This window comes from Periophthalmus magnuspinnatus, chromosome 7 (genome assembly GCF_009829125.3).
Source record: "Periophthalmus magnuspinnatus isolate fPerMag1 chromosome 7, fPerMag1.2.pri, whole genome shotgun sequence".
NCBI lineage: Eukaryota > Metazoa > Chordata > Actinopteri > Gobiiformes > Gobiidae > Periophthalmus > Periophthalmus magnuspinnatus.
The window spans coordinates 548,114-660,492 of record NC_047132.1 but is presented as its reverse complement, the minus strand read 5'-3'; the positions used below and the strand labels follow the sequence as shown (position 1 = coordinate 660,492).

The 112,379-nt window shown below is 42.3% G+C and overlaps 4 protein-coding genes across 5 annotated transcripts; all 4 read left to right on the top strand.

The window, feature by feature from the left end:
- The first annotated feature begins 12,060 nt into the window (after positions 1 to 12,060).
- On the top strand, positions 12,061 to 28,666 carry ephb2a (eph receptor B2a). Its single transcript, XM_033969955.2, has 16 exons — positions 12,061 to 12,144; positions 13,378 to 13,698; positions 13,929 to 14,292; positions 15,157 to 15,312; positions 16,118 to 16,453; positions 17,399 to 17,523; positions 20,644 to 20,806; positions 21,545 to 21,653; positions 22,120 to 22,184; positions 22,300 to 22,422; positions 23,116 to 23,363; positions 24,617 to 24,832; positions 25,486 to 25,635; positions 26,203 to 26,396; positions 27,729 to 27,884; positions 28,558 to 28,666. The coding sequence occupies exons 1-16, from the start codon at positions 12,088 to 12,090 to the stop codon at positions 28,664 to 28,666; spliced, it is 2,892 nt and encodes a 963-aa protein (XP_033825846.1). The 5' UTR covers positions 12,061 to 12,087.
- A 5,767-nt stretch (positions 28,667 to 34,433) lies between these two features.
- vps13d (vacuolar protein sorting 13 homolog D) lies at positions 34,434 to 77,674 on the top strand. 2 transcript variants are annotated; one of them, XM_033969935.2, is made up of 68 exons: positions 34,434 to 34,670; positions 36,685 to 36,823; positions 36,905 to 36,982; positions 37,851 to 38,041; positions 40,001 to 40,081; positions 40,741 to 40,857; positions 41,079 to 41,183; positions 44,961 to 45,131; positions 45,199 to 45,299; positions 46,450 to 46,720; positions 47,680 to 47,863; positions 48,105 to 48,326; positions 48,885 to 49,015; positions 49,093 to 49,153; positions 50,160 to 50,339; positions 50,444 to 50,574; positions 51,095 to 51,227; positions 51,308 to 53,530; positions 53,615 to 53,766; positions 54,354 to 55,373; positions 55,456 to 55,546; positions 55,624 to 55,750; positions 55,832 to 56,012; positions 56,279 to 56,461; positions 57,148 to 57,280; positions 57,910 to 58,117; positions 59,258 to 59,429; positions 59,499 to 59,614; positions 60,246 to 60,464; positions 60,770 to 61,047; positions 61,215 to 61,348; positions 61,470 to 61,625; positions 61,710 to 61,884; positions 62,390 to 62,464; positions 62,538 to 62,726; positions 62,862 to 62,951; positions 63,532 to 63,672; positions 63,770 to 63,892; positions 65,022 to 65,124; positions 65,320 to 65,472; positions 65,602 to 65,737; positions 66,034 to 66,081; positions 66,290 to 66,440; positions 66,520 to 66,736; positions 66,851 to 67,098; positions 67,168 to 67,359; positions 68,520 to 68,646; positions 68,732 to 68,874; positions 68,977 to 69,107; positions 69,429 to 69,604; positions 69,695 to 69,818; positions 69,924 to 70,159; positions 70,580 to 70,673; positions 70,774 to 70,931; positions 71,008 to 71,116; positions 71,227 to 71,397; positions 71,547 to 71,645; positions 71,742 to 71,891; positions 72,864 to 73,013; positions 73,891 to 73,987; positions 74,078 to 74,226; positions 75,106 to 75,240; positions 75,634 to 75,801; positions 75,929 to 76,061; positions 76,148 to 76,343; positions 76,418 to 76,549; positions 76,717 to 76,957; positions 77,028 to 77,674. In XM_033969935.2, exons 2-68 carry the CDS (start codon positions 36,727 to 36,729, stop codon positions 77,157 to 77,159), a joined length of 12,939 nt encoding a protein of 4,312 aa, XP_033825826.1. In that variant the 5' UTR covers positions 34,434 to 34,670; positions 36,685 to 36,726; the 3' UTR covers positions 77,160 to 77,674. The 2 variants fall into 2 exon arrangements, with proteins under 2 accessions (XP_033825826.1, XP_055078839.1); XM_055222864.1 differs by having other exon boundaries at positions 56,279 to 56,503.
- Positions 77,675 to 82,142: 4,468 nt separating this feature from the next.
- Positions 82,143 to 89,612, top strand: rcc2 (regulator of chromosome condensation 2). The gene is made up of 13 exons (XM_033969945.2): positions 82,143 to 82,278; positions 82,985 to 83,203; positions 83,942 to 84,035; positions 84,871 to 85,014; positions 85,089 to 85,220; positions 85,288 to 85,376; positions 85,565 to 85,679; positions 85,787 to 85,953; positions 86,034 to 86,214; positions 86,284 to 86,389; positions 87,576 to 87,648; positions 88,495 to 88,572; positions 88,898 to 89,612. Exons 2-13 carry the CDS (start codon positions 83,003 to 83,005, stop codon positions 89,000 to 89,002), a joined length of 1,485 nt encoding a protein of 494 aa, XP_033825836.1. The 5' UTR covers positions 82,143 to 82,278; positions 82,985 to 83,002; the 3' UTR covers positions 89,003 to 89,612.
- A 497-nt stretch (positions 89,613 to 90,109) lies between these two features.
- On the top strand, positions 90,110 to 107,127 carry LOC117373833 (sodium-coupled neutral amino acid transporter 3-like). The gene is made up of 16 exons (XM_033969948.2): positions 90,110 to 90,347; positions 96,362 to 96,478; positions 97,348 to 97,417; positions 97,701 to 97,816; positions 99,336 to 99,409; positions 99,730 to 99,822; positions 101,094 to 101,175; positions 101,775 to 101,857; positions 102,733 to 102,791; positions 102,885 to 103,001; positions 103,336 to 103,415; positions 103,522 to 103,622; positions 105,626 to 105,750; positions 106,053 to 106,197; positions 106,272 to 106,375; positions 106,648 to 107,127. Exons 2-16 carry the CDS (start codon positions 96,420 to 96,422, stop codon positions 106,750 to 106,752), a joined length of 1,413 nt encoding a protein of 470 aa, XP_033825839.2. The 5' UTR covers positions 90,110 to 90,347; positions 96,362 to 96,419; the 3' UTR covers positions 106,753 to 107,127.
- The last annotated feature ends 5,252 nt before the right edge of the window (positions 107,128 to 112,379 follow it).

The following is a 112,379-nucleotide window of genomic DNA, read 5'->3' as shown; positions in this document are numbered from 1 at the left end:
TGTGTTAAACATGTGTGAATGAAACAAAACACAACTCCAGGTCTGTTCTTATTGAGGAAACAGCATTAGAACATAGATCAGAAAATAGTGCAACATAGGCCCTTTAAGTTGTATCTCATCTAATTTCCAATATTTCCATTGGTGGCCCCCGGTTCTCAGCTCAGGTTCACTCCGGGGCTGCTGTGCTCCTTTCCCCCGCTGATGTTCCCACCGAGGCCACACCAGAGAAACTCCATCCGCCGCCGTGTTTTTGGCGCCCCCTGCTGCTCGCTCCTCGCTCCTCGCTCCGCTCCTCCCGCTCTGCTCCGCTTCGGTCCCGCGGCTCCTGATGTGCGCTGTGTGACGGTGTGCAGGCGGAAAGCTGTGGATGGCCGCGGCATCATGAAGGCTCGCCTCCTGCCCGGGATCACCGCGCTCATGGCCGCGTTGCTTCTGCTGCTCACGGTGCCGCTCGTTTACGCGCTGGAAGGTAAGAGGTTTGGCTCTTGTACGGGCGAGTCTGGAGTCTGGAGAGTACAGACAGAGGCGCTCCATCACTGAAGCAGGTGGCTGGTCGCAGTTTACCGCGAATTGGACCAAACGGAACAGCCGAACTCTCGCTGGACCGTGCGCTTTTGTGAGTTGGAACCATTTGGACATTTTGGATTGGCGTTCCCGTGGAGCAGATGTCTATAGCCTCATGTTCACTTTCACTTTGGCTCGTGTGTGTACGTGTGTGTAGATTGACAGAGATGTTGGAGGGTAGGAGGTTGTAGGCTTTCGTTTGGCCGCGGTAGGGCTGCTGTTTCTCGGGTGGAGCTGGTCACAAGTGTCCGGGGAGGTTGCGCGCTCGGTAGGCTGTCATGGTGCGTCTGGGTTGTCCAAAGACAATGTAGTAGAATGGTGTGTACTCGCCCGTGTCACAGTAGCCTACTTTTGTCTGGAGATGGGGAGAGCGAGGTGCAGAATGACTTTCCAAAGCATTCACAGACAGATTAACAAAAGGATTAGATATTGTAGGCCTGGTTTAGTGTATGCCAACATGAATTATAATCCTACACATCTTTGCAGATTTATACATATATTTTCAATTGTGCTTCGTTTTTTTGAAAGTTTGCTCTCAAAATTTCATCATTACATTTTTTCATGGCTTTGTTTGTTAAAGGTGCACTATGTAACTTTTCAGGTCTGGGGACTGCGTGCTTGTCTCCTTGGAGATGCTGTGCCCTGTGTCCTAGACTGTTCACATTATGGCATTAAAGTTATCTATTTCCACGGGGACAAGAAGACAGGTGATTGGCAGTTAGGTCAAGTGACAGGTCAGATCTATGGAGATGCAGCCCATTCCCAGTGAGAATGCAGGTATTGTCAGCAACGAAAACAAATGTATTTTAAGAAATTGTTAGTTTATTTGCCATTTGTAGTTAAAAACACATGGGAAAATATGTGCACTATGAGACAATAAAAACAACCACATAGACAAACAATAGACGGCTCTGAAATAAACAAGATTAAGAAGCTTTAACTTTAAGGTGCTACATCAAAGTTCAGAGTGCATTGTTCAAGGCTATAACAGCTTGTGTGAAAGTCGTCCACATGGCGAGGAGTCTTACATTGCACTGATGGATAGTTTAATTCTGTACTCTTTAATATTCCAGGCACCTTCATGTTGACCCACAGTCCATTGTCCAGAGAACAGAGGACAGAGAATTGTCCCCACGTGCCTCGGCCTACCCCACAGTGTGACTTACCGGTGACTCTGCAGTCGGTGATCGTGCAGCCTGATGCACTGCACTGTCAGTGTGCCCCGGGGCAGCTGTGGCGTCTCCATGACAGAGGGATTTCATGCCTCACAGCTGCATAGTCTCGTATTATTGTATTATGAGTAGTAAGGAATCACACATTTCCACTATATGATCAGATTTGAGCAATATTACATACTATTTTAAAATCTATAGTGTATATGTTTCTTCTCCTGTGAGACCGTTTCCTCCAGAGTCTCAGCCACATCTTGAGTCTATATCTGGAGCTCGTCCTCAGGGCTGAGCCAGACTTACTTCTGATCATCTCACTGTTTAAATAATCTGCACACAGTTGTGTTTGCAGCCTCGTTTTAACTGCTACACACTTTACACCCCCAGACCCTCTACAGGGCCCAGATTACAGTTGATTTATATGTACAATAGTTTGTACAATGTGACTCACAAAGTGAATCACAAATACTGATGTGCCCAGAGCAAAGATGATACATGGGTCAGACCTGCAAGATTTAGATTTAAAATTTCATAAACTTGATTTGATCAGTGTTACCAGATACAAAATAAGCATGGTTAATCTGATTCTGGCTCAGTTGTGAGTGTAAGTGTACATTTTTGAAACAGTCAGAGTGCAGGCCACATACAGGTTTTCATGTTTTTCTAATTATTACTTACTCTTTGGTGAAATAGTACATGTAGTTACCTCAGTCAAGTTGCACTTTTTAAAGAAAAAAAGAAAAACTCTGAAAATAGAGGACGTAGAGCTGAGATCATGTGTCAATGCACAAAACTCCAAATATAAGGACAATTTACGTGCAAGAAACACATTCTTCTGACAGCTTCAGAATGTATGTAATAAAATAATGACCATAGATTTGATTTGTGACAATAACTATTGTCTTCCTTTGTTTACATCATGGTTGCTAGGTAATTTTAATTAGAATGAATGATAGTCTTTCGAAAATATCCCTCAAATCAGGAAGAAATCATCTGCCTGAAACACATCAGTAGTGAGCATTTGTGGCCATGTCCTTCAGGGGTGCGGTCATAAAAGTACATTTGTATGAACTCAGCTTCTACCGTAACTGTAGACTCACTTTTAACACATATTTATGTCACAGTATGTAAAATAATATAATATCGTATAGATGGACATACTGAAATGTCCAAATATAAACTCAACAAACGCTGAACCAGGATGAAAACGAGACTAAACTAGAAGCAGGACAAACGCTAATAATAATGCATTAGTCTTATATAGTGATTTTCCAGACGCTCAAAGTCGCTTAACAATTTCGGCCACTTATTCACTCCAGAAACTTCTATTGTAGCCACTGCTGCCCTGGGACAGCCTGACAGAAGTGAGGCTGCCAATCTGCACCATCTGCCCCTCTAACACACACTACATTTATATATGGGTAAGGTGGATGAAGTGTCTTGCCTACATACACAACAACAGTGTGCATCAGAGCCACTATTGCTCCACTGTGGCACTTTGCTCCCAGCGGTCTCCCATCAGAGCTGATCAGGCCCTTTAGTGCTTTAGTGCTCCTCTTCAGTTGCTGTGGTGGTGTTATTTGTGATAGGGCTGAACAATTTGGGAGAAAAAATATCAAATTGCAGTTTTTCTGACCAACACTGTGATTGTGTTTAGATTTGTGTTCATGTTTTAGTAACAGGATTGTGTTTAAAGTTTACAATTTAAATGTGTCCAGGAGAACTGACAAAAAGACTGAAATATGAACTGAGACAAGAACTAACACATGAATCACATTTCAGAACATGTTTGTACACATCTAAACTACAGGGTTAGCAGTTTGTGTGCAGAATAAACCAGGAGATTTGGTTGCTTGTGGACAAAATGACAAATCATCTACCTCGCGGTTGAGATTCCAAATATGGAACTTAGCTCCAAATTTGCCCCTATAACTGCTCCAGCCTCGATGAGCTTCATGTGACTGGAGCCAAACGCTATGGGTGACGTCACACTCACTCAGTCTACTTCTTTATACAGTTTATGGTCTAACCCCTCACCCCCACCCCTACAGTGTCAACACAAACACGTGTGGCCTATAATAAGATCACATTCATATAGGTCCAGCACGTGAGATGCAAAATGACAACAACAAAAAAGGAAATGGTAAAATGTTTCTATTTCTGACTTGGTTTTTGTAAGATATTACCTGTGCTAAATATTTATCATAGTTGTACATCGTTAAGTGGCAGTTTGTGAGAAAGAAAAGTACAAAAACTCCATCCAAAATGCAGAGAGAATTTACAAAGAAGAAGGCATTTTTCTGATTCTGTTTCAACATTGATTTAACAAAATAAAGGTGTTTTAATTTATTTTTATTAGTTTAATCATAACTGCATTATAGTTGCAGTTATTGAATTATCTCTCTGTATGTCACATGTGCTGCTGTGCCCAGCCAGGACATACAGTTATAAGCTAAAAAGAAACAAATATGAGTGAGTTTAGTATGTGTCAGTTACTGCCGCCGGGTTGAAGACGTGCACAGATATGATGCATAGGCCTGGTCAGATTGTCACAAAAACTTTGAAGTTATAAATGCCAAAAGAAAAATGCTGACTTATAGATTAGTATCAAATCACAGTTTTATTCAAATATTTATTACATTTGTGAACATTTTAAGTAAAGACAAAATAACGGTACAGTGTGGCATTCAGACTGCCTTTCAGAGAGTCTTTTTTGAGATGCTACAGACAGGTTGGTAGTGGACGGTTTTGAGTTCAAACTTTGGAGGAAGAAGTCAAATAAGAGCGTGTGTATATATATATATATATATATATATATATATATATATATATATATATATATATATATATATATATATGCACATGTATGTGTATGTTTGTGTGTGCGTGTGTGTGTGTATGTGCGTGCGTGTGTGTGTGTGTATGTGTGCTTGGCAGGAGGGAGAGAGAGAGACGAGGGGGGGGGGTCATCCTGTGTGGCCTACTTTCATTATTCAAACAGCAGAGAAAAGCAAGGCACAGATGGGCCTGGGCATTAAACTACAGACCTCTGACACACGCTCAGATATGATAACACCATAATCATATTTAACCATATAGCACATAGAAAGTAGTTTTTTGTGTGAGTGTGTGGTATAGTTTAGGGCAGCTGAGAAGTATTCTATAATAAGATATGTGTAAAATGCACAGGTTTTGTCCTTGTTTATGGTTAATATCTCTTATTGGTCTGTTCAACAAAAACTGGCACACTACAGGATCAGAATATGGTGTAAATCTTACCCGCATTAGAGAAGCTATATCCACGAGGTAAACATGTTCAAATCAAATATAGAGTTTACTCATAACAACTGTAATGCTGATTCTTAATGCTCTTAACAAAAACACTGGACATCATTGTGGTTGTCGGTTTCATACTGACCTCTGATCTGAGGGGTCACTATCTAAACCCCTGTAGCCAATCATGAATCAGTGCTAGTGCAGCCTTTGCAGCTCAGTGAGTGAATTCTGGAGGTTCAGAGAGTTCACGAGGCCTGTCCGTAAACTGAGCTGTGATTGTAGTGCCTTTTTAAAACAGTAAGAGTGCAGACTACATACAGTTACTTTAGAGTGATATTTCTGCACCTCACGTGAAACTCAAACAAGACATTTATGTGCACATTTCAGCCAGTTTTGAAAGGATTGTTAGAATATCCAAATATTGTCATCGCCGGAACATTCAAAACAATTATCTAGACATAATATTTGTCAGTATCACATCCCCTACACAGCGTGATTGTATCTAGAAAGTATTCATTTTATATGGTGACTTTATGGACCCGTCACACTACACTGTAAAGCACATATTCGCTTAGATTTCTTCCATAAATATTGCTTTTCTTGAATAATTTTGACCCCAAGTCATCATCAGGTTTGCTAGAGCTTTATGTGAACCTGTGCCAAAACTGTCACCGCCAAACAAGGCCAAGCTCCGATGTCCTAGCTCCTGTATCCTAGCTCCTATGTCCTAAGTCCATTGTCCTAGATCCTGTGTCCTAGCTCCTGTATCCTAGCTCCTATCTCCTACCTCCTCTGTCCTAAGTCCATTGTCCTAGATCCTAGGTCCTATCTCCTAGCTCATAAGTCTTAGCTCCTAGGCCCTAGCTCCAATGTCCTTGCTCTTATACCCTAGCTCCTATATCCTAGTTCCTGTGTTCTCGCTCCTATGTCCTAGCTCCTATGTCCTGGCTCCTATGTCCTGGCTCCTGTGTCCTAGCTCCTATGCCCTAGCTCCTATGTCCTAGCTCCTATGTCCTAGCTCCTGTGTTCTAGCTCCTATGTCCTAGCTCCTATGTCCTAGCTCCTATGTCCTAGCTCCTGTGTCATAGCTCCTATGTCCTAGCTCCTGTGTTCTAGCTCCTATGTCCTAGCTCCTATGTCCTGGCTCCTGTGTCCTAGCTCCTATGCCCTAGCTCCTATGTCCTAGCTCCTAGGCCCTAGCTCCAATGTCCTTGCTCTTATACCCTAGCTCCTATATCCTAGTTCCTGTGTTCTCGCTCCTATGTCCTAGCTCCTATGTCCTGGCTCCTATGTCCTGGCTCCTGTGTCCTAGCTCCTATGCCCTAGCTCCTATGTCCTAGCTCCTATGTCCTAGCTCCTATGTCCTAGCTCCTGTGTTCTAGCTCCTATGTCCTAGCTCCTATGTCCTAGCTCCTATGTCCTAGCTCCTGTGTCATAGCTCCTATGTCCTAGCTCCTGTGTTCTAGCTCCTATGTCCTAGCTCCTATGTCCTGGCTCCTGTGTCCTAGCTCCTATGCCCTAGCTCCTATGTCCTAGCTCCTAGGCCCTAGCTCCAATGTCCTTGCTCTTATACCCTAGCTCCTATATCCTAGTTCCTGTGTTCTCGCTCCTATGTCCTAGCTCCTATGTCCTGGCTCCTATGTCCTGGCTCCTGTGTCCTAGCTCCTATGCCCTAGCTCCTATGTCCTAGCTCCTATGTCCTAGCTCCTATGTCCTAGCTCCTGTGTTCTAGCTCCTATGTCCTAGCTCCTATGTCCTAGCTCCTATGTCCTAGCTCCTGTGTCATAGCTCCTATGTCCTAGCTCCTGTGTTCTAGCTCCTATGTCCTAGCTCCTATGTCCTGGCTCCTGTGTCCTAGCTCCTATGCCCTAGCTCCTATGTCCTAGCTCCTAGGCCCTAGCTCCAATGTCCTTGCTCTTATACCCTAGCTCCTATATCCTAGTTCCTGTGTTCTCGCTCCTATGTCCTAGCTCCTATGTCCTGGCTCCTATGTCCTGGCTCCTGTGTCCTAGCTCCTATGCCCTAGCTCCTATGTCCTAGCTCCTATGTCCTAGCTCCTATGTCCTAGCTCCTGTGTTCTAGCTCCTATGTCCTAGCTCCTATGTCCTAGCTCCTATGTCCTAGCTCCTGTGTCATAGCTCCTATGTCCTAGCTCCTGTGTTCTAGCTCCTATGTCCTAGCTCCTATGTCCTGGCTCCTGTGTCCTAGCTCCTATGCCCTAGCTCCTATGTCCTAGCTCCTATGTCCTAGCTCCTATGTCCTGGCTCCTATGTCCTAGCTCCTGTGTCCTAGCTCCTGTGTTCTAGCTCCTATGTCCTAGCTCCTATGTCCTGGCTCCTGTGTCCTAGCTCCTCTGTCCTAGCTCCTATGTCCTGGCTCCTGTGTCCTAGCTCCTATGTCCTAGCTCCTATGTCCTAGCTCCTATGTGCTAGCTCCTGTGTTCTAGCTCCTATGTCGTAGCTCCTATGCCCTAGCTCCTATGTCCTAGCTCCTATGTCGTAGCTCCTGTGTCCTAGCTCCTATATCCTAGCTCCTATGTCCTAGCTCCTGTGTTCTAGCTCCTATATCCTAGCTCCTGTGTTCTAGCTCCTATGCCCTAGCTCCTATGTCCTAGCTCCTAGGCCCTAGCTCCAATGTCCTTGCTCTTATACCCTAGCTCCTATATCCTAGTTCCTGTGTTCTCGCTCCTATGTCCTAGCTCCTATGTCCTGGCTCCTATGTCCTGGCTCCTGTGTCCTAGCTCCTATGCCCTAGCTCCTATGTCCTAGCTCCTATGTCCTAGCTCCTATGTCCTAGCTCCTGTGTTCTAGCTCCTATGTCCTAGCTCCTATGTCCTAGCTCCTATGTCCTGGCTCCTGTGTCCTAGCTCCTATGCCCTAGCTCCTATGTCCTAGCTCCTATGTCCTAGCTCCTATGTCCTGGCTCCTATGTCCTAGCTCCTGTGTCCTAGCTCCTGTGTTCTAGCTCCTATGTCCTAGCTCCTATGTCCTGGCTCCTGTGTCCTAGCTCCTCTGTCCTAGCTCCTATGTCCTGGCTCCTGTGTCCTAGCTCCTATGTCCTAGCTCCTATGTCCTAGCTCCTATGTGCTAGCTCCTGTGTTCTAGCTCCTATGTCGTAACTCCTATGCCCTAGCTCCTATGTCCTAGCTCCTATGTCGTAGCTCCTGTGTCCTAGCTCCTATATCCTAGCTCCTATGTCCTAGCTCCTGTGTTCTAGCTCCTATATCCTAGCTCCTGTGTTCTAGCTCCTATGCCCTAGCTCCTATGTCCTAGCTCCTAGGCCCTAGCTCCAATGTCCTTGCTCTTATACCCTAGCTCCTATATCCTAGTTCCTGTGTTCTCGCTCCTATGTCCTAGCTCCTATGTCCTGGCTCCTATGTCCTGGCTCCTGTGTCCTAGCTCCTATGCCCTAGCTCCTATGTCCTAGCTCCTATGTCCTAGCTCCTATGTCCTAGCTCCTATGTCCTAGCTCCTGTGTTCTAGCTCCTATGTCGTATCTCCTATGCCCTAGCTCCTATGTCCTAGCTCCTGTGTTCTAGCTCCTATGTCCTAGCTGCTGTGTTCTAGCTCCTATGTCCTAGCTGCTGTGTTCTAGCTCCTATGTCCTAGCTCCTATGTCCTAGCTCCTGTGTTCTAGCTCCTATGTCGTATCTCCTATGCCCTAGCTCCTATGTCCTAGCTCCTGTGTTCTAGCTCCTATGTCCTAGCTGCTGTGTTCTAGCTCCTATGCCCTAGCTCCTATGCCCTAGCTCCTAGCCTGCGTCCTGGGCTCCTTCGCAGCTTGCCTCACTGTGGCAGACACATGCATTTTGAATGAGGCAGCAGCAGTGCTTTTATAGAGATGACATGCGTCCATACTCACTCTCATGTTAAATACATGTGTGTGCACAATGGAGTGTGTGATATTATGGGGGAGGAGGTTCACTGCATTACAGTGTGTTGTAATATATGTTGCATGTGACAGGTACGATTACTCATTTCACTAACATAGTTAAAGGGGGTATTTTACTTCTATGGGGTATTAACTGCTGACACATAACATGTAGTATTTAGATCACCATGTTAGCTTTTCATTGTTTTGAAAATGCTATATTCACTGAAAACAATGTATAAAACGTTCATATGTTTCCGTTTTGTTTTTGGAGACAGAGCCACATGCTCTGTGTCTGACAGACTGACAGATCAAATGCATTTACACATAGACATATGAATGAAGAAGAATATTTTCATCACAACATGATACACATACTTTTCCATCTCACTTTCTCACTTTTGATTATTCATCAATCATACTTCATAAACAATCATCATAAACAGAACATGCACACAAACGTTCATTGTTGTAGATGCGAACACAGTTTGTGTAGATGAAGTTAATTCCATTAGTTTGTTGATTGAGATGAGGCAAATTCAACATTTTAAAGAGCAGTGTGTTCAGTTCAGTTCAGTGTGTTCAGTCCAGTTTGTTCATATCCAGTATGATTTGTAGTCACAAGATGAATGCTGCTTTAGCAAGATGGTGACTTGTGTATGGCCTGGCTTTGTCCCTTGTTATGACCCAAATCAAGACATATTTGATAAAGACACAGGAAACAAAGATAACGGTTCAACACTTTTTATTACTTTTTAAAACTTTCTGGTTCTTGGTTGGGGACATGAGGAACAGATCCGAGTTCTTTGAGTCACATGAAAAAAAGTGACTGGCTGAGTTTTCCTGACGTTTTCCTCCAGATGGTTTTAATGATGCAGGTCTGGTCCTGTCTAGGAGAAGACCATGTGTCCTCCAGCTCAGAGAAGACCATGTGTCCTCCAGCTCAGAGAAGACCATGTGTCCTCCAGCTCAGAGAAGACCATGTGTCCTCCAGCTCAGAGAAGACCATGTGTCCTCCAGCTCAGAGAAGACCATGTGTCCTCCTGCTTAGAGAAGACCATGTGTCCTTCAGCTCAGGAAGGTGGTTTGGTCCAGATATAAAATTATCTTCAGACCATTCAGCTGTTGTGGCTGGTTGTTATCTCATAATCTAATTTTGTAAAACTAAAACAAATTTTGTAATATTTTCCCTTAGACACATGTATATATGTATGTGTTTTAGAGCTCACCAGCAGTTTGGGAATTCCTGGAAGAATTGGATTTCTTCTTTCCAATTACAATTGAGGAGGGTTTTTGGTACCAGCTGGACTTTTCTGACATGTATGTCATTAAACTCACTGCAGTGATGATACAAATAATAAAGAAATATAAAGAAACAGAGAATTCTAAAAAGAAATATAAAGAATTCATTTTCTTGTTGAGACTATTTACGAAAAGTTCAAATGTTAAACAGATATTTTACATGTTGCTTAACCCTGTGAGTGAATTAGAGAAATAAAATAATTCAAAGTCAAATGTTGGAAATAAATCTCAAATCCATCTTAGTGTTGACATGACATAAATTTACATTTGTCTTCATTGTCTCCATTTTGCACTTACATAATCTGTCCATTCTTAGACCTGTCGGAGGGGCACTGCTTCTTTTGAATTGACTCTCCCTCATGAGAAAAGTTACACTTAACTACACAGAGACTCTCACCCTTTGCCTTTTACAAGTCAGTAACCCCAGACAGGAGTTTAACTGGTGACTGTTGGCAGTAAACAGTAAACAGTAAACAGTAAACAGTAAACAGTAAACAGTAAGGACTTTCACATATTTGACTGTTTACAGGGCTGGTTACAACTAGAGGGGAATCTCACCTATGACCATAATGACTCTCACACTTTACATTGGAAAATAAATTCAAGTAGGTCTCAATGCTAGATATTATCTCGCACTCTGAGGACTTCAGGGACCGGCCTCCTGCTGGTCCCAGAGTCAGGACTAAACATGGAGAATCAGTGTTTAAGTTTTCTGCAGCTAAAACCTGGAACAGTCTTCCTGAAGATGTGAGACAGGCCTCTACTTTGACAATGTTTAAATCCAGGCTCAAAACAGTTCTGTTCAGCTGTGCAGACGACTGAAAGGTTTTTATAAAGGTTTTTATTCTGCACTCTTCTCTTTTAATGGTAATTTTATGATGATTATTTGTGATTATTTATGTTTTTATTTGTGTGATTTTAATGTCTTTCTTTTTCTGTAAAGCACTTTGAATTACCTTGTGTACGAATTGTGCTATACAAATAAACTTGCCTTGCCTTGCCTATTATGTAAAGCAAAGTGTAGCACAACTAAACCCATGTTGACCTTTGCAGTGTCTCACAGTTTGCTTTTTCCAAAACATTCTCCACTACAATTCTAATCTGTATTTTCCCTCAAAACCTCTGCTGGATCATCAGATAGTTATTGTAATAAAACACAAAGACAGGTAAACCAGGGAAACAAATTTGTTGGCCTTAGGCTACTTCAGACCAAAAGTTTTGACTCTGTGGACTACAGTTTGATTAAAGGCGGAGCAACAATCATCACTTTGGAGTGGACCTGTATGAGGGGCGGGGCTAGTGACTGGGACACAGTTAGCACAACATGGGCATCACGACGAAGGGGAAGGGTGTTATTTTGTAATCCCATTGTGGCTTTCAGCTGCTTTACTCTTCATCTCTCATAAGTTGACTTGGCTCATCAGTTGAAATCCATTTGTGCCCAACATTGTCAGTCTGATGTTTCTCAGAAGATGGTGTAAATGCAGAGGGCTCATGGCGTAGAGGACAAACCCGTCTCCAGTGTCACAGATAAAGCATGGTTGATTGGAAAATCTTTTCCTGTTGTTTCAACTGGCTCTCTTCTCTTCCATATTTGAATAGTCCTGTTGCGATGGGGGTTTTGGAGTCTAGAGTTGTGAGAAATTGTTTGTTTCCAGCTGTGCACATGTCCATTATTGCTCCATGTTGCTCCAATGTCCATCCATGTTCATCTTTGAGAGCTCCGTGCATCAGCAACAACATTCCATCCACACTGTGTTTTGGACGGATCCCACTTTTCTGATGCTATTATTGGTGTGAAAAATACTACATCTTTCTCTTAATGAATAATAATGATGAAGTTAATTAGTAATTGAGTCTATTCCTTAGTATCTACGTTCTTGTGTGTGTCTCCTCAGAGGTGCTGATGGACTCAACCACAGCGACGGCAGAGCTGGGCTGGACCATCCACCCTGCTCAAGGGGTGAGTCACAAAGACATGACAGAACACAGTGTCCCACAGAGCAGCACTGGCTCTGGGCAAGTGCCCCCTGCTCACCCACCCACCCACTGGAGCTCAGATAGACTCAGACTGTTTGAGCTCAGAGTCAGTAATTGACTGAAATCTATGGAACAGAAAACAGAACAGCAGAGAACTATATATATATATATATATATATATATATATATATATATATATATATATATATATATATATATATATATATATATATATATATATATATATATATATATATATATATATATATATATATATATATATATATGGGGGGGGGGGTCGGAGTGAGCGTGGCGCATATATATATGATGTCAGCTAATATTACTATATTACTTACTAAGGGGGTATCCCATAATACTTTCCAATGTCACAATCTATTTTTAGCAACTGTGCTCAAACAGAACTATTTTATTGAAAACAAATAAACAAGTGCCACAGGTCAGGTGTTTAGTGTACTTCTGTATCATGAATGACTGATCTGGGTTTTATGGAGTAGAGAGAACTGATGAGGCCCGGAGTTACGGAGCTATGTGCCAAACCTAGAACCACTTTGTAAGTGAACAGTGAAATATTCATACAACGACCAATGGCCAGTGGAGCCAAGCTAAAACCTGGTGATGTCATGTCGGCTGTTAATAGTTATAAGAAAATGGAGTGGAGCTGCAGAGACGATCAAATTTTAAGAAGGTCTACTACAGCAAGGATAGAGATTAAATATGTCAACTGGGAAATAGTTTTTAAGCCACCCAACCGAGAAACTTTTTATCTCTGTCTGAATGGAGAAGGTAATTACATAGAATACACTATAGCTGTTTAAAGTATGGAGTATATGTCATTAGTTAAGCTAACAAAATTAAGATAGGGTGTGGTCATCTGAGTCCTATTTTGCATGATCTTTTCTGCCCCCAATGGGTAATCTCATGCCTATTAGCATCCTTTGACTGTCCCTGGTTCATTCGAAGCACAGAACTCTGAGCCAGAAACAAAGTAATGTTGCTTACTCCATTCAGTTACTGTAATCAACTAGGGCATGTTAGTTTCACTGTCATTACCTCCTCTTTTCACACGGATATAAGGCAAACAGAACTGAAAATGCAAATATGACATTTTAAAATCCATTATATGAGTTGCTTTTGACTTTTTTTGGCGTTTTGGTTTTTTTTTTTGCCTTAACTACTTCCTGTCATGTGTTCTCAGTGGGAGGAGGTGAGTGGCTACGATGAGAACATGAACACCATCCGCACGTACCAGGTGTGTAACGTGTTCCAAAGCAGCCAAAATAACTGGATCCGCACCAAGTTCATCCGACGCCGTGGGGCCCAGAGGATCCACGTTCAGGTCAAGTTCTTTGTGAGGGACTGTAGCTCCATCCCCAACGTACCCGGCTCCTGCAAAGAGACCTTTAACCTGTACTACTACGAGGCAGACGCAGATACGGCCACGAGCATGACCCCCGCCTGGATGGAGAACCCTTGGGTGAAAGTGGACACTATCGCAGCAGACGAGAGCTTCTCACAGGTATGAAGCTTTGGGTTAAAACTGTATACTGTGAAGGTGTAAAAAAGGAGCTACAAAGCACTGATCAGTTATTGGCTGCAGGTGTTGGGGTTTAGGTAGTTGTGATTCAGATCAGTTCCTTTTAGTCGTAGGAATTGGAAAAGGGAGTAGCTCATTCTGCTTTGAGTGAATGAATGTACCAAATTGTAACTTTTGGTATTGTTCTGTTCTGACCCTGATGCCCTGCCCAGGTGGACTTAGGCGGCCGCATCATGAAGATCAACAGTGAGGTGCGCAGCTTTGGCCCAGTGTCTCGGAGTGGCTTCTACCTGGCATTTCAGGACTATGGAGCCTGCATGTCCATCATCGCTGTGAGAGTTTTCTACCGCAAGTGTCCCCGTGTAGTGCTCAACGGGGCCGTCTTCTCCGAGACTTTGTCCGGGGCTGAGAGTACCTCCCTGGTGGCAGCTCGTGGAGTGTGTGTCCCTAACGGAGAGGAGGTGGACGTGCCCATCAAACTATATTGTAACGGGGACGGAGAATGGATGGTGCCGATCGGGAGGTGCATGTGTAAGGCCGGGTATGAGGCCACGGCCAACGGGACTCAGTGCAGTGGTATGTACATCTACAGTCGATTTAGTCTGTTACCTAGATACTGGTAGTTGAGTAAGTAAACATTTTAAACATCCAGAAAATACTTAAACACCTGCATGAATCCATGGAAATAGAAAGCTAAAACTACACTTTGGAACATTCTCCATGGAGATACATAATGTGGAATATTATAGTCAAAGGAACAACATTTCCAGGGAAGGGAGCAGTTTCCACACTGTCACTGTTGTAAATGCACCATGACAGAGAATCAAGTGTCTGGGATAGTGTCCCATGATTTTAAGTAACAATGTGCCGTCTGTTTTGATTATTACCGAAGATGCTATGTAAAATTTATAGATTATATTTCTCTTTTTTTTTTTTTGGTCTTATTTAGCAAAGTATGTTGTAAAGAGCAAATACATTAGCAGATAAATAAAAATCAGGTAAAGGCCATTTAACCATGTTATACCATGTTTTGCTTGTATTTAGCCTCACTCACATTTAAATAAGTCATGCCCACTCCCTCTAATCGTCAGAAAACATTCAGGTTAAATGTTTCTAAATTGTTACATCACAGGCAGAAATTCTATCCAGTTTTTAAATTCATCACTAGACAACTGCATGCTTACATATTAGCATGACGGCCACGTTGCTTTAATGAAAAGTTTTTGTTTTTTCCATGGATCATTAGCACTAGTGCAGTAGATAGCACCAAAAACAAGCGGGGGGAGAGCAGCTGATGTAACGTAATGTGTGTTTTTAAAAAATGTTTTTCTATACTGTGAAGTGTGAACTATCCAATTAAAAGGAAAAAAACTGTTCAGGAAATGTGTCTAACCTGTTCATATATTTTTGTCACTAACCCAGCCCACACTGTGTCCACAGCGTGTCCCTCTAGCTCGTTCAAAGCGGCCCAGGGGGACCACAGCTGCGTGCCCTGTCCCCCCAACAGCCGCACCAGCAGTCAGGCTGCCACCACCTGCCTGTGCCGCTCTGGGTACTACCGCACGGACGCCGAGGGCCCCGGGACCCGCTGCACCAGTACAAGACACAGAGACACACAGAGGACATGCACAGGGGACACATATAAGACACTGACTAGTATGAATGTGTGTGTGCACGCGTGTGTGTGTGTGCACATTATTATTATTTTCTGTCATGCACTCATGGAACATGCAGGAAACATATTTAGAAATGCATACAACGTACAACAACACAACACAAAGGGACACATATGCGTAGGTTGAGGGCAGGGGATTATTGACTGTGACATCATCACAAACAAAGTAACAATGTAACAAAGTACAGTTATGACATCATCATTTAACAGTACTAAATTGGGTAATACATGTTGGTGACAATTTTAGTTTTATCAATCGGTTTCAATTGGATATAAAATGAGGACTGTTGCCATAGAAATACTGCTGAACAATAGATAAAAAAAATACTTGTGCTTTTTCTGACAAGCATAGTGATAAGATTTGGGATCAATTTGTTACTGCTGATTTTGTTGTTTGTGGAGCAAATTATGATATTTCAGAAGCGACAGTCTTTGCAATTTGCTACCTGTGTCCATTCAAATTGTAATTTTGATTGCAATAAATATTAGAGCCCTACGTAGTACTTAACAATTGAAAAAAATAAATAAATAAATATATATATATATATATATATATATATATATATATATACATATATATATATATATATATATATATATATATATATATATATATATATATATATATATATATATATATATATATATCTTTTGAATGGGAACAGCTCATTTACACCAGCTGACCATCAGAAGCTAGATTGAAGTGTGTTGTTGCCCTTTGCATAGCGATCCCCGCGGCTCCTCAGAACGTCATCTCCATCGTGAATGAGACATCCCTGCGCCTGGAGTGGAGCCCCCCGGTGGACAGTGGGGGGCGAGACGATGTGGTCTACAACATCATCTGTAAGAGCTGTGGCAGCGGGCGCGGCGGGTGCACACGCTGTGGGGACAACGTGCAGTTTGTCCCCCGGCAGCTGGGCCTGAGCGGCGGCCAGGTGCACATCAGTGAGCTGCTGGCACACACACAGTACACCTTTGAGATTCAGGCGGTCAATGGAGTGTCTGACCAGAGCCCCTACTCGCCTCACTACAGCGCGGTGAACATCACCACCAACCAGGCTGGTACGTGACACTGCTTACACTCAAATCACTTATTATTTTAAAAGTTTTATTTGGCGTAGGAACACACATTTTCCTTGTTTACCTTCTCATCGATGTCACTTTGGTATGAAGTTGTCATTGGTCCTTTGTAACTTCTGAGTCAGACCAGGAAGGAACCTACATTGAACAATACACCAGTGTCTTATTACCTTAAAGTGTGACTATACACCATGGACTTTTAAGTGCAAGTCATTTGCAGTGTATCCAAACAGCAGCACTGCTATCTCTGTAATGGTGTTTGTTCTTTAAATCTGTCATTGAAGCTGTTTCTTGTTGGTCCAGTCCTCTCCTCTTGAAGGCCTGTATACACATGCGCTGTGTTTTCTGAGTGGACAGCAGAGTAGACCCAGAGTGGACACACAGACCAGGAGGGGGGTGGCACATTGTAGTGAGGTTTATAACCATAATTTGCATTATAGGTTTGCCACTTTGAAGTGATAATAACATGATGTCTAAGAGACCTCATCCTCTTCAGACCATGACAGCACTGTCTGCCCTGTTAGCTTTGTAAAGTAAAGCTCTGTTCCGCTTCAGTGAAACAAACCTTTGAGGCTCTGTGATGGTATGAGCTAAAGTGGCTCTCAGTGCACACTGCTCCAGTCGACAGAAATCCCACTGGAGCACACTGCAGCAGCACCTCACAGAGGTGACAGACCTTTGCTCTCCTCAGTTTTGTGCTGACCACCACATCCACATGAATGGGATTGCTGGCGACACTTACCTTTCATCGTGTAACTATGGCTGAATCCTTTGTCTCCTCTCTTTCTGTAATCTCCCAAAGCTTGGACATTTCATGCTGTATGCTCCCTGTTCTTCAGCTCTTTCCAGGCTTTCTTTGCTGTGTTTTGTCTGTGTGCACTGGAGAGGCAGCTCAGTGCCTTTAACACATGTTCTTGTTCCTGTCAGCTCCGTCGGCTGTGTCAATCATCCACCAGGTGAGCCGCTCGCCCTCCTCCATCACCCTGTCCTGGTCCCAGCCCGACCAGCCCAATGGGGTCATCCTGGACTACGAGCTGCAGTACTACGAGAAGGTAACTCAGAATCAAAAAGGCTTTATTTATCCCCAAATTCAGATTGTAGGTCTCTTCAAATCTTCATCTGCCATAAACGTCCTTATTGTACAGTCTTATGGCGGTCAGGAAGAAGGAGTTCTTGTGATGCTCTGTCCTGCAACTCACTGGTCTTAAACTCAAACTGTCTGCTTTCTGTTGTTCAAAAGCTAAATTCATCATAAAACAGACTGCAGCATAAAAGAGTTATCCATTACCACCTCACAAAACATATGCAGCAGTTTATTGCTTACATTAAAAGACCTTAGCTTTCTTAGAGAATATAGCCGGCTTTGGCTTTTCCTATAAAGTGCATCTGTATTTGTGGACCAGTCCAGCTTGTTGTCCAAATGCCCCCGGATATTTATAGATGGACGCTATTTCAATGTCTTCCCCACTGATGGTCACAGTTTGACCTGAGTGTGTGTCACACCTGAAGCCAATGACCATCTCTTTTGTTTTGGAGGTGTTTAGTATGAGAAAGTTCTTTATAAGACTCACACTCATATGATCAGGGCTCCAACCTGGCTCTTCTGACACCTTTGTGGATACTTACTTGTGTATAATTTGTTGACTTTTCAGAGCTTTTAACCCTGCTATAGTTGTTTTCCCTCACCATTTACCATTTTCACAGCCAATGGCATAAGCCCACTGCGTTATGTCGTTGATCGGTGATACGCATAGTCATTTTGATACAAACGAAAGACAGACTCTGAGCTGCTGTGTCATATCATAACCACAAAACATCACCATGGCAACAGCCAACAAAATAGTGCATCAGGGGCAGATGGAATGACAGACACACAGAGACTGAGGAAATAGTGAAAATAATTTAAAGATGACTTTATTTCTCACCTCTTGTAAATTACTGTAAAATTGACTGTAGACAGAAAACCGCTGACACCAGATGTGCTCACAACTTACAGCTTGTGGTGTGTGGTGTCTTTGCTGCCATATCCTGCTGGAGTCTTTGTGCTCAGAAATTTTAAATCTCGTCCAATTGTCTTTGTGTCTATGTCTGCACTTTTTGTTTCACGTTTGAAAATTGTTTAAGACTTACAAATCCTGTAGTGTGTGGTGGGCTTAAGGTTAATACGTACAAGTCATAAACCAATGACCAATAAACCCAGGCTAGCTGTGCTCACGTTTGATTTCCCAGTTGTGATTAAAGGCCCTGTACATAATTACTTTTCCATGTATTTGAGCAAATATATTGTGTAAGCAACTCTTGTGGTCAAAAAGGTGTTACTGTATGCATCTATATTTAAAGCAGTTTATTGTCTGATAATCAGGAAGTCCATGTTAGCATACTAGCTGTTGTTACAGTGGCTTGCAAAAGTATTCATCCCCCTGGAACTTTTTCACATATTGTCACGTCACATCTATAAATTTAAATACATTTTCTTAGTATTTTATGTGAATGAGCAACACAAAAATTTCACAGAAGTGTGAACTGGAAGGAAATATTTTACAAGATTTCCAATTTTTTGGAAATGCAGCGTGCAAAAGTATTCAGCCCCTTTTTCTTGAATGCAACCTGTTTCTTTTAGAAGTTGCCTGATGATTTTGGAAAGATTGAATGTTGACCTAATGACTAAAAAGAGTCCACCTGTGTGTAATCTTGTCTCAGTATAAATGCAGCTGTGCTGTGAAGGACACACAAGTTTGTTAAGAGAGTGTTGGGGAGCAAACCACAAAATGAAGTCAAAGGAGCACATCAAACAGGTCAGAGAAAAGTTGTGAAGTTTAAACCGGGGCTTGGATCTAAAAAGATTTCCCAAGTGTTGATCATCTCAAGGAGCACTGTTCAATCCATCATCTGGAAACGGAAAGAGTATGACACAACTGCAAACCTCCCCAGACATGGCCGTCCACCAAAACTTATAGAACGAACAAGAAGAAGAGCAGCACTCATCAGAGATGCAGCCAGGAGGCCCATGGAGACTCTGGAAGAGCTGCAGAGATCCACAGCTCAGGTGGGGAATCTGTTCACAGGACAAATATTAGTCGTGCACTACACAAATCTGGTCTTTATGGAAGAGTGGCAAGAAGAAATCCATTGTTGAAAACCATAAGAAGTCTTGTTTACAGTTCACTAGAAGTCATTTAAAGGACACAGCAAACATGTGGCAGAAGATGCCACATGCTGTGCTGATGCTGTCCCCACAGTCAAACACGGTGATGGCAGCATGATGCTGTGGAGGTGCTTTTCTTCAGCTGGAACAGAGAAGCTGGTCACAGTTGATGTGAAGATGGATGGAGATAAATACAGGCCAATCTTGGAAGAAAACCTGTTGGAGTCTGTAAAAGACTTGAGACTGGGGCAGAGGTTCACCTTCCAGCAGGACAACGATCCTAAACATAAAGCCAAAGTGACAATGGAATGTTTTAAAGTAAAACATATTCATGTGTTAGAATGGCCCAGTCAAAGTCTGGACCTAAATCCAATTGAGAATCTGTGGCACGATCTGAAAACTGCAGTTCACAAACGATTCATCAAATCTGACTGAGCTTGAACTGTTTTGCCAGAAAGAATGGGCAAAAATTTCAGTCTGTAGGTGGTGGAGACATACCCCAAAAGACTTGCAGCTGTAACTGCAGTAACACAAAGTGTTGACTTGACTTAGGAGGCTGAATACTTTTGCACGCTGCACTTTTCAGTTTTGTAGTTTTTTGGTTGTTTTTTTTTTACCTGGAAATTAGGTATAATTTTCTTTCTACTTCACACTTATGTACCATTTTCTGTTACTTATTCACATAAAATGCTAATAAAAATAAAAAAAAAATTTGTGGTTGTGACTTGACAAATTATGAAAAATTTGAAAAACTTTTGCAAGCCACTGTAGCTGTACTGTGACAATATACTCCGCTCTGGTTTCTAAAAGTTGTGAAAAGCACTTATGAACTCATTGAGGTGAATCTTTAGGATGCTGGGAATGAATAAGGTAAATTAGGAAGCAGTGCAAACTGTTTAAAATGAATTAGTTCTGTTTTACACATTTTTAAGACCTGATTTAAGTATATATCAGGTGCAGCACCAAATTGAGATGCCCTGTAGTCGCTCAACCCCATAGCCCTCACTGTCCTTGTATCTCCTGACAGAACCAGGCTGAGGTGAACTCTTCAGTGAGCCGCAGTCAGACTAACACAGCCCTGATTCGAGGACTCAAACCCGGGACCATCTACGTGTTCCAGGTTCGAGCACGCACTGTGGCTGGATTTGGACGCTTCAGTGGCAAGATGTACTTCCAGACCATGACCCAAGGTGAGACTGATGTGTAAGCTAATGTGTGGTTTCAAACTGCTACATCCTGCTTGTAGTTTTTAATGTTATTCTCATTGCATTAGGAACGAGCAATATAACAAAATAAAATGTAATTGTGATTGTCTACCGCTTAGTTCTGGAAATACATTTCTCATACATATTTTTTCCCATAGACTTAAATAATAATCGCCTATTAAAGTGCAACAAAACACTAAATGCACTTTTTTCACTATTAAACTGTGTATGTGATATTTTTTATAGCATTATCCTTTGTTCCTAGTCATTTTTTTGGCATTTTTAGTGCAAATTAGGTCAATTTGGAGGTCTCTGGTCAAAAATGTCTAAATTTAAATGTGCTGTCTTCAGAGGTGTCAGCAATGTCCAGTACTTGTGTGTACTCGTGTGATTACTGAGCAATACTCTGCTGGTGTGATTACTAAGCAAACAAGAACCTCTGTTGCAGGCATTGGTTCACACTGAGGAGAGAAGCAATGTAAATGAAGCCAAAAATGGTTGTTCATAGGTTCAAGGTTGGTTAGCTTCCCGGTGAGGACAATTTGAGCACTGATACAGATGAGACGAGCAGTACATACTCCTGGATTACCACATAAAGTTAAAACATTTAGTAAGTTTAAAATAACATAGGAATTAAAGACAATGTAAAGTTGTTAAGAGAATATAAATCATGATTATTGACTGAAGATAAACTATAATACTATTTCCCATATGTTTTGTCAGAGGAGTACGCCTCCAGCCTCCAGGACAAGTTGCCTCTGATCGTGGGCTCCTCTGCTGCAGGCCTGGTCTTCATTATTGCACTCACCGTCATCATCATCGTCTGCCGCAGGTTTGAAACTCCTCCTCTATAGTAATGTATGCTCCATAGAAATCTGGACTTTTCTCTCTGTGTGACTGTGTACAGGAATATACAGGCACACGAGGACAGACACAGTGATCAGTGTCGTGTTAGTGTTAACATTTCACAGTAACATGTTAATTAGGCTCAGAGAGTGGAACTACACCCTGATGTGACTGAAGGTTTAGGCAGAGACGGAACGCGACGATATTAATCAAAGTTCATAGTCTAGGTTTGGAGGGAGTGTGTTTATAACTATTACTGCAAGTGATTGGAGCAATACTTGTAACTATAAATTAAGTTCTCATCCCTATTCTGTGGACACATTAACTGAGTGGATTGCCCTCTTGCCTCACAGTCCTGGGTTTGATTCTCAGGTTTATGCATCAACCTTAAAACAAGCACTGATCCTCCAGCTAGGTACTCCTGACTCTGCTCTTACTGTTGTCTGTGACAGGAGGAGCTCAGAGCGCCCCGAGTCTGAGTACACGGACAAACTGCAGCACTACACCAGCGGACACAGTAAGTACACTCACTGTACGTTATAACCTACAACATGGATCCTACTGGAGCTAAAGGAGCTGTGTGTGAGAAAAGCCAGTGCTGTCTCTGCTCTTTTTGTTTTGTTCAAATGAAGCGTCCCCCGGGATGAAGATCTACATCGACCCATTCACCTACGAAGACCCCAACGAGGCCGTCCGAGAATTTGCTAAAGAGATTGACATCGCCTGTGTCAAGATCGAGCAGGTCATCGGAGCAGGTAGGGCTTCCAGTGCACTGCTCATAGTAAATACAGGGACACTGATGGAGGGACAGTGAGAGGGCTCTTATGGAAGTAAAGTGTTAGAGAATGGCTGAGGGTTGGATTCTCTGCTCTTGTCGTAATAGTTCCGAAAGTAGTGTGTGGGAGACTGTTTGTAAATGTGTGGGTAATTGGCTAACTAGTGACAGTTATTTTCACACTGTCACTAGTTAGCCACAGGCCTCTGTCTGCTTGAAGCATGTTGTCATAGTGAATTGGGTGATCAGCTGATGGACTCATGGCGTATGTTTGGGGTGAATGATGTGCAGTGTATTTGAACAAGACTGACCCAAAAGTAAACCATTAAATCTTGTGCGCACTGGGGTCGCTCCACAGAGTCACTAACGTGTGAAAACCACCTATTTAAAACTGTAAGAGCACAGGCTACATACAGTTCCTTTAAGAAGGAACAAGCTGTTTTTGCTCTCTGATGCTGTGGTATAGTCTCATCACTTGCAGCTATGCTCATAAGTGCAGAGACAACCAGTCTTTGTAAAATCTTACAAGTGAAGAGAGTCATATGATCACCAAAACCTTTTGAGAAAAAAAGACATTACTGACGATCATCTTCAAACATCACATTTGATATTGTCTTGTAGATGATAAATACTGATTATGCATTGCTATAATAGTTCTTGCTGTTGTTGCTAGGAGAGTTCGGGGAGGTGTGCAGTGGGAACCTCCGGCAGCCTGGGAAGAGGGAGATCCTGGTGGCCATTAAGACCCTGAAGGTGGGCTACACGGAGCGGCAGAGGCGGGACTTCCTGTCTGAGGCATCCATCATGGGCCAGTTTGACCATCCGAACATCATCCACCTGGAAGGCGTGGTGACCAGGAGCAGCCCCGTCATGATTCTCACTGAGTTCATGGAGAACGGGTCGCTGGACTCCTTCCTGCGGGTGAGCTGGGGGCTGAGCTTCTGTTCTTTTGTCATTCAGTTCAATTGTATGTAGACACACCTGCCCTGAGGCAGACTGATTGAAGTGCTGTACCATCAGCCCCCCTGACCACCAAACACTCCCTCACACACCCCACACTCATACGCAACAAGATGAGTGAAGAGTCTTGCTGAAGGACACAGCACAACACACACAATTTAACTAGAAAATGTTTCCAAGCCAAAACATAATAAAACAACAAAACATTCATGACTTATCGTTTAGAGCCTCTAAACAACCAGGGAACTCCACACACTTTAACGCACAACTCCAGCAGTGCGTTTGCTTGTAAACTTTCACTGTATTTTAGAAACATCCAGTGGTATCCCATACAAAGATTGTTTGCAAACTATCCACACGCATTGATCAAAGTCCTGATATCTACCACGACAAGACAGTAGCAGCCTGATGTGTTGTTCTGAGTGGGCAGCTATCACTAAAGCCCCGCTCTCTTGCAGTCAAGGCACAGGAGCTGAGGAGGGCGGTCCACAGCCCCGCCGAGCGATAGGTAGTGAGGCTTTTTTTGACTGGCAGCTTAATGTTCTGCCTCTGACTGCTCAATAAATAAGTGTAGACATACCACTGGCCGTGGAGCATCCACAATCCAACAGGATCTCATGCCCTGACCTCTTCACCTGTCTTCAGTTTTGGCTCTGCGTACTACCTGGTTCTCTCTCAAGCTTAATTGGGTGAAATTCACACAGTTTTCCGCAAGGAAAACATGGGTTTATAATAGACTCATACTTTTAAATTCAGTTTTGATTCAGTGTTTTTTTTATTTTGTATTTTACATTTACTAAATATTTTGCACAGTTACAGTCCATGGTTCTCTCAAAACACAACTCTTTAAACTGTAACCAAAATTATTATTATTTTTATTCATATTTTAGTATAGGCCTACTGATTTGAGAATAAAATTAGAGGGTGGTAATTATTTGCAACAGGAAACACATCTCTGTTCTGTAAAAAGAAAACTGAATCAGCTCCAGCAGCGTGAATGTTGTAGTGACCAAAGCTAATTTTCCAGCGTCCGTCACACGGTGTTTGACACATTTTGATGTGTTATATGTGAACATGGCATTAGACTTTTTAGTGCATTAAACTCAGGTTAAGCTTTCACTGGTTACACAACATGCCACTTTGATCCTTGATATAAAACTTTATATTAAAACCTCCTGACAAACTATATATTCTACCATTTGTGCTTTGTTCAGCAAAATGATGGTCAGTTCACGGTGATCCAGCTGGTGGGCATGCTGCGCGGTATTGCTGCAGGGATGAAATACCTGTGTGAGATGAACTACGTGCACCGAGACCTGGCAGCACGCAACATCCTGGTCAACAGTAACCTGGTGTGCAAGGTGTCTGACTTTGGCCTGTCCCGCTTCCTGGAGGACGACACCTCTGATCCCACCTACACCAGCGCTCTGGTAGGACTGTCCTGGGGGGCCCTGAGAGGGGGGTAGATTTTGCATTTGAGCGATGGAGATGTTAAAGGAACTGTAATCTGAGCTCTTACAGGTTTCAAAAAGGTTACAATCACAACTGAACCTGTGTGGCCAGTGCCTTTACCTGTAGACAGAGGACACATGCAGGTTTTCCTTATTCTCAGTGTATGGACAGGCCATGCCAGTCTGGCAGTCCAAATGAGAGATTCATGTGATGCTCATTCTTCTTTCTGATTGGACAATCGTCTTGAAAACCAAACACCAAATTATAACATAAATAAAGGAGACTTCATGTCCAGTGTTTTTGTAATTAAGAATAAATCACCACTACAATTGTAAAAAGTTATATTTGGTTTGAACATTTTACCTTGTATCTGGGGACACAGGTAGGTCAAGTTTATGAAATTTAAAATGAAGCAAGTCCCTTTAACTCTAGGCCTGGGAATCACAGGTTTTTCATCATTCCATAGTTACATAACATAATACATGGCTCACAGTACGATCCTGATTTTACACTGTCACAAAATCTAACAATAGTCACGTCAATATCTCAATACAGCAGCACACATTATCAACACTGTCACCAAATTTACTATGAGGAGATTTTAATCCTGTGGTGAATGGTTCTTTCTCAGGGAGGGAAGATTCCCATCCGCTGGACGGCCCCTGAGGCCATCCAGTATAGGAAGTTCACCTCGTCCAGTGACTGTTGGAGCTACGGCATCGTCATGTGGGAGGTCATGTCCTATGGAGAGAGGCCCTACTGGGACATGAGCAACCAGGATGTGAGTGCTTATCCTAAGGACATACGGACCACCACGGGCATGGAGAGACTTTGGCTACTCCTACTCTCATTTGTCCAGGAGTGGTCCAATGTAGAGAAGGTTTCAGAGTTCTGTGTGTTCTGTGTTATCTGTCAGAGTGGTTTTCCAAATCCTCTCCACTCTGCTTCCTTTCACTGGTGGTTTGATCTGTAGGCTATTAAGAATAATGATGCTTTATCTACATCCAAAAAGGTTCTATTTTGTTAATTTTCTGGGATTCTCTCCAGTTTTTCTTCCCAAAGTTTGTAGAAACGAGATGGTGTAATCTCCTTTGTTCAGGAGTGGTCTAATTTCAAACAACCTTCTCTACATTTCTATTCAAATGCAAAAAGTGTCTGAGATCAGAGTCACAGCTAATCATCTTGTGACCATCCAATCACATGTGTTTTTGTAATCGTTATGAATTGCTTGAACATTCTTGTTCATTCATAACAGTATAACCCATATTAGCTGCATTTGGCACTCGTCCTGTTTTGGCTGGTCTCATTTGCACTCATTGTTTTTGCTCTCTGTTTTTCCTTTTTGTAGGTCATTAATGCCATAGAGCAGGACTACAGATTGCCGCCTCCTATGGACTGCCCCAGTGCACTGCACCAGCTGATGCTGGACTGCTGGCAGAAAGACCGCAACAACAGACCCAAGTTCAGCCAGATCGTCAACACTCTGGACAAGATGATCAGGAACCCTAGCACCCTCAAGGCCATGACACCTCTGTCTTCCAGGTAATAACAGACAGAAATGAGTAAAACAATATAATTAAAGACTAATTCAACATTTATAAATATTCAACAATTATAAATATCTTTGGTTCTGGCTTAATGAAAACTTATCCTTTAAAAAACAAAACATATCTTGGAATTATGTAATAGTCTTTTTTTTTACAGAAACAAATATTGTATCCCAAGAAGATACACAAAAGAAATCGTGCAAGCAACCTTTCTGTCTGTGCTAGATCATGGGGATATGGTGTGATGCAGACTTTAGCCTCTGCTTTGAAACCGTTGGATCCACTATTTCACTCTGCCCTTCATTTTGTTACAGGTGATGGATTTAAACCCATCCCTGTATTCTCTATGAAAAAGTGTGTTGCCCCTCACTGTCTGTTAAAAGAGAACAGCTCTGTATGAAATATATCAATAAGGGACAACTTCAAAAGACCAGAATACCTCACCTGCTTGTTAATCATTGATACTGCAACATTTAATACCGCATCACATAACTGTGGAAGTCTAAGGACGAGCCACACCTAACCTGGGAGGGGAAAGAGGCTTTTAGCTGTTTTGCTTCAGAAAAAATGGAGTACACCCCAAGAAAAAGCAAACCTAGATACTTTGGTGACACAGTCACAATTTAATAATCCGATAACAGACTTTTATACACACACCTGCACCTGTTTTTAATGTTTTATATGGACTTGTATACTTGTTTATTTTATTTTTTTCTGCTTGTATTGTATTTTAAACAGTACACCTATGAAAAAAGATCCCAAGTGCTCTCATTGGGTTCTCCTGTATAAATAAAGATAAAGAAAGCTAGAATGAATAAGAACCTGATGTTTAGCCTCAATATTTACACCTGAACTCTAAGATCCTGCTGAGCATATATCGCTGCACCACTGAAAGCCTTCTTGTTGGCTCCTTCACTGTGTGCTTTGGCAACATTACAGCCAGGAAACTCTTTAAATAGGGTCTACTAAAAAAAACTGAACTTTGCAAATACATTTAAACAGGGCCCTTCAGATCATACATGACACCTCTGAAAAAGATATTGCTCTGTTAAATGTAAGACTTCTTACCATGCTAACAGCTTCTTCTTACAAGCTGTTATAGGCTTGAACAATGCTCTCTGAACTTTGACATAGCACTTTAATCTTGTAGCTTCTTAATCTTGTGTATGTTGTTTCAGAGCCATCTATTGTTTATGTGGTTGTTTTTAATGTCTCATGGTGCACTTTGAGCTTACACATGGCAAATAACCTAACCTAATCTAACCTAACCTGTCTGCACAAAATAAGAACCTGTCCCTTTGTGTCTGTGTCCCTGTGCCATGTGCAGTGTGCACCTACCTCTGCTGGACCGCAGCACTCCAGACTTTTCCTCCTTCACCTCAGTGGACGAGTGGCTGGACGCCATCAAGATGGGCCAATACAAGGAGTACTTTTCCAACGAGGGCTTCAGTAGCTTTAACACAGTCTCTCAGATGACCATGGAGTGAGTACCCACACTACAGATCACACAGTACAGTAAGGCCTGCTCGTGTGTTTAAAGTCATTTGACTCCACCATTCTTTTGTTCTTAGAAAATATATGATTTGAGTGTCCTGTACCTGATTTTTTCCTCACGTATCTGAATTAAATGTGGCTTTTTCCAGTAGAGATATAGTGTATGAACAGCTCTTGAAGTCAAAATTAGTCAGGTGCATATAATTAATTTAAAGCTTTTTCTTGTCTGATAATCAGGAGTGCGTGTTAGTATGCTTGTTTCTGAGATTTGTGAAAAGTGCTTATAAACTCTTCGAGTAATAGGTATTTAAGGAATAACTAAGACACTAAAAATCCGGAACAACACTCCAATGAGTCTCCAATGTATGCTTTAATAGTAGGGTTTGATTCAAAGTTCACTTTTTAAATGCATCCACAAAATATGAACTGACAAACTAATACAAGAATCACATTTCAGAGCATGTTTGTACAGATCGAATCTTCAGGGTTTTTTATGTAGGATAAAATAGGATATTTTGTTCTTTGTGGAGGAAATGATACTTCAAAAATGATAGCCTTTGGGATTTGCTAATTGTGTCCTTTCAAATAGTAATTTTGATTTGATTGTGATTCATCGTGAGGCTCTTGTCTCAGGTTGTCATCAGCTCTTGTCCTTCCCATAGGGACATCCTCCGAGTGGGTGTGACGCTGGCCGGGCATCAAAAGAAGATCCTTAACAGCATTCAGTCCATGAGAGCCCAGATGAACCAGATCACGTCTGTGGAGGTGTGAGGAGTAGCAGGGAGTGCTCCTCCTGGACCTGTGTGGAGATATGGACCTGTGTGGAGATATGGACCTGTGTGGAGATATGGAGCTGTGTGGGCTCCTGGACTGTCAGACTGTGGAACACTGGGACCAGGGACAGAAGCGCCCTCAGTTGTTATCTGAGAGTTGACTTTTGCAGCCATTTTTGTACTGGACAGTAACAGTTGTGCTGTGTTGTTCCCTAACAGGTCCCAGTGCTAGACCCTCGAGACATAGACAGTTCTGGGGACAAAGAAATGATGTAGCTCTATGTATAAGACTTGAACACCATAAATAGATGATGTGGATCTACCGTTACTTACACAAAATAAGCACAAATATGCACAGAGATGGGCAAACAAGACAAAATTGTACTCGTAAGAATAACATTGCTTTAAACTGATAGTATGTAACTGTCTGGAGGTGGAAAATCAATTGGGGCAAAAAGGTATTTAGTCAGCCACCAATTGTGCAAGTTCTCCCATTTAAAAAGATGAGAGAGGCCTATAATTTTCATCATAGGTTCACTTCAACTATGAGACACAGAATGAGAAAAAAAATCCAGAAAATCATATTGTCTTTATATTTATATAATTGATTCGCAAATTATGGTGGAATATAAGTATTTGTATTTGGTCAATAACAAAAATTAATCTCAATACTTATATGTTATATACTCTTTGTTAGCAATGACAGAGGTCAAACGTTTTCTGTAAGTCTCCACAAGGTTTTCACACACTGTTGCTGGTAGTTTGACTCATTTCTCCTGCAGATCTCCTCTAGAGCAGTGATGTTTTGGGGCTGTTGCTGGGCAACATGGACTTTCAACTCCCTCCAAAGATTTTCTATGGGGTTGAGAGCTGGAGACTGGCTAGGCCACTCCAGGACTTTGAAATGCTTCTTACGAAGCCAATCATTATCCGGGCAGTGTGTTTGGGATCATTGTCATGCTGAAAGACCCAGCCATGTTTCATCTTCAATGCCCTCGCTGATGGAAGGAGGTTTTCACTCAAAATGTCATGATACATGGCCCTATTCATTCTTTCCTTTACATGGATCAGTCGTCCTGATCCCTTTTGCAGAACAACAGCCCCAAAGTATGATGTTTCCACACCCCAGGTTGTGGACAGGTGTCTTTTATACTGATAATGAGTAAAAACAGGTGCCATTAATACAGGCAACAAGTGGAGGACAGAGGAGCCTCTTAAAGAAGAAGTTACAGGTCTGTGAGAGCCAGAAATCTATTTTATCGATGATGATGTGTCTCATAGTGAACCTATGATGAAAATTACAGGCCTCTCTCATCTTTTTAAGTGGGAGAATTTGCACAATTGGTGGCTGACTAAATACTTTTTTGCCCCACTGTATTTCCATGGAAATTTTAAGTTAAAACCACACTAGTAGAATTAAAATATTATTTGTTATTTGGAGTGATCATAATCTGATAGACAATCAAACATGAAATGAAGTGCAAATTCGGGTGTGTACACTCACACGCACACACATAAAACATAAAAACACAAAGATAAAAATCATATTCAAAGTACAATTCTTCAAAAGTTACTCCAATAAAAGTAACTATGTAAAGCTGCCCACCTCGGGACATGGTACAGGGCTGGAAATACATGTTACGACTCCTCATTGTTCAAGCTGTTACTTCAGCGTGACAACTCACAATAACAGGTTTTACATAATGTCTATAGTTAGAAAATGCCGCCTCCCATAGGCTACAGTTAAAATGCTTAAGTGCATATGGCAGGTTAGTCAACACATTTCACTTAAACATAATAAAAATTATTGTATTTAAGATTTTAATAAACATGTTGTCTAGTTGTTTTTTGGGGGTTTTTTTTATTGTTTTTTTTAGTTTGTTTTTTTCTTTTGGTGAACTTTATAACTTTTCATCTTGGACATGGGGTAATTCCATAACTACCTAGCGATTATAATGTTAAAGCCACCATCTATAAGTTTGATTTTTTTATTTGATTTTTTTTTTTTTTTTTTTTTACAATAGATGTTAGACATTAGTTATGATTAGACTTACAAAAATAAATGGCAACATTTTTATTTTTTTAAATCAATGTTTAAATTGCCAGAAAATTGTGTTTCTCAAATGATCACTTAACTGATGCAAAACTATGATAAATATTTACAGGTACTATCCCACCAAACCAAGTCAGAATTAGAAAAACATGAAAACCTGTCAGATGCACTTTAAGTATGTTTTTCTAGAGCTGCCATTGAGCTATTTTTAACATGTTTTACCAGGTCTGAATGTCCTTGGGCTATAGTACATATTTGGGTTCTGATATGAAGTTTGATACTGTAATGACTGTAATAAATTGAAGTTTTAGTTTGGGATATAGCCACTGTTCTACTCCACATGCACAGGCCCCATGTTTAAAGCTTAGAACTGTATTTTTGGATAACCCAATAGTGTGTTTATGACATGTTGTTCATTTTGCACAATTTGAGTGTTGCACACTGGAACTGTTGAAGTGGAGTGGGCCGTGACAGGACACAGCTGCCGCCCCAATGTGGACATTTTCTACAGGTTTTATAGTGTTTTTTACATGGGCTTACTCACGGAGAACTGTGGAAATGAGCGTATGGCTCCTGGGCTGTTTATGTGGTTCTCCTGAGTCCTGTGATCATCCTGAGTGATCCTGTGTATTTATAAAACGTATGTCCCCCCCATCCAGGGCTGATTCTAGCGATGTGAGGGCCCTTTGCAAATGAGCAGTTTGGCCCTAACTGGTAAAGGGCAATGATGTAATTTAAAAAAATATCATTGGCAAATGAATGAAAGGTAATTATTTTTACTAGTAATTTTATAGTAAATGCCAGTGTAATACTTCAGGCATTCAGGAGTGTTCTATAACAGTTGTTTGAGTAGCCATTTGGACTAAGTTGGTGACATATTTTCTTCAGAATTGACAAAGCCTTGATTGAGGTGAAAAGTCTACAATTAAAAATTCAAAAAGTCCAGATGGCAAGTTTTTAAACCTTTGTTAATATTTTATTTAAAACCACAGTATGTAACTTTATAGGGGTTTTTTGTTTGTTTTTTTCATTTTGGTTGTGTTTATTGCACTAAAAAAACATACATCGTTACTGTGACCAGGCTTGCATCTCCACAAACCTGACTGTTTGGCCTATTTGGCCTAGAGGAGGGCCTTCTCCTGCTTGTTTCCATGGAAATGTTCTGCTGGCAATAATCTTGCACAGTATGTCAGAAAACTTGTCTGGTTTTAACTTTTTATTTCCATGGAGCCATGCAGGTGACGTGTCACCTCTAGAGAGTTACATACTGTACGTTTAAACATGAAACATAAAATATGCTTTTGTTTTTTTATTTGTCATAAATACATTTCTGTGTAGACTCTGCACACCTGACTGGGCAACAGGTGCACTTGACTGAAAGGTTTAGAAGACGCCCGCACCCTGTCTCACCTAGGGTTCACTTGTATTAATAGAATGTTCTGATCCCTCTGACCTTCCTCAGGTTTGAGGACAGCCTCTTCCACTCCCCTTATATAAGTTAAGGGACTACCCCCTTACAAGTAATCAACCAATCACAACAGTTAAAAAAATACATTCACAATTAGACCCTAACGTAACTGCAATATTGTACATAATTCACTTTGCACCAGTCTTTTGTAAGTGTGTGCAGGAGTCTTCTTAACCTTTCATAAATACATTCACACATTAAAATACAGTTTATAAACATTCAGCTTTGGGTGCCCACTAGTGGATGGGAGGTCCTGCTAGTAGCTAGATATGTCCGTGCCCCAGCACAACCCCATGTGGACAATCTTTGGGAGTGATGTTTGTATGTCCTTCCTGATCTTCCGTCTTCCCCTGGACTCCCTCAAATCTGAGCCTGTATAGAGGGAGTGAGTACTTGCCCCCTGCCCCCTCCTCTGAACAGCCTGTTTACAGTCAGACCTCGCTATGCACTGTCCTGTGGAAAAGCAGGCTCATCTCAGGACCTGGCTCATACATGTTTCTGCTGGGGCCACACTGAGAGCCAACCAGGGGCAAGGGTCTGGATCTAACACTTAAAATAAAACATCTCAGTGGATATGTCAGTGGTGGTCTCTGTGTGAACTTTTTTAAATTCTAAGCAACAAATGAAGATGATCATATTTTTGCTTTTGACTCAATAACCTTCAGTCCCAGAACACCCTAAACATAACCATATCAGAATGAAACCAGGAGCTGTAATTGATGAATAGCACAATGAAACGCTTACATATTTAGTTAGTATCTATTGATTGTTTGCAGTGACATCACACTGGGGGTGTTCTGCCTGTAGACCTATAGCAGAATGTTTAGCAGTTACCATGGTGACACAATATATACATTAGCAATAACTAGTCTACAAAAAAAGTTATAAGATGGTCTGAAAACGGTTTACATGTTTTGACTTTCAAAAAGGTAAGAGTGTTAATGTTAGCTGGCTTTTGACTGTAATAGTACTTAAGAGGGACTTGTTTAAACAGCACAAAGCTCACCTGTTGTAGTGCCAGCTAAGTCATTTCTTTAAGGTAAAATTGTATTAAAATAAACCTCAGATTAAAGTATAACTTGAGTAACAGACCTTTAGAACGAGCAGTGCCTACAGTTAGCATCACGCCCCCAGGGAACATTAAAAATATTAACTGCAAAGTATCAGTTGTCGATGTTAAAAGTACCCTATGCTATACTGTGGAACATTCCAGACAAAACAATAACATACAACAAGCAGGTTAAAGGCACAATAAACCTAACTTTACTTGAATAGATTAGCCTAAATAATTTTTAGGATGTAAGTGATGCTTTCTCTGGGGGTTAGGACTTATTTTAACACAGTCTGACCATAAACAACTGATTTATCTGGAATTACAACTGATGAGTTGATTTATGCAAGTCTCTCACAAAAAAAACAAAAAACAGTCACAGGCTAAATAGCATAAGCCAACAGTTTTTCAGTCATACTTTTTGTTGAAAATCAAACATCTAAACAGGACCATGAACACTTGTATTGATCACACTCTGTTATTAAAATTAATTTAGTATTTTTTTTCTTTTTTGTTTTTTTGTTTTGTTTTTTTTGTGTGTGTTTATTTATGTCATACTCTCAGATGAGGGGCAAGAGCCAGAATTCCCTATTGATTACATTGTTTGTTGCCATGAACTATTGAAAAGTTAAATAAAAAAATGTTGATATTTTCTATTATTGATTAGACCTAAGAACTCATTATATTTCAACAAAAATGTGGCACATTTTAACTATTATTATTATTATTATTATTATTATTATTATTATTATTATTATTATTATTATTATTATTATTATTATTATTATTATTATATTTTTTAAACTGCCCCTAGCTGTATTAAGTATTCTTGGCCTATGCAAAATGTTGTGATGGCATCTAAAACCTAGTAATATCTTTTTGAGAAAAGAGGAATAGAACATAATTTTTCCAGTATAAAATGCTAATTGTTTTCATGTTTAAAATCCTCATAAAACATCGTTTCTGTGGCGAATTACAGCATGACTGAAAACAAAACTTAAAAAAAACAAAAAAAATTGTTTTTGTCACGTGACAGGAAGTACGCACCGGGAGCTAGCCAACGCAGGAAGTATCTTTATTTACGAAAGTGACACTTGGCTCTTATTTATCTTAAACTGGATTTTTACGTCTCCCAGCACGTTTAACGGACCCACTGTATTACAAAGAGTCCATTTCCGAACCTGCCTGTCATTAATCGGACCTGGTATCGACTTGTCTACACACTTTGACGCTTGGTTGCTACATGCTAACTACATGTTAGCTAAACATGCTCACAGCAGCAGTCACAACCTTGCGGTTGCGGTTTCGGGATCTCTGGCTGAGCTGAGACTGTGTGGGGGGAGATTGGGGCCGTTTGGAGGCTCATTCCGGAGGGAGACGAGCCCCGGGGCTTATATCATGGGCTCCGTGGATCTGATGTACTAAACACGGTGAGGAATGACTAACGCGACCAACAGTGACATAAGAGGTGCAGTGAAGCTGGGGATTGCGCCCGTGTCAAGAGACAGTGTCCAGTCAAGGGTGCATAGTTTTGGTCCTGTTAGGCTGCACGTATTATTGGTTTCATAGAATGTGATGATGATGTCCCTCTCAGACTAGGGCAGGGGTCAGTATTGCTGTGTTGCAGGTGACGTACTACTATCGGCAATAAACAATCTGGTGCAACTTTTGTGGATTTATGTATTGGATATTTCTAATAAAAATAGAATGACATAAAGTAGGTACAGGCAGGAGTACTGGCTGTCCCACCTGAGAAGGACATCACACGCTAGGTCAGTGATTCTGACTTTTCACACCAAGTAGCACCAAAGAAAAGATTTGGCTCTCTGAGTACCACCTGATATAAATCAATACTACAGCAGGGCTAAACCAGGTCTAAAGGCTGATTATATAATTTCCAATGTAGTTCTAAAGAAAAAAATTACCCACAAACTGAAGCGCTGTCCAAGTGCCAAGCTGCTCATGGCACACGCTCTAGATATCTAAACTACTCATTTAAAGGCATTTTTTCAAAAGAAAGATATTTAAATTAAAGGTACACAATGTAACTTTATCGTGGGGGGTCTGTCACCTGCTTGTCTCCATGGAGGTGTTATTGCATTACCAGAAATGTTCCACAGTATGGCATAGACCTTATCTATCATATTCAGTTAGACCATATTCAGACCTGTTTGTTGCTAAAATGTTTGTAGAGATAGAGATAGAAACATTCAATGCCATACCGTGGAAAATTCTGGACAAGGAAAAGGGCTGTCATCAACTGAAGGCATGTCTTGAGAATTGCTTTGTCTAAAAAGGGAGCCAAAAACTTGCAAACAATTTGTTCTGTATGAGCTGACCATGTAACTGCACTCATAATACTACAACTGTGTGTGAGCCCATGCAAACTATTTATACTAAAAGTACAAGGAAAAAAAGTGTATTTCTATGGAAAAGGCATATTAAACACAGGATTCACTTGCTGATCTTCAGCTAATCCACTCCCTACCACCTGCTTGACTAAATGACTAAAGGACTACAGTCTTACAAGAAAATAATATTTCCACAGAGACAAGCAGAGCGAATCCTCCATCACAAAAGACATAGTGGTCTGCCTATTCAAGTAATTACACCATATTTCAGAGTAACAGTAGTCCTGATAATGTAAGACTTGGTTATTTCTACATATCAGTTAGGTACTATAACTATAATGTTGTGATGCCATCTGAAACCCAGTAATAAGATGCAAATAGCTGGTAAATCATTCATACAAAGTGAAAATATTTAACCTGTTCATGATTCAGCAAAAGGTGTACTTTCTTTTCAAACAGGCCCAGAAACTTTTTACTGGCCATTGTTTGCTCAGAATGTCTAATATTAGAATGTAATAGTTTCATAACTCAAATTGATCAGTTTTGTCATATGTCATTCTTGGTTTCAAAGGAATAATAAATGCTAGTTATAGCCTAGTAAGCCAATGTATTTCTACCAGAACAGAAAAGGCTGGGTTGGTGCGTCTTTAATAGTTTTAGTTTAGTAGTTAATTTTTATTTCCTCTTCTGTACAAATGATCTTTGTCATGAATGTTGATTAAAATATTTAGTATAATAGGGCTGAATGATTTGGCAAAAATTGAATTGCAATGTTTCTGACAAGCACTGTGATTGTGATTGTGTTCAGAATCCCATTATGTTTTCATAATGAGATTCTGTTCAAAGTTCACATTTTAAACACATTCAGTAGTTTTGACTGAAATATGAACAAACTAATACAAGAATCACATTTCAGAACATATTTGCACACATCTAAACTACAGGGTTTACAGTTTGTGTAGGAAGTTATGGTACTTCAAAAATTCTGGTCTTTGTGATTTCCTAATTGCAACATCTATCAGATAAATGCTATTGCTAGGTTTAATAGTTTTAAGGACATATTAACCTTTTTATGTGACTATGTCTTCTATAGGGACAGCCTGAGTGGCATTCTGTGCCAGGCTGAGCAGAGAAGATGCTTGAAGGCCTGGTGGCTTGGGTCTTGAACACATATCTGGGCAAATATGTGAGTAACCTAAACACGGACCAGCTCTCCATCGCTCTGCTCAAAGGTCAGTACAGGAGGCACCTACAGGAGGCACCATGAGTGACAAATGTATGAAGTGTGAAGACTTAAAAGGGGTGTGTTTCAGGGGCTGTGGAGTTGGAGAATCTCCCTCTCAGAAAAGATGCTCTGAGAGAGTTCAACCTGCCGTTTGAAGTCAAAGCTGGTGAGTTGTTTTCAGAGTTTAGATTAGTGATGATGCTCCTGACAGGGCATAGTGGGGTATAAAAAGCAGCGACGACTTGGAGGCAAAACTATTACAACATGACAACACTGGATATTTCAAAGTAATGTTCCTAGAAATTACTCAAGAGTAAAAACGTATTTGGGAAAACTGCTACTCAAGTAAGAGTAATTTAAAGAGTAACTGTCGGGATGTAACATATAATTTCTAATTTGCAGTTAATGTAATTTGAAGGTCAAAACATTAAATAATGCACAAAATCTGGTATTTTCAAAGGATAGATACAAAAATTAGACAAACTAAATCATGTCTGAAGGAGCAGTGCAAGAAACATAAATGTGAAAATCATTTCATATTGTCAACATAAAGCTTTTGTCACTTGTAGACTTACTTGCAGAGGGAAGAGTAACTCAAACTTTTATTACAGTACTAAGAGTACTGTTACTTCAATAAAAATATTAATCAAGTAGGAGCAAAAGGAAGCAATACACAAACCGACAATTAACTTTTTTCCACATTCTAGCTAGGCACTAGGATTGCCAGCTTTCCCAACCTGCCATTGCATATTTAAAGAATTCCAATTTTAATAACAACAGGAAGTTACCATACTGCAACTGCTACATTTAAAAATAAGACTTTAAAGTCCCTTACTATTGCTATTTATTAATATTACAGCACTTTAAAGGATATAGGAGCCCTCCCTTCCAGGTTTCAGAAGCTTAAGATAAAACATCAGGTTTTTAAAATGTTACCACATATATTTCTATGTGCACAGTTGTAGATAATTATTGCTGACCTTAAAACAGAAAGCGGCTTTTTCTTGTTATCACCTGTTATCTGGTTTTCTCAGGCTTCATTGGAAAGATTACACTACAGATCCCGTTTTACAAGCCGCACAGTGAACCATGGGTCATCTCCATGTCCCAGCTCAACCTGATCATCGGCCCCAGCCCCCTGCAGGAGTACGATGCTCAAGCAGAGGCCGAGGAGGAGGCAGAGCGCAAGAGGAGACTGCTGCATGCTCTTGAGGACAAGTTTAGGGTAGGGCTGGGCTGTGTCACATAGCTCTATAGGGCGATATAGGCAAAGCAAGGCAAGTTTATTTGTATAGCACAGTTCGGACATAAAGTAATTCAGAGTGCTTTACAGAATAAGAAAGGCATTAAAATCACAACACAACATATCAAAACACAAATAATCAAATAATCATCAGAAAATTAACATTAAAAAAAAAAGAGTGCAGAATAAAAACCTTGCAGTCGTATGCACAGCTAAACAGAACCGTTTTGAGCCTGGATTTGCATCGACATTGTCAAAGTAGAGGCCTGTCTCAGATATTCAGGAAGATTGTTTCAGGTTTTAGCTGCATAAAACTGAAACACCAAGTCCCCATGTTTAGTCCTGACTCTGGGCACCAGCAGGAGGCTGGTCCAAGATGGGTCATATGGCACTAGCATGTCAGAGATGTACTTTGGTGCTAGGCCATGGAGAGACTTGTACATAAGCAGAGCTGCTTTAAAGTCTATTCTCTGAGCCACAGGAGCCAGAGACCTGAGCACAGGACACATATTGTGAAGTACTTCCTGGTTCTAGTCAGGACCCAAGCAGCAGCGTTCTGGATGTACTGCAGCTGTCTTAAGGCTCATTTGGAGAGGCCAGTGAGCAGGCTGTTACAGTAGTCTAACATACTGGGGACAAATGCATGGATAAGTTTCTCTAAGTCTGGTTTTGACAGTATACCTTTGATTTTTAGAATGTTTTGAGATGGTAAAAAGTGATGTGGCTGTTGAAGTTCAAGTCTAAGTCTATTATTACCCTTAGATTTCTAGCCTGATTTGAAGGTTTTAGAGAGAGAAAGACTCAAGGTGACTGCTAACACTTTCTCTATGTTTCTGTGTCTGAGTTTAGCTGGAGAAAGTTGTTTTGCATCTACACACTGATCTGTTGGATGCAGTGGCAGAGTGAATCCACTGGTCCATATTCACCTGCTGCAGTGAGACATAGTGTCATCTGCATAGTTGTGACACATTATTGCTGCGTATTAACTGGCCTAACGGCAGCATGTAGAGATTGAACAACCCATGATTGACCCTTGGGGCACCCCACAGCTCAGGGACATTCTATCTGAGACACATTTTCTAATTTCAACAAAGTACTCCCTCTTTTCTAGATAGGACTTGAACCAGTTTAGTTCAGTACCACAGATGCCCTCCCAGTCCTCTAGTCTCTGTAAGAGGATCCCATGATCCACAGTGTCAAAGGCAGCACTCTGATCTAACAGGATCAAGACTGAGACTTTGCCTGCATCAGTGTTCAGGCGAATGTCATTTGTCACCTTAATAAGAGCAGTCTCAGTGCTGTGGGGTCTAAAACTAGACTGGAAAGCATTAAGGAATTGTAACCACTATATCGGTTTGATTATCTGATTATCTGTCAGTGTTGATTATTTTATATTTCAGACAAATGCATTATATTACAGATAAATGCCTTTTGTTATTATTTTTACAAAAGTGAACAATTCATTTTTGTTTTTTACTTCAACTTAAAATAGAGCTGCTAAACTGAACAGTACCTGGAGGACTAAACAAAAGAGTGAGGGCAGTCCTGTGTGATGTCTCAAGCTTCTTGAAATCACAGTGGCCACTGAAGGCAGGACACTCTTAGACTTAGGTGTTTTTGACCAGAAAGCTGCAAATTTAACTAGTTTTCCCTAAAGTTGCCAAATGACTAAGAACAGTATATAATGCTATTAAAACACCATATATACAGTTTTGTGGTGAAAAAAGTGGACTTAATATTTTGTGCCATTTTAAGATAAATTTGTGAGCCTTGCTATGGATTTTAAAATTTAAATATCAGTATCAGCAAATACAGGTTATCAGCCATAGCAGCAGAACAAATATCAAGTATTGGAAAAATCCATATGGGCCCATCCCTAGTTGCACGTGTGAGCCTTGTGATGTGTGTGCGGTGGATGGTGACCTCCTTGTGCTTGTGCAGAGCGAGTGTGAGCAGAGGGGGGAGTCCTACTGGTACTCGGTCACCGCATCTGTGGTCACCAGGATCGTGGAGAACATCGAGGTAAATCCTGACCCTCTGTTACGGTTACAAATGTATATGAAAAAAGCTTTTTATAACACGGAGGGTTTAAACAAAATGCCTGAAAGGAATCAGCAATTTCTGGTTTTGATCAATAACACACTTTATTACAAAATATTTTCTGACTAGAATACTTCACCATATTTCAACTTTTATTTGGTTGAAAATATATTTAAATTGTACAATAGAAATGATCATTTGACTAGTAGACTAATCTAATAATTAATCACTGACTAGTTGACTACTAAAATATTAGTTAGTTGCAGCCCTATAATGCAATAGAATAGGAAAATATAATAAATAAAAAATAAAAAACTAAAATGGTATGGTATTGGTGGTATTTACCAGATAATCATTAGAATGTGCAATGTCTCCGCTCAAAGAAACCTCATTCAACTCATTTAGCCTCTAGTGCTTTTCTCTGTTGTTATTCAGTGTGATATTTTTTGAGACATTATCATTTTTGTTGTGATATGAATACAGCCATGCATTTGTCTGATTTTTCACTCTGGTCACACAAATTTATACTAAATTATTTGTATAGGTTAAAAGAAAAGGCTAACCGGTTACACATGTTATAAAATGTGAAATGCTTCTCGGCTTCATACTTTTAAGTCTTTATACTTTGTACATGTCTGCAGTTGAAAATCCAGGACGTCCACCTTAGGTTTGAGGATGACTTCTCTGATCCCAATAAGCCCTTTTCCTTAGGAGTCTGCATCAACAATGTGTACGCTCAGAACCCCTCCAAAGAGGCGGTGAGTCTGTGTCTCCTTCATACTTGAAGTATTTTTGTTTGTAGGGCTGACAAGCAATGCTATTATTTTAATAATATGATTCATTTTAAAAGTGTCCAGAAGAATTAGCGAATTCTATAAATACATATATATAAAACAACCTGTGTGGGTAATTGGGCAAGACCCTTCAAGCTACTATAGCTACTATATATATATATATATATATATATATATGTATGCAGGGGAAGAAGCAGCTGCGTCAGAAGCAGCTGGAGATCGAAGACTTCAGCGTGTACTGGGACTCCCAGAGCACCATGCTGGGACAACTGCCTGTCAACCAGATCCAGGTCACACCTCTGCTCCTATCACTGCTACACATATGTTTTACTATAGCACATTAGTTTTCAATTTTCATGCCAGCAATACATTCTCAAAGCTCATCACACCGTTTTGATATCACTATAAATATATTCAAAAAGTGAATTCCAGTCTTTATTACCTATACTTCCTCTGATAAAGAACAAGACAAATCTTCTTACCATTGGATCTGATTTTCCATCCATCCATCCATTTTCTTCCGCTTTATCCGGGGCCGGGTCGCGGGGGCAGCAGTCGAAGCAGGGACTCCCAGACTTCCCTCACCCCGGACACGTCCTCCAGCTCCTCCGGTGGGACCCCAAGGCGTTCCCAGGCCAGAGAGACATAGTCCCTCCAGCGTGTCCTGGGTCTTCCCCGGGGCCTCCTCCCGGTGGGACATGCCCAGAACACCTCCCTAGGGAGGCGTCCAGGAGGCATCCTGAGCAGATGCCCGAGCCTCAGCTGGTTCCTCTCAACGTGTAGGAGCAGCGGCTCTACTCCGAGCTCCTCCCGTGTGACCGAGCTCCTCACCCTATCCCTAAGGGTGCGCCCGGCCACTCTGCGGAGGAAGCCCATTTCAGCCGCTTGTATCCGCGATCTTGTCCTTTCGGTCATTACCCAGAGCTCATGACCATAGGTGAGGGTAGGAACGTAGATTGACCGGTAAATCGAGAGCTTCGCCTTCCAGCTCAGCTCCTTCTTTACCACAACGGACCGATACAGCGACCGCATCACTGCAGACGCTGCACCGATCCGCCTGTCAATCTCACGCTCCATCCTTCCCTCACTCGTGAACAAGACCCCGAGATACTTGAACTCCTCCACTTGGGGCAGAGACTCACCACCCACCCGGAGAGAGCAAACCACCTTTTTCCGGTCGAGAACCATGGCCTCGGATTTGGAGGAGCTGATTCTCATCCCAGCCGCTTCACACTCGGCTGCAAACCGCCCCAGTGCCTGCTGCAGGTCCTGGCTCGAAGAAGCCATCAGGACAACATCATCTGCAAACAGCAGAGATGAAATCCTGTGGTTCCAAAACCAGGCCCCCTCCGGACCCTGGCTGCGCCTAGAAATTCTGTCCATAAATATAATGGACAGAACCGGTGACAAAGGGCAGCCCTGGCGGAGTCCAACATGCACCGGGAACAGGTCTGACTTACTGCCGGCAATGAACACAGCTCCTGCTCCGGTCATACAGGGACCGGACAGCCCTTAGCAAAGAGCCCCGGACCCCATACTCCCAGAGCAGCCCCAAAGGACACCACGAGGGACACGGTCGAATACCTTCTCCAGATCCACAAAACACATGTGGACAGGTTGGGCATACTCCCATGAGCCCTTGAGGACCCGATGGAGAGTATAGAGCTGGTCCAGTGTTCCACGACCAGGACGAAAACCACACTGCTCCTCCTGAATCTGAGGTTCGACTATCGGTCGGATTCTCCTCTCCAGTACCCTGGAATAGACCTTACCGGGAAGGCTGAGGAGTGTGATTCCCCTGTAATTGGAACACACCCTCCGGTCCCCCTTCTTATACAGAGGGACCACCACCCCGGTCTGCCATTCCACAGGTACTGTCCCCGACCGCCACGCGATGTTGCAGAGACGTGTCAGCCAAGACAGCCCCACAACATCCAGAGACTTGAGGTACTCAGAACGGATCTCGTCCACCCCCAGAGCCTTGCCACCGAGGAGCTTGCCAACCACCTCAGTGACTTCAGCCAGGGTGATGGACGAGTCCGCCTCTGGGTCCCCAGTTTCTGCTTCCTCCTCGGAAGACGTGACAGTGGGATTGAGGAGATCCTCAAAGTATTCCTTCCACCGCCCGACAACATCCCCAGTCGAAGTCAGCAGCTCTCCACCCGCACTGTAAACAGTGTTGGTGAAGCACTGCTTCCCCCTCCTGAGGCGTCGGACGGTTTGCCAGAATCTCTTTGAGGCCGTCCAATAGTCCTCCTCCATGGCCTCCCCGAACTCCTCCCAACCCCGAGTTTTTGCCTCTGTGACTGCCCGAGCCGCGGCACGCTTGGCCCGCCGGTACTCATCAGCTGCCTCAGGAGTCCCACGAGCCAACAAGGCTCGATAGGACTCCTTCTTCAGCTTGACGGCATCCCTTACTTCCGGTGTCCACCACCGGGTTCGGGGATTGCCGCCGCGACAAGCACCACAGACCTTACAACCACAGCTACAAGCAGCCGCATCGACAATAGAGGCGGAGAACATGGCCCACTCGGAGTCCATGTCTCCAACCTCCCCCGGGATCAGGGAGAAGCTCTCCCGGAGGTGGGAGTTGAAGACCCCTCTGACAGAGGGCTCCGCCAGACGTTCCCAGCAGACCCTCACAATACGCTTGGGCCTGCCAGGTCTGTCCGGCTTCCTCCTCCGCCAGCGGATCCAACTCACCACCAGGTGGTGATCAGTTGACAGCTCAGCCCCTCTCTTCACCCGAGTGTCCAAGACACGCAGTCGGAGGTCAGATGACACGACAACAAAGTCGATCATCGACCTCCGACCTAGAGTGTCCTGGTGCCACGTGCACCGATGGACACCCTTGTGCTCGAACATGGTGTTAGTTATGGACAAACTATGACTAGCACAGAAGTCCAATAACAAAACACCGCTCGGGTTCAGATCGGGGAGGCCGTTCCTCCCAATCACGCCCCTCCAAGTGTCACTGTCGTTACCCACATGGGCGTTGAAGTCCCCCAGGAGAACAACGGAGTCCCCGGTTGGTGCACTGTCTAGTACCCCTCCCAGGGACCAGGGGCCAAGAAGGCCGGGTACTCTGCACTGCTGTTTGGCCCGTAGGCCGACACAACAGTGAGAGACCTGTCCCCGACCCGAAGGCGCAGGGACGCGACCCTCTCGTTCACCGGAGTGAACCCCAACATGCAGTGGCTGAGCTGTGGGGCAATGCCCACACCAGCTCGCCGCCGCTCCCCGCGGGCAACGCCAGAGAAATGGAGAGTCCAATCCCTCTCAAGAAGTTGGGTTCCAGAGCCCAAGCTGTGCGTGGAGGTGAGGCCGACTATATCTAGCCGGTAACGCTCAACCTCCCGCACAAGCTCAGGCTCCTTCCCCCCCAGCGAGGTGACATTCCACGTCCCCAGAGCTAGTCTCCATGTCCGGAGATCCGGTCGTCGAGGTCCCCGCCTTCGACTGCCGCCCGGATCTCTCTGCACCCGCCCCGCATGGCTCCTCCCGCAGGTGGTGGGTCCACGGGAGGACGGCCCCACGTCGTTCCTTCGGGCTAGGCCCGACCGGGCCCCGTGGGGAAAGGCCCGGCCACCAGGCGCTCGCTGCCGAGCACCCACCCCAGGCCTGGCTCCAGGGTGGGGCCCCGGTAACGCCAGTCCGGGCGACGTAACTGGCCTTGATCTTTTTCCTTTCATGTGGGGCTTCTGAACCGCTCTTAGTCAGACCCGTCTCCCAGGACCTGTTTGCCATGGGTGACCCTACCAGGGGCATGAAGCCCCCGACAACATGGCTCCCAGGATCATTCGGGTGCTCAAACCCCTCCACCACGTTAAGGTGGCGGTTCGGGGAGGGGGGATCTGATTTTATGAGATTTTATAACATGGTTATGCAAAGTCGTTTAGTTCAATATCGTGGTTTACAATTAACAAAATGTTAAATAATGATCTAATAATGATGTTAAATAATTACCTCCAGGTAATTCCCATTGCAAAAGAAAATTTTATCCTGTCACAATTCTGGACAAATATCTTCTGGAAAATATATAAAGTGTAACTGTAAACTGTCTCCAGGAGGCTATGACTGCATGCATGCAGAGCCGTGAGCACCAATACATGTTTGAGCCGGTGTGGGCCTCTGTTCTGCTGAGGAGAAACACCTCCAAAGAGCCCCTGCGTTCCAGACACACCCCCAGGATTGAAGGCCTGATCCAGCTAGAGCCACTGTCCCTACGCCTCTCACAGGTCTGGATCTTTACATTGTTATACCGCCTCACTGCAGTCACATGACCCTTATGTATGTTGTGTTCAGGTTCAGTACCAACAGATTATGCTGTTTCTCAAAGAGCTGGACCGCAGAGAAAGAGAGCTGCGCTATAGGAGATGGAGACCAAAAGTCCCTGTCACCAACAAGTATGACTTAGCTACAGTCTTGTATTACTTATTTACTTAAATCTATTTATTTGTATTGAGTGATAACAATTTTCACTCAACTCAACAATTTTCATTTTTTCTAAAGTAAGAGTAAAGACAAAAAAATATTTTATCTGCAAACAATTTAATGATGATCTAAAATAATATATTTGAATGTTCAAAACAAGCAAATCACAGAGGCTGCAGTTGTTTAAAGGGGGGCATTATGCAAAATCTACTTTTTGGTGCTTTCTTCCATATTGTAACATTGTCCCCTCACCAAAAGCGTGCCTGATAAGGTTTTAGATGTTATCCATGCATGTTTGAGTAATTTAATGATCTCTCCCGAGGCCTGTTTGAATCCTCCTTATGGTTAGCTGTGAGATCCTGTCCAATGCTCCACTGCAATTTTCCATAAACACACAAAAGCAGGATACAAAACACAAATCTGAATCAGGAGCAGCTTCATTAGCGGGATGCACTCTGATTATGTTGTGATAGTGCTCTGAAGGGGGAGTGACTTTCAGTGGGAGGGGGGGATTCAGAGTGCCAAAAACAAAATGTAGCAAACATGTTAATATAGCATTATACAACACCAATTCGAATGAAGTTGGGGCGAAATGCAGAAAGCAATGATTTGCAAATACTTTTCAATTTATATTCAACTGAATAAACTACAAAGATGTGATATTTAATGTTCAAACTGATAAACATTATTGTTTTTATTCAAATATTCACTCATTTTCAATTTGACATCTGCAACACGTTGCGTAACATGGTGTTCTAAATATGTTATGTGTTAGCAATAAATACCCCACAGTAGTGTAATACCCCCTCTTTAAGAACATGTCCTGTGTCCATGAGATTTTATTCTGTATAAACTGGGTAAAATATGATTTTCTACAACCTCGACAAACATGTTCTGAAATGCGTGGGATTCTTATAGTTACTGTTTTTCTCTCAAATTTATCTCTGCCTGGACATTTTTAAAATGTATACTGTGAGCTGTATCTTGGTGTTAACAAACTAACAAAGTACAAATGTAGTTGCAGTATTTGTCAGAAAACTGTCTAGCAGATATTTTTCAGACATTATTCATCCCTTCTTTTCTCCCTCAGTAAGAATCTAAATGTGTTTTGATGTTGTCCAGTTGCAGGGCTTGGTGGAGCTTTGCCATCCAGGCCAATCTGCAGGAGATCCGGGAGCAGAGGCATCGCTGTAACTGGAACTTTGCTCTGCAGAGGGCCCGGGACGCTCAGACCTACACCAGCTTGTACTTTAGGAAGCTGAAGGGAGTGGCTCTGAGCCCACATGAGGAGACTGAGCTGCAGAGGGTGGAGGAGGAGCAGACGGTAGAGGAGCTGCAAACCCTCCGAGAAGTTGTCCACGACTGGTTTAGAAAACAACAGGAAATTGCAGAGGTATGATCTGATTTTACTTATGTTGTCCTAATGTAGTTTGAGTTATTCGCGTTCTTTATGGTTTGGGCAAGCATTTAAAATTCCCATTAATATTTTCCAAAAGAATTATGTTTCAAACGTAATGGGGGTTAATCATCTATGTGGTAACTTATGACCATGTGACTTGATATAGTATATTTCTGAAACTTTATAAACCAGTTATATATGGGTGGGTGGATTTGGAAATGATAAAATATCAAGTATATTGTCTATAATTAAAAGTATTAAAAATGACCTCAGTAAGAGATTAAAACATGTGGTATATATATATTTCCAAAATAAGGATGTATTTCTGCACTTTTGTGGTTAATTTTATGGTCTATTCATGTTTTGTGCTAAATTTAAACAACCAAGACATTTACAGACACATTTTAGCACACTCCAGATGATTGTTAAAATATAATAATATTTATTCTCTCTCAAAGCTGAACATTCTGAATGTTATTTCAGAATGTTATTTTAGAATGTTATTTCAGAATGTTATTTCAGAATGTTATTCCAGAATGTTATTTTAGAATGTTATTTTAGAATGTTATTTTAGAATGTTATTTCAGAATGTTATTCCAGAATGTTATTTCAGAATGTTATTTCAGAATGTTATTTTAGAATGTTATTTTAGAATGTTATTTTAGAATGTTATTTTAGAATGTTATTTCAGAATGTTATTTTAGAATGTTATTTCAGAATGTTATTTCAGAATGTTATTTCAGAATGTTATTTCAGAATGTTATTTCAGAATGTTATTTTAGAATGTTATTTTAGAATGTTATTTCAGAATGTTATTCCAGAATGTTATTTCAGAATGTTATTTCAGAATGTTATTTCAGAATGTTATTTTAGAATGTTATTCCAGAATGTTATTTCAGAATGTTATTTTAAAATGTTAAATTATAAATCATAAAGTTTATTTTTTCTTGTAGAATGTGCGAGAGCCCAGCACAGATCCTCAGTCCTCTGAATCCTCGACTCTTCCCAAAAGTGGCAGTTCCGGAATGGTTCAGTATCTGCAGTCCTGGTTTCCTGGGTGGGGAGGTTGGTACGGAGAGTCCCAAGATCCAGCCTCCGAGCATTTGCTACCCAGCCCATCTTCCTGGGACCTTCTGGGTACTGTATCCAACTTATTATGTATTATGTATTGTATCCAGCATATTACAATCTGAAATTCCACTACAGAATTCTGACCTGTCCTCCAGCTCCATTTTAAACTATAGGGATTCTAGGATGTTGTCACATGGACACAATCTATTCTATTTTCTCAGTTTGACATTCTTAAGAAGTCAAAGTATTATTTACAAGCAGTTGGACTACTTCATGTCCAGTTAATGTATTGAAAATGTTTGTGCAGCAGAGACCGAGGACCTGTTTGACCCCATGGAGGACTCCCACACTCTCAACACATTCACGCAGCGGGACAACCTGTTTGCTCGACTAGAGTTCCAGTTGGAGAAGGGCTCAGTGACCCTGTACCACGAGGAGCGAGGAGAGGGGTATGGGGAGGAGCGAGAGAAGGGACAACCTAACCTCAGCTCAATTAAGGAGAGTGGGGTCATACAGCTTGAGCTCTCAGGTAACTGTTCTGGACCATACTACTTACTATAGTGAAGCCTGTGTGATGGAGACCAATTCTGTCCTGTATCAAGAGGGTCTATTCAAATTTTTTACAAAACATCATTCAAAATAATGCCATGTTTTCATGCTTGCTTGTAAAAGAATCTAGAAGAGTACAAAAATTGTATTTAAAATGCTCCAGTGTCAAATGTTTAAAGTGGTAAATGCCTATAACTCAATTAATCTATTAATTAAAAATATTAATTTTGGGAACTGTCTTTGTGTGTTGGAAACCTTCAGAATAAGAGAAAGATATGCTAAGGGACATGCTCTTTGTTTTGGCAATACTTAATGACCTATTTGCAAACAATCAAGTTATTTATTTACATCAACTAAATTTTTTAGTTTTGCTATCCATTTATAATGACTAATATTCACCAATTTTGTTCCAGTTGGCATTTGTAATGTAGTTATCACTGTTCTAGATGACAGCTGACCTCTGGACATGTGTAGCTTTATTTGTATTTACTTCAAAAGTGATTCAAATTTTTATTCTTGTGTTCTCCTGTGTGCTCAGAGGTGAAGGTGGTCCTGGAGTCCCTGCCTCGCTCCGAGTCGTCACTTCTCTCAGTGAAGCTGGGGGGACTGTTCCTGACCGACTTGAGCACTCAAGGAACCATCTTCCCTGTCCTGGTCTCTCCTAAAACCGTAAGGCTCAATCTGCTATGTGCTCCTCTTTTTAAATCTGAATGTGCTGACTTCAGACTAATGTGCACATCTTTCAGGACAAAGTGCTCGTCGCCATGAACCAGTCCCCTGCACCTGGACAAACAAGCAGCACCACAGGTCTGAGCTCCATGTTTATGTTATAATGGGTTTGGAATGACACAGTTCTTGATGTTGAACAGTTAAAGTAAATTATGGCTCATGAGCCTTTATATTTTATACAAGTGTTTGCTTCTTAACTGCACTGAACACAAACTTACCTCAATATTTATTTTAGCCATTCAGCAATATGAAATAACAACTTTAAACGAAATAACATGAGTAGAATGTTTGGTATACAGCCTTTTTCGATACACAACAGTAAAGGTCGAAGTAAAAGGTTTTAGTAACACATGTAGGTGGTTAGTTAAGTTCTCATTGTACACATCCTAATGGTCTGTTTTGCCACTTGACATTGAGAAAAAGCACAGCTCCATTACATGAGTTTTATAAAAATAGAAGAAAGGAGGCCATGAGTGCTCACTGGAACTTGAAAGTTAAATAGCCTACCATAAACAGTGTGAGACACTTTATCCTCTATCACACATGTGTCAAAGTCAAGGCCCGCGGCCCAAATGCGGCCCTCCACATCATTTTATGTGGCCCTCGACAGGGTAAATTAAAAGGTTTGATGGTCTTAAAAGTCTCAGTTTATCAGGAGATACACAGTTACACAGCCATATTTTTACATCTAGGCAAATGCATATGCAATATTTGTAACTTGAATAAGTAATAAATACAGAAAGGGTTAATTAACAAGTTGAAAAATGAGTTAGATTTATTTACGTCTGGCCCTTTGAGAGCAGCCATTTTGCTGATATGGCCCTCGGTCAAAATGTGTTTGACACCTTCTCTATCACATTAGAGGACGAGACAGATTTACCTAGTTGCTACATGGTTAAAGAGCTGTCTGTTCACCTAAGGTGTACTGCCCTGGAGAAGGCTCATGTAGTCGAAACATGCTGGCATTTCTGTAAAAGAATTATAGCAAAGACCAGTTGTCTTTCTCCTCTTGATGAACTAAATAGACAAATATTAACAAATATTGATAATCTGTAAATTGTCTTTGACCGAATGCTCACTGCAGGGGGCTGTACACAGAGCTCCTCGTCTCCTGTCTTTGAGATGATATATGAGCGCAACCCTGTGAGGAGTACATTTGAGAGGAGACTGGAAGTGCACACAAGTCCACTCAACATCATCTACAACCCTCAGGCCATCAAAAAAGTCACAGAATTCTTCTATAAGGGTCGTGTCCATACATCAGGTCAGTGTTCTATAGTTTCTTAGTTTGTAGTTCTATTAAAGAAGGCTGTCATTTGAGAGAGTCGGAGGAAGTGACAAAAGCATGCATCTTTGTTATTCTCACAGGCTTTGGTTATCAGTCTGAGCTGGAGCTGCGAGTTGCTGAAGCCGCCCGGCGACAGTACAACAAGCTCAAGATGCAGACCAAGGCAGAGATCCGACAAACCATTGACCAGCTCCTAGTGGGAGAGTTCATAGTAAGATACAAAGAACAAGTCTTTAAAGAGTACTATGTAACTTTTATAACAGAGGACCAGACACCTGTGGAGCCACAAGGTCAAGTTACAGGTTAAATCTGTGGAAAGGCAAGGCCACTCACACCGTAAAGAATTCATGTTTGGAAGGATATTTACGAGCAAGAAAACTGTCACATTCCAGGTCACGTAATGTCTACTACTTTTGCATTTGAGACCGGCTTGGGAAAAAAATGACTAACAGAAGAAACAACTCATTTTTATAATTCTCACAATTCTTTAGACAGTTTTATTCACAATGTATAATAAATTACCAGACACATGGCATTTGCCACCTTGATACAATCGATTTTTTTTGTAATTTAGATACCTTTCTTATTGGAAAACAAAAATACAAACTAAACAAAAAAGAAAACATATTTTGCCCATCTAAACTTTAATTCTAAAATCTGCTAAAAAAAAAAAAAAAAAGTCATCTCGAGTGAGCAGTTATGTATCCAAACATAAATGCTTGTGTTTCAAGGAAAACAGTAAACGCTGGACCATGAAGCTGGACATCAGTGCACCACAGGTCATCTTTCCTGATAATTTCCAGTCGGAGGATCCCATGCTTGTAGTTGTGGATTTGGGCAGGATTTTGTTGACAAACTCTTCAGGTAAAAGCATCCACGTTTTTACACTTCTAAACCCCAAACCACCTCTATCTCTCAAACTGTCTCTAACTTCTTTTTTACAGACGATAAAAAGACTCATTCCAAAGCCGATCATGAACTGGATGACATGAGTGACGATGACTTCCAAACCCCACTGGCCACTCCACCTGAGTCTCCTCCTCCAGAACTCAATGTGGCTTTCAAAGAACCACTAAAAAGCCTAGATATATCCAGCCTTCGTTCTCCTGAAAGCTCCCTCGCCTGCAGGAAAAAGCTATATGAAAATTACTCCTTGTCATTTAAGGACCTGCAGATCATGGTCGGCCATTGTAAAGACAACTGGAAGCACCTTCAGGAGAGCGAGGTCGGACCCACTCATGTCGTGGAGAAGTTCAATGTTCTTCTACAGTTGGAGCAGAGGCTGCGGTACACTTCTGATCCGCAACTTCCTGGAGCGGTGCTGTCGGGAACACTCCCCGATCTCAAAGTCCACATCAACTTTGAGAAGATGTCCGCGCTGAGGAACTGTCTGGCCCGACTCGGAGGTTCAGCTGATAAAAACAGAAGCGGGACAGAGAAAAGCGTCAATGTGAAGCCCACGGACCCCTTCAGACATCAGAACATTTTCAAGAGGGACAACAGCTCCTGGAAGCTACACGGATCGGCCAAGAACCTGACACAGAGCGTAATGACTCTGGAGCAGCACACGCGCGAGGTCCTGGTGGAGTCCCGTCTGTTGCTAGCCGAGTTCAACATCAACTACATGCAACTGGGTGTGGAGAGCGACGGCCGCTACATCTCCGTGCTCAAAGTTTTTGGCACAAATGCACACTTCATCAAGAGACCTTATGACATGGAGGTTTCCTTGACTGTCCACGGCCTTCTGCTCGTGGACACCTTGCAAACGTATGGCTCGGACTTCGACCTGCTGGTGGCTTCACACAAACATCTCAGTTTTGATATTCCGACGGGCAGCTTGAGGGAGAGCCAGCCCTCTTCTCCTGTGTCCTCTCATGAGAAGGTGCAAGAAGATCACAACCTGAACAAGGACTCATCTACTGGTGCAGCTTTAGATAGCTCATTCCTCAAAGACCAGAACGCGTTGATAAAGCTGGAGTACCAGTTTGTCAGCTCTGACTGCCCCTCTATGAATCTAGACAGCTCCCTTCAGGTCACCACCATGCAGGTCAACAACTTGGACATCATCCTCAATCCTGAAACCATAGTGGAGCTACTGAAGTTCTTGCAAAAGTCCTTCCCAAAAGAGGAGAGTGATTTCACTTCCACAACACACCAACCTTCTACCTCCGATGAAGAGGACGGCACGTACCAGGTGACATATGACCAGAATACAGAGCTGACGGTGGAGATCCAGCGTTTGAACGTGCTTCTCTTGCGCACCGTGTCCACTGGCTCAATGCTGGGGGTGGAGAAGAAGTGTCTGAAGATCGCCACGGCCAGCATCACCGGGACCAAGGTCAATGTGTCCCTGGGCAGCCGCATAGACGTCCATGGCTCCCTTGGCTCCCTGCAGCTGGTGGACCTGACTCACGACACCATCCAGAGCCAGTTCGTGGTCAGCATTGGTAATGCGGAAGACTGCTCAAACGTGGATGGCGTAACGTTACTTTCGGAAACCACCAGCATCCCATGCGAGGCTTTGAATTTCCACTTCTCAGAAAAATCTCAAGGAGAGTGTTTCTTGCAGCTCGAAATGGCATCATTGCATTATAACCACTCGCCTAAGTTCTTGAAGGAATTGACGCTTTCAGCCAATGAGGTTGAAGATAATTTTCGCTCCATGTTGAGAAGTGCCGCATCTAAAGTATCCACAGTCCTGGCAACAAAAACAGCAGAGTACAGTGGAATGGTGTCCCTGTTTGAGACCCCGTCTCGCAGAGCACGTACCCAGAGCCAGTGCTGGGTCTACCCCTTTGACGAGGGCGAGGAGGACCTTCTGGAGGACTCCCAGAGCAGTATAGACAAGTTCTTGGTCAAGTTGACTTTAAACATTGAGATTGAGTCCCCAGTGGTTTCTATTCCACGTAAACCAGGGCACACTGAGCTGCTGGTTGGTCATTTAGGCAGAATCTCCATCCAGAATTTTGCCACAGGGCAGGGTTGTGAAGAGGAGCAGCTGCAGGTGTTGGTGAGGGACATTCGGCTCTACTCCCTCAACCTCAGTCATCTGGATTTGAAAAAGACGCACACAGAGAAGGAGACATCTACCGTCTGTGAGGGCTTCAACCATAACACGGTTCAGTTCACACGCAACGACTTCTTTGAATCTCTCAGCTGTGGAAAAGGTAATTCTCTTTTAAAATGAGATGTTTTCATGACCAGTTTGCATTTATATTTACTGTGCATATGCGTTTCTTGCTATTTTTCAGCTTACCATATCCTCAAAGACACCACCATTCAGTTCACTATGGAGAAAATCCCAGCAGATGACAACAATCACTTTGCCTTCCTGAGCACAGAGGAGCCCTGCAGGAGCACAGGGTTACTCAAAGTCCAAGGGAAATTTGTCACCCCTGTTCAGGTAACAATAATGTTCTAGCCCGCACCAACATCAGCTAATCACCAAGTGTAGGCTAACAACATAATGCTAGCAAATGTCTTTTACTGATAACAATTCTAATGCTGATTTATTCTTAATCACAAAAATATTAGACATGATGCCCAAATTGTTTGTTATAATTTGTTTTTTCAGTTCTCAAGATGATTATCCAATCAGAAAGCAGAATGAGCCTCATATGAGTCTTTTATCTGGTTTGCTGGTTTCAATGCTGAAATCTACTTGGTTTAAACATAAAAGGACTCTCTCTAATCTGTATCCTCACTACCTAAATGCCATGACCTGCAGCCAATCATTATTGAGTTCTAGTGCAGCCTCTGCAGCACAATGAGTGAATTATAACAGTTCTGAGCTTTCACATGAGGGACTTGTGTGTGTGTACTCAATGCATGTAAAGTCTTATTATTTTGTGATTAATTTTTGTTTAAAGAAAGAGCTCAAGCTACATATCGTTATGCTTTATATGTGAAATTATCTTCAGTTTAAATTATGCATGTTTATAAACATTTGACTACTTTCTCTGTTTGAGACCATCATCCATCTGTCCTCAGGTGTTCTTGTGTAAACCTGTGTATGAACAAGTCGTGCAGACACTGGACAGCCTGTCCCTGATGGAGGAGCAGCGGGTCACTCCGAGCCAGCCCCCTACACCTCCTCCACCCACCCCTTCTAGCACCCGCCCACACCGCTTCCCTAACTCTCCCGGCGGTCTGTTCGCCCGGGACCCTCCCTACATCAGCTTCTCATCCCCACTGGCTCTGCAGGCCCATGAGCCCAGCCCCGACACTCTTTCATTCACACAGCTCAAAGTTACTCTACATGTGCCAAAACTGCAAGTGCAGCTCAATGCAGACCTCACCCAGGGCTCCCAGGGACTGGTGAGTTTGTGCTTTCATGACCTAGAAGGTGACATCACCAAAGACCATCCTCAGCTCCTGGCTGTACAGCTGGCCTTGCGCTCACTGCTGATGGAGGACCTCTTGGAGAACAACCCAGAATCCAAGTACAAACATCTAATGGTATCCAGAGGAGCTCCAAAACCTTCTACTTTCATCACCAGAGAGTACCTATCTCAAAGTTGCCCGTCCGTGTCCAATGTCCAGTACCCGGACATGCCCCGCTCACTGCCTGCCCACATGGAAGCCGCTCAGAATGTCTTCCAGCTCTACCAGAGACACCCCAGCACCCCCTCTGCCAACCGGAGCAAAGCTAAAGAAGAATCAGACTGTCCAAGCACCCCGCCCCCCTCCCCTACCCACAGAATGGCCTCGAAGCATGACACAGACTTCGACGATTCTTTGGTGCATATAAACATTCTCCTGGTGGATCAGGCCCACCCGGAGTTCAGGTCGCGGTACGGTGGGGTGGGGCGCAGCGTGGACGTGGACTTTAACTGCCTGGACATCCTGATCACCCTGCAGACCTGGGTGGTCATTCTTGACTTCTTTGGGATTGGGTCCACGGCCAATAATCATGCAGTGAAGGTGACCACTATGTCTCCCCAGCCTGCGTGCGAGCCTTGCGCAGAAGACAAAGAGGGACAAGTTGTGAACACTAAAGTAGACCTAAAGGTACATCTTGAAACAATATCTGTACAGTAACATATTATCTGTGTAGCTAGTGTCAGATAGTGTGACATTTCCCTCTTCCCAGGTGCATTCTTTGTCTCTTGTTCTCAATAAGAAGGCAAATGAACTTGCTCGAGCCAATGTTTCCAAGCTGTCAGCACATCTGGACATGCTGGGTATGACTCAAAATATGGACCACCACTCATTTTCATTTATGGAGTGTGCTTGATGTTAATTTACCTCTACATAACAGATGGTGATTTAGCTTTGCAAGGGAGTCTGGGAAGTCTGTCCCTGAGCGACCTAACGCCACATGGAAATCTGTATCGAGAACGCTTTACCACAAGAGGAGCTGAAGCTCTAGTTTTTAATATTCATAAGTATGCAATTTTTATGGTTCAACCATGTTCTAGTCTATGACAAACGTGTGATGTGTGACAGTAGTATCTGTCCTGGGGCAGGTATGGGCAGCCCGACCTGTGGCTGGAGCGAGACTATGATGTGCGAGTGTGTCTGCAGATGGCGTCAGTGCAGTATGTTCACACACAGCGCTTTCAGGCTGAGGTGGTTGCCTTCATTCAGCACTTCCTCCAGCTGCAGGACGTCCTGGGCCGACAGAGGGCCGCCATGGAGGGCCAGGCTGTGAGTACTGCCCAGACCACACAACATCATATGCATGGGCTTTAGGAGGGCGCTCTTCTTTGACAGAAAGAAAGGATGTTATATCTTTTATTATATGCTTCTAAGGACTTGAATGACACAGATTACATTTACAGATACAGGTACAACATCATATACACATACCTTTGCCAGAACAAATGTGTGTGTGGTTCTTTACAAAAACTATTGAATGGCAGTTTTGAGTATTCTTGTGGTGCTTGTGTATTGATAAGTACTTCCTTGGTCAGGTGCGGGACCAGCCCCAGCGATCGAGTAGAGTTCTCCTGGACATAGAGGCCGGGGCTCCTGTCATCGTGATCCCAGAGAGCTCACGCTCTCCCAGGGTCATAGTGCTGAACCTGGGCCAGCTCAAAGTACAGAACCGTTTCCTGCCAGCAGGGGCACACGGCACCTTCTCTCTGCTGGACAAGGTAGAGAAACTGACCATGGTTCATGCCTTTCTGCCCTGTCTGGTGAGTCTGCCACATATGTGGCTCTGTGAGCATGTGTGCTGCTCGGGACTAACATGCCTGGGTCCACACACGTGTAGACTTATGTTGTACTTGACTTGCGCTGTACTATCAGACAGAAATGACTCCTATTAAAAAGATAAAGAAAATTGAGTCTCTATCTGGCATTAGCCAGGTTAGTCAGGTGTCTTGTAATGATGAATTTAAGAACAATTTTCATATGAGACAGTGCCTGATTCTTATGTTTCTTTGAAGAACTTAATACTGCATGCAAACTCATACAAGGACCCATCCTATTACAAGGTACTACTACACAGGGAATGCTGGCTTTGTCTGACAAATTGTTGACAAATTATTATTATTTAATATGTTCTTAATATGTTCTTTTCAGTGACCATGAACAGATATCTGTTATATCTGTCACTGACTAGAGTTGTGTGAGTTTGCAGTGCTTTGCCCTTAACTCATGTGATGCATGTTACCTGTTTTTGCTACTTGACTGTAATTTGTATCAGATTTATTGGCACACACTTTGGCTTATTGTTTGCTGTGTACTGCATTTATTTTACAGCCAAATATCTTAAATAAAGTGCCACATCAGAGCTTAAACATATGACAATGACTTTGTGTTTCTTTTGATTGTAAAGGAGCGCGTTCAGAAGGCTGCAGACAAAAGCAGTGATGAGGAGAGGGCCCGGAGTGTCATCAGTGCACCCTCTGGGTTCTGCCTGGGACGACCACATGCTGCTAGCTGGGGGTCAGGGTCTGAGGAAGCTCCAGGTAAAGTAATGCATCTTTACTCCTCAGTCACCTGCAGCTTTTAGGGCTTCATAACATATCACAATTGAATCAAAGTCACAATTTACAGAATCTTACTTTTTAAATGTATAACATCCATCCATCCATTTTCTTCCACTTATCCGGAACCGGGTCGTGGGGGCAGCAGTCTAAGCAGGGACTCCCAAACATTCCTCACCCCAGACACGTCCTCCAGCTCCGGTGGGACCCCAAGGCCTTCCCAGGACAGCTGGGAAACATAGTTCCTCCAGCGTGTTCCCCGGGGCCTCCTCCTGGTGGGGCATGCCCAGAACACGTCCCTAGGGAGGTGTCCAGGAGGCATCCTGAGCAGATGCCCGAGCCACCTCAACTGGCTCCTCTTGACGTGTAGGAGCAGTGGCTTTACTCCGAGCTCCTCCCATGTGACTGAGCTCCTCACCTTATCTCTAAGGGAGCGCCTAGCCACCCGGCGGAGGAAACCCATTTCAGCCCACCCATTTTAATTATATTAATCTTATTTTATTACACCTGAATTATACATAGTCAATTTTATCTTTGTCCACTTTCCTAACACACTCATTTGCATTATAATGTTAATTTCTGACTGACCCACCCCTGTTTGCTGTGTACAGAGGAGCATGTGTGCCTGCTGGACTGTATCGCTTTGGACCTAGAGGAGATGGACATCTTTGCTGCAGCGCGGGTGCCCTTAGACAGCTGTGGCAAAGCAGCAGAGAGCTCAGACCTGATGTTCCCCTCATACCTGGTCCAGCGCACTGGAGCCAACATGCTCAAGGACTGTTGCCGCCTCAAGCTCAAAGTAGAACGTAATCTGGACAAGTGAGAACACCACCAACATTTCAGCAGGATTTGTTTTAAATATGTGTTGTATAATTATTTGTCCATCCGGTCATTTTCTTCCTCTTATCTGGAGCCGAGTTGCGGGGATATTAGTCTAAGCAGGGACTCCCAGACTTCCCTCACCCCAGACACTTCCTCCGCCTCCTCCAGTGGGCTCCTAAGGCGTTCCCTGGCCAGCCGAGAGACATAGTCCCTCCAGCCTGTTCTGGGTCTTCAGCTGGCTCCTCTTGACATGGAGGAGCAGCAGCTCTACTCTAAGCTCCTCCCATGTGACTGAGCTCCTTACCCTGTCTCTAAGGGAGCACCCAGCCACCCTAATTTTGACCTCTTGTATCTTGTCCTTTCATTCATTATCCAAAGCTCATGACAATATATCAGATATATCAGAGTGTGATTCCCCTGTAGATGGGGCACACTCTCCAGTCCCCTTCTTAAACAAAGGGACCATCATCCCAATCTGCCAATCAAGAGATACTGTTCTTGACCGTCACGTGAGGTTACAGAGGCGTGTCAACCTATTGGTTGACAACCTCTCAGAATTTTGTATGGTTGTAGTCAACCCTACAACATTCTGAGACTCAAGAGATTTGGGTCTGTCGGGTCTGCCTGATTCCTCCACCACCAGCGGATCCAACTCACAACCAGGTGGTGATCAGTTGGCTGCTCTGCTTCTCTCTTCACCCGAGTGTCCAAGACACGCAGCCGAAGTTCAGATGACACGACAACTAAGTCGATCATTGACCTCCGGCCTAGGGTGTCCTGGTGCCACATGGGCTGATGGTCACTGTTGTGCTTGAACATGGTGTCTGTTATGAACAAACTGTGACTAGCACAGAAGTCTAATAACAGAGCAACGCTCACATTCAGTTCAGGGAGGCCGTTCTTCCCGATCACCCCTCTCTGTCCAGTACCCCTCTCAGGGACCCCAAGAACTCCGGGCATACTGGACATCTATTTGGCTCATAGGCTGACACAACAGTGAGAGACCTATCCTGATGCTGGATAAATATAATGGGACTAGTCACAAATTCCAATCTGGTTAAAACTACATATAACTTGTTTTTGGTTACATGGCTTTCCATTGCTCTAGTATATATTTACTTTGGTTGAACTGTTCAGGGAGTTGAGCCATGCCGTGCCAGACCTGACCATCCACGGCAGCCTATCTTCGGTGCACTGCTCTCTGGACAAGGAGAACTACAGGCTGATCCGGGGGCTTTTAGAGAACAATCTGGGAGAGCCTGTGGAAGAGTTCTTACGCCCTTACAACCTGCAGGACCCCAGCATCTATGTAAGACCTAACACTGTCCGTGTAACTGTGAGAGTCAAATACTGATGGTTCTGATGCTGTTGGTTTCAGACGGTTCTCAGTGGAGATGTCTACACCACCTTCTCCTTCCTGGTTGACATGATGGATGTGAGCCTGGAGATTTTGGACTGTCCAAAGGCCAGTGAAGACCAGGGTTCTTTAGCCAGGTATGAGACAACACAAGGAGCTGGGGACTGAATAGTTCTGGGACTGGTCAGCACCGTGTTTAAGGAGTTTTACTAGCCATAGATTTGATCTTTTTTGTGGTGTATATATGATAAGGCCATCAACTACTATTATTTATTGACAAACATCTTCTACAATTGATCCATAATCAACAAATAGCTGTGGACATTTAGGGTCCATTCATACTTGCCCATTCACCATATCAAAACCAGGATTATACCCAAATCTAAGCCTTGACTAGATTGTCATTGAACCAAAACCGCACCAAACGGTTGCCATAGTATTTTCCAGGGAAAGCAATAATTATTATTAAATAATCAAAAAATATCCACTGAGACGATACGGTGGAGCCTCAACTAGAAAAGCTACATAGTGCAACTATAAGTAAGTCATTATTTAGACCCATAGAATTGTAGATAGTTATATTGAAAAATTTCATGTTTGTGACATTGAATGAGAAGATTAGAACAGCATAAGTACTGGTTTAGGAAAAAAGCACAGCAGTAGTTGCTCCATTTTCTCCTCTGATTACACCTAGAGATGATGCTAACCTCTGACTTTGATTTGTTTTTTCTCACTTGCAAGGCATTTAGTAACTATTTCTGCTTGCAGGTTTGACTTCATGAAATCTAAGCTGCTCTTCGAGAGTTTGTCCAATGGTTCTAAGTCTGTAAACCTGGTGTCCCACTCCCTGCTGGCCTTTGACACACGCAGCCCCGACTCACACGCACACCCCAGAGCTAGGCACAAGCACAATGTGTTTGACTGCATCCTCCAGCCCTCCAAGACCGGCTCCAACCGTGCCTCCCTGCAACTAGAACTGCACTACAGGTCTGGGTGTGCTAGGGTAGTTTAGGATCAGTTATGGTTTGAATTATTGTAAATTTTTGGTAATTTAAGCACTTGGAATACAATGGAAGATTTGTACATAATATAAGAATGTATTATCTTTGATAATAGCTGATTCCATAAAAACTATATGTATTATAAAATTGCATAACGCATTCTCATTCTCATTTTGTTTACATACATACTATAGTCAAGCTGTGTAATAAGTAAAATTGTTTGTTGATTCTCATAACAATTTGTAAAACGAGATTTTAGCATTTTGACTTTTGTGTATGTTTTTTCTAAAGATCCACAAAAGATTCATCCTCCTTCACTGTGGTCCTAAACAACCTGCGGGTCTTTCTGATCTTTGACTGGCTGCTGCTGGTGCAGGACTTCCTGAGCATGCCTCCAGAGAAAACCCAGTGTGGAGCTCCAACCAGGCAGCGCTGGCCCAGTAACACCAGCACAGACTCAAGCTCATCCATCGCCATGCCCAAAACAGTCAAGAGCGGAGTGGTCACTAAAAGGTCCACAGTGCCCGTGAGCCAGGAACGCTGCCTGGAGATCAAGATCAATGTCACAGGTATGGTTCAAGTTTCACAATATGTGACCGAATCTTGAAATGACCCTATCATCTGTAACTGGAAAGAAGATGATTGTTTTAGTAATCTCTTAAAGACAATATAAAACAGAACAAATATTTTTAATCAAATAATATGGCTTTAAGAAAATCCTGATTGTTTTTTGTAGGCACAGAGTTTGTGGTGGTAGAAGACTCCTCATGTCTGGATACCAATGCCATTATTCTGAAAGGCACCACTGTCCTCACCTACAAGCCCAGACTGCTGGACAGGCCCTTTTCTGGCAGCCTTGCTGGGATTGAGGTAATCCATCTACTTGAACAGAAGTCACTGTCTTTGTGAGAAGAAAGACTTCACTGTTTAATCTGTAAATAATCTATGGATGTGATCCTGTGTATCTTGACTAGTGTTGCCTGTTGTTCAGGTGTTCTCCTGTCGCCTGGGCAGTGAGCAGGAGACAGCCCTGTCCATCATTGATCCAGTAAATGTCCAAGTGGAGCTGTGTGGAAGCCCGACATACCAGAGCAGCTCTGGTCTGCTGGACGCCTTCAATGTGGAGGACATCCCCCCACTGCTGGAGGTCAGTCATGCTCAATACATCTACGTTCTGCTCATTCTCATTCACAAGCAAACATCTAGTCTAACGCTGCTTTTCAATGTGCAGATCCAGTTCCCTGCTCTGGCCATTCGCCTCTCCTACAATGACATTCAGCTCTTTTTGGACATTGCCAAGTCCCTCCCTTCATGGGGCACTCAGGAGACGGACACACAGAACCCCTCGGGCCTGGAGCCTGCTCCGCCCAAAGACAGTTTTGCTAGCAAAACACAATCTCTAATAGGTAACGACAGTATATATAATAATGTTCATGTTACTGTATACTAGGCCTAGGTGATTTTGTCTAAAATTGTTTATTTTTTTCTCAAAAAACTCAATTTTCATATTTTCCCTGTTCCACAAAAATGTTCTGTAACCTACAGAAAATTGTCTAAACTAAAATGATTGTATTCAAAAGTGATCATATGGAACTCATTGGCATTTGGGGGAAATCTTTTATGAATGAGATAAAACAAACATTAAGCATGAGGCCACAACATTTTTATTGATGTCACTGATTTCAAAGCAGTTAGTGCTGAATGGCCCTGTGCTAAACTCTGATCCCTGTGACTGAAGTGAGCAGTCTTTCTTGCATTTTTAATGTAATTTACAATGCAAGAAAGTGGGGAAAACAAAAATAGATTTTCTTGCAAACAAATTGATTTGAACATGGAATTTAATTTATCGATTCAATAGATTTTTTTGCCCAGCCATATATAATCTTTTTCAATAGTATTCTGTCCTTATAGCATCTCAACTCTCACATTTACAAGACCTCGGCTTCAGGAAAGATGACTGTAAAAAAGCTCTAATGATTTGTAAAGGCAAGTGAGAATAACACCTTAACACAGCTATATAGACCTCAAACACCATGTAAACTAACATGTGTGACCACAGGGCAGCTGGACCAGGCAGCCACCTGGCTCCTGGAGAATGCAGAGAACATGGGCAGGGCCAGGGCGGACTCAGGCTCAGGTCATGGCGCTCCCTTGTCTGGCCTGGAGCTCAAGGCTGACAGTGTGTGCATCTGTTTCATCGATGATTGCCTGGACTGTGACATCCCTCTGGCTGAGCTCACCTTCTCCAGTGAGTCCAGCATGACATGTACAGGACCTTTTAGGTCACAATTTAAATTTGTTCTTAATATTTTGTCTGGTAAAATAAAGGTATATTAAACATAATGACTGATGTGTTTCAATGACACTTATCCTGTGCTGACAGGGCTGTACATTCTACAGAGGATTGGCTCCACTCAGGAGGGCACAGCCAGTTTTGCCCTGTCTGGGGACTACTACAACAGAGAGCTGTCAGGTAATTCTCCACCACAGCATTATCAAACTAGCCTTATTTAGGTTGTTATTTTTTCATAAGAAGTAGAAGTTACTATTTTCCATGCAAAGAAGTGAAGTCATAATATACTAATAATATTACTACGAAAATGAGAACATGATAATTTGTCAAACTGACTATATACTGATACTAATACAAGTGAAAGTGACTGTGTTATAATTGTGAAGGAAGAGATTGCAGATGAATGACGTTACAGACAGAAAGGTACTATCTATAGAAGGCTGGTCCTACAAGGACATAACTCATTTTACATACTGTCCATAAAAGGTCATAAATGGATATACCATTAGCTGTTTACAGCCAGGTAGAATAGGTCACTAAAAAGATGCTTACAGGCACAAAAAAGATGTATTACAAGGTCTCTTGGAGAACCTGAAAATGAAGAGCCATATCATGTAATTGAAATAGCAGGTTTCAGTGTAGACATCTTAAAATAAGTATGTGTCGCATTCTTACAGAGAAACAAGTTCACCTTAATGCTTAAGGCACACAGTATTCAACACAAGGTTGAACACATGCTTTCATGTGTTGTGTCTTGTAGGCTGGGAGCCCTTCATTGAGCCCTGGCCATGTTTCCTGTCCTGGCAGCAGCAGGCAGCCGGCCGTCTCCATCCTCCACGACTCAAGATGGCCATCCGGGCCAAGCAGAGACTGGACATCAACATCACCTCTGTGCTTATGGGTAAAAAGTTTTCTACTGCCTAATACCTGTGCATGTGGTGTACATGTACATGCTGTACTTCTGTGCAGTGTGTCTTAACGCTTTGACTCTTTCTCAGAACAATACAACACAACCAAGAGCTCCTGGATGGCTGACTACTGTAAAGAGGAGCAGAGCCCTCAGAGCCCAGTGCCTCTGCCCTGGGTAGGCTCCTCTGTTGACCCGCCCTGCTTCGACAAGAGTAGGTCCATCACACCTACGTGTACCATATCAGTGTGGAGTACAAAAAACAACTTTAATTTTATGATATACTGCAGGAATTTTCTTTGTCAATTTGCAAATTATCTTCATTATATATCCACTGAAATAAATGCTGCTGTGACATTAGCAGTAATTAACAAAATAAATGCTACTGAATCTACATCATTTAGTATAACATATAACATATATGGTATATAGATGGTTTAGCAGCTCAAATGCATGCACCCAAATATCTGATCATTGTACCTTACTTGATTTTCCCTCACTGTCCATTTTTAACCCTTCTAGTCTGACTGTCCACCATGTCATTCCTCTGTTGTGTCCGGTGTGTCCGGTGCTCTAGTATCTATGGGTGTCTATGGGTGTCTGTGTGTCTGTGTGTGTGACTAACCCTCCTGTGTTCTTCCTGCATGCCTCTCTGGGATGACCCCACTATCAGGTGCTCCTCTTGCTCACCTTAGAACTAGGAGCACAGCGAGCCTGTCCTGCCTCGAGACACATAGAGGTACTCTGCTTCATTTAGTTTCCCAGACTGTCCTAACAGTTAGGGTGCTCCAGTTGGCATTTCCTATGCTCAACGCAATAATCAAATGGTGTGAAAAGCCTACACTGATGGTTAATCATATTTTCATTTTCCTTGTGTTAAAACTACCTTCAAACATTTTTTATAATTCCACTCTTGAATAGTGTCATTAACATGACACTATTCAACTTCAGTGTTAATTGTGTGTGATTGTGATGGATTCAGATGATCTGAAAATCTGCAGTTTTTCTTCATATTAGGTTTTGTGCTGTGGACTTAAAGTTGCTCATGTTCTTGTGTTGTTAGTGAGTGTATGCGTAATAACAGACATGTTTCCAAAAGCGATTTGGGGATGCGATCCTAATTGTGAAATTGCAGAAATTCATTAAAAATACTTCACTCTCAGAGAGGATCCTGTTCCATAGTGTTATACAGGGGGAAAGCAGCTATTGGCAGAAGGCAGGAGGCTCAGTGCACATATCTGTTATATATGCATTGTAACTATTATACCAGTTATAACACAGTTGTGCTTTGTGGTGCTATGCCAATTTTGAATTCTTTAATTGTTAATTGCTGTTTTCAACAGATGTGACGCTGTCCAAGAGGAGACAGCCCTTTGTGCCGTATGCACTGAGAAACCACACGGGCTGTACTTTGTGCTTTGCCACTCTCACTACAAGCCCTACAAGGTAACTTTCAGTGGGATACCTCAAATAAATGGAGAGTCTTTATTTTTTTCCTGATAAGAATTCATTAGGAAAAACTTTAGGTTAAAATCTTTCTTCTTATCTCAAAACTAGTAACACCAAATGTAGCCTGTTTCATTATGAACCTTTAATCTGTTTCATTTTGCACCAAGTTAAGCTGGCCTGGATGTGTTGCAGGGTGGCCCTGTCCCACAGCGGCAGTGCAGACTCCATCTCTGAGGTGCATGGTCCAGGAGCTGATGACTCCCACAGTGTGAGCCAGTGGAGGGAGGTGCTGCCCGGAGCAGAGTTGCCCTTTGAGTTTGAGGCCAGGGAGAAGCTGCGCCACAGGTGGGCTCTGCTCTCTGGTCTGTGCTTTCTCTTTCTCTCTCTTTGCTCTCTCTCTCTCTCTGTAGACTTTCTTTCTGCTTTGATGTACCAGAGTGTAACCCAGAGTGTAACCCTGTTTCCTGTGCGCAGACACACTCATGAGCTGAAGCTGCACCAGCTACTGGTGCGTGTCTGTGGGTGGGAGCAGATCAAACCTGTGTCTGTGGACAAAGTGGGCGTGTTCTTCAGATATGCTGCTCCGGACAGGAACAGCTCCTCCAACACGGTGAGCATCACGACCCCTGGCTTCTCTCAATGAGCACCTCTGTGACGGATATTAATGACATTATCTGGCAATACCCAAACCAACCACCCTTAACTCCGCCCACTTGTCTTGTCCTGTGATAAACTGTTGTATATTCTCTAAGCTGTTATTTCAGATGTGTGTCTCCTCATTTATCATGCACTGAATCATTGTTGTTATGTATGTTTGATTTTGGGAAATCTTAGTACCAAGCATTTCACACTTAATAACAAAATCAGTTAGAAGTAAACTTGGTGTAATGTGCCTGCTGTCCACAGGTGGGCAGTCCAGTGAGCAGAACAAACATCATCCATCCACATGTCTATGTAAGTCTCTGAGTATCTGCATGTCTCACTAGTCCAGTAACACGCTGTTCACTCATGCATAACTATGTTAATTATTGATACATATTTACATATACATCATTTGTTAGTGGGGCATTATTAATACTACTTTACCACCGCTATTTTTGTTTTAATACATTGAGACCATCTATACACCACATTAAAGACTGCACCCTTGTGTTCCCCAAAGTTCTCGGCTCTGCCCCCTGTGCGAGTGGTCTTTGCTATCACTATGGAGGGAAGTGCCAGGAAGGTGATCACAGTACGATCTGCCCTGATGGTGAAGAACAGACTGGACGTCCCTATGGAAGTGCGCCTGGACAGCCCGTCAGCCCCAGACAGTAATCTGACCCTGAACTAAAAACGGTTCTCCTGGGGGTTTATTGGTGAATTCATGACTAAAGTGCCTTTGTCTTTCAGAGCCAGTGGTCCTGCCTCCCATCCTGCCCAGTGAGGCCCTGGCTGTGCCTCTTCACCTGACCTCATGGCGGCTGCAGGCACGTCCCAAAGGCATGGGGCTGTTTTTCTGTAAGTTGCCCATACACTGGACCAGTGTGGAGCGCTCCGGAGAGCTGAGCAGCAGCCGAAGGGAGTGCCAGACTGCAGACTTTGAGGACTCAGAGAAGCGTAACTTCAGGTATTTGTCTTCTTCACTTGCATCCATATATACCAACCTTCTCCCTATCAATTCACACATAAAGTATATAAACTAGAAGCTGAACATTTGACCATGTTCATGCCTCTGTCCCAGATTTTGTGTTGTCATCAAAAAAGAGAACTATCCGGATCAGCAGCCAGCAAAGAGAGTTAGCGGTGGGCCTCAGCAGATCTATCGTCAGCCTGGACACACTGTCTACCTACTGCCCAATATGGTCCTGGTTAACCTGCTGCCCTGTGACGTCAACTTCTACATCAAGAGCACCCCCATTAAAGGGTGTCTGAAGCCAGGGAAGGAGGCTGTGCTACACTCTGCCGACACCTCTCAGAACATGGAGCTAGGTAAGTACTGAATGTGATGGCTGCCCTGCTTTAAACGTGCTGCAGTCTTTTATTTTTTGGCCTTTTTAGGTGTTCTGCTGGAGAACTTTTCTGTGTGTAAGGAGCTTCTAATCCCCCCCGGGACTCAGAACTATGTGGTGCGCATGAGGCTGTATGACAGTAACAAACGCCTGCTCTGCCTCACCATCCGTATCATTTTGAGGGCACAGGGGGCGCTCAAGATCCTCATCTCTGCTCCTTATTGGCTCATCAACAAAACAGGTAAGAGTCTGAGAAGTGGAATGGATTAGACTGGATGTTCTGTCTTCTACACTTCTAAAGAAGTCATATTTCTGATATTTATTTGTAGTAACTCCTACATAGATAGATCACATTTTGTTTATTGTAATAGCGATCAAATATGGATGCGTTTGTTATTAGATCATTTGACTCCATTGACTTCCTGCTCAAAACTGCATAACGTTTTCTATGCTAAGGGCTTGCTTCATCATAGCAAACAGCAGATTTAACTTTTAAAAAATAGATAAACAACATTGTAGCTCCTCAAGGACAACACTGCACACAGTTCTCAAGTACTGTAAAACTACAGGACAAATAAAACATTACAATTAGACACTCCCTCTTGCATTTGCTGATATACAAGTGCAAGATAAAATTCACTCGATGTGGCCTCCTGTCATCTGGATGACTTTAGGCAAAGGTGAGTCAATTTGCAAGTGCATTTTCTATCTACGCACATCATACAGCAATATAAGAACATTATAAATTTACAATTATAATATTTTTTAGCACTGATGCCTCAAATGCAAGAGCATCCGGGACTACTTAAATATGCATGAATGAATAATGTAATAATACAACAAGAATAAGATAATGATGAGGGGGACATCATTATAACAATGCTAAAAGCTTGCTTTAGCATAATATCTCTTCATTAAACAGGGTATATTATGCAAAATAGATGTATTTGGAGCTTTCTACCTTGTTATAATGTTCTTGTATCAAAAATATACAGGAAATGGGCCCTATCCAAGACCTCCTTATGGTTAGCTATAAGATTCTGTCCAGTGCTCAATCCAGAAGTCATCCATGCTCTCATGATAATTCTCCATAAGTATACAAAAGCATGATACTAAACACAACAACTTGACAAACCTGATGCGATGTGCAGTAGTTTCATTAGCGGGATGCACGCTGATTGTGTTATGTCACTCTGAAGAGGTAATGACTTAGCGCAGAGAGAAAATGGAGCGGAGACTCAGAGCATCAAAAACAAAAGTGACACTTATTAAAAATGATGATACATTGTTTCCAGTGAACATAGCATTTTCAAAACAATAAAAGGTAACATGGTGATCTAAACACGTTATGTGTTAGCACTTAATACCCGATAGAAGTCAATTTAATTTCTCCTTTTCCAGGTCTACCATTGATATTTCGTCAGGACAATGGGAAAACTGATGCGGCGGGTCAGTTTGAAGAGCATGAGCTGGCCCGGAGTCTCAGCCCGCTGCTGTTCTGTTACACTGACAAGGAGCAGCCTGCTATGTGCGTAACTCCTCTCTTCCACAGCACAACCTAATGTCCTAACTCAACCCAGCACAGTACACCTCATGTGTCCTGTCTGATCTAGGTGCACCATGCGCATTGGGAAAGGCATCCACCCTGATGGTGTTCCAGGCTGGTGCCAGGGATTCTCTCTGGATGGAGGTAGCGGCGTGCGGGCAGTCAAAGTCATTCAGCACGGCAACAGACCTGGACTCATCTATAATATCGGTGAGCAGCTGAATGCATGACATGGTCACAGTATATTATATATTTTGTGGCTGTTTGAAATCATCTGCATCAGATAGTAACTATAAATGCTTGTTTTTGCAGGTATAAGTGTGAGGAAGGGGAAAGGGCGCTACAGAGACACCCACATCGTGACCTTTGCCCCTCGCTACCTTCTGGACAACCGCTCCTCTCACAAACTGGCTTTTGCACAGAGGGAGTTTGCAAGAGGAAAGGTAAGGACACATCTGTCCACATAACTTTTGATGTAAAGCACACAGTGTATGTTTTCCAACAATAACATTAAAGTAATTCTTGGTAACAAAGTACCAAGCTTTAAAAAAATTAGGTGATACTTCACATTTATTTAGCAAAAAACTAAAGCATATCAATTGGGTGTTGTGACAGGAAAAAAACACTCCTGGCAGTCCCTCCTCGTCCCAAGCAAAATTTCAGATTGATAAGGGATAGAACTCAATTCAGAGAGCAACACAAGCGTTAACCAGGTTAGGTATAGCTGGGTTGTGGGAAAAAAAAAAATCCCTTGTGTGTTGTAGGGAACATTGAACCCGGACGGCTACATCTCCACTCTGCCTGGCTCCAGTGTAGTGTTCCACTGGCCTCGCAATGACTATGACCAGCTCCTGTGTGTGCGCCTCATGGACACACCCAACTGCACCTGGTCCGGGGGCTTTGAGATCAACAAGAATAAGTCCTTCCACATAAACATGAGGTCAGCCACTGTGGACTCATCCCACACACTCTTTATTCCTATTATGTAGGGCTGTGTGCGAGTGCTTCTTCTTTGTCTTCTCCATTACAGAGACACTTTGGGCAGCTGCTTCTTTCTGCGCACAGAGATCAGCCTTAAGGGAGCCACATATCAGATCTCCTTCAGCGACACGGACCAGCTGCCTCCACCATTCCGCATCCATAACATCTCTGAGGTAAGCCCCAGGTGGAAAAACTGGAACGACATCATGTTTGTAAAGGATTTTAGACTATTGGGGGTCATCATAGTCTCTTGTATTAATGGGAAACACTGCCTGCAGGTGCCCATCCAGTTTTGGCAGCATGGGGTGGCAGACATGAAGCTGCGCACAGAGGTGAAGGCCGGAGCACTGCTGGACTACGCCTGTGACGAGCCCACCCTGCCCCCCTATCTCAGCCTCACTGTCAAGGGGGCGGGCTCATCTGAGGTCACTGCTGATATGAACTTCTTCAGAGAGTACAATAAGCTCTACTATGAGAACTTTATCTACATCGCTGCTACTCACACGTTCTCACAGTACGAATCCTTTTTCTTTTCCTCCGTGTGCAAAGTTATAGGGTTGTTAGTTGATGATGTCACTTCTGGGTTCAACCAGAAACTTCACTGCTGATTTCTAGCTTTGTTTTTGTTTCTTATTCATCAAACAAGAAACGATTGCTTTCCAGATGCAAATGTTTAATCACAAATTATATCAAATATGTAACTAATGTAGTAATAATCTGTCATAACATAGGATTACCACCAGTGTGTGTATGTCACTAACTGCCGGTCACAGCTAAAGATAGCTTAGCCTAGCTTCTATAACCTCGTTTGTGAAAACAACTGTGAAATGTGTTCTCACAAAAAAAAAAATATATTATTTTCAAATCAGCTGAGGCCCAGAAATGACACACAACTCTGTTGGTTCAAACTCTAAATCCAGTGTTGTTGCAACAGGAATGTGGATGGGAGAAAAAAGCATCTTGTGAGCTGTGCTGAGCTTGTGCTCGATGTGGACACCAAGACACAGAGAGTTATTCTGAAACAGAAGGTACAGGCTAGTTTCTCTTCAATGGCTCAAGAAGCAGGAAAGACTTCTCTTTAAATCTGAAAGGATTAATAGTTAAGACCTAACTGCCTTTGTTTGTCAGGAGCCAGGAAAGCGCTCCCAGCTCTGGAGGATGACAGGGACTGGCATGTTATGTCATGAAGGCTCCTCCCCTCCACAGAGCAAGCCCGCCCAGCCCCGGCCCCTGGACTCCTCCCTGGTGCTGGACATTGCTGGTTTGGCTGCTGTTACTGACAACAGGTGAGTTTAAATCCGGAGTTGATATATTTCTGAGATAGTCTCAGTACAAAGAGAGTCACAGGGCAGTCTGTTCCAGTTATGAGCCTCTGATGCTGAGGAGGCCGGACTCTCGCCGCAGCACCACCCAGACCTGGTACTTCAGCTCGGGCATGCTCACCTGTGGCCTGCCCCGTCTTGTGGTTCAGGTGGGCTCTCCATATTAGACAAATAATTCTCACAAATTATATTCAATGCTGCTTTATAATCTGTTAGCATGGCTTGGACTAATTTAGAGTGCTCTTTTGTGCTTTGTCAGGTCAAAGGTGGCGTTGCAGGTCTGTATGACGGAGCAGAGGTGGTTCTAGGCCCAGACTCGGGCCTCCAGGCTCCGAGCCCAGAGCAGCAGTTCATCAACCAGAAGATGAGACCTGGTTCTGGGGTGCTGTCTGTGCAGGTGCTCCCAGACGGACCCACCCGTGTCCTCCAGGTAGGGTCTCACACAGCCTAAGGCTTTGTGTTCAGAGTGAAGCCCAGACACCCATGTTATTATATTTGATGCATGTTTTCCCTCATATCCTTTGGACACATAGTATAGTGGTTCTGTCCTATAGAAGTTGTGTCTTCTCCTGTGTGTAGATCAGTGATAACTTCCGCCGCAGCATGTCAGGCTCCCCCACCACAGAGCTGGAGTCGGACAAGGAAGAGAAGCTCAAGGAGGTGGAGCAGGAGCTGGAGGTACAGGAGGCACTGTAAAATCACTCTTTACTTACTGTAGTGTACTATGTTTGGAGGAGGCCGTGATGGACCCAAGCACATGCTGTCTGTGTGCAGGTGCTGGTGAACTTAGACGATGGGGTGGGGGTGTCCCTGGTCAACAGGGTGCCAGAGGAGCTTGTCTTCACCACACTGTGTGGGATCAACGTCCACTTCACCAGGACTGCAGCTAATGAGGTCTTAGAGCTCAGCATCCAGAGCATTCAGGTGAGTGCACTCTCCTTTTTGACACTGACTCAAGGATCTGTTCTGAGGATGTGTTCATATGAATACAGCATTTGGCATTGTATAGATAAGGCCGTTTGATATCTGCAACAGCAGATTAATCAGTTGTAAAGGGTCAGTGAAATGGCCATCAACTATTTTAAGTACTCACATGAACTATTAAATGAGGAGTTTTTATTACCAGGTCAAAGCCATAAATCCATAGAAATGGTAATAGACCATATGCAAATGTATATCTAACCAAAAATCAATAATACAAGAAGTAACAAACTATTGCTTTGTTTTTATTTTCATTTTAAAAATTAGATATCTGTCTTACAACTGTCTTACTAGAAATTGACAAATAATCATCATTAATGCTTTATCAAAATACAACTTTAGTTCCTCCCCAAAACTGGACACACATGTTTGTACAACAATAAATCTTTTGAACTGTGAAGCTTCAAGGGTTGGATTGAAAACATCGTGCAACTGCATGAATATTCCAAAACATGGATTATTATGTATCTTATCCCAAGTTAAAATGCAGTGTTCCTCTCATGAGTCAAGGCTATTTACTATTGTTATTAAAGGCGCTGTACCAGATTTATACTGTATTAAAAATGTGAAAAACAGAACAAGTTCATTTTATATTCTGAGCATCACAATTATTCACCATGATGAGTTTATAAGCTTTTCACAGCTCTCAGAGATCAATGAGGAGTTTTGCAGTGATGGTAATGTTAAAAAAAAACTAGCACGCTAATACGCACTTCCAGACTATAAAATGCTTTATAATTAGATTCAGACTGCCCCAGTACATCTGTACTGCTCCGGGGAGACAAATTTAGACAAATAAATGGGGAGAAGATCAGTACAGGCTCTTTAATGGTGCATTATTTCCCTCAGTGTTTCTATTTGTTCATTGAAGTCAAGAATATTGATTAGTTGTGGGTGTGCATATGTGTGTGTCAGGTGGACAACCAGCTACTGGGCACCACTCACCCGGTCATGCTGTGTGTGAGCCCCACCTCTGGGGACAGCAGTGTGACAGACACAGGGGATGCCCTCCAGGTCAACTCTGTCAAAGTGCCCAGTACTCGGCAGCTCACCCAGCTCTTCAAGGTGATACACTCTGCTACACTCACATATTAGGCATTAGAAAAGTCGATAAATAATAGCCCTGTGCATGGACCTTTGTATTATCAGTGATTTTATCATTACAGAAATTGACAAATATTATAATTTATCATTCTCATTTTGGATTAATTGATTGATAAATATCCAAGAAAGTTAATTTCAATAATTTCATAACCTTTAGTGCCTTTAGTGCCAACTCTACACTACCAGTCAAAAGTCTATCCTCTCAAGTTTATTTATAAAGCACAGTTAAAAACAACTACAGCTGCCCGAAGTGCTGTACAAAGGTTATATAAAGTGCAAATCTTACAGAACAAAACATACAAAAACACAATAAAACAATGCAGTGCAAAAGTTCTGCTCAGCTTGTGTTAAAAGCCAGTGCATACAAATGAGTTTTCAACAAAAATTAAAATAAGAGAAATGTGCTCTTATTTCCTGGTGGCTGTGAGCATGCGCGCCGCAGTTTGGACTAACTGTAAGCAGTTGATCCAACCCAGGATATAGATAGGATAACTATCTAAAACAACACCAAGATTGGTGACAGTCGCAATTCAAAGACCTTCAATACCACAATAATTTGGACATTTATGTTGTTTCCTTATTTCCATGACAATTTACATTGTAGATTCTCACTGAAGGCATCAAAACTATGAATGAACATGCGAGATGTAGTAAACAAAAACGTGTGACTTAAAACTTGTTTTATGTTTGAGATTCTTCAAAATAGCCTTTACCCTTTGCTTTGATTAGTGCTTTGCACACTCTTAACATTCCACTAATTAACCCTGACATGGCAGAAGACTTCATCATGCAGCTCACTGAGAGCAGGCCAAGGGTAACGGTATTCCTCTGTCCACAGCACTTAATGGTGACCACTCGTCGCTTCACTGTGATCGTGGAGGAGAAGCTGCTGCTCAAATTGCTGCATTTCTTTGGATATGGGGAGACAGAGGCCGGTGCGTTATCAGAGTGTTCAGAGTGTTCAGAGTGTTCAGAGTGTATAGATGTCTGTGAGCATCAATAGGCTCATACACACTTCTTTACAGAGCTGGAGAGACTGGACGAGAACATCCACGAGAAGCCCAATGAGAATGCCGGACCACCCACGCGATACTACTTTGAGAACCTGAAGATCAGCCTCCCACAGATCAAACTCAGTGTCTTTACCTCTCACAAACTGCCTCTTGATCTCAAGGTAGGGCCAGAACTGTAGGTAGGAACACAAATGAAAAGGTTTATCCAAACATTGGTAGTCTATACAGTACTCAATTGCAATAGATTAATTGCGTAAGCTGAATATGAGAAATCTGGAATGCATCATCAATGTTGTTTTATGGTTTCTGAAAACGTTACATTATTTCAAAGGTGATATGTGGAATAGAACACAATTCAGAAACAACTAGAGATAGACTGAAAAAACCTCTTCAGAGAGAGTCTTGCTGGATCTATACTCTCAAAGCTACTCAGTTTCCAGGCTTCAATGGAGGAATTAGATTATTCCCTCTTCCTTTAAAACCACATGTTTTAAACATATGGAAAGAATTATAAATCAATGCCTATTTTTTTTTACATAGCATATTTTCATTAATGTTTTTAAGAAAGTTGTCGAATTGTTATTGACACGAATGTGAACATGAAGTATGTATAGTTTAAATATCTTGTTAAGAACTAAACTCTGCTCGGCCTACATGTTCCATGATGCACTAGATGACTGTGTGCCAGCCCACTTTGATCATGTGACCTATACCTACAACTTTAAATCTGCTGTGACTGCCATTTTGAGTTTGCCCAGATGAAGGCCGAAGGGCCAAAACGCTTTGGCGTGATTTTAACTTTATCTGCCATGTGGTAATAAAGGCTTTTCATTATTTTGTATTTTTGAGTGCCTCAGTTTTTTTCATCTTTGTTTTTGAGACTGGTACCTATACTGAAGAGCACAATTTTGCACCTCTACACATCTAATTAAAACTTCTGTCGATCCTTTTTTGATCATTTTGACAGTAAAATGTATAAACGTTGCATTTATTGTAAAAGGTCATCAACAACCATACCAACTCCTGTCCTGATTTTGCAGGCTCTCAAAGGCACTCTGGGCTTCCCTCTGATCCGCTTTGAAGATGCAGTCATCAACATGTACCCCTTCACCCGAGTGCACCCGTACGAGACCCAGGAGACCCTTATCAATGATATCCTCAAGCACTTCAGAGAGGTATGCCCACTACTGGTCACATCAACAATAATATAGGCATTTTTTAAAATAATTTTTTCATAAATATTGATATTTGAAGGTACAGTATGCAACTTTCTGGAGGTGGTAAATCACCTGCGTGATTCCATAGAAATAGAAAGTTAAATCCATACTATGGAACATTCTCCATGGAGGTTTCATACCATATTGAGAAGATTAAAGCCAAATGAACATTTCCATAAAAACAGGCAGGAGGAGGCCCTCCTCCAGGCAAAATAAGAGTCAGATTTGTGGAGATGGAAGTGTGCTCACAGAGTGCATGTTTTTTAGTGCAATAAAAATATTAAAAATGAAAAAAAAAAGTGAGACAAACAGTATGCTTCCCTTACCCTCGTGGCTGTGTGTGCTGGACAGGAGCTGCTGAGCCAGGCTGCACAGATCCTGGGCTCAGTGGACTTCCTGGGGAACCCCATGGGCCTCCTCAATGATGTCACTGAGGGCGTGTCCGAGCTCATCAAATATGGCAACGTAGGAGGCCTCATCCGGAATGTCACCCATGGAGTCTCCAACTCTGCTGCTAAAGTAAGCACACTTTTATATCCTAATCTTTAGAATCGTGACAGAAATTATAGCACTAAAGCCACATCAGAATGTTTTTAGAGAAAGAAGATGACTGCAAACTCACCATTGAGGCTTTGTGTGTGGTCAGTTTGCAGGGACTCTCTCGGATGGCCTAGGGAAGACCATGGACAACAGGCACCAGAGTGAAAGGGAGTATATCCGCTATCATGGGGCCACCAGTGGAGAGCACCTGGTGGCAGGTATCCATGGACTGGCTCATGGTATGTCCTCTGGGTCATTTTAAGTCCTAGTGTAAGCACTAGGCTTACAGTTCTATCCTCACTGCTTGTGTTTTGCTACTCCTCAGGGATCATCGGAGGCATGACCAGCATCATCACATCCACAGTGGAGGGGGTGAAGACAGAGGGAGGAGTGAGTGGGTTCTTCTCTGGTTTAGGGAAGGGCCTGGTTGGGACGGTGACCAAGCCCGTGGCTGGAGCTCTGGACTTTGCTTCTGAAACAGCACAGACAGTCCGGGACATGGCCAGCCTCAGTAACCACAGGTGGGTCTCACCTTACCTGGTTACAAATTTGATTCAATCTATTTTAGTGTGTCATTGTATTTTCTTTTGTCCAGATTGAACGTGCAGCGCGTCAGGAAGCCTCGCTGTTGTAAGGGCCCCCAAGGCCTGTTGCCCCGATACTCTGCCACACAGGCCGAGGGACAGGAGCAGCTCCTCCAGCTCACCGACAACATCCACTCAGAGTTGTAGGTGTCTCTCTTGCAGAGCTGATTCAGAATCAATTTGTATGGTCTTTATCATAAGAACACAACATTTAGTTTAGAGCATCAAACCCTGTATAGTAATGCTTTTAAGTGTAATGCTGTAAAGTTGTGTCAGTCTCCAGGGGCTCAGTCTGTGTTCTCTTTGTCAGCTTCATCGCTGTGGAACCCATAGACACGTACTGCGTGCTCATCTCCTCTAAAGTGGTGTACTTCCTGAAGCCGGGGGAATACGTCGACAGGGAGGCCATTTTCCTGGAGGTCAAGTATGACGATCTGTACCACTGCCTGGTCTCCAAGGACCACGGCAAAGTCTATGTGCAGCTCACCAAGAAGGCAGAGAGCACCAGCAGCGGAGTGGCTATTCCTGGGGCCTCTCATCAAAAACCTATGGTGAGATGTCAGCTGTGCTGCATGTTAGCTGAAATATACAATGTTTATTTATCTGTGTGCTTCTTTGCAGGTCCATGTCAACAGTGAAAATTTGGCTATAAAAATCTCTCAAGAAATCAATTATGCCAAGAGCCTGTACTATGAACAGCAGCTAATGCTTCCCGCCTCAGAAAATGAGGACTGCCTGCTGCTGGACTCCTGAGGCAATGGCACTGTTGTCTCCTTATGTGCTTTCATGTTTGACTAAATCAAGTGCAAATAAGTCTGTGCCCACAGGGTCATTGGCCTGGGGCAGACGAAGCAGAGGCACACATATGCAAATGTGTATTTAGGTGTATATCTACTGAATGATGATGTGTCTATGATGGCAAATATTTGTTATAAATAATTTTATGAACAGATGCTAATGTAAATATTTCTAGTTTCTAAATACTCTACAGCAGTGTACATACTGTATTATGAGCTCAAGTGCTATTTTGTGTATTATAGAATATTGTGTGACTGCACTGATCAGTGATCATGTAGAGAGGACACATGGACACTGCTTTAATAAAGAACACAAGCACACCTCACGCCTGGTGCATTTCTCTGAGCTCATATTGTTTAGCCGCACACTTGTGTTACACTTGTGTGTAAAATGTGAAAAAGTTGGTACAATAATCATTATGGCTCTGGTAAGGTGTGAAATGAATGTTCATGGACATAAACAATAAGAAATCCGCCAAGTTGCTTGTGTCATTTGGGTGCAGTATTATTATTATTTGAAACCTGATGCAAGTGCACCCCCTAGTGTTCACACCTAGTCTTATGTTGCAACCTTGACTTTTTGCATATAAAACAATCACTACTTTCACAATCTCGTCTTGTCAGTGTGCAGTTTGTAGATTTATTTAGGAATACAACTGCTCTGTGTTTTACAAAAGTTTTCAATGTATTGAATCTTTTAAAGGCAAGAAAAAAAATTCCACTTACAAGAGAGGTCTTGTTCACGAGTGAGGGACAGATGGAGCGTGAGATTGACAGGCAGATCGGTGCAGCATCTGCAGTGATGTGGTCGCTGTATCAGACCATGGTAAAGATGGAGCTGAACCGGAAGGCAAAGCTCTCGATTTACCGATCAGTCTACATTCCTACCCTCACCTATGACTGACTTGCTTAATGACTGAAAGGACAAGATCGCGGACACAAGCGGCCAAAATGAGTTTCCTCTGCAGGGTGGCTGAGCGCTCCCTTAGAGATAGGAGCTCAGTCACACGGGAGGAGCTTGGAGTAGAGCCGCTACTCCTCCACGTTGAGAGGAGCCAGTTGAGGTGGCTTGAGCATCTATTCAGGATGCCTCCGGGATGCCTCGCTAGGGAGATGTTCCAGGCATGTCCCACTGGTAACAGGCCCCAGGGAAGACCCAGGACACGCTGGAGGGACTATGTCTCTCGGCTGGCCTGGGAACACCTTGGGGTCCTCCCGGAGGAGCTGGAGGAAGTGTGTGTGGAGAGGGAAGTCTGGGCCTCCCTGCTGAAACTGCTGCCTCCGTGACCCAGCCCTGGATATAGCGGAAGAAAATGGATGGATGGAAGAGAGACTATAGTTCTTTCACTCTCCTATGGTCTGTTACCCATATTATTGTCATTAACATGAAAAGCAACTGTACTGATCAATATTGACTGCTTGAATATTAAACTATGGTTAAAGTGACATTTAAACTAAAATGATTAATTATGAATAGCTTAGACTGACGGATTTATTTTAATATTATTTTTTATTTTTATTTTTTTTAAATGACAACACTACTACAAACTAAACTACTACATAACCACAATAATTCACTAAAAACAGTTTTATTACATGACAATATCAAATGTACAAACATCTGGGTCTTGCTAATGTGTTGTAGCATATTACCTCATTGGACAAAGAGCCTCTGCATCATCTACTGCAAACAAGACCAGAGGAGGCCTGGGAGAACTTCGAGATTTCCTCAAATCTTAATGTTGTTCTCCAGCGCTGCATTTTCCTGTAGGCTTGTCCTGACTCTTGCACGCACATCGAAGAGTTAATTAGTACTGCTTCAATCCAATACACAGGAACATTTCTCTGTGCACTGACAAATAATGCATGTAACTTCACCACTGTGTACCACTTCTAGTGTGTGAGGCCTGACATTAAATCACAGTATGGAATTCAATTGATCCATTTAGCATCTTTTCATCACAGAAGTTTTCATTTCTAAAAATATAAAAAATAACATATCCATAAAGACAAGCAGACCCACCATCAGAAACGTTTCACAGTGCAACTTTAATCACACACTGGGAGACAGGTAATTATACCTTACTGGTATAAAAAGGGTCAAACTCTCCTGCTGCCTGAACTACACACATTATGGCAGGATTGGGGCTTGATTTTAGCCCATCTCTCATTTCTGAAGACCAATGAGCTGTTTGACACCAAACCTCTGAGGGTTTGTGAGGCGGATCCTCTCAAATCCACCTCACAAACCCTCCTCTCAAACCCTCTTCTTAAACCCTCCTCACACACCCTTCTCACAAACCCTCCTCTTAAACCCTCCTCTCAAACCCTCCTCCTCACAAACCCTCCTCTCAAACCCTCCTCTCAAACCCTCTTCTTAAACCCTCCTCACACACCCTTCTCACAAACCCTTCTCTTAAACCCTCCTCACACACCCTCCTCACAAACCCTCCTCTCAAACCCTCCTCCTCACAAACCCTTCTCTCTCATACCCTCCTCACAAACCCTCTTCTTAAACCCTCCTCTCAAACCCTCCTCTCAAACCCTCTTCTTAAACCCTCCTCACACACCCTCCTCACAAACCCTCCTCTCAAACCCTCCTCCTCACAAACCCTTCTCTCTCATACCCTCCTCACAAACCCTCTTCTTAAACCCTCCTCTCAAACCCTCCTCTCAAACCCTCTTCTTAAACCCTCCTCACACACCCTCCTCACAAACCCTCCTCTCAAACCCTCCTCACAAACCCTCTTCTTAAACCCTCCTCACAAACCCTCCTCTCAAACCCTCCTCCTCACAAACCCTTCTCTCTCATACCCTCCTCACAAACCCTCTTCTTAAACCCTCCTCTCAAACCCTCCTCTCAAACCCTCTTCTTAAACCCTCCTCACAAACCCTCCTCTCAAACCCTCCTCCTCATAAACCCTCCTCTCACAAACCCTCCTACTCTCAAACCCTCCTCACATTCCCTCCTCCTCACAAGCCCTTCTCTCAAGCCCTCCTCTCAAACCCTCTTCTTAAACCCTCCTCACACACCCTCCTCTCAAACCCTCCTCCTCACAAAGCCTCCTCTCAAACCCTCCTCTCAAACCCTCTTCTTAAACCCTCCTCACACACCCTCCTCACAAACCCTCCTCTCAAACCCTCCTCCTCACAAACCCTTCTCTCTCATACCCTCCTCACAAACCCTCTTCTTAAACCCTCCTCTCAAACCCTCCTCTCAAACCCTCTTCTTAAACCCTCCTCACAAACCCTCCTCTCAAACCCTTCTCCTCTCAAACCCTCCTCCTCATAAACCCTCCTCTCACAAACCCTCCTACTCTCAAACCCTCCTCACATTCCCTCCTCCTCACAAGCCCTTCTCTCAAGCCCTCCTCTCAAACCCTCTTCTTAAACCCTCCTCACACACCCTCCTCTCAAACCCTCCTCCTCACAAACCCTTCTCTCTCATACCCTCCTCACAAACCCTCTTCACAAACCCTCTTCTTAAACCCTCCTCTCAAAACCTCCTCTCAAACCCTCTTCTTAAACCCTCCTCACAAACCCTCCTCTCAAACCCTCCTCCTCACAAACCCTTCTCTCTCATACCCTCCTCACAAACCCTCTTCACAAACCCTCTTCTTAAACCCTCCTCTCAAACCCTCTTCTTAAACCCTCCTCACAAACCCTCCTCCTCACAAACCCTTCTCTCTCATACCCTCCTCACAAACCCTCCTCTCAAACCCTCTTCTTAAACCCTCCTCACAAACCTTCCTCACAAACCCTCTTCACAAACCCTCTTCTTAAACCCTCCTCTCAAACCCGCATCCTCACAAACCCTCCTCTCTCAAACCTTCCTCACAAACCCTCTTCACAAACCCTCTTCTTAAACCCTCCTCTCAAACCTTCCTCACAAACCCTCCTCACAAACCCTCCTCTCTCAAACCTTCCTCACAAACCCCCCTCTCAAACCCTCATCCTCACAAACCCTCCTCTCTTGAACCTTCCTCACAAACCCTCCTCACAAACCCTTCTCTCTCATACCCTCCTCACAAACCCTCTTCTTAAACCCTCCTCTCAAACCCTCCTCTCAAACCCTCTTCTTAAACCCTCCTCACAAACCCTCCTCTCAAACCCTTCTCCTCTCAAACCCTCCTCCTCATAAACCCTCCTCTCACAAACCCTCCTACTCTCAAACCCTCCTCACATTCCCTCCTCCTCACAAGCCCCTCTCAAACCCTCGTCTCAAACCCTCTTCTTAAACCCTCCTCACACACCCTCCTCTCAAACCCTCCTCCTCACAAACCCTTCTCTCTCATACCCTCCTCACAAACCCTCTTCTTAAACCCTCCTCTCAAACCCTCCTCTCAAACCCTCTTCTTAAACCCTCCTCACAAACCCTCCTCTCAAACCCTCCTCCTCACAAACCCTTCTCTCTCATACCCTCCTCACAAACCTTGTTCTTAAACCCTCCTCTCAAACCCTCATCCTCACAAACCCTCCTCTCTCAAACCTTCCTCACAAACCCTCCTCACAAACCCTCATCCTCACAAACCCTCCTCTCTCAAACCTTCCTCACAAACCCCCCTCTCAAACCCTCATCCTCACAAACCCTCCTCTCTCAAACCTTCCTCACAAACCCCCCTCTCAAACCCTCATCCTCACAAACGCTCCTCTCTCAAACCTTCCTCACAAACCCTCCTCTCAAACCCTCCTCACCTCAGCTGTGACTGTTTAGTTCTGATGCTCTTCTCACCGCGGGACCAGGTCGTGGAGGGGCGGCTGGATGTTGGAGCTGTGCCCGGTGTCCTCCTCCTCCTCCTCCTCCTCCTCCTCCTCCTCCTGGTCCTCCTCCGGGCTCATCCGTGGATCCCAGAGCGTGGTGCTGGGATGGAGAGATCCGGAGAGAGCAGCAGCAGGAGGAGGAGGAGGAGGGTGGAGGAGGGTGGAGGAGGGTGGAGGAGGGTGGAGGAGGGCTCGCTGTTTCCTGTATGAATAGTAAAAGCAAACCACGTGGTGTAAAAGCAGACTGCAGCTTCTTTTGTTCAAATCAATCAAAACGGAGACGGACTGAGAGCTGCTCATTCAGGAAATTACCGGTACATTAAATATATTTTTGTTTGTTTCACATTTAGACTGACACGAAATCACAAATCCCTGTCATTGGCAAAGGCGTAACTTGCCCTAAAATGCCACACAACTGCATATAAAAGTTTGTGTACTAGCAGCATTTTTGTTTAGGTTCCGTGTTTTTGACTGCTATTAGCTACACGGGGAAGAAAGCGTGAGCCCTTCTCAAATAATGTCATTTAGCTCCACGCCTGAGATAATTCCGGGGTTTTCGTGTTGTTTTAGTAAAAGTTGGTCACCTCATGTGCCATACAATTCCATAATTTCACCATTTGTTGGAGTACAAGCCACCTCCAAAAGAATTGAGTGAACAAAGAGCGACTTAGCTGCTTAGCCTAATGACGCTAATGTTAGCCGTGATGCTAAACGCACCACGGCTACTGCGCTTTTGTCTGCTGCAGCTCAATGGACACGTTTAAAGCTCTACCGGCTTATTTAGAAGTGAGAATTAAACAAAATGTCATCAAATGAAGCGGGGACAAGTGAATACAGCGTGTCCTCTGAGTGTAATGTTCTTTGCTGTGACTTAAAGTGTTGATGTTGTGAGTTTTACAGGAGCAGGGCAGAAGTTGAAGTGTTTTGTGTCGCTACAGGACAGTCTGGATCGATTGAAGGAAGTGTTTTGTGTTGCTACAGGACAGTCTGGATTGATTGAAGTGTTTTGTGTTGCTACAGGACAGTCTGGATTGAGAGATGCCCCGTAAGAAGGTGACAGAGGTGTCTGGAAACGGTGCAATGAAAAAGAAGAAGAGCGGTGGGAAGAGGAAGGAGCGCGACTTCAGCAGTGATGAAGAGTTTGACTTTGAGCAGGAGAACAATAAAAAGCCTGGAAGACCTGCAGCCAAGTCCGGACTGCAGCCCGTCACTGTGGCAGACGACCTCAAAGAGAAAATAGTATGTTTGAGAGGGTTTGAACGAGCAGCACTTCGCTTGTCACGTGTTGGCACTAAACCTTGTTAAAGCTGCACTGTGTAACTTTTTCTGGTTGAGGGTCTACCAACTACTTGTCTTCATTACTGCTTTGAAATTTAATACCATACTGTGGAACATTCCAGTCAATCTGTCTCTACCAGAACAAGGTACTGGTCAGATCTGTGGAGAGGCAGTACTACTTAATACACCTTTGTTACATGTTGGAAACTTACTTAGATTATCCTCACATTTCATTCTCTTTTCTATACAAAACAGGTATTCTATGAATTCTAGTGTAGCATCACACCATTACAAAAAGTCATGTTACCGTATCACTACATTTGTTAAACTCCCATAGTTGTAGTGTAGATTTTTCTTATACTGGAAGCCCTCTCTGGCCCCTGCAACATGTTCTTTGTCTTACTCTTGGACACAACAACAATAACAACAATAGGCCCAAACAGTTTGACCTGGCAGCTGGTGGACAAATGCCCTACCATACCTACCATACGTAACCAGCTTTAATAATACATGTTTTTATTAAACACATTTTTCTCCAGGATATGCAGACATAATGCATACAGAGATTTCTGTATTTTGGATTGTTTGTTACATACATACAAATTAAATTATTTTATCTATAAACAGCAAAATTGAAAGATAGATGAAAAATGAAAACTAAATCGCTAAATGCTCCTCTCTTGTGTGCACTTTCAACAGAAACTTGAGTGCCCAAAGGCGAAAGGACAGTTGCTAATCTTTGGAGCGACCAATTGGGATTTGATTGGAAGAAAAGAGGTACCCAAACAACAAGGTATGTGTAGTGCTAATTAAATTTGGCCATATTAATTGTCAATTACCAGCACACTGCTAGGGGCAGACATTTGACTCTGTCCCTAGTAGGGATGGCTATACTGTTAAGGATTTATTGATACTACTACTCTTATTGATACTGCTTATCTATCCAATCTTTTAATGGTAATAATAAAATGATTTATGCTTAAATGTTTCAGAGTAGAGGAATCAATTATTTTCATTTGTCAAAATAAAATAAGCCTGTTTTAAGTGACTAAATTAAGAAGTTTAAACTTATTTTTAAGTGTTGAATATTTTGGTTACAATGTAGGACACTGCAGCAGCCAACTTTATTTCATGAAGACTAAATAACTGGCCAGTGATATGTTGTCTTGGTGCTTACTCTTCATTCACGGAGGAGCCTCTATGTTCTACAAAGTTTGGAGAAATGTGCGAGATTATGAGATGCATGGAGCATGTGCTTGCAGATCATACATCTTTGCTCTTTCTCCGCGCTGGCAGCGTGACTACTTACTCTCTTAAAGATGCGTCCCGTGCACAGGACCTGACGACCCTGTTTGGCCTGGTGTTAGAGCCTTTCTACATGTTTTGTTCTCCACTTGTGTCTGTGTCCACCCGGAGCAGAGGAGCACCATAAGCATGTGCACACACACAATCAGAGATACATAATGCAGAAATCATCCAATACCATTTGCGACTCCTCAGCACTGTTTAGAGCACCAATAGCGCTGCAGCTTCTTTATCCATTGGACTGCTAAGATTTTGGTTACCCATCTTTAGCCCCTTGCACAGTTGGAAGCCCTGTACAGACTTTTTTTTTGTATGCATTTCAGCGGCTTTCCGAAACCTGGGGCAGAACCTGTGGGGCCCTCATCGCTATGGCTGTCTGAATGACATCCAGGTGAGCTGTGTGGTGTCCGGGCCGTGTGCAGCCTTCAGCCTCCTCATCACCGCTGAGGGCAAGCTGTGGAGCTGGGGTGAGTGCACTGCTCTGCTATCCGTGTGTCAGAAGGTTTTAAACAGGCTCTCAGCTAAAGGCTCTGTGTCTTAGGGCGAAACGACAAGGGCCAGCTGGGACATGGTGACACGAAACGTCTGGACGCTCCGAAGCTCATCGAGGCTCTGTCAGATCAGGTGGTTGTATCTGCAGCATGTGGACGTAACCACACACTGGCCCTGACAGGTCTGTAGACACACACACATAAAAATACACACACAGCGTTCTTTAGAGTAATGCTCTGTGTCCACAGAGGATGGCACAGCCTACTCTTTTGGAGAGAACAAACTGGGACAGCTGGGACAAGGCAGCCAGACAGACGCTGTGCTAAGTCCTGCAGCAGTGAGTGTTATGGATTTTATTCATTAATCTATTTGGTGTGCTCTAACACATCAGAGTGGTCAGTCTGGAGATGTTAGACATCTAAAATTCTGTTTACTGTAACTATGATTTTAGAGTTCACTGTTGTCATGCACTTTTGTATTTGATCTGTGTTTCTAAAACAAATCCCAATGATCTGTCTCTTTCAGATCTCATACAATGGGCAGCCTCTGGTGAAGGTGGCATGTGGGGCTGAGTTCAGCATGGTGGTAGACTGCAAAGGAAACCTGTACTCCTTTGGCTGTCCAGATTATGGACAACTGGGTATGTATGACCCACTACATGGAATAGAAACAAACATGTGTCCTTCTGTAATCTGTAATTAATTGTTATGAACTAATGTTAATTATAATTTTATACTTAAATTTTAGGTCACAACAGTGATGGCAAGTACATAGCTAGGTCAAATAGAATAGAGTTTGACTGTGAGCTGATCCCTCGGCGAGTAGCCCTCTTCATCGAGAAGTCCAAAGACGGTCAGATTATGCCTGTTCCAAATGTGGTGGTTCGTGATGTGGCATGTGGAGCCAACCACACAGTGAGTGATTTTTCTATTTATCTAGTTTCTTTTTAGAAGCTAGAGCTTCCCCCCATCACTGTGTGTGTGTGTGCCCGCAGCTCGTGCTGGACTCTCAGAAGCGTGTGTTCAGCTGGGGCTTTGGGGGCTATGGCCGCCTTGGCCACACGGAGCAGAAGGATGAGATGGTTCCTCGCTTGGTGAAGCTGTTTGACTTCCCGGGCCGTGGGGCCTCTCTCATCTACACGGGATACCAATGTTCTTTTGCTGTCAATGAGATGGGTAAGAGATGCCCCGCCCTGGTACTTTCCTTATGGTACATGCCATATCTGATGAGTTTGGGCTTTACAGGAGGCCTGTTCTTCTGGGGAGTGACCAACACCAGTAGAGAATGCACCATGTATCCAAAGATGGTGCAGGACCTGTGCGGCTGGAAGATCCGCAGCCTGGCTTGTGGGTGAGTTTGTCCACACATTTGCCATGGTTTAAACATCATGAACCACATAGTGTGTGGCTGAATAAAATGTGTTTTTGTTCTACAACATCAGTTGTAGACCCTGACCCATGTTTTGAGTTTGCTGTAGTATAGTGTGAACTCTGTCTGCACACACATGTAATGATTGGAAAGTTTTATCAGAATATATTTATTGCTATTGTCAGTGAACAAAATTCACAAACTAGGAACTTGCTTTGGTGTTATGATGCAACATAAAACAAATAATATTAGATAGACCAGTGGTTCTCAAATAGTGGGGCGCGCGGTGAGATACCGGGGGGGGGGGGGGGGGGGGGGGCGCGTATGACTCCGCGTATGACACTGTAGTACTGTACGCAGCGCACACACAGCAAAGAGCAGGAGAGAGTGAACAGATCGTGACACAGGACAGTGAACAAGAGACACTTTTGCTAAAGAGACACTATGGAAAACATTTTAACAGGGATGAAAAGAAAGGCGGAGATAGACGGAGGTAAAGTCACACGAAAAATAAGAGGAGGAGTCTGACGAAGAGTATGGAGCACTGGGCTTCACCGTGACTCCAGTGGGACACGAGGACAGACCGGTGTCTGCTGTGGCAGGGGACAGTATGAAGACAAATAAGTTAAGGCGCCACCTCATTACACCTCAGTCACGCTGATAAGACGCTGGAGGTTTTTTTAGCATAAACGTGTCAAATATTAACAATCATCCGCTTTGTAAATGTCACTTAAAGCAGCAAGCACTGAGCATCATGTAAGGTGGTGTACCGAAATTTTTTCTTCTTTATAGGGGGGGCATGATAGAAAATAATTGAGAAGCACTGAGATAGACTATGATAAATAAAAATAAGGCCATGCATTAAAATACAGTAAAATAGACTTTGATATGCAATAAACAACAGTGCAAGTAGGTTAATTACAGTTGTTCAAAGTGGCAGTAACAGATGTTATACAGTGGCAGGTGTTTGTATTCATGAGTCCTCGTGGTGAGAGGTTCTGGTCCGAGTGGATCGTAGCCTCCTATCTGAGGGGATGTAAGGATTTTATGCGTTTGTGATCTAGCAACATCTAGTCCAAATAAGTAAATATAAGCTGTGATCCTCGTCTATCTAGTGAAGGGGTTTTGTAGTCACCTGTTTAATGTGTGTTGCTTCTGTTGTGAACAGGAAAAGCAGTATCATTATTGCTGCAGATGAGAGTACAATCAGCTGGGGTCCATCGCCCACTTTTGGAGAGCTGGTGAGACCCTGCACGCACACACACAAACACACACAGGTTCTCTCTTCCTCCCCACTTCTCTAACCTCTGAGTGAATCCTCTACAGCTGAACGGAGATTGGTTCCTTTATTAGAATGTTCAGAACTCTGGCTTTTGAACGTGCTGTTCTTTCTCCTGTGGAAGAGGCACCCTCTACTGTCAGAGCACAGCCCACAAATGCCACCAATATCTAAGTGTTCTATTAAATGAATCACTTTCATATGGCAGTGACAAATGTGCACTGTTGATGTTTTGTTAGTGCAGATCCATCAGCATTTATTTGACATTTGAATGTATTCTGTGATGTGGGTCAAATAATTTTTTACATGTTAGCTGTTTTTCTTAGAAGCCTTCTATTAAATGGATCACTCTTCCTAATTTTTTTTCTTCTAAATTTTTCTTAATATTTCTTACATATTGTTACATTAGGTTTAACATCACAAACCATTCAAATAAACAGAAAATTAGATTGAACGTGTTTTGCCACTTGAAATGATTACAGCTGTCAGCGTCAATTTCACTGTGGGGGTCCCCAGTCGGTTGCATTAATATTTTGAGGGTCCCGACCTGAAAAGAACCCCTGTTTTATTTGACCTTTTCTGACCAGGAGAAGGTAGTAGGGAATCTCCCCCTCTACTTCTCAACTACAGTACAACAGTGGTTACAGCATAAACTGGCCAGGGCAGAGAGGAACTCTGAAGTCTCCTTTGCACACTCTGGTAGCCCCTTCCCCTGTGTGTCTGTGTTAAAAATAATTTACAAAGATTTGATTGAGTCTGGAGTTTATTGTTGGTGTATGTGGCAGAGCTGTTGACTGTCTGTTCTTAGGGATATGGGGACAACAAAGCCAAGTCGTCCACCAGCGCTCAGGAGGTCAAGACCCTGGACGGCATCTACGTGGAGCAGGTGAGACCCCAGGATCAACAACAGCATATTGCAAATCTATGTAGATGACAGGTTTTTAAAAGGCTAGAGCCATTTTACTTATTTGAGGCAACTGTGGCTCAGTGGGTTAAGCATGGTCTCTCAAACAAGCACCTTCTGTATTGTAACTAATGACAGCATGAATAAGCTGCTTTTATCATAGTTCATGTAAATAACCTGTGTTAGCTAATGATGCATTTGAATACTGCCTTTATTGTACTCTTTTGTTTTTCCACTGTGTGCATTTGAGCCTCATCAACAAAGCTGCTGTTTATGAGCCACTAACACTGTGTATGCATGTTTGCAGGTGACCATGGGCTACTCCCATTCTCTGGTTATCGCCCGACAAGATACTGAGCAGGAGCAGGACAAACTGAAGAAGCTGCCAGAGTACAACCCTCGGACAGTGTGAGGCTGTGGCCCCTGGAGCTCTGGGGCTCTGTGGTGGGGCAGTGGAGCGCACAGCCCCCTGGAGCTCTGGAGTAGGGCGTTGGACCACACAATCCCTTCTCTTCAGACTGAACTGGCTCTACACTGTCACTGTCCAGTGCCACGGTTTACACTCTTCACACTCCACAGTAGTGCTTCCTCAGCCTCATGCTCTCTGAAAGTGGTGTTTTGGTTCTTGTTCTGGGTGCAGTATTGGATTTGGGTGCTCCCACCTGAGGCATGTAGAACTCATCTGTGCCTTGGGCGGCTCGTGTAGTTTAGTGTTGGTGGATGTGGCAGCAGGGTTTGTGCAGCTGCCAAACATGCAATTGAATTTTGTACTTTTTAACTTTCGTATTCCACTGTTACATTCCTTTGTGTTCAGTGTTGGCATCATAGATGCATACCTCAGTCTTTGTTAGACTTGTGACCATGTTTCCTTTTAAACGCTCAAAGCGTCTTCTGGAGCAGCTGACTGAACTATAACCTGCACTGTGTGAGTGGGGGCCATGGATGGTCTTAGCTGTTCTTTTATTGTGACATTTTTCACTTAATTTTCTTGTAAAATGATCCAATAAAATTCTAGTAAAGTGTTGGTGTATCATTGTGTTTATGCATACATACTTTCACACTCTTACTGCAGCTTCTGTTTACATTAGGAACTGCCTTTACAGACAGGAAGCCACACTGAGTTTCTCAGTGTGGTCTTATAGGCCCAGAGGGATCTACATATATGTAATGTCTAGAATGGTAGGGGAAGTTTGAGGAAACCTACATAGACACTGGGAGAACATGTTAACTGCACACAAACTCCCACACAGTTTAGGACAGACTTGCTGTGAGGCAGAGGTGTCCCCCGCTAAAACACCTGGTTGTGCTCTGGTTACAAAGATGGTTACTCAGTTTTGGTGTGACTAGATTTAATGTAGAACATGAATAATAGCTCCTTGTTCTTAGACAGGTAGTTGAGCTGCTCAGGTGTTGTTTGTTCTTAGAGCTGTTTCCAGTTGTACTGTGCTGTTGTGTAAGTCTGATGACTGTTGCAGACCTGTTTCCTGTGTCCTGCTTTGGACCAGGGGCGCTCCGTGTGCCCAGAGGAGCTGTTAGCCTGTGGAGGAAGTTCGGCTCTGTTTGGGAGAGGAAGAGGAGTGCTCCTGTTGGTGACATCAGAGAAATTTGAAGCCTTCAGTGGGACCTGCTCTACTCCCCCCTCCTCAGACCTTCTCCTGCCTGGGCTCCACACAAGGCAAAACCTCCACGTGCTGCACCCAACTCTCTCACCTCCTGTGGGTCGACTTCACACCGCTGTCCCCTGCTCGATCCTGGAGGTAGGTTCTTGCACCTCTGTATGCATTTGTTCTGCTTTTTGATCGCACTTTACTCCAGTAAAGTTGGTAATTCATAAAACAGTTGAGAATGCTGAAAACCTGCATGTTTTTTACCAACTGCTGAGGTTTATCAGAAATGGTAGGAGTAATTACAGTTTTAGAGTGTTTTGGTTGGAGTGGTGGATGCAGTTTGAAAATACAGTGGTGGTTCTTACATAAGCAGCAAACGTACACATTCCAAGAACTGAGGGCAGGGCCTGCGCTGCACACTATGTGTTCAATGCACTCGTAGACATTGACTTGTGGGTATTAAGACAGATGGAATACTTAATGGACTATATAGATGTCTGCAAATGTACTTCAAATGTAGTATTTTTCACGTATTAAGTGCTGCATAATATATACTATGACGTGGCCGTAATTGTGAATTTAAAGTATAGTGATTAGATTTGAAAGGGTTTTTTATGTTTTTAGTTCACAGATAATATTGTAAAATGCCCAAACTAACTTTTGTAGAGGTGTACACTACAGTATACCAGGCTGTCAGGTATAATAAAGAATAGAATAACAGATTTAAAGAGAAGGGGAATTATGTTCTTACCCAAATAATTATAGTTTTTGTTTAAAAAATAGACTATAATAAAGTTTTTTTTCATTTGGCTGTTTTTATTGTGCAGAAAAACCTGTGAAAAATATGTGTCCTATCGTTACTCTGAGTGGGCTTGCATCTCCACAGATCTAATTCTTATTTTGCTATATTTGATCTTTAAACAATCATTTTTGACTAGTGTAGTCTCTTTTAAAGTTTATGATAATAAAATGAGTGACAAAGTCTAGTGTTATGCCACGGTATAGTCCATGCTATTTTTAGACTCTGGAGGATGGTTTTAGACTATGGGGGGCCACTATAATCTCCCCTGAATCAATGAGAAACACCACCTCCACAATCTGGCATAAAACTGTATCTCTATGGAGAATGTTCCACGGTATGGTTTCTCTTCATGGAGTCATGCAGGTGACGTGCCACCTTCAGAAAGTTACTGTACTTGTAACTGTAAGGTCCTGTTGTAACCAAAATGTATACGAGAAAACTTTGGTGTACAGTGTGTTAGCAGGTAGAATAAAGAATATCAGATTAAGCAGAAGGGGAATTGTGTTGTTGTGACTCAAATATCTGCAGCATAATGAACCAAGCATGAACCTTCAAAAAAAAAAGTCATCATTTTTAACCATGAAGCCATGGTATTAGGGTTGTCAAAAGTATCAAGCCAGTTGCTAATCAATCCTAAAACAAATATTTTTAATATCAATACTAGATAATCATCTGATTATGTATTGAGACTGTAAAAAATGGCATTAATAGGACAAAATTATAGCTTTCCTGAACAGTTTGTGTCATTTGGAGCATCTTTTATGTTCATTGTGGTATCAGAATCTGTATCAAGTATTGAGTCAATTTAGTATCAAACTCAAGTTTGATATTTTAGTATCGTGACAACACTACCTAGACCTGTCCAAAAAATTACTATACTGAGTTGTAAAGGTAAACTGTACTGTTTCCACACATATATAAATATGTGTGGAAGCCCCTGGATAGTGTACTTTGTATTGGTTTACTCCTGTCCGGTGTAGGTAAACATCGCATGGGCAGCTTGTGTCACGTGGGTTGGGTGAGCGCTTGGAGGTGATTGGATCTCTCTGATGGGAGGAATCACCTGCAGCACAAATGGAGTCATCTGGTTAGAACCGTGCCCACGCTGCTACTTTGAAACTCCAGTACAGTACTATAGGCAAGGCAAGGCAAGTTTATTTGTATAGCACAATTCATACACAAGGTAATTCAAAGTGCTTTACAGAATAAGAAAGACATTAAAATCACACAAATCAAACATAAATAATCACAAATAATCATCATAAAATTAACATTAAAAGAGAAGAGTGCAGAATAAAAACCTTTCAGTCATATGCACAGCTAAACAGAACTGTTTTGAGCCTGGATTTAAACATTGTCAAAGTAGAGGCCTGTCTCACATCTTCAGGAAGACTGTTCCAAGTTTTAGCTGCATAAAATTATAGGTGGTCACGGTTCAAAAGTATCGAAAATCAGATACTAATCGATACTAAAACTAGTAATGAAACTAGATACTCATTTGAGGAGGCATCAATACTAAAAAAAGTCACAAGTCCAGTCAGAAATGCACCTTTTCTGAATAGTTTTATGATTTTGAGCTGTATCAGAAGTATAACACCACCTAGACGAGTATACGCCCATGGACCACGAGGGAACCTACCTGGACAACGCAGGGATTACACAAATCATGTTCTATTGTCTAAATAAAGAAAGAGTTTTTATTATCCTCTGAAATTTTAGTATTGTGTCAACACTAATTCACATGAGATCACAACATTATAGAATCTCTCTAGTTTAACCTGAGCTGGAGACGGGTCAGGATTGTATGATGGAGTTGGCTTTTTAAGATTTGTTGAGCTGATTTATGGTTAATATCTCTGTAATTACTGGGCCTATCCACATGAAACAATAACTGGCACAAAGTTCAACATCTTCATCTCTCAGTATACATAATAAAGTGAAATATTTTTTCAAAACAGTTTCAGAAAGTGGTGCCATTATTCAACACCAAAGACATGATTCGTGTCAGTTGAAAGCACTTAAAGTCCTGGGATTCATATGGCAAGTTTGTGGAGCCAATCCCTATAAAAGAAATTGTAAAGCTCAACATTTGTAGAGCATACATTTGGATATTTCTTTGAAAAACAGTCTCCCATAGAGTTATATAGGCCCCTGTCCTTCATCTGAAATTATGACATAATCAAATTGTGTCTAGAGTATGTATCTATATAACCTTTTGGGAGATTCACTGTTTTTGAAAGAAATTTGTCTGAGATTGGCTCCACAAACTTGTCATATTAATCTTATGGCTTAAAGTCCTTTCAGCTGACAACAATCATGTCTTTGGGGTTGAATAATGGCATCTCTTTCTGAAGGTATAGCTAAAAAAATAATTTCTCTTTTGTTTGTTTATACCGACAGAGAAGACATTGAACTTTTTGCCAGTTTTTGTTTCATGTGGATAGGCCCAGTAATGACAGAGATATTAACCATAAACATCTGTAATCTGACATTTAAACAGTGAATTAAACCATAGAATTCTGACCTGTTGTGATGTCACATGAACTCAGCCTATTGAGTGTTTACAGAACATGTTTATGCTGTGTCAACATAGAGATGGTCGTAGTGTCTTTGCCCACTGCACAGTTTACTAACAGACTCCATGTGGCCAGTGCCTGGCCATGTGTCGGGGCCATGTTAGACATGCGTCTGTGTGTGTGGGTGTGTGTGTGTGTGGGGTGTGTGTGGGGGTGGGTGTGTGTGTGTGTGGGGGTGTGTGTGCGTGTGGGTGTGTGTGTGAGTGTGTGAGAACTCACCAGCTGCCCATGCTACTGTCAACACCAGCACGCTGCTCTCCTCACATGGCTAATATAAGGGCTAACGCCACCATGTGCCAGGTTTATGGGAAAGGGTTTCTTATTTGATTATTTCACCATAGTAAGTCTATGTGGTTTATTCACTACAGAAAGAACTGGAAACTGATGCAGGGAAATTAATGTGGTACTAAAATTAAATCAAAAAGAAAACAAACATAAGGGTCAGACACAGAAGTGTCAAACACTGAAGTCTATATAGTGAAAGTACAGCTCGCCTTGGTGTTGACAGTTTAAAGCTCCACTATGGGTCTTTTTTATCTGCTTGTATCATTGTGTGTGTTTAATTTAACCAGGTTTTTCTATTGCTCAATAATACTCTGAAAAACAAAGCGATCTTACTGTAAGCAGGGTCACCTCTACACAGATTTGAGGTGCTTATATTGATAAAGATAAATATGTTTAAAGTCATACTGTGGAACATTCCAGGCACAGCAAGAACCTCTCCTCTGAGACAAATGGATCTCAGACCCTCCATCAGAAAAATGACAGTGCATCTTTAAAGCCAGTTATCCACAGTTTAAAACACAATAGAGACTCATCAGTGTGCATGCATTGAAACAGGTTCTCACATGATGGGCTGTGTACAGGGTCGCCTTGGCATCTGTAGGGCTTCTGATACTACTATCTGTAAACATGAGCAGCTGAAGGCCCACGGCCCGAGGTTACGCTTTGCCACTGTTCAAAAGTTGTATGTATGTTTCCAGATCCTATGATTAAAAGCTGTTTGCAGTGCACCCTTAAAGGGCTTTCTGTTATATGACGTGTACTCCATATATGACATAATAAGTTAATGGCATCCCAGGTTCAACTCATGAGAATCCATCTTGGCATGTGGATGCTGGAGTGACAGGGCCCCACAGGTGGGCAGACCAATCGCAGTGCAGTTTGGGTAGAAAGCAAAGGTGAAGCGCCTAAACCAACCAAAACAAACACACTGATGCCAGAAGGGAAGCACGTCATGCATTTGTGGACAGGAAAGGTGTCTGTGCTTTTCTTTCAACTGGATGTAACAAAAGTTTGTTCCACTGTTGTGATGCTTCGACCAGTCAGATCAGATTAAATATTGCTCATGTGAGTGCCACACACATCTATGTGCTGTGAGCCAGGTTTGGTTAAAGACACTGTACCTGATTTTTACTCTGTTAAAAATGTGAACTAACAGAAGTAGTTGATCTTAGACAGTTTGCAGTGGTCCATTGTTGTTCCTCACTCAACTTATGCACTTCGAGCATCTTAATTATTGACAGAAATGAATGTATATGCTTTTCACAGCGCTCAGACCAGAATGGAGTTTCGCCATGACAGTAAACCTTACAACAACTAGCATGCTAACAGCGCGCCTCCTGATTATCAGACAGTAAATCACTTTATAGTTAGAGGCAGACGGTGGAAAAAAATCAGGTAGGACTACAGGCCTTTAAGTAGTAATTTTCTTGCCGCTTTAAACCAGAGTGATCGAGGTCAAAGCACATGTTTCAGCTCCCTCCTGTTCCTCTGTCGTCTCCAGGCATGAGCTTGTTTTGAGGCTCAGGAAGAGGCTGGCGGCAGAAACTGTTCTGTACGTGTATATGTGCTCTGTGAACTAGTCCTAACATGTATGTGTTCACTGCTGGTTCTTATCTGGTCCCTATAGTGCCTGGGACAGTCTTTGCACAGTGTTAGCCCAAAGTGGACACATGTGCAGGTGACAGTGGCTCTGACATGTGAGCACGTGTTTATCTAGTCCTTATCACGGCCTCTTCCCCAAGTCCAGCATTCTGAACAGGCAGGTCTGATCCAGCTGATGCACACAGGTTAGAATGGAGCACATGTACAGGGGCACATGCAGGACCACTGTACCACTGAGATACACACCTTGCTTCTACAGTTGCACCTGTAATAATAAGAATTTATTCTTTAGATGCTAAATCTCTACCTAGGTACTCCTTAACTCAATGGAACCGTATGTAGCGTGAGCTCTAACTAATTAAAAATAAAAAACACTACAATCACAACTGAACCTGTGTGGCCAGTTCCCTAACCTGCAGATACTAGTTTTGCCTCATGTCAAAGCTCAAAACCTCCAGAATTCACTCACTGAGCTGCAGAGACTGCACTAGCACTGATTGGCAGTAGGTGCTAGGGTTTAAGTAGTGACGATTCACATCAGACAGAGAGTGCTTTTAGGTTCAAACCACCTGGATTTCAGCATTCAAACTACAACCCAAATGAGAGACCCTTGACTCTTTTCTAATCATCTTGACAAGCAAAACACCAAATTATAACAACTTGTTCATCATGTCCAGTGTTTTTGTAATTAACAATTGTAATGTTGATTTATTCGTAGGTGTAAATGCTATATTTAGTTTGAACATGTTTACCTTGTACTAGGAGACACAGAATTTAAAATCAGAATCTTACACACAGGCCCTTGAAGATATGTCCAAGTGCTCCATCGTTTCTGTTGAGGGGCCAGTCAGGTGCATGTTTCATATGTCCATTCATTGTAACTTTTTTTTCTTTTCCAGATTTCAGCCCCTCCCCCTTGTAATTTCTTTCTAAATAAACTCATAATTGTGAATAAAGATGGAACTACAGAAGTTTGTTAACGGGACCCAGCTCCATGACCCATCTGTAGAAGGAGGGTAAGTTTACGTCTAAATGACCAACGCTGTATAAAATGTAAACAATCACTGTCCAAAATGTGCACTTTTCTTCACATTCAGTCTTTGTTTACTACTTGCCACTAGTTTCCTTCTTCTATACATACTGAAGACATCGAATATATGTGGAATTATGTAGCAAAAAAGGTCAAATAACTCCAAATATGTTTTAGATTTTAAATTAAGTCAAAGTATGCACCTTTTGCTTTGTCAACAGTACTACAAACCCTTGGTCTTCTCTCAGTGAGCTTCATGGTGAAATGGTTTTCACTTCACATCTTTAACTTGTTAGGGTCAAGAAAGTGCAAAGCAAAGGGCAAAGGCTACTGTGAAGAATTTAAAATCTAAAACGTGTTCCATATGTGTTCATGATTTTGACGCCTAAAAAAAAAAACATGAAAAAGAGTCTCCAATCTTTTGTCGACTTGATTCAGATCATAAACATGTTTTTGAAATCCATCTGGGAACCCAAGTGAATACATTAAGACCGTATAGATTCATTTGCAGTTTGACTTGTTTATGACTTGGCCTCGAGGTTTCAAGGCTCACTGTCTAAAGGTTCTGAATCTTTTGGGTGAAAACATTATTAATGTCTGTAGACTGTCCTTGAGTTGATTAAATGGTTAATGAAGACTTAGTCGATTGTTTTGCATGAACTTGTGCAGGTGTAGTCTTGTGAGTGCTGTTTGAGTCAGATACATAGAGATACATAATAGTTTTGAGAGCTTTTGCCACGCCCCCTTTTTAGTGTCTTTAGTCGATCGAGAATGTCTTCAGTCGACTACACCCGTACATGTTCATACAGAAAAATAACCATGTTTACTTGGCAATTGATCATCTTTTTTCCCCAGAATGCTGCCAGAGGAAGAGATGTTTCTGCCACACAAGTCAGACTCATCGAAGAGATCTCAGTTTACAGACGTGAGTCCACACAGAGCAGCCTCAGTTACAACACTAATTCTTTATGAAACATTACATTTACATGGTCAGTCGAAATCAGATCACTAGAATTATCAGATAATCCAATAATTAGGTCTGTTTTTTGGTAACATGCACAAGTAAACATAGCCGGTGTCTCTCTTCTCAGTCTTTATTTTGCATTGTGCTCAAAACATTAGCACATGGATAAAAGCAAAGCTAAAATCTGTATACTTGGGACTCTGAATATTTCTACTGCACCATAACAAAGTGTGTTGTGCTGCAGTTTGAGGGAAAGACCTCATTCGGCATGTCCGTGTTCAACCTGAGTAACGCCATCATGGGCAGTGGCATCCTGGGTCTGTCCTACGCCATGTCCAACACCGGAATCATCCTCTTCCTGTGAGTACTACTACCACTACTAGTACTGCAAACTAATTTGACTTTTGCTGATACTTCTAGTGTTGTCACGTTACTAAATTTCAAACTTTATTTTGATTCTAAGGAATAAACTCAATATACTTAATACTTATTCTGCTTTTCTCTCCTCATGTGTCTTATATCTGTGTAATCCTCAGTGTCCAGTAGGTTCATAGTGGTCCATGGGTGTGTACTAGTCTATGTGTCTTATACTTGTGAAAGATACAGCTCAAGATCATTTTAAACATATTCAGGAAAGGTTCATTTCTGTCCTGTGAATGTGATTTTCTGTATTGATACCTGCTCAAATGAGTATCTAGTTTTGATACTAATTTTAGCATCGATTAGTATCTAATTTTTGATTCTTTTGACAGCCCTAGTTTGGTTTGATTGGTTTGGTTTGATTGTCCTTACAGACACAGGATATTTCTTATGAGATAACTCAACGAAGCCAGAGAACTAAGCCAAATCTTTTCTTAGGTGTTTACTTGATGTGAAAAGTTTGAGAATGCCTAATATAGCTGGTACAGGGAGTCCTCTGCAGTCTGTTATGTTTTATTTAAAGGTGGACTGTGTGGAGGGTCCATCACCTGCTTGTCTCCATGGTGATGTTGCTCATTTGCCTGGAATTTTCCAGAGTATAACATAAAACTTATTTATCTTGCATTTATTTCACCTTCTTTTCTGTTGCTAAGGGTAGCCTCTCCACAGATCTGACCTGTAACTTGTACTATACATATCAGCCTAGTTTAAGGCTGGATAAGAAGGCAAAGTATTGAGTGTACGTTTACCCTAATCAAGAAGCATGTAAAACTGTGTTAAAACCAAATGAAATGTTTTGATTGAATCCATTCTGAGGCGATGCTTGGCTCTGTGAGGATGTTCTGGAGTTGGTCAAATCCTCATGGACTGATATCAGGTCACTCCTTTATTTATTCTTAATTACAAAAACACTGGACATGATGGCCAAGTTGTTTAAGTCATAATCTGGCATTTTGGTTTATTATCCTGTCAGAAAGTAGAATGAGTCTCACAAGAGTCTTCCATTTGGGTTGCTAGTTTCATTATTGAAATTCAGTGGGTTGAAACCTAAATCTCTTTCTGATCTGAATCATCACTACCTGCAGTCAATCATGAATCAATGCCAGTGCAGCCTGTGCAGCTCAGTGAGTGAATTCTGGAGGTTCTGAGCTTTCACATGAGGCCTGTCCATAAACTGAGAATGAGAAAAACCTGCATGTGTCTCTATCTGTAGGTTGAGACACACAGGTTCAGTTGTGATTGTAAGAGCTCAGGCCACAGGTTCCTTTAAGACAGCGACTTACTAGAACTAGATGTTTATAACTTCTGAAACACTCTTGTAGTCCCAGTTTAGACCTGGTTTAGTACTGATTAGACCTCGAATAGTTCTATTATGAGCTTGGTTTATGGTTTAAGGGAAGGTGTGACAATCACTGAGCAAGACACAGTGACCACATGTTGCAGATTCTCTGTGTTTCAGAATCCTGCTGACATGCATCGCCGGACTGTCCTGTTACTCTGTGCACCTGCTGCTGAAGAGTGCGGGGGTGGTGGGTATGTGGGGGGCATCTGGGGGGGTCTTGGCTTATTGTTCTACCTCCTCTATGTGTGTACATGGATATTTATCATACTGTGAGGATTAAAATCTGTACACTCAAAAATCAGGTCCCCATGATATAAACCATTTGTTATTATATCATCAACATGGTTTAAAGTTCAGATATGGGTTAAAATAGGTTAAGGTTAAGGGGAGTTAAGCAAGGACTATGGTTATGGTTAGGATCAGTGTCCAGAAAATGAATAGAAATCAATCTGATGTCTCCAAAAGGCATGTAAACCCAATCTGTGTGTGTCTTGACTGTTTTCTGGTGCAGGGATCCGAGCATACGAGCAGCTAGGCCTACGAGCGTTTGGGCATACGGGTAAAATCCTGGCAGCGGTCATCATAACACTACACAACATCGGAGGTGAGGAGGCTGCCCTCTATTGTAGTGTAGATCGTGTCTATTACTACGAGCTGCATCTACCAATACCACCAGTACTACTGATACTATTCCCATCACCACCATCTCACTGCTGCTGCTACTACACAAGTGTCATTTCTATCCATTTATGGGTCCTCCTTTGGGTAATTGCATGGTTAACTACTGTAGCAATGATGTAGTCCATTTTTAGATCTGGTTCAGCCCGAAATTAGACCCGGAATAGACCCGGTTTAGATCTTGTCATACTCGGAAAGCCAAATCTTTTTTTAGATGGTACTTAATGTGAAATGTTTGAGAACCACTAACAGAGCTGGTGCAGGGTATAGCACTTTCTGCAGTCAGTCTAGTATGTTTCATTTAAAGGTGCATTGTGTAACTTTTTAGTGGAGAGTCCATCACCTGCTTGTCTCCAGGGAGATGTTATTGATTTGCCTGGAATGTTTCAGAGTATAGCATTAAACCCCTTTATTATTTATTTATTTACTGTTGTTTCTATTGCTAAATGCGTTCTTACTGTGAGGCTGCCTCTCCACAGATATGACCTGTAACTTAACCTGGACGCTATGCTGGGGAATACGCTATGCTAAAGCAATAATGTCCCAGTGGAGACAAGAGGGTGGCAAGCCCTTTAAAAGAAACATTACACAGTGCATCTTTAACCTCAGGTGCATTAGAAAAGCCCCGTCCCTGTAGACTTGCTTTTTTAAGTGCATACGACAGGTTAGACCACTCATTTCACTAAACAGTTAACGTCATTCTATTTACTAAAAATCTTGCCTAGTTTTTCAAGTTTTTAAATTTATAAGTTAAGTTTATAATTTGACATCCTGATTGGGCAGACATTGAGGTAATTCCATGATTGTTACCTAGCAACCATAATGTTATCAAGGGTCAAAACATCTAAATTATATGATAGTTATGATTAGACTAATAAAACCATTGTTTGGTTAATGAATGTTTAATCTGTCAGAAAAGTGTTTATGTGTTTAGGGTGGACTTTTCCATGTTGGTGACACGGGCAGAGGGATTCTGTTTTAGAACTCACTGCTACTTTCTGTATTTTTGTACTTTTCCTCTCAACATTTTTTCCACAAACTTACACATAACTGTTGTAAAATTGTGATAAATATTTAGCACAAGTACTATCCCACCAAACCACGTCAAACATGCAAACCTGTCAGATGAACTTTAAGTCCTGATTTTGTTCAGGACTGGTGCCTCACTTCTCATATATTTTTTGTTGTGTTGTGTAGCCATGTCCAGTTATCTGTTCATCGTCAAGTACGAGCTGCCTCTGGTGATTCAGGCCTTCTTGGGACATACCTCCAGCACAGAGTCTGTACTACACATTTTTATATAGCTATAAATCAAATGAACCACATCAAAAATGAACTGATTGCCATAATAAAAGCCTTATTTATACAAAACAGCTGCAAAAGTTGATTTGGCATAAAGTTCCATATACAGTGTGACACTTTTGAGAGCTTTCTACCGTGTTACAAGAGTCCCTCATCAAAGACACTCCTGAAGAGGTTTTAGATGTCATCCATGCATCTCCTGAGCTCTATTCGAACCCTTCTTACAGTTAGCTGTAAGATTCTGTCCAACACCCAGCCCACAAACCTACATTACCCATGTTCCCACATGACAATTTTCCATATATAAAACTGTAGGCTACAACTTCCCAAACCTGATGCATGCTGATTGTGTTGAGATGACACTCTAAAAGTGACTTAACTTGCATATTAATTAGACATTACACACCCATAGAAGTGTAATACCCACTCCTTAACTCATATTTGATTTGGTTTATTCATGTTTGAGTAATTTTGTATTGTCCTGCATTTGATGCATCAGGATACAGAAATGTTCTATTTTCATCTACCCCCTATCTCCGCCCACTGCTCTCTACTAACTTTATTGTGTGTTTGTAGTGACTGGTTCATGAACGGAAACTACCTCATCATCATCGTCACTGTGTGCATTATCCTGCCTCTGGCCCTGATGAAGCACCTGGGTGAGAGACCATGACGTCAAAACTCACAATATATTTTGGAATCCTGGTAGTTTTGTACAATTCTCCAAAAGTTTCGATTATAGCTCACTCAAAAGTCACTTATGTCCTTCTGACCTGCTGTGTAGTGAAAATATAGGGTGGTTTCTTGAGGCATCACAACATTGTAGTCCACCTTGTTCACCAGATTGTAGATTGTCTATAGTTTAACCTGAGAGGGGTCAGTCTATGGTGAATGGTGAATATCTCTGTAATTACTGGGCCTATTTCAATCTATGGTGCACATATTACTGGCTGGTCTATTCTGCTCATGTGTAGGGTGACCAAGTTTTGTCTTTTAAACCTGGTTTAGTCCTAATTTAATCATGGTTTCATCATTGTTTGTTGTTGCTGTTGTAGTCCTAGTGGCACCACAGTATATAGTGATACCAAGATGGAAAAAACTAAAGTATACATAAATCTAATTAAATCTAATTAAAGGAACTGTAGTCTGTGGTTTTAAAAAAAAGCTCCTGAACTTGAGTTGCCAGATCCTTAACATACAGATAGAGAGAATATAGAGAATACAAGATACAAGTTCTGTTAAAGCTCTGAATCTCGTGCACAGAGGCTGCACTAGCACTGATTCATGATGGCTGCAGATGCTGGGGTTTAGGTAATGACCATTCAGATCAGAGAGAAGCATTTAGGTTTAATCCATCTGGATTTCAGCACTTAAACTGGCAACCCAAATGAGAGACTCGTGAGGCTTTCTGACTGGATATTTTTACAGAATTTAACATCAGAATCTTACATACAGTTCCTTTAAGTAGATTTCTAAAAAAAATAAAAATAAAAAAAATGTATTAATTTGAATGATTTTCTAATCTATTTTGCAGGATACCTGGGCTACACCAGCGGCTTCTCTCTGTCATGTATGGTCTTTTTCCTCTCTGCTGTGAGTTTCAGATTTGCTTCTTTTAAGCCAGAGAATGAAATTCCATCAGTTTTCCTGATCTTGTTGTAATCCTGTAACACTGGTGATGTACAGGTCATCTACAAAAAGTTCAACATCCCCTGTCCTCTGGATGTGTTTGGTAACCACTCTGCCAGCACTGTGGCCCCAGAGGACGTGTGCACAGCCAAACTCTTCACCATCAACTCACAGGTTATTTTATTCCATTTTAAAGCTACACTATTCAACTTTTCTGGAGGAGGTTCTGCCACCTGCTCATCTCCAAGGAGATGTTATTGCAATGCTAGAATGTTCCACAGCATTTCATTAAACTTGTATGTTGTGGTATCAAACACATATGTATTGCATCTGTTCACCTGCATCACCTGCTTGTTTCCATGGAGATAGATGTTTACCTAAAATGTTCCACAGTATGGCATTAAAGTGGTTGCATCTCCATGGAGACTAATAAGTGGTGAACCATCCTCTAGAAGTGTTCCACAGTGGACCTTTAGTGATGCGAGTGTTCCTGTTCCCTGTGTTCCAGACGGCCTACACTGTTCCGATCCTGGCCTTTGCCTTTGTGTGTCACCCCGAGGTGCTGCCCATCTACACCGAACTGAAAAAGTAAGAGACATGTCCTGGTTAAAATGCAGAATTAGTTGTTTTGAATGAGAATTGATTTTTTTTTTTTAAAGTCCTAATCATATGACTTGTTTTTTGTTTCCTTTAGTCCGACCAAGAGAAGAATGCAGAATATTGGCAATGTGTCCATTTTGGGAATGTTCACCATGTACTTCTTCACAGCCATATTTGGATACCTGACGTATTATGGTGAGCCCTGAATTTGCTCTTGCTCCACAATGTGTCTGTAGAATATAACTCATCTTATTTGAAAGAAATTCCTTAACAGAAAATCTACATTTGCTTAAAGCAGAACTAAGTGGGTGAACAAGGGAATTCTGTTTGTAGCTGATTTAATGGAGTGTAATGGGAACTATTGGACCATAGGGGTTTTATTGACTGATATAGTTTGGCTTGTACACACAGAGACTATCACAACATTCATAAAGCTATTCTTTATTAATAATAATACAAAATACCATTCATCTAAATTCATCTCAGATTGTTAGAGCAAACATAACATAAAATGTATTACAGGTGCATCCATACTTTTTCAGGATTATAATGAAAACAAGCTGCTGGAAAAGGCATTTTCAAATTGTGTAAAATGGCTAAAATAAAAGAAACACAAAATTCAAAATTTCTCACAAAATGTATCCAGTGTCTAGTTTTCTTCATAAGCAATTCAAATTTGATAAGACGGGCTGTGCCTTATGTGGTTTACCAGAGCACCTCTTTACTTGTCCTGGGTGGAAGAAACTAAGGAGTGACATTACAGAGTTTTTATCTCTCAAAATCCATATTTAAATGTTAATCATATTTTATATTTTGTGAATGATATGGACAGAAATATGTCTGATACTGTGAACATTATTTCTCACTGTATAAATACTGCATTCATTGGACATGGACATAGACATAGACATTTTATGAATGAATTTAAACTGTTGTACTCCTCCCTGAAATTACTGAAATCTTCCTGTGCCAAAAACATTTCATATTCAATGTCCCAAGTCAGTTTGTTTTGATTTTGTTTTTACAATATAATATGCTCCTTTTATACCTTCATGTCATGATACCTCTGCAAAACATTGTAACAAAAATATTTATAATAAGATTTTTTTTAATTAAAGCAGTGATAGAGCGCCCTCTACAGCTCTGTTATGCGAATGCTGGGAACAGGGTCAAAGGTTTTTGTTTTGTATTTTTAATAAGGCAGTATAATCACATACAAAATATGCATATAAAACATATCAAAACAAGAGCCAGGGTTTCCCAGGAGAATTCTCTTGAGGTTGTGTCGATCATATTACAAGGCTGGTTTTCCCCACAGAGACCACTGAGAAAGATGAACTCTTCAAACACCTCAATAATACATATTTAACCATCACAGGACTTACAAAGATGTTTAATGAGGTCAAAATGTGACTTTAACTTTTTTTTTTTTTTACTTTTGTTTTTTTCAGTTTTTTTTTAATTAGAGATTGGATCCTTAAACTCATTAGATCAATTTTCTTAAACTTATTGGTGCACTATGTGAGCAAGGCTTCTTCTCCACAGACCTTACCTGTTGCTTTACCTAGTGGGGTCAAATGTTTGTCTCCATAGAGATGTTAAATGCCATACTGTGAAAAATTTCAGGCAAAGCAATAACATCTCCATGAAGACCATCCACCAAAACAGTTCCATGGTGCAACTTTACAGTGCAACTGAATAAAACTGCAAATTTTTGATATTTGACCTTAGTTGAACATCTGGTCTTTCAGAATAAATGAACTATTTTCCTGTTAAGTTGTAAACAGACCACATAATAAGAAGACATTTGTATATGAAACTAAACCTGCAAATTTTACAATAGTATTCTGAGCTGCCCCTTTTCTCAATTGTAAACAGTTTGCCCCTTTGAATTTTTTTCTTTTTTTGTCAGGTGAACACAAAATATTGTATATTTTAAGATGTGCAGGCCTGGATGTCATGAGACTCATTTTCATTTCTGACAGTTTGAATACAGGTAGTGCTGTCACAATACTAAGGAATAGACTCAATACCGATTCCGAACCCACAATTATTTAGACAATAGAATGTCATTTTATACTATATTATCATTTACTTTTTTATATTACTTTTTTATACTGTGGACTTCATAATCCCTCACTGCCATTCTGTCTCTCCTCCATTGCCATGGTGACCTCTGAGTGTGTATTGTCTCCCAGGGAACACGGAGCCAGAGCTGCTGCACACCTACAGCCTGGTGGACCCTCTGGACACTCTGATCCTGTGTGTGAGGCTGGCGGTGCTGGTGGCTGTCACCCTCACTGTGCCCGTGGTGCTCTTCCCGGTGAGACATTTCATAACACTGTTATAGCTTCATTTACAGTGCCCTTAAAAATGGAGATGGTTTTTGCTTTGCCTGGAATGTTCCTCTAGTATATATTTGATGTTGAACAGTAATTTTCAAGTTGAAGGTTTGAAGACTTGAAACTTGTCTAAGTATTAGCAAGACACTCCAGAAAATAGTTTGCACAGAGCCATTTCTTCCATCTGCACACCACTGTTAGTGCCACACACACTTAAACATGACGTTATATAAGGAGCATCTTTACCTCCAGGTCTTCAGGTCTTGTTGTTTGTGATCCTCAGATCCGGCGTGCTCTCCTGCAGTTGCTCTTCCCTGAAAAGCCCTTTCACTGGTGCCGACACATTTGCATCGCTGTGTGCCTGCTCTTCGCCGTCAACCTGCTTGTCATCTTTGTCCCCAACATCCGGGACATCTTCGGCATCACTGGTAACACAGCGGTCACAAGGAGGTAGGACGCTGTGGTCACATGAGGTGTAATGTACTCTCCTGTACCCGTGTAGGAGCCACCACAGCGCCCAGCCTGATTTTCATCCTCCCTGGTCTCTTCTACATCCGCATCATCCCCACAGAGCAGGAGGCCCTGACCTCCAGACCCAAGATCCTGGTGCGTGTCCTAACCACATAACAACATGGGCGCATATAGCTTTTGGTAAAACAATACAGATACTGAAGTAGCCTTAGAGTACCTCCTATAGGGCCTTCATAGGGCCTCCCAGGGTGATTAAACGAGGGCCTCCTAGGGTGATTAAACGAGGGTAATATAGAAAGTGCATGATCCCTGTCCACATGCCAATGCTACTACTGTGCGGCAAAGTGACCAGATTTCTTGTGATGGAGTTTGTGTGTGTAACTGCTGTGTGTTCGCTTGTGCTACAGGCTGCCTGCTTCTCGGCTCTGGGCTTCGTCTTGATGACCATGAGCCTGACCTTCATTGGCATAGATTGGACGAGCGGAGAGGGGCGAAGTCTGGGTGGACATTAGCGTGGGTCCAGTGTTAGTAGCGGCCCGGCCCTGCCTCCCTCTGGGTCCTGGGTGCGGGAGAGGCTGCAGGACTACTCCACATGGCTCTGCAGGAGTCTGGACTGTGGGCAGTGGACTTGGCTCCTCAAGCCCTTAGGTTGAACCCCCATGTGTGGTGATCATGGCCCCCATGCCGTGAGAGGACTCTGATGATGTTATTGTAAAGACGTGCAGCAGGTAAAGCTAATTTGACACATGTGAATCAGCAGTGATCAGGGGAGTCTGTGCAGCTTTAGACACCACTGACTGTGGCTCAAGGTTCTGTGGGTGAAGAGAATAATTAACTGTGCCATGAAAATGTGCTTTTTCATGCTAAATAAACAATTCCAACATTTGCATTCATTCTTATGTCATGTTCATACAAATTGTATTTGTTATTTTGACAAATGGAAGTGATTCAGTTCCAAAGAGTAAATAGCCACTCAAGAAATGTGTGGAAGGTTTGTCCAGTTTGACAAATATGAAAGACAAGATATTTTGACATTAGGTACAGTATCCCAGCCTGCTCAGAGGCGCACTAAGTGAAAACTCCGTAAACTCTTTCTTGTATTCAATCAATGACAGATGTTTTATGTAAGAGAGAAACATATACCACTCACCATATACCCCCCTCCCAATATGTGATATGAAACTGTACTTATTCATAAATATTTTCATTAAACTATGTTGATTCAAAAGCCAGATTCATTCCCCTTACAAAATTATTTTTGCTCCTATTTGACCCCTTACAAAGTTTCATTCTGAACAGTTATTTCCTTTTTGTGTGCCTGTGGTGCTGCTGCTCATTCACTTTGAAGCCTGCTCCTCAAGCCTCTGTTTGAGCTGAGGCAGGACACTTGCCTTTGAATGGAAGGAACTGACTTTGGCAGAACCTCTTTCCAAGGAAGGCAAGGTAAGGTACTTTGTATTTGAGAAATAGCCAGTGAAAGACTGTGCTTCCTCCAGTGGGCACTGTACTATGTGATGTCACACAGGACTGGATGTTTCTGTTTACACCTGGCTGCAGGAACAGAGTTTGAAGTGTGGATACCTGGAGACCTGTCCAGACCATTCCCCTCCTTCTCACTTTTCTCTTTACTCCTCCAAGATCTGTGTTAAATATTATTGGCCTGTAGAATGTTGTGATGTCATCTGAAAACACAGCAATAGACTGATGCTACCAAAAGCATTTTCATAAAGAGTCTATGCTCATATTCCATTGTTTTCTGGCAGTAATGTCATGTAATGCCATCATATTATATTTCATTGTCATAGTCTACCACCCTCTCTCGACAGAATGACCCTAGAAATGAACCAATCACTTCAATAATCACTAATCTCACTGTTATTAACTCTGACGCTGTTGGACTGTAGAATTCTTCTACCTCCAACTCTTTTGTACAAAAAGCATCCATCAGCTTATCAGGAAAAATAGCTGTGTTTTTGATGAGACTTGTTAACCCAGTGCAAATGTGAGTATTGATACTATTATGCAAATATTGATACTAATTAGCATGTGCACATATGAAGGCTGGCATCAATTTTCAACATATTAGAACCATTTCTTTTCCATTTCCATTGTTTTGTGTCAAAACACTTTCACCAGTAGCATTTTAGACTGACCATTCTGTGTCAGGTGTTACGTTCTTTAGAGCCTATTACAAACCTTTTTGTATACACATTTTTTTAAATCCCCTCACCCTTAAGATTAGACCAGTATTAAGTAGGCTATTGATATTGGTATAGAAAAAATGACCAACAAAAGTAGCCTACTTGGTATGGAATCTAGGAGGGACTTGGCTTTGTTTTCGTTGAACGTGGCCCATCACAACCCTGTTGTCTGCACACTTATTTATTTATTTATTTATCTTTATTTATATAGGGATTAGAGAACTTTTCTCTCTTCTTTTTCATGGGCTCCCTATTTAAAATACAAGACAAACAAGTATACGACACACCGTCGCAGGCATTAAAGCCCCATGACTAAGCTTTTTTTTAATTGATTAATTAATTAATTAATTAATTTGTTAATTTATGTATTTATTTATTTGTTACTTTATTTATTTAGTTAGTTAGTTAGCTGTTTATTTATTTATTTGTTGAAATAAAAGTGCTTCAATATTTCATTCAGATGGGGCTGCTGGACGACTGAATGGCCTGTGAACGAGTCGTGACTTGTATTGTATGGGCTAATTAATATGCACATTTACCCAAGTTTTCTGCTAAATATGTATGCAAATGTACACTGTTACTCAACTGACTGTGGTCACAATACAGTGACCACAGTCACAGAGTGTAAAAACAAAGAATTATCTTTTTACATTATGTAGTTTCTGAGAAAAGTGATGTAAAACAAATGTCCTCATATGTGGACATTTTAATCATTTTGACAAAACATTTGAACAATGAATTGTAAAAACTATTTATTAAGTGCCTGGACACAGCAACATGTGTCCTGAATGTAAAAACAAAATGAGAAAAAATATTCTAACATTTAAAACTTTTTAAAATATTCTAAACTGAACATTTTTACATTGTTGCTGTTTTTGTTGCTGTTCTTCTTCTTCTAAGAGTTTGCATTGTGGCCTAGACAACCCAACATGTGTTGTCCACACATGAGGACACCAGGTTAAACCGACCTGCCTCTGCATTTTATAATGTACAAATAAGCCCACTGTAGCCAACTAGAACACCTTAAAATCTACCAGAAACCAGGAAAACAATGTCTAGATTTCATTCTAACATTCAAAAATGTTCTGGGGGAGAGAACTTACCTTACATATTTGTCTGTTGTTATTGTGGCTGTGTTTGTGACATTCTGGATGTTTTCAGTCTGATGTTCAGATAAACACAAATACAACTGGTCAAGATGAGAGCAGATTCATAATGTGCCAAATGTGAATCGCCAATAGCTGAGCCAGGGTACATCCATTATAGGGGGCCCCGGCCCTGAGACAAATTCAGCTTAGGGCCCCTGAAGGCTAGGGCCCTGCCATATCCCAGTCCAGCTGTTCTTCAGGAGAGTCCAGTCCTGTGCCCAGCGGCAGTGGACAAACACACTGATCGAACATTCACAAGGAGAACCACAGTAGGTAACCTCGAGCTACCATCAGCGCGAGTTGTATTTTTGGACACTTTCTTGTGAGTTTTAACTGCAGCGGGAGCGCTCCGCTGTGGCTCGTGCCGCGCGGGAGCCGTGCGCTCCAGGAGCCGCTCATCTGCTCCTGTGGCCACAAGCCTCCTTCTCTGTGGAAGCCGGGCTGGTTATGTTATCCTGGACTCATCTCTGCTGGCTCATGTCGTCCGCTCCTCGAGCTGTCCAAGACCCAGTAAATAAAGTTTACTGTCCTTTCTGTGAAACCTGCGTTTGCTTTATTTTGGTGCTGGCTAAATCTAGGATTTCAGTGATTTCTACCCCTCAGTACAGGAGGGGCGCTGGGCCACTGTGGGGATGTTAAAGACAAACATTTTTATTCCAGTTCCCACCACGGCCCACTGGGTACACGGTGTAGCAAATGGAAATAAGCCCTAGTTTTCTTGTTTTATTCGTGATTTTAAATTGTACTATAGCTTTCTAGTTACAATGATCACTGGAAGTCTGCTAGAGCCACCTCCCACCTCATCAAATACTGTTGTTTGAAGGGTTGCCTCAGATGCTTTTATCATTTATTTTTATAATTTTGCGTGTTCCCTTTGTCCTGGAGTAGGCCTAGTGTTTGTCAGCTCCTTTTCAATTGATGGACTAATATATTTATTTTATTTTTTTGTATTTATTTATTTTAAGAGTCTTGGTCATAGACTGTGTAGGCCTATATAGTCTAATCATGCTCAAGGACTGCTGCCGCCTCAGGCTCAAAGTAGAACGTATTCTGGACAAATGAGAGCACCAAACACACATTTCAGCAGGATTTATGTTAAATATTTGCGCTGTATGATTATTTGTCCATCCCTCCATTTCTTCCTCTTACCCGGGGCCACATGATGGCGCTAGTGCGTCTGCGTCATTTCCTCCACGAAGAAGCACGAGCCAAAATGGCGGCCTGTGGTGAGCGCTGCTTTCCTTCCAGTTATTCTGAAATACAAATCTTTTAAGTCATTTATTCCAAACAAAATGCCTACCTTTTTGAACGCATTAATAATAGTTTGTGCTTATGCTTTTGGAAGATCTTTAGCCACCAAAAATAGCTTTGCACCATCTCATATATGAATTTTCTGGTCTCTTAAATCCAAATGCAAATAATGCTTTGTATGAATGGGTTTTCTTCCCATATGCTTTGTCTCTACAGAATCACTTCAAACCATCCCATCTTATTCTTAATAAGGTGCTGCGACGATGACAGAGGAGGAGGACGCCAGCTCAGTCTCCTCCATGAGTGACTTGAGTGAGTTTGAAAAGGGACAGGTCGTGGGGGCCTATTTGGGGGGCCGCTCTGTGCAAGATATTTCTGAGATGTGCAACGTATCCCGCTGCACCGTTTCAGAGATCCTCGATACATATAAACTACATCTGGAACTAATGCCAAGGCTCAAGAGGAAGAGTGGAGGGGCTACAGCGATGAAGACGAGGAAAAGAAATGAGGCACAAAATGGACAGAGTAGGGAGAAGAGACTGCTGAATGAGGAGATGGACGAGGAGACAGAAACAAAAAAGAATTTGGAGTAAAGCACAGCCCGGTAATGATGTACAAGAGCCCACAGAGGATGGACTAGAAAAACAAAATATATAAATATATATTCGAAAAATGGTTTTAACTTTCTATTTCCATGGAATCATGCAGGTGAAATTCCATCTCCAGAACGTTACATGCTATCACTTTAAGCTCCCTAGCAAATCCAGAATGATATTTCTCCTAAAGATGACCGTGCAGTCAGATTAGTTTATTTCAGTGACATGTGAAATAAAGGATCTCATTTACTTCCCTTACTTCAGATCAAGTCTAGTGCTTTGCTCATTGATTCTGCAGAAGTATGTGATGTTTTTCAGTTCCCTGTGATTTTTCTTTCCTTTCTTTTTTGCACATAAGCAACATATTTGTTTTGTTCCAAACAGACCATGCGTAACCCGGACTGGCTAATCCACCTGTCAAACCCATCTGACATTGGTGAGATTTACTGGTGGTCAGACTCACATATTTGTAAAGTTTGTATTCTGGATCCCATTAAAAGTCTGTCTACCATGCATTTTTCCACTTTGTCCTTGTGCATGAGACATGTCTTTATACAGACCAATGACTTAGAGTGGAATAGATTTTATTGTCTTGATAGCATTATTTTGCAGATTTTGGTTATCGGCCACAAAAGCAAGTTATACTGAAGATCATAGTACATTTAAAATCCATTATGGGACATGTATTGTTGTCAGTTATGCAAATGTAATCCCTCAGTCATCCAGGTATCAGCTGTCGCAAAAGAAAGTCAAATCAGTTCAAGTCAACTGGACAGAGTTTTCGAGTGAAGATGTTTTGCTGCTAATCCAAGCGACTTCTAGAACTGGACAGATTTGATTTTATTTTTTTTTTTCCCTATGCAGTTATGCAAATGTAATGTTTATTATTTGCTTGTGTGTCTCCTAGGAGCTTGTTTTAAAATATAATTATTTGTATTTTGTT

What these genes read in the sequence shown, in the direction of transcription:
- vps13d (XM_055222864.1), top strand. Translation starts at nt 36,727, where the DNA reads ATGCTTGAAGGCCTGGTGGCTTGGGTCTTGAACACATATCTGGGCAAA. An exon ending in GGCTGAGCTCACCTTCTCCA is followed by an intron (nt 62,727 to 62,861) that starts GTGAGTCCAGCA and finishes CTGTGCTGACAG; the next exon opens with GGCTGTACATTCTACAGAGG. An exon ending in GCATCCATAACATCTCTGAG is followed by an intron (nt 69,819 to 69,923) that starts GTAAGCCCCAGG and finishes CACTGCCTGCAG; the next exon opens with GTGCCCATCCAGTTTTGGCA.
- LOC117373833 (XM_033969948.2), top strand. Translation starts at nt 96,420, where the DNA reads ATGGAACTACAGAAGTTTGTTAACGGGACCCAGCTCCATGACCCATCT. An exon ending in AGAGATCTCAGTTTACAGAC is followed by an intron (nt 97,418 to 97,700) that starts GTGAGTCCACAC and finishes GTTGTGCTGCAG; the next exon opens with TTTGAGGGAAAGACCTCATT. An exon ending in GGCCCTGATGAAGCACCTGG is followed by an intron (nt 101,858 to 102,732) that starts GTGAGAGACCAT and finishes TCTATTTTGCAG; the next exon opens with GATACCTGGGCTACACCAGC.
- rcc2 (XM_033969945.2), top strand. Translation starts at nt 83,003, where the DNA reads ATGCCCCGTAAGAAGGTGACAGAGGTGTCTGGAAACGGTGCAATGAAA. An exon ending in GGGCAAGCTGTGGAGCTGGG is followed by an intron (nt 85,015 to 85,088) that starts GTGAGTGCACTG and finishes TCTGTGTCTTAG; the next exon opens with GGCGAAACGACAAGGGCCAG. An exon ending in ATCCGCAGCCTGGCTTGTGG is followed by an intron (nt 86,390 to 87,575) that starts GTGAGTTTGTCC and finishes TGTTGTGAACAG; the next exon opens with GAAAAGCAGTATCATTATTG.
- ephb2a (XM_033969955.2), top strand. Translation starts at nt 12,088, where the DNA reads ATGGACTCAACCACAGCGACGGCAGAGCTGGGCTGGACCATCCACCCT. An exon ending in CAGACGAGAGCTTCTCACAG is followed by an intron (nt 13,699 to 13,928) that starts GTATGAAGCTTT and finishes TGCCCTGCCCAG; the next exon opens with GTGGACTTAGGCGGCCGCAT. An exon ending in GTCTCTCAGATGACCATGGA is followed by an intron (nt 27,885 to 28,557) that starts GTGAGTACCCAC and finishes TCCTTCCCATAG; the next exon opens with GGACATCCTCCGAGTGGGTG.